At 42.7% G+C, this 134,878-nt stretch overlaps 4 protein-coding genes across 4 annotated transcripts; 1 reads left to right on the forward strand and 3 right to left on the reverse strand.

Moving 5' to 3' along the window:
- Positions 1–10,584: 10,584 nt before the first annotated feature.
- LOC117820444 (ADP-ribosylation factor-like protein 4C) lies at positions 10,585–12,383 on the reverse strand. The gene has a single exon (XM_034694212.1). It carries the CDS (start codon positions 11,762–11,764, stop codon positions 11,186–11,188), a length of 579 nt encoding a protein of 192 aa, XP_034550103.1. The 5' UTR covers positions 11,765–12,383; the 3' UTR covers positions 10,585–11,185.
- A 10,989-nt stretch (positions 12,384–23,372) lies between these two features.
- On the forward strand, positions 23,373–25,938 carry LOC117819842. The gene is made up of 4 exons (XM_034693332.1): positions 23,373–23,571; positions 23,780–23,845; positions 23,989–24,051; positions 24,281–25,938. The coding sequence occupies exons 1-4, from the start codon at positions 23,461–23,463 to the stop codon at positions 25,388–25,390; spliced, it is 1,350 nt and encodes a 449-aa protein (XP_034549223.1). The 5' UTR covers positions 23,373–23,460; the 3' UTR covers positions 25,391–25,938.
- Positions 25,939–26,099: 161 nt separating this feature from the next.
- On the reverse strand, positions 26,100–32,246 carry LOC117819841. Its single transcript, XM_034693331.1, has 13 exons — positions 32,048–32,246; positions 31,774–31,839; positions 31,568–31,630; positions 30,979–31,401; positions 30,766–30,823; positions 30,367–30,486; positions 29,891–30,029; positions 29,605–29,700; positions 29,011–29,303; positions 28,408–28,631; positions 27,692–27,892; positions 26,985–27,174; positions 26,100–26,738 (listed from the first exon to the last, which is right to left on the reverse strand). The coding sequence occupies exons 1-13, from the start codon at positions 32,156–32,158 to the stop codon at positions 26,431–26,433; spliced, it is 2,292 nt and encodes a 763-aa protein (XP_034549222.1). The 5' UTR covers positions 32,159–32,246; the 3' UTR covers positions 26,100–26,430.
- Positions 32,247–57,214: 24,968 nt separating this feature from the next.
- Positions 57,215–112,632, reverse strand: LOC117820745 (SH3 domain-binding protein 4). The gene is made up of 5 exons (XM_034694655.1): positions 112,405–112,632; positions 82,690–82,905; positions 77,916–80,278; positions 63,164–63,352; positions 57,215–60,821 (listed from the first exon to the last, which is right to left on the reverse strand). Exons 2-5 carry the CDS (start codon positions 82,811–82,813, stop codon positions 60,597–60,599), a joined length of 2,901 nt encoding a protein of 966 aa, XP_034550546.1. The 5' UTR covers positions 82,814–82,905; positions 112,405–112,632; the 3' UTR covers positions 57,215–60,596.
- Positions 112,633–134,878: the final 22,246 nt, after the last annotated feature.

Consider the following 134,878-nt stretch of genomic DNA (forward strand, 5'->3'; position numbering starts at 1 on the left):
ACACTGTGAAGGACATTTTTTAGAGAAGGCTGTCCTGAAAACTTTGCATGAGTGAGAAGGACTCTGAAAGACTCTGGAAACACCTCTCATGACTTCTTCTCTTTGCTCCGCTCTGCACAGATGCTGTAACTTGGCGCTGCAGAGGTTTTCACTGACAGACAGCAGCTCCCCACCCCCACACCGAGAGGTCTCTGCTGTTCTATATTGTTCAGAGAACAGTGACACACACACGCACACACACTCAGAATGTACAGTGAGGAGGAGACAGTCATATATAGGTCATGCTCTTGTTGTTCTGAGACTCCAAACAATGCTCGGCTTATCACTCGTCTGAAGGCAGAACAACAGCTGCAGGAGGGAGCGAGCTGATCAGCAGGGACCAACCCTTTCAGTCACAAACCTCCAGCAGACTGGGGCTGTGAGCTCAGTTTGATTAGATCATCAGATTATACATTCTGGAGTTTTGTTTAAATCAGAGTAAGCATATCTGTAGATTATTCACAATAATCTGACATCATGGGTCAGTGAATCCAAATTTTAAGTTTGTCTTGGAGAGGCAGGTGATGCAAACGAAATGGGTTCAGTCTTAGAGAGGCTGGTTTGACTTATTTATCACCTTAGAGAGATCTTCCAGTAGTTAAGTCACCGGGCTGGGCGACTCAGAATATTCATTTTGTTTAAATCATGACAAAGATGATCAACTTTGGTTCTAAATCTGCAGTTTGTAGACCAGACACAAAGATCAGGATCAGGATCAGGTCCACTGCTTGATAGATTTACAAAAATTTGAATTTAATTTGGTGTTATGGTGCAAAAATGCAGAATTAGAAAATTGTAGAGCATCAAAAAAACAGAACTCCCAATGTGAATATAGTCGAAGAGAATATGCAGAACAAAAACAGATTTAAAAATATAAAAACAGCACACCTAAAAATGATTAAAAGGTGAAGTGGAAGAGAGAGATGGATGTATGTGAACACAGCAATCCCACTTTGATGCAGAACAAAACTAAAGAGCTGAGATCTCCAACAAGAGATGGTCTCAGCTCACGTTAGATCGAACCCTGGAGCAGTTTTTCACATGATGCAACCAACAGGAACAAACAGCTGTTTGACTCATTACACTAATAGCATTAGGCTAGGAGTAACAGATCCTCCTCCGTCTGCTGAGATGGTGATGTAACTTCTGTAACATTTGACGAATACGCTCATCCGCCCGAACGTCGATGAGCCATTTGACCTCCTCACGGCTCCGAGTCAAATACGAGTCAATCTACTGGTAGCTTAACTGGCTAACGTTAGCTGGTGTCTTGGAGCCGGTTGACCGTGTGAACTGGTGACTCTTAGCTGGATGTGTCTCTCCTTAATGCCTTCAGTGTCTCATTAAAGACATATGTGATGAGTGTATTAAATTAAATTAGGATACATTCAGGAGGACTTCTTCTGTGTTTCAACAGTTGTTATAACTCATAGAGTGTATATAAAATGGATGTAGTCTCCGTGACATCACCCATCTGTTTCTGAAGCGCTGTTTTGAAGCCAATCGTCGGCGGGTGCCATATTGGAAATGCTGAACTCAACCTAACTTTATCCAAGCTAGTGTGAGGTAAAGAGGCGGGCCTATAGCCAAGTCAGCCACGCCCATATTTGGGCAAAACTTGTAAGTTTAATATCTTCAAAAATACAGAGTTATGATTAAATCCGGCCCCCTGTACAGTGTGTGCTGATAGAGAAATGAGCTCTTCAGACTTAAACTGTTTTTTGAACCAGGCTGTAAACATGTTTATTTCTGCTGCAAATATCGTCTTCTTTGAATGGGTGTGTATGTGGTTTCTGGTGTTTCTGCAGCCAGCCTCTAGTGGACACTCAATGAACTGCAGTTTACAACACTTCCACATGAGCTTCATCTTCTAAGACCGGAGGTTGCGGCTTGGGCCACACGCCACAAACTGTTTACCCTAAAGTGATGTTTGAAGCTATTTTGTAAGATTTCCAAACATGGCGGACGATGGTATGTTTGTCAAATTAAATGTTGCTAGCCGCTTAGCTACCTGGTAGACAGTCTAAAGGTAAGAAAACAATTGGAAAACAGACAACTTTTTAAAGACAGCTGGAGACAGGATCCCAGAGTCTGCTGGTAGACGATAACAAATTTCTAACAACAGCTGAGCTAGCACCACCAGCCTTCAGTCCCCCTTGCAGATGAACATCTGAATACTTGTGCTCTTTATGCATTACTCAGGTTTGGTGGTTACATGTATCGACTATATATTCAAATGGACGCCACACGTATTATTGACCGTAAAGCCAAAATATTTAGAGCTCCCCCTGCTGGCTGGAGTCAGTACAGGTCACAGACCCGGCCCACGTGATGTTAACAGTCGGAACAGATGTGTCAAATTAAAAAACACGTCAAATAATTAATTCTTCTGTCATTAAAGTTAGTTCTTATCATGCTAGTTATGTAATTTTAAAAACAGGGGATGTGACGTCATGATTGACGACTCTGTTGACCAATGAGGGCTCCTTGTGTGCACGCCTCAGCTGCACCAGCGTGATGTGTCAGCGCCCATGGAGTGGAGGCAGTCTGTTCTATAACAGTCATTGGTTTTATTCAAGTTTACAAACAACTTTATCTCCATTTTATAGATCATAAAAGTGATGAAGCACGCCGCGCTAAGAGATGCCGTGCTTGTTTACATCCGGGTTGTAGATCATTACAGCAGTGCCTACTAACTGAAGCAACAGCCTCGGCTTGTGAAGGGTGGCTGCACTCAGCTTAGACACAACATATGAGCAGCCTCTCAGGCCAATAACAATAAGATATTGATCATTAGTTTAATCGACTAGTAATCCTGCTGCCAACTAGCGAGGGTGATGACGTTTAATCGACTGAAAGCGCACATCCCTAATTCCTCGCAGCAGAGGTTTTAATGTTCGGTGGGAACATCCTAACTGAAAACCAAAAGAGCAAAACCCCAACATAATGTGCTTCTTGTTTCCCTCCAGGCTTAAAGTCAGAATAAGTTGCAGATTGTCACCCTCCTCCCCCCTTTATTCCTCCCCTCCTCCCCCCTCCCCCCTCTTTGTTGGTGTCTCCCTCTTCTCTCCAATTATCCTCTTAGAGCAGAACAGAGGCGTCTCTGCTGGAGCAAAACAAACTGCTGATTACAGAGCAGCGTGTCTTTGTGCTGCTTCAATCACTGCAGAAATTAAAAGATAATAAGCTGACAGTGTAAAAGCTCTCAGGCTGAACAGGCCGCTCTGTTTCTCACTCTTTAATTGTCTCCGGAGGGCTCCGTGTTTGTGGAAACATCCACGCTCAACCTGGTGGGTCTGAAAACCTTCGTGTGGAGTTCGGATTTTTCTGGAAACACGAGAAAATATGAAGAATTAAGTTTTTATGTGCATTTAAATAAAAGAGAGGACCTTGGACTGCTTCTTTGAGACATTATGTTCTGATTCTCTTGATGCTAAATTCATCTAAATCTGTCGGTCAGAAAGCACCAAATAAAATAAACATGTTTACAGCCTGGTACAAAAACCCGCCTTGGTATCTCTATTTGTTCACACAGTTGGGGGTTAATGACTTTTTCGCCTCGACCTAACTAGCGGCATGATTGATTCACATGATAGCCGTGATAGCAAGGAACTAAGGCCTCATCTCCTTGGCTCCTGATTGGTCGACCAAAGGTCAGCTTGAGTCAGCATTTTAGGATGTTTTTGTTTGCTTTCTTCAGATTCAGATAAAATGATTCCCTCAGGTCGTTTTGCGTTCACACTGCATTCACTAGCAAGGACCACGCCACACAAGGATATAAGTTGAACATTTAATGAATTAGTTGTGCGTGGTGTGCCCAGCAGAAGGAGACTCAGGATGGGGGTTCCGTCTCAGCGTTATCCTGCCGGAGCTGATCTTGACCCAGGTTGTACCTGGAAGTAGACAGGGCACAGAAGGAGCGAGCACGAGATGAGTAGGAGAGGGCAAGGAAATAGGTTAAGGGCAGGAGAGTAAGGTGAGGGAGGGTGGGTTGAAGAATCACGGACAAGCAGTTGGAGTAGGCTGGCTACGTTTAAGAAGGCTTGTCAGGTGATTGAGGGTGTGGTTTAGGCGTGGTCCTGCTCCCGAATCTAAGTTAACACCTTAACTTCATATACTGCAAAGCCAAATCACACAGCACCGCAGGGCTGCCTGTACCTCATCACGTAGGTAAACTAATGCCATGCACAGTGGCCTTACTTTGCAGAGAGGGAAGCCGGTGTTATGGTTTGAATAGTGACCGTGTTAACTGGTGACCTCCATAGGTCAATCAGGAGAGACAGTTTGAAGATTAAATGTTATTTAAAACAACTGAATGAATGATGAAACTTGACAGAAATCTTTGGCGTAAAGACTCAATGGGGATAATTTTGTGAGTGTAGGATGTGTGAATTTGGCAGCAGAAGAAATCCCCCTAGAGTACAGACACTGGTGGTGGTGGTTGATGAATCCTAGGAGCTGAAGACTTGCAGAGACCAGGTGGAGACGGGGAGGTGGAGGGGTGCGCGCCATCAATGCAAGAAGGAACTAGCTGGAGAGAGAGACAAATTCAAAAGTATAGCAGAAAGTTGATAGGTTGACGATAAGGGCGTGCCACTGAGCTATTGGATGACGCAGCTGCTGATTAACCAATGACAGCTCCGGAGCGTGCAGCTGGAAGCGGGTGAGGAGAGTTAAACAACTGCTGATTGCTTTTATAGTCTTCCTGTCTGAACTTTCGCTAGAGCTACATTTACAACAAGCAGCAACCTCAGGTCTAAAAATATGAGTCCAATGCGGAAGTGTTATAAACTGCAGTTCATCGAGTGTCCACTTGAGGCTAGCTCCAGGAGTACCAGAAACCACATACACACCCATTCAAAGAAGCCGATCTTTACAGCAGAAATAAACATGTTTACAGCCTGGTTCAAAAGACGAGTGTAGTCTGGATAGCTCATTTATTGACCGGCACACACTGTACAGGGGGGGGGGGATTTTTTTCTAACACAGCAATTTCAAAGGTATTAAGATTACAAGTCTTCCAATGAGAGGCACAGCTGACTTGATTGACAGGCGGGAACACTGTAGCTGTTGGCTAGGAGCCTCAAAGCCCGCCTCTTTACCTCAAACTAGCTCGACAGCGAACACTCTGAACCTTGAGAGACTGAGATTCCACAAAGAAGACAGAGGAAGTGTGTTCAATAAGATCTGGGACCCTTTGCTGAACTTTCTTCGTGGCACACATTAAAGGGGACATATCACGCTTTTTTCATCAACATATATTGGTCTAAGAGGTCCCCAAAACATGTCTTTAAAGTTTATGCTCAAAAAAACACTTTGAAATCAGATTTTGGTCTGCCTGAAAAACCCTCTTCTTCATTCCTCATCAGAACACTCTGTTTTCTCTCTGACCACGCCCCCTCAGGAAGTGGGTGTGCCTCGGCTCTCCAGCACGTTGATCTAATGTTTACATGTTGGCTGAATATACACGGCTGCGTGATCGCGTTACTTCAACCCTCTGAATCTGATCCTGACGGAGAGGCGCCTGTAGCAGGACCTTTCTGAACGATTGGTCATAGATTTAGTGTTTCTTGTTGTTTTATTTATCAGTATGTAGACGTGTGTCTTGGTACACAGCTACGAACATGTAGCTATGCTAACTAGCGCTAGCACTTATCCATGATAAATAAAAATCATCCACTAGATCTTCAAATCTGCAGACGTGGGGAGTCAAACCGACCTCTGCCAGAAAGGCAGCAGGACCTTTTATGAAGGATTGGTCACAGATTTAGTGTTTCTTGTTGTTTTATTTGTCAGTATGTCGACGTGTGTCTTGGTACACAGCTACAGCTACAGCTACAGCTACAGCTACAGCTACAGCTACAGCTACAGCTACAGCTACAGCTACAGCTACAGCTACAGCTACAGCTACAGCTACAGCTACAGCTACAGCTACAGCTACAGCTACAGCTACAGCTACAGCTACAGCTAGCTTTTATTTTTTAAGTTTTGCTTTGTTTGTGTGTTGTCAAGTCTGTATTTTCTATGTTTATAAAAGCAATAAATATATTTTCAAAAAAAAAAAAAACTAGCTCGACAGCAGCAATATGGCCGCTTCTGGTTGATGGTTGATGGTGAATGAATCTGAAGGTGTTAACTTAAATTCAGGAGCAGGACCACGCCTAAACCACACCCTCAATCACCTGACAAGCCTACTTAAACGTAGCCAGCCTACTCCAACTGTTTGTCCAAGATTCTTCAACCCACCCTCCCTCACCTTACTCTACTGCATTTAACCTATTTCCTTGTCCTCTCCTACTCAACTCGTGCTCGCTCCTTCTGTGCCCCTGTCTACTTCCAGGTACAACCTGGGCCAAGATCAGCTCCGGCAGGATAACGCTGAGACGGAACCCTCATCCTGAGTCTCCTTCTACTGGGCCACACTACGCACAGCTAATTCATTAAATGTTCAAACTTATATCCTTGTGTGGCGTGGTCCTTGCTAGTGAATGTGGTTCTCAGGTGAGTCCACAGCAGAACAGATTCTTGTGTTGTTTTGAAGCACGCACACTGTGATGTTTTGGCTTCACTTTTGGGGAGCTGTCACGTCGTCCATCTTTTAAAACCGAACCGAAGCAAAAATGTTTTGCTATGTCGCTCACTCTTTGCCTGAATGCACCAAAACATCACAGTTTAGGTAGAGTGAGTTCAACTAGTCCAGTATGTTGAGTGCATTTTTGAAATAACTTGATGTTTAATGAATGAATCAATCTATGAGCTCTTCCCTGAGATGACTTTTCCTCTTGTGCACCATCATCTGGTTTCTGTACAGTGAAACATCCCTGCAGCTTAAATCAGGAACACATTTCTCTGGAGGATGAGTATATTTGGACGCTCATGCACTGCTGCACTCGTGGCTGCCTTACGTTACTGCAGCAGCACGTTTCACACAGACGCAGGGTCAGCTGAGGAGAGGAGCCGGCCTGCCTTCATTCCTTATCTGAATTTACATTAACAGTGAATCACTCAGGTCACCATGCAGCTTTTATTTAATAATTACTGGATAAATTGTTGAATTTGCGTGTGTGAGGTCGAGATAAACTTCCAAACATTGCCCAATGATGCAGGATTGTTAATGGTCTTTGTCTGCGGGGTTCAGCTGAAGTTTAATCACTGCAGTAAACACACACCGAGACAGCAGATAATAACGCTTCACTAAAGCTGGGGCCATCCAGGAATGTGCTTCATTTTATAAATAACCATAAAGGCAGGAATATGTTATCCTGAATCGAACCCCACGAATAAAAGATGTAGAATATTTCAGGCTGACTTTTGGGGGGAGTTATGCACAGAGAGGTTTCCTGCAGGCATGAAATACTCTGCTTTAAATATTTAATTCACTTCATACATCATATAGCTGCAGCGCAGAGATAATGCAGAATGGACAGAATACAGAGGGGTACTCTTCTTCTTCTTCTGCATTTAAATGATGTAGGTTAATTCATCAAACAAAGGGACTCAGATGTGTTACTGCTTCCTGTCAGAGTCGACGCTCTCTGCTGCTGAAGCTGCAGACGGCTGCATGAAGGGAAATCTGTTTCCTAAATCTCTGAGGGTAGACTGGGTTGGTGCTGCTGTACTGTTGCCATAGTGACAGGGAGTCCTGAGATGACAGGACTTTGTGTGTTTTTTTATTATTTTGGAGTCTGTCATGAAGGAGAATCGAGCTCACGGCGATCCTCAGCGTGAAGCAGCAGCCGAACATGAAAACACATGTTGGTGTTCCCTCACTGACATGTGAGGAGTTCAATTAGTTTTACAGCTGCAGCAGTCAACAACCAATCAACAGTCAGTCAACAATGAAGAAACAGTCAGTCAACAACCGTCCTTTATGTTGAGGCCGTAGAGTTCTGCAAGAGGGGAGCATATGTCCTCGACTGGATCTGCATCTTCACCTTCACCACAGTGTTTGTGCAAACGCTCCATCTTTTTAAGCCATAGATTAACTTGTTGACATCAGCAGAGTGGCTCCAGATGCTGCGATGCATCTCACCTGCCAGAAATAATAAATGAAGAAGACGAGGAGGAAGGAGGACTCATCTGGTGTGAGTGTAAACAACAACAATAGAAGAAGTCAGACGGTAAAGGAAGACTCTGGATGAACTGCTCCTCTAAGTCATAACAGTAATATTTGACATCATTAGAAGGTCATTCTGAGCCAGATTGCTGCTGTCCAGCTAGTGTGACACAAAGAGGCGGGCTTTGAGCCTCCTCGCCAACAGCTACAGTGTTCCCGCCTGTCAATCAAGTCAGCTGTGCCTCTCATTGGAAGACTTGTAATCTCACTGTCTTTGAAATTACCACATTATGAAAAAATTCACCCCCCGTACAGTTTGAGCCGATCGAGAAATGAGCTATCCAGACTACACTTGTTTTTTGAACCAGACTGTAAACATGTTTATTTCTGCTGTAAAGATCAGCTTCTTGGAATGGGTGTGTGTGTGTGGTTTCCAGTACTTCCAGAGCCAGCCTCAAGCGGATCCTCAATTAACTGCAGTTTTTAACACTTCCGCATTGGACTCATATTTTTAGATCAGAGGTTGCCGCTTGGTAAAACCTAATATCTGAGAAGAAGCTACGCCTGAAAGATGAATGCAGTCGAGTCAAAAGTGCAATATTCACGCCTGAGAGGAGGAGAGGTGCAAAATGCATGACAAGTTCTTGCACTAAGTATGTTTTACTGATATTGATGATGTTCTAAACTGATTAAGGAACAAATTAATCAGTGAATCTTTTGTTTTGTTGCAGAAGAAAACATTTGCATGTCTGATTCTTGTTCATTGAATTTAAATTGTTGCTGTTTTTTGCAAACTAAAGCTGCAGGAATAAAATATTCACTTTCATGCATGTAGAGATGCTGATTTGTTTCTTGTGTTTGAACACATGCACACCTTCTTCTGCTCAAGCTGCTTAGATTATTGCATCAAGACTGACATGAAGGTCACAACATTAATGTGAAAGACTGGACACATAACAGATGATTTTAAAAGTCAGAGTTATTCCACCAAATTTTCCTGTCCTTTCCTCAATTCTTCTTTCAAGAAATGGATCATAACTTGTCTTTTCTTTGCATTATTCACACTTCATCTTAACCTGCTGTCATTTTCTGCAAATTCAAGATCAGAGTGAGAATATTTCATCTGCAAATTGGGAGAAAAGTTGCATAGAATAAAACAAAACATCCAGTCAGAGAGAAGCTGCTCTTTGCAGCGGTCTCATTGCTCTCACAAACAGCATGTAGCATGTATTTTAACCCTTCTCTAATCATTTATGGATCACAACATTCTCAGATTAATTAGTAATAAGAAATGTAAACTCTAATGGATGCAGACTCACAACATCCCCCCCTAAACTCAGAGCAGAAACTCTCTCCCTGAACCGAGCTCCACATTGTGTTTCAAACAGCAGCTGCACAAGCAAAACAGTCTCCCTCTGTCCATCCAAAAATAACAGCACGATAAAGTCTGCATTAATCAGACAGCAGTGAGGAGGAACTGACAGCGCTCACAAGACAAACACCAACATACTGATGAGTTCTGGTCCGGGTTTGTTGCTGCTGTAGACGCTGCTCTGCGCCGCAATGCAGATCCATAAATTTCACAAACGAGCTCCGGCTCTGCTGAGAGACTTTTAAAGGGGAATTCATCCCGGGATGAACCTGGGCCTTTCTTCATCAGAGAACTAAATGAGTAAGAGAGATGACAAGATGCAGAATGTATCCTGTAGGTGAGTTCATCCTGCAGCAGGGAGACCAGCTGTGTGGATGCGAAGGTATACTTAATGCAAGGACAGTTCTTGTTTTTGACCCTGACAGGCTCAGATTGTTATTCTGAGTTTCTGACAACATTACAGACAAGATCCCTGCAGAGAGAGAGCTCTAAGTCAGAGAGGAAGATGACTTTTTGGCTGTTTTTGTGCTCCTCAGAGCCACCAGACTCCATTCACAAAAACTGTAATGTAACCTCACAGAGAACAGAAGCTGCAGCTACTTTTTCTTCTTGTTTTATGTCACACAAGATCAAAAATACACACCACAGTGATTTGTTGATGCAGCAGAGGCTCCTGTGCTCTGTGAGGTAGAATTACTGTCTTTGTCAGTGGAGTCTGGTGGCTTTTGTAGACAGAGACATAAGGGCTGCTTCTGGTTAAAAATAAGCATCTTGCACAATGACAACTTTGCAGGAGATGGATCGTTATGTTTGACACAATGTGGATGAAATTGCAGCCATTGCAGCATATTTATGGCTGCAGGGTGAAGAAATGTGTCTATTTATGTGCCAGAATATGCAAAAATTAGCACCCAGGTTTAAAAATACAAGAATTAACCTCATGCATTTGACCCTCTGCATGCTCCTTATGACCTATGACCTCTAAGTCCACACCTTCAGGTAAAGGAAGCAGTTTTATGCATGTTGAATCAAGCTTGTGGAGTGATTTCCTTCCGTGCTGCCACATTAACCTCCACATTTTCATATGAATTCATAAAATAAAGAACAGCAAATCAAATTCAGGATTTTCAATCTTTTAATATTCCAAAAATACTTCAATTTTGGCTTCTTAGTACATAAACCACCTGATCTGCTCCTCTATGAATACAGTGTCGCTCTCTACTGTCTGTTAGGAAATAAAAGTGCAAAGTAGTGAACTCTGAGTCCTCGGTCCACCACGCAGAGTGAAAGGCTACTTCAATGCTCCAGAAACAGTCGAATGACATCCAACACTGATGTCTGTTAAAAAAAACAACAACCAAAGGGCAGCAGGGACACGTGACCCCCTGAGCCTCGTGCAAAATCAAACATGTGTCTCTGCAGGGGAAGTCAAAACCATCAGAGTCCTGCAGCAGGAGCTTCTTCAGCAGCAGCAGAGGAACAGGCCAGCCTGCTCCTCTTCCTCCTCCTCTTCCTCCTGCTGCTGAGCTGAAGTCAAGTTTATGTTCTGTCTTTATTTGGTTATTTCATGTGTTTCAAACCTGCAGAAGCAATATTCAGCAGCTTCAGTCACACAGCTTTAATCCAAACAGGAGGATCAAACAAATCACTGCAGAGTGAACCTGTGGAGGGACCAGAACTCCTCACAGGAAAAACCAGTCCTCAAGAGTCAGCTTCTGTTACCGCTTCTTCTTCTGCTTCAGGGACTTCCTCCTCTTCAGGATCATCTCATACAGCTTGTCCATGCCCTCGTGCAGACCCTCACCTATGATGGCACAGGCAGGCTGGATGTGGTATGTGGTGGAGGGGGTGAGCTCGTGCAGGGCCAGCTGCTTCTCTATGTCCGCCACAGGCAGAGACTTGGGCAGGTCCTGTTTGTTGGCGATGACGAGCAGAGGGGTTCCCTGATTCTCTGCGAACTTAGTCACTTTGTGCAACTCAGTCTTTGCCTCCTCGAGTCTGTCCACGTCCACAGAGTCCACCACGTATATGATCCCGTCCGTGCAGCGGCTGTAGGACTTCCACAGGGGCCTCAGCTTCTCCTGACCCCCCACGTCCCAGAAGTGGCAGCTGATGCCCTTCGCAGTGCCGTTACTGAGACGGATCTTCTCTGTGTTGAACCCGATCGTGGGGACCGTGTTCACGAATTCATTGAACTTGAGTCTGTAGAGGACGGTGGTCTTCCCCGCAGAGTCCAGACCCAGCATGACGATGTGGAGGGACTGGAAGGCGGAGATGTTGGAGAAGCTGTTGCCCATTTTCTGCAGCTGATGGAGGTTAGACCCCCTCCTCTGGTCCAGAACACAATAATAAGCTACTGTGGTCAGGTGGCGCGCATTAATCCCTGTGCTGCTGAAGGTGTAGAATCCCCCAGATCTGGATCAGGCCCTCTTGATGTGGATCCGCTCCTCTGTGGCCCTCAGCGTCAGAAGGGGACGCGGTGCGCCTCAGCAGGACGCAGCGCGCCGTTCATTAGTATTCTCCTCACGCGCTCACATCCATTTGGCGACGAGGAAAGCTCCACAGAGAAAACCCTTCTCAGGACAGAGAGACCACAACCTGAGAGAGCACCCTCTAGACCCAGAGTCCGTCCTCAGAGTCAAACAGTCGCTCTGGTCTTTGGCGCACAGTCAGATCCACCTCTCAGGGTTCTGCACGCGCCCTGCTCCGGTGATTAAACCCGGAGAATCACGTCCACGGAGAGTCCACAGTCCTGTCCTCGCGCTCCACGCTCCACGCTCCTGTCCTCGCGCTGCCGCTGCTGCTCTGAAGTGAAGCTGGAAACACGAGACCGCAACACAAGAGGCGGCCCCGCATCGCTCCACCCCGCCGGGACATGTGCCAATGAGGCAGCCTCACGAGCTGCTGTGCTGAGCCCCAGTTACACACACACACACACACACACACACACGCACGCACACGCACGCACGCGCGCGCACACACACACTGCAGGTCCAAACTTCCTCACTTTGCACGTTTGTCAGCTCTCATCATATTTCCTTTATTGTGAAAGAAGAACAAACTCTTGTAATCTGTTACAATCTGCAGGATTACACATCAACAACATCATGTGTGTGAAATAAAGGAGTTTCCATTGTGCTCCTCTTCAGGGGTCAATGATAGGTAAGTGCGCCACCTGCTGGCTCAAAGTGGCAATTACAGGGAAGACAAAGTTGTTTTACAGATTTAAAGGAAACTACCAAGAAGAAGAAAAAAGTGAATGTTCTAGATTTGAATGTTATTAACCCTAGAACACTAACTATTATTTATTATTATTATTATTATTATTATTATTATTATTATTATTTTAATCATTGCTTTATATATTTATATATTTATTTATTGTATTCATCTGATCATGTTAACTCTACCTTATCTTTAACTTTTCTTTCCACTATTACTTATTTTGTTAATTTTACTGTATTGATTTTATTTTATTTTTAAGTATTTTATTTATGCCTTTTATAGTTTGACATTTACTGTTTTTTTTCTGTCCCTCTGTTATTCTATGAAGCACTTTGGGCTGCATGTTTTTTATGTTTGAAAGGTGCTTTATAAATAAAGTTGAGTTGAGTTAAGTAACTTGTCAGTTAGTAACACTCACTAACATCAGGTGTATTTTACCCAATATAAAATACTTCACATCAAAATATATCATAGTGAAACAAAACATTGCAAATTGAATTACTCCTCTTGTATTTCCAGTATAAAACATCTCATAAAATGCAAAAATATATCATGGTGGGACCCTATAAACATGCTCCAGAATGAGTGAAAAATTAGGGAATTATTGATGATAATTAATGATTATTTTTTAAATAATGGAGCTGGGAACTTGTTCTTTGGGTCACCAATTCCTGGGACACATGAGCCTCACCCAGTGAAGGCACAGTCTCCCTGCATCACTGATAACTGTGGGAGAGATACACAAAGAATTTACTCTTAATAACTAACATTGGGTGAAAATCACCCGAACATGTGCCTGCTGAAAAAACAGGGATGGTAGAAGGGAAACAGGCCTACCCTGGGGGACATCAGAGAGCAGTATGAAGCTACTCAGGGACCCATGCAACTCAGACAATAGCAACATCATGAAAATCACATAGGTTAAAAAAAAAACAATGTTAGTGTTCCAGGGTTAAATATATTTATTTGTCTGTTTTGTCATTCAAAGATAAGAATATGACACAGACAACAATAACTAATATTTACAGAAATCAGAAGTGGACCTTTAAAGTCTTTTAGAGCTCAATCAAAGTCAAAACAATAAAATGTTTTACTGAAATAATCAACAAATAAACTCATACATTGATCCACGACGCCGCAATAATTGCCATTAGTCATTACTTGAACTCACGAGGAAAATTACTGACACTATTATTATTATTATTATTATTATTATTATTATTATTATTATTATTAATAAACATCATTGACACTTTCCCTTTTTACAAAATAAAGTTTATACTGCTCTAAAATTTAATATTTATCACATTCTAAAATCTCCAGCATAACTCAATATATTTTACTACTCCATGAATTAATGACAGTTCTGTCTAAAACATGTTGCAGGCTGAGATTTATATTTATATAACATCTTAATATGTGTGGAAAATAATGGATGTTATTCTTAAAGCTGCAGTGAGGAACTTTTAGCTTGTATCGATTATGGCACCCCCTTGTGGACAAAGTGATACCTCTTATCTCTTGTCCTGTACATGCAAAATAATTGTCTTCAGACAATAACCTCACCCTGTTGTCTTTTAACATTTAGAGTTATCTTACAATGTGATTATTTGTAATGAAAACAGCCAGAAAAGGGTGTTTCTAAAGCGAGATGTCAATCATCTGTTCTGACACCTCCCCCCCTCAGAGCAGTTTTAGACATTAAAAATGACAACAGAGAAGGTATCAGTGTTGTTGTAGATGGTCTTGTTTGCTTTTGAGGGTCATAAAGAGGCATCAGTTTCAGTTTCAGTCTGTTTCTCAGCCAGTTAAAAACTCCTCATAGTGCCTTTAAATTGTTTTTTAATCAATGCAAAAAAAAAATAAAAAAATGTAATATTGGCCGACCTGCTCTCTAATACGGAAGAGGATTAGGACCACTGAAAAAAATACATTTTTATTATTATTATTCTGAGAATAAAGTCAGAATTCTGAGAATAAAGTCAGAATAATAATTTAGAAAATAATAATTTGACTTTATTTTATTTTTTTTCAGTGGCCCTAATCCTCTTCTGTACTCTAATGATCTACAGCAGACATTGAAAAAACAATATAAGTTGACTGCAAATATTAAAGTGTAACTAAAACCCAAACCACTTTTTTTTTAGCTGAGAACATATCTATGTAGGGATTTAGTAGTGCTGTTAATCAATGTGTGTCTTGATCCCAGTAGTTGAGCATAAAGTATTAAAATTCCTCAAATTGTGTTGAATGTGTGTAGAGACCATAGACTGTAGAGACTGCCCTCTGCAGGTCCAAACCTGACTACTGCAATGGAGTTCTTCTAATGGCTGGCTGAGTTCACAGTGTCATATTTGGTACTTGTGTCTGTCATCATACCCTATATAACCTACCTCACCACATTCCACAAACTCCAGCCCTGTCCAAATTTATACATTGATGTTCCAATGACATTTTTTGAAATTCCTGGGTAGATGTAATTCCTTGAAACTCGAGGGTTTAGTTACCCTTTAAGTACTTAATTTCAGCACATGGACTTACCTGTGTATATTCTCCCTGAAGAGTGCTGTATTCTGGATTAGTCTACACTGAAGACAGAGCAGGCCCTACACACACATCACATATACACTAAAAGACAACTGACATAGCCTGCATGTTTTATCTAATTCAGCTAACAGCTTCCAAAGTGTAATGAAAAAAACAAACCCAAGTAAATCAGGAAGACTTAAAGACTTCAAAAACTGCTTTGCAAACCTTTAAAGTGAATCACAAGCTTTTAAATGTATACAGGCATCACTCTGCAATTTAACCCCAAATTATATTACAGAAAACAATTTTATTTTCCCTTCATCTTCAAATTTCAAATTTTCTTCCTCACGCATTTAGGGTGCAAGCAGCTCCCCCTATGGACGCCAAACATTTAACATTTGGATTTAACATTGATTTTAACTTAAAGATCACAAATATTCCTCTAAATGTGATAAAAAAAAGTGACTTTTAAAAACTCACTCTACATTTTTATGAAGTTTCTGAGCTAAATGTGGAGAATTGTAGCTTTTATTCTCAGTGTGCACAACTTTACAAACGGCTCCCCATAGATAGAAGGATAGTTTACATTTTGGGTTTTTATGTTGTAAGAGCCAGATTCATGTTTTGGCTCAAGCTGTGAAACACATTGTTTATTGTGCCACAAGGTGTCATCGTTTTGCTCATTAAAGGTGACATATCACGCTTTTTTCATCAATATATATTGGTCTAAGAGGTCCCCAAAACATGTCTTTAAAGTTTATGCTCAAAAAAACACTTTGAAATCAGATTTTGGTCTGCCTGAAAAGCCCTCTTCTTCATTCCTCATCAGAACACTCTGTTTTCCCTCTGACCACGCCCCCTCAGGAAGTGGGTGTGGCCTCGGCTCTCCAGCACGTTGATCTAATGTTTACATGTTGGCTGAATATACACGGCTGCTCACAGACCCGCGTTACTTCAACCCTCTGAATCTGATCCAGAATCTGATCCTGACGGAGAGGCGCCTGCAGCAGGACCTTTCTGAACCATTGGTCACAGATTTAGTGTTTCTTGTTGTTTTATTTATCAGTATGTCGACGTGTGTCTTGGTACACAGCCAAGAACATGTAGCTATGTGGCTATGCTAACTAGCGCTAGCACTTATCCATGATAAATAAAAATCATCCACTAGATCTTCAAATCTGCAGACGTGGGGAGTAAAACCGACCTCTGCCAGAAAGGCAGCGGGACCTTTTATGAAGGATTGGTTACAGATTTAGTGTTTCTTGTTGTTTTATTTGTCAGTATGTCGACGTGTGTCTTGGTACACAGCTACAGCTACAGCTACAGCTACAGCTACAGCTACAGCTACAGCTACAGCTACAGCTACAGCTACAGCTATGAACATATAGCTATGTGGCTATGCTAATTAGCGCTAGCACTTATCCATGACAAATAAAAATCATCCACTAGATCTTCAAATCTGCAGACGTGGGGAGTAAAACCGACCTTTGTGTTTATTAAGACAGCCTACAACTAGCATGCCTCCCTCCTAAGCTCCTTGTTAGCACACATGTGTGCAGGGAATGAAAAACGGAGGAGGGGTTGAGTTGTATTTTATACAGTCTATGGGCTGAACAAGCTCCGAGCTCTGACTCCGTGACAGACCGGATATTGTTGTTACGTAACAAAAACACTGAAATCTGAAACGGCTGGTTTCAGCACACATTTACAGAAAGGTGGAGAAATCAGAACAGGGGCAGAATGGATTATTTTCATTCTCGGGGGGTTTGTAGACAGGGACACATATTTCAGGTAAAGAACCATTAAAAAGTCAATTTTGCATGATATGTCACCTTTAAGGGCACAGGTATAAAAGTACGTCACCGCCTGGGTATCAGATGTGTGTCTTGACCCGGAAGGGCAGTTGGTTTTTGACCGTTGTCACGTTGTCGTTGTTGCGTTTGTTACGTTGTTGCCTTGTCACGTCGTTACGTTGGGTGCTGTGACGCTGCGTCGGCAGGCGGCATGGAGAACCGCGTCTAAAATGTTTGTTCGTGCAAGGAATGAGAAACTTGTGGACGCTGTCTGACTTCTGCAAACCAAAGTTACGCCTCAGACCAGTTATTTCAACAACTACAGTGAATGGTGTTGTATGGACAAACATATAACAGTACAACGCGTCAGCCAAGTCATTCCCAGGAGAAATCAAAACACACCGGCAGCTTTAGTGTGAGACTAAGCTTCTATAATGTCTTTAAAAAAGGAGGCTCATTTTCTCCCCAGAAATGTGATTTTATGGATGCATTGATTTCTCAAGTAATGCACAATCTTCTCCTGCTGCAGTCGGCCTTTGTAATCAGCTTAATGCATCATGTTGTCAAAAGTTAACAAGATTTAAACATGACAGAGTTTCTGCTGGACTACTTTCTGCCACTAGATGGCGAAGTCCAACAACAAAACTTGTGTACTTGTTTCCTCCCACACTCAGCTCCCAAATGTTTTTATTTCATCTCCTCAGACTGAAGTGACGGGAACACAAGATAGAGACTGGTTTTAATCTTCAGTTTCTCCACAAGGTTCCTCCAGAATCACATCAAGTCCACGCAGAGAGAGAGAGAGAGAGAGAGAGAGAGAGAGAGAGAGAGAGAGAGAGAGAGAGAGAGAGAGAGAGAGAGAGAGAGAGAGAGAGAGGAGTCAACAGCTGAGAGATAACGTCAAAACAAATCAGGAGATAGGTCTGAGCATGTTCCCAACACACACACACACACACACACACACACACACACACACACACACATGCAAAAACACTCAATCACACACAGCTCCAGGAAGTGTCTGTGTTTCATGCACACACACGTTCAACCTCTTCAGTTCTTCTTCATCACTATTCCAGAGAGGGTACCTGCAGGAGCACCTCTCCTCCCTCCTCCTCCTCCTTCTCTCTACAAATACATTCACACACACAAACACAGCTCACACACACATATAAATCTGTCCTCACACACACACACACACACACACGCACTTTCATTTCAGTGCGTTTATCAGCCTGCACTCACTCCCTGAAGCCTGATTCGTTTCCTGGATGTCATTACCCAGCCTGCAGAGGAGGAGGGGGGGAAATAAATAAGCTCCATTTACCGTCTCCTTCTCCAAAAGCAGAAAACACATTCAGCATCTTCCTCCCTTTATATTGTTGGATAATGTTATCTGCACAGGAGCACAGAGGAGCCATTAACCTCCACCCACTCAGGAGAGGTGGAGCAGCAAACAACATCAACACAGACGGTGGAGACGGGAACGCCTGCTGGTCATTCTACAGCAAATATCCACAACAGGTTCTTTCCCTTTCGTTGCAGACTGCTCCTTTAACTCTGAAATGTGTCACAACAGGAAGCACAGGTGCTTTGGAAAGGTGGTTTACACTGTACCATTAGCTTGGATCATAAACGCAGAGCGAACAGTAAAACTGGAACGTTGTTGGCACGATGTTTGAGGAAATTGGACGCAGCATCAGAGTCCGAGCATCATTTATTCGTGTGACAGCTGCTCACGGTGTGCAAAGCCAAAAAACATTAAGCTTCTGACTTTTCAGATAGCTGCAGAGTAAACCCTCTCATATTCAGATATTTAAAATGAGTCCAAAAGTTCATTTGGCTCGGTGCTGAAAGTTCATGCTGGGAAGTTAATTTACCGAACTCCTCCACTTTCAGAAACCTGAAGCTGAAGAACCTCCTGAAGTCATTTAGAGACAAAAGATCTGCAGAAGGGATCTAGCAGGTGCACCCTAAACACAAATGCCCCGCCCCTTCCTCCAACAAACACACCTTCAATATGTTCATCAAGCGTCATCGCTCCCTCAGGTCGGTCCAGTCCACACCTGGACAGATTCTTATGTATGTTATGGAAAGTTCAATGACTCTTGTGTTGGTTCCCTCTCATCGTTCCTCCTCTACTCTGCACACAGCGCTGCAGGAGCCTCATTGGTCGACAGAGCTGTCAGTCATGATGCCACATCCTCTCTTTTTAGCATCAAATAACTGATTCAAACTAAACAAGTCAGAGAAATAAACACTGACATAAATCAGCATGACCTAAAGAGACAGACTCATGTCCTATCTGTTAACATGGAGGAGGCGGGGCTTATGAGCTATACTGCAGCCAGCCAGTAGGGGGAGCTCCAGATGAAAGGATATCTGCAACGAGGACTGCAGCCTCTGTGTTTGGGGCACATGCTTAAGGTGCATTTTGACCAAGAGTTCTGGGGTCTTTTAGCCTCTAGGAACTACTTTCCCCTGAACTAAAAGGTTCCTGTGCCCCCATTGTTGTCTGCGTTTCGACCGCGGGCTGAAGTCCCGGGTAGATTGTGTAAATCAGGCCAGTGACGTATGGAGGAAAAAAAAAGTAAATGCACTACACCACCAGACCAGTAGAGGGCAGTAACACAAAGACGAATGCCATTCATCACAGATGACACCATAGAAGCAGACGGACAGGCAGGTATCATTATGAGCAACACAACAGTTAGCCTGTTAGCATGAAGAGACTCAGCTGGCGCTGTTTTAGATGGTGCTATATTTCATCACAGATGGATTCACTGAATCAACACGTGAGAGGAGATAAGCGCGAGTAGCAAAGACGTTTCAACACGGCTTTAAAATCCTTTTGAACTCAAAAAGCCGTGGCAGAGATCGGCCGGTGTTATGGTTTAAACAGCGACCCTGTTAACTGGAGACTCTCAGCCGGATGCATCCCTCATAAAGGTCTTTAGACCATCATTAAATATCTGATGAGGATATTTTGAAATCTTAGTAAAAACTAAACTAGTTTACATTCCCAGGAACTCCCTCTGTGTTTCAACAGCTGTGTAAACTCCACAAACACTGACACGTTCAGCTGAAGGTCTCCAGTTTACAGGGTCACTTTTAAAAGCGGAACACCGGGAGGAGAGACGCATTCACGGTGGGCTTAGAGAAGACTACTGTTACAAGCTGCTAAATCAAGAGAATCACAGCTTCTTCTTTTGAAAAGTACACACACATACAAAAAAGATAGAACAAATAAAAACTAATGAAAGAAAGAGAAATCAAGAGAATCACAGATGGAAAAAACAATGACTGTGAATGGTTTTTGGAAAATTTGACAAAAAAAAAATTGACAAAAAAAAATCGAAAAAAAAAAATTTTGACATAAGAAAATTTGAAAAAAAAAATTAACAAAAAAAAAGTTTTTTTTTTTTTTTTAATTGACCTTTTTTTTTTAATTTTTTATTTATATTTTTTAACTTAAAATTTTTGAAAAAAAAATTTGAATTTTTTTTTTTGAATTTTTTTACAAAAAGAACAAATAAAAACTAATGAAAGAAAGAGAAATCAAGTGAATCACAGATGTGTGTGATGTTATTGTGGACAGCGGGCAAAATAAAAACACTTCAGGTTAATCTACCAATCAGACACGAAAGTCCCGGGACCTTTGAAAAGTACTACCCCCCCTAGCAGGGGCTTTTTAGGGGGGAGATTATCCACCCCTGAACTAAAGTTAGACCCTGGGTCCACCGGTCGAAATGCACATAGTTCCAGGGTGAAGTTCCTCTGGTCCAAAAACGCATATAAACTCTGCAGCCCCAGCTCTAGGTTTTTTGGCTTCACTTTTGTGGAGCTGTCGTGTCATCCATCTTTTTATACAGCTTGCGTGATTGGCTTTGAAACCAAACGGCCCTTTTAAAGGTCAGACATGCTCCCTGGAGGTTTGGCCTTTTCCAGAAACTTCATGAACTTCAGACACAACCTCTCCCTGAAGGTGGCGTTCAGCTAGAAACACAATCACCTTTGTTTAATTGGTCGGTTTGATCCCACCAGTGTCTCTGAAGCAGAAAACGAAGAGGAGAGAGTAAACCTTCATCCCGCCTGCAGCTAAAATATCTTTGTGTGTGTGTAAAGGAAATATTTAAAGTCATGGTTGATTCATGTTGTCAGGCGTGTTTTCCAGAAGCATCTTCATGTTCTCAGCGGGAGATCTCAGATCTTCTGACAGGGAGGCCGCCTGCTTCATGTCTGCATGTTTATCTACCCGGGTGTCCTCCTGGAGACCGGCTCCAGCTCCTCCATGAAGAGTTATTTAAATTTCATGCTTCTCTTTCTGCAGGTTCAGCGTCGTCTGAGGGTATTAAACATTCACATGAAGCTCAAAGTGGGTCACGTCTGTGCAGACGCCACTGACAGGATGATCCCCGCTCCATCCATGGCCGTGTTATTTAGAGTAGTCTGGACCGTCCATGCTTAATATTAAATAAGTGATGCATGAATAATGGAGGAGTTTGAGATAAATGTGTTTTAGTAAAGTTTTAGAGAAGGGAAAGGTCCAGCTGAGTTTTTAATAACAAAGACTTCAAAGTGGGGTCCGCCCTGTGTTGTAACATCACATCCACACGGTCCTAATAACCTGTAAGTGTTTCCTGAAGTCTGGAGCCTTCCTGACGGAGAGAAGAGAGGAAAGTGGAGCACAGCGGCGGCGGCGGCCGTGGAGGATGAGTGATGAAATCGAGGTGTTTGTCTGTGAAATCGAGTGAAACGACGAAGGCCGGGCCGTGTTCAGGGCTGAGCTCACTTCAATCAGGAAGTCAGATTTTATTCAAACCCCTGAAAATGAAATACGCCAGGAAACGTTGTCCATCCATGACTTTCATCTGATTTCCCCCCTGTGGGAAGATTTCCCAGCATGCAGCAGGGGAAAGAAGCAGTTGGAATGCCTGCTTATGTCAAAACTGAACATCTGCACAAATCTAAAACCAGATGAGCTCGGGTGAATTTGACGAAACCAGGTGTGTCCTGGAGGAGATCTGAGTCTGATTGAAGATGAATCTGGATCAACTCAGCTTTATTTATACAGTAGAACCTTTCATACAGACGAGCAGTCAGCCCAAAGTGCTTTGGTTTGTTTGTTTTAGTCTTTATCTAACAGTTGTGGAAAAGTGTGTGGGAAAGATAATGATTAATAATAATCTTTATTTCTACAACACGTTCCTCAGCTCGAGGTTACAAATGTAGAAGGAGAGAAAGAGAGAAATAAAACCAGGCAGTAGTGGTCATAAGATTTAGCAGACAGACGTGTGATCCACAAATGTGCAAGAGGTGGGTCTCTAAAAGTTTTTTAAAAGGAGGGAGTGAAGTCCAGAGTCTGGGGGCTAAAACAACAAAAGAGCATGACCTTTACTTTGAAGTTCTGACAGTGGTATCACCTGGAGGTTCATGTTGCATGGAGTAAGTAAAGTTTATTTATGGAGCAGAGGTCACAAAGTGCTTCACAACAGACGGACGAGAGAGCTAGGAGCCGGACTGCAGCAGATCAGAGACGGACCGGACACGGATCTGGTGGAAGTCTTGTCTTAAAGAGCAGCATTTTGGACCACTTGTAGGGGGTTCAGGGATGCATTGCTCAGACAGGTGAAAAGAGAGTTACAGTAATCCAACTGAAGAGGCACAAAAGCATGAATAATCACTTCTAGCTCAGCTGTGGACACAAAAAGTCTGAGTTTGGCTTTATTTCTTAAATGATAGAAGGAGTATGGGGCGCCGTTTGTAAAGTTGTGCACACTGATAATAACAGCAACATTTCTCCACATTTAGCTCCAAAACGTCATGAAAATTCAGAGTGCATTTTTAAAAGTCACTTTTTTATCACATTTAGAGGAATATTTGTGATTTTCTTCACATTTAATTTTGTTCTGAATAATATAATGAGTTAAAATCACTGTTAAATCTAAATATTAAATCTAAATCTAAATGTTAAATATAAATCTAAATGTTAAATATAAATCTAAATTTTAAATATAAATCTAAATGTTAAATCTAAATCTAAATGTTCAAAGTTAAATCTAAATGTTCAATGTTAAATCTAAATGTTAAATCTAAATCTAAATGCTAAATCTAAATCTAAATGTTAAATCTAAATCTAAATGTTAAATATAAATCTAAATGTTAAATATAAATCTAAATGTTAAATATAAATCTAAATGCTAAATATAAATCTAAATGTTAAATATAAATCTAAATGTTAAATATAAATCTAAATGTTAAATGTTGCTCCGCGATCCTAAATATTTAGCTCATATGCAAATTCACACTGCCGCCGACCGGAAGTACCAAAATAAAAGCTTCACAAAGCGATACAGATATCGCGGTCATCCATAGTCTGTCAGGAGAGTCAGGACTGACTTGGACTGACTTGGACGGACTGTTGGCCGGACCAGCCACTGTGAAAAATGTCGTCAGAGTTGGCAGAAAATATTGGAAGAGCTGTTTTGGACGCCATTCGGAGTTTCCAAAATGCACCTTTGGTGGCAGCGACGACCACACAACAACCACATCGTTCGGTAAGTTTCCTTTCGAAGCTATGTGGGATAGACTGTGTTCAGTGTTAGCCTATGGTGTTATCGTGCATATCAAGCTAGCCAAAATGGGTCAGGTCTGTTAGATAACGAACGATGTACCTCATTTTATTTTATATATTTAGTTGGTGATAGGCACATTACCCTGAGGAAAAAGTGTTTTTAATGCAGTTAAAACATAAATGCCCCCCAGAGTTCTGCCAGTACCGCGCCTGGACCAGGACCATCCCGCGTTTCCACCTTGACAGCACAACGCACGGTAGGTTTTCATACTTATAGTTAGATTATTTTAATTCTTATCTGAAAATATATGATTCATTTTCATTTTCACCAGTGTAACATATTTGACACAACATGATAATAACGGCAAATGTCATTTATTTGTATTTTATTACTCCTCAGGGCACCAGTAACTCAACTCAATTGACACCAGGATCAAATTTCCACACACCGAATGATCATTCTGTAAGTATTCATTCAGTCATTACATTTTTCACTTTAAAAAAAAGTCTTGGTAATGCTATCTTTAGATTGCAATTTTCAGAAAACATTTCTATATTTAATACCATATGTAATTATCATTTGTTGAAGCATTCAAAACATTTTAACCTGTCATTGATCTGATTAGTGTGACTGGTCTGTGTATATTTTTCCTCTCTAGAAATAAGCTGATTGTCATTTTGCTGTTTTGCAGGATAATTACCAAGGAAGGCATGCTATTTCCAGAGAAGAGCTGGAAAATGTTCTCATTTTGAAAACCACCTTTACTGAAGCTGCTTCTATTCTTGGAGTGTCTAGGCCAACATTTTACAAGTTATTACAAGACTTTAATATCCCAACATCAAAATTTAACAATATCAGTGACCAACAATTGGATCTCAAAGTGTCACAGTTGAAAACTGAACATCCAAATGTTGGAGAGGTGATGCTTATGGGGCATCTGCGCTCCATAAATATTGTGGTTCAGAGACGGCGTGTAAGAGAGTCACTCCAAAGGGTAGACTCAGCTGGTGTCCTGGACAGGAGAAGAACAGCAATAGCTCGGCGAGTTTATACTGTGCCGCATCCAAATTTCATTTGGCATGTCGATGGAAACCATAAACTGATCAGGTGGAAATTTGTTGTTCATGGGGCAATGGACGGCTACAGTCGAATGTTGGTGTTTCTTCATTGTTCTAACAATAATCGAGCAGAGACTGTGAACGCCCTCTTTACTGCAGCCATTGGACTGTTTGGCAGACCCCTACACATCAGAACTGATCACGGAGGAGAGAATGTTAGGATTTGGGAGGACATGCGAGCAAGCAGGGGTGAGGGCTCTGTCTTACTTGGGAGTTCTGTACACAACCAAAGGATTGAGCGTTTCAACAGAGACCTGAACAAAAACTGCAGCCATGTTTATGCACCCATTTTTTATGAAATGGAATCCCAAGGTATCCTGGACTTAGAAAATCCAACAGACCTCTTTTGTCTTCATTACATCTTTCTACCCAGAATCAACCGCACTTTAGAGGAATTCAGAGCTGCGTACAACCATCACTCAATTTCATCTGAAGGAAATAGAACTCCAGTTCAGCTTTTTGCACTGGACAATCATTTGCTTCATCTTCACAGCTTGGAACTCCAGGCAGCAGAGGTTGTTGCTTCTTCCTCACTAAGCTCCCAAGCTGTGTTTCTCCCATTAAATAACAGAGATTTTCAAGAACTTTATGCTACCATTAACCCCCTGGAAAATGACAGCAATAAGGGCAAAACATTGTTTCAGAGAACACAGCAGTTTATTTTTGATAAACTTGTAACTTAGTGACCTGACAAGTAACAGTGACCAAGGGAATCCATCTATCCCTGGAGGTGTAAGTGAAGTATGCATATACATATAAAAATAAACAAAATGAATACTCTCAAAAACATTCTAAAATGCTGTGAACATACGTTTTCTTGTAATACTGCCAAGGTTGAAATGTGTCCTTTTTCTGGAAGTGAATGCATCTACTGTATAGATGTTTGAAAACTACAAGACTTCACATAGTTACTGTAGAGTTATACAAGGCTATAAGTATACCATGGTAAGTACCACATAGTTTTGAGATAAAATGAGTTTAAATGTTCCTTTGGGCTCTAGCATCCTCTGAAATTACACAGGTTAAGTGATGTATAAACAGACTGTGTATCACTACAACTGTATGACATTACTTCAAAATGTATGTATGACATTACTTTGGTCTGAATTTCTGCTTGAACAATATAACAACTTGCTGTGTGATATCTTAATGTAAGAAACTTACAACTAATTCTGTGCAATTCTGATATTAAACCTGTATCTGAGAAAAGAGAATTCAAATAAATGTTGTCAGTGCCTCTTCTTCTATTTGTACATCTGTAGATCATATTACATTTTAGTTTGTACAAGGGCAGCTACTGTAATAAAACCATAACTTCAGCCTCTTATACTCAGAGTTATAAAATGTTGGAAAGTAAAAGATTTTAAATAATAATACAGAAGGCATAAACTCTTCCTTTATATTCCTGTTTACTCCATTTTCCCATGAAGCATTAACATAGAAGGGCTATTGAAATATAACAACCACAGTAATAAGTAGTAATGCTTAAGGAACACAAATGCAGTCATGTTAAACTTTCATTTTGAACCTATGGAGTCCCATAAAGCACATGTGATTCATTAAACTTTACACATGAAAACACACAACACAAAAAAATGAATTAACATCTGAACATCAGAGAAAAAAACGTAGCTGGTGCTTCAAACATATCAGGCCTGACCTACATTTGTTAATGCTTTTCTGTGCATGACAAATCTAAGGGACTAGTTTTCATTTCATTTCTTCAGATGGTGCTGAATAAAGACCCATTCATCAGTGCTACCAGGAAGCAGTAGTGAAATTCATCATCATCAGCCATTAATTTTGTGTTCACAAAAAGCTGAAGCTCATTAGCACATGTATGTGCAATAGGGAAATTTTTGCTTTCATCGTGAATAAATGTAACTTTAGGGGTTGGATGAAAACCGATGGCAGGGACCTTGCTGCTTCCTGTAGCAAATGCCAGGATGTGACCGGGGCTCAAAGCCTTCAGGAACGCCTCCTCGTCCTTGGTTAGAGTTCTGTCTCCAAATGCATCTTGCAGTTCTTTATCTAAAAGCAAAGTAAAAGTAATGTTGACTTAGAGACTGAAAGACAACCTGGATCTCAGGATGACTATGTCAGTGACTGAAAGATTATTGTTTTAATAGTTTGGTGAGAAAGAAGCTATATTCTTTGCTAGAACTTGAAAAGATGGTATTCTTTAGCATTGTTATTTTTTGAGGGGTTGTAAGCAATCATTTAACAGTCTTCCTGTGTTGGGATATATTAATGTAAGACAAGTGCAATTCTACTTACTTTCCACACACTGTAGAAATTCCCGAAATTTTACCACCGTCATCTCCTCCTTAGCTCTCCTGTTACTCCCCAAAACAGAGTAGCTTGGCTTGAGGACACCAGCAATGAAGTTGGCTCCCAGCTCTTGGCCTTCCTCTGGTTTGTCAAGCAGTACACGCAAGCAGGGGTTCTCTCTCAAGAGGGACAATACCTGGAGGGAGATTCAACAGCATTTGAGACTGCTAATGAAGAGTATTTGTGGTTAAATATTGATTTATTTTCTTTCTTTTTTTTAATCACAAACCATTTCTCTTAAACATTTTATTTTTATTACTACGCAAATGTTTTATTGCTACAATTATTTGTGCAAATGGGAGAAACAATAGAAAAAAACCCCAGAATGCTTATGTTTTCCCGAGTATGAAAGTAAATAAAACACCTCAGATAGAATTTGGACCTACATACAAGACACATTAGTCTCCAGCATAATCACTAACACTGTAAAATAAAAACTTTAATTACCCATATGTATTTACTTTATCTGTGATGGTCTCTAATTATGTGGTTAAATAATAAATGTATCTTCAAATTAGTTTCTTTTTTTTTGGAGGGGGTTTATCTCTGTCAAACTGAGTTCCACAGACTTTGCAAAGAGTACTGAAGGTGTTCTAAAGGCTCATTGAGGCTTCATACTAACACCATACAGAACAACAATAACAACAGCTCACCCCATAGTAAGACAAGCCATCAGTGAGTTGATCAAGACAGCTCTGCCGTTGCAGAATGGCATGGTACAGAGCTGCATTTTTCACAAACGCATCTCTGTTGGACATGGTGACAGTTAGTGGGAGACCTTCGACTTGAAATCGCCATGAGTCACAGCAGCTGACGGCTTCCTCCAAATCCTCCTGCGTGGCTGCATGTTTAACCTAAAAATTATAAACCAAGAATTAAAAATGTCTGCACATGTACTGTATTTAATAAACATATAGTGTAAGTTGTGCATTCTATCTTACAATCCTTTTAAAATACCCTTTCTAAAACTTTTTTTGTGATTCAACTTTTAGTATGTAAAACAAAATAAATTTGACTGAATTCCACAAATACAAAAAAAATCTAAAAAAATGTAACAAATCAAATTCAGTTTCTATTGCTGTACTCCGATTGATACTTTTTGAACTAAAAAAAATTCTTTACATAGGGGAAAAATAATACCTCACTTAATTGTTTTCTATGAGCATATGTTTTGCTAACTTGCTAAGAAGCAATGGCATTTAATAAACACTTAATAACAGTTAAGCCATGCTCTGTATTTCTTCGTCTCACCAATTCAAGATGGATACAACCTTAAGTCAGCCATCCTATAATAACAATCATGAGCTTACATGCTGTACAACATTTACAGTATTACTAAAATAGCCTACAGTTCACAATTACACATCACCTTTTTGAGGTTCTCCCTTAACCCAGGGTCACCTATATTGTCAAGTGTGACGTGTACTTGGAGGACGTCACCCGACACGATGTAGTCCACAACATGTGGGGACAGAAACGCTGGTGGTTCACCTCCTTGTACAATTATCGTTGACATCATTCTGCCAATGGTTCGGTACACTCCTTGTTGCAAGTGGAGAATGTTCAATCTTGGGGCACATCCATTTGGGGTGCCTGAAAGATCAGAATCAGAATCAGAAATACTTTATTTATCTTGGGGGGAAATTCAGTCATTATAGTTGCCCCTATCCACAATAAGTAAGAGTATCAAATAATATTAATAGAAGAAAGTAATTAATAAGATATAAATACAAATACAATGAAATTAATGATAATAAAAGTATGTACAGAAGACAAAATAAGCTATGTAGAAAATAAAAGATGATTTGAGTCAACATCAACATGTTTTGTAAGGAAGGTGTAAACTGGCATTCCAACCCAATATTTGTGACCATGTAACCTTTAGTAGGAGACATAATAGGAGCCATACAATGGAAAATACATTAGAAATCAGAAAACTCTGCGATTCTGGACTACAAAATCATTTTAAAACCTTCAAAAGCTCCGCTGTCTTGGAAGATAGCCTTCACCAGTAAACGGAAAAACTCTCGTCTGGGTCCACCAAAGTCAGCAGCATCTTCCTCAGCATCTTGCTCATCACTGGCAAATTTGACATAGAGCATGTCATGGCTTTCCACAAAACTTGGTCTTTTAAACGGACGCAAAGCTGTGATCCACACATTTGCGCGACTGATATGGACTTGTCTTGTTCCTGCTGATACAACTCTCTCACTATGAGCTTTCAGAAGGCCTGCAATCTCTTCTCTGCTGAGCATCTCAGAGGACCTATATATGAAAAAGACACAATAAGAAAGACAAACACACTTCTGGACATATTTTACATGTGCATTGCAAACATGAATGCATAATTATCTTAAGTGCACAGTGTTACATCATAAAAAAGTCAATGTTGGTAAAATTACTGATAAAATACAGTTATCAATCTTTGAAATGTACATGATGAAACTTGATAATTTGATGCACATCTGTTTTGACAATTATCTCCAAAAATATTTCACTTGGCGTACAATGTTCACACTAATGAATATTAGTATATGCAGTAATAAAAAAAACCCTGTAATCTTACCTAACAACATGAACAGAACTAGGCATGTCCGACTCTTCCAGGAGACTACGCTGAATTGCCTCTTCAAGAGCATCATCTTCCTCTAGATAAACAGGGCTGAAAAAAATGAAGACAGGGACAACAGATAATGAATCAGGCAAAAAGCGAAAATACAGTATAAACCTCAAAGAATCAGAGATATAAAAATGACTGAAGATTTTAATTCACTGTTGACTCAATGACTCATAACATCAATGACCAAACGTATGCATTGTAGTGTTTCTATGAACCTCTAACAATATCTTACACAAATTCTGCCAAGTTATAAGGAAACAACTGCCCCAAGTCTTCTGCCTGTCCCTCGTTTTCACTCTCTAGAGTGCTTCCCCCTGTCTCCTGATGTCTGGCCTCACTTTCCATTGGTGAAGAAGACACTGGATCATGCACTGCATAAAGAAAATATCATCAGGAAAAATGTTTTGACATAACACATACTTTGTTAAATGTGTCCTAAATTAGCCCTAATCCCATCTTTGAGTATGCTTCTTTAAGAATTCTCAAGAGGATTTTCTTAAAGGATTTAGGTAAAAAAAAAAAAAGCTATTCGGAAAGTACTACCTCTCATTCGTTTTCAGTGGTAAAATTCTCTTTACCTTGCTAAACAAGAAAAAGCTGCAAAATGCTAAGAACAAGATAGCCAAGAACAAAACTGATATCTCAATAACACTTCTGAATAAACATACAACCTGTAAAAACACAAATTAGATAAAGGTTTTGACCTACTTCTGTCTTGGTGCAATGACATTTCTTCCTGTCTGCCATTATCACTCCCATCATCACTGAGGTCTTCTGGGTCCTGATAGTGGAGCTCACTTTCCCTTGGGGACAGTGGCGCTGTACGCACTAAAATATATGAGCAGAAGAAGGATATATATATATGTATACACCAATATCAACAAATTAAGGCATATAATTTAATTTAATATTCATACTTAATATATTTATGTATTTTTTCTGACACGTTTATATCATGACAGTTGAGAAAACTTTCCTTTTCACAATGGCAACAATGTCATTTTGTACTCCGAAACATCAGGGACAATTATCTACCCATCAAGAAAACAAATTAGATTCTAATTACAATGTCAACCAACAGGAAAAATCAACATTCATCAAACACACCTTTTCTCCTCTGCCTGGCTGGACTTTCAAAGTCACTATCCGACAGCTCTTCAGGTTCCTGTAGGGGGGGGGGGGGGGGGGGGGATTGGACGACACAGAGATACTTATTGTATATATTTCTATCCGCCTCTATCAATGTTGCAGGACAGAGGAATTGAGAGTTGTACAGAGTTTAACATTGACATCTGCTGAACATTGTAAGACATGTTTTACCTGGGCAGGTTTGTGGATTCTTGCCATTATGTACAGACAGGTGCTGGAGGAAATCGAGCCAACTTCTTTCCCCCCCCATGAAAAATTGCTTGACACATTTGGTTTCATTAACCTTTTAGATCCCCGGATTGTACTCAAATATTCAAATGGAAAAGGCTGGCCCACGGGTAACGCAAATGTCTTTTTAAATATGGCAGTTATTTCCTCTTGAAGTTCTGTTTCGCTCCAGTCAGACGTAAAGGAGATCTTTCCTATGAGGCCATCTCGTGCCAATTTAGTTCTGGAGTCCCCTCTTGGTATACAGAACATTGATTGAGGAGAAAAAGGCAAGCACACAATATCTTTGGTGTAATGCTTGCAGGCCTTGCTTTTTCTAACAAAACGTGGGCATGCAGCTTGTCTAGGAAATGATGGAAGGGGAACCTATAATAAGGAAAAATATAAACACAAACAGAGACATACATTACCAGACGTCCATAGCAAGTGCTGGTTTGGAAACAAATGTATTTTTAAAAAATATCTTGTAAATACTCTCTTTAGATTGCCGATGTTTTAAAGTGAAAAATGTAATGACTGAATGAATACTTACAGAATGATCATTCGGTGTGTGGAAATTTGATCCTGGTGTCAATTGAGTTGAGTTACTGGTGCCCTGAGGAGTAATAAAATACAAATAAATGACATTTGCCGTTATTATCATGTTGTGTCAAATATGTTACACTGGTGAAAATGAAAATGAATCATATATTTTCAGATAAGAATTAAAATAATCTAACTATAAGTATGAAAACCTACCGTGCGTTGTGCTGTCAAGGTGGAAACGCGGGATGGTCCTGGTCCAGGCGCGGTACTGGCAGAACTCTGGGGGGCATTTATGTTTTAACTGCATTAAAAACACTTTTTCCTCAGGGTAATGTGCCTATCACCAACTAAATATATAAAATAAAATGAGGTACATCGTTCGTTATCTAACAGACCTGACCCATTTTGGCTAGCTTGATATGCACGATAACACCATAGGCTAACACTGAACACAGTCTATCCCACATAGCTTCGAAAGGAAACTTACCGAACGATGTGGTTGTTGTGTGGTCGTCGCTGCCACCAAAGGTGCATTTTGGAAACTCCGAATGGCGTCCAAAACAGCTCTTCCAATATTTTCTGCCAACTCTGACGACATTTTTCACAGTGGCTGGTCCGGCCAACAGTCCGTCCAAGTCAGTCCAAGTCAGTCCTGACTCTCCTGACAGACTATGGATGACCGCGATATCTGTATCGCTTTGTGAAGCTTTTATTTTGGTACTTCCGGTCGGCGGCAGTGTGAATTTGCATATGAGCTAAATATTTAGGATCGCGGAGCAACATTTAACATTTAGATTTATATTTAACATTTAGATTTATATTTAACATTTAGATTTATATTTAGCATTTAGATTTATATTTAACATTTAGATTTATATTTAACATTTAGATTTAGATTTAACATTTAGATTTAGATTTAGCATTTAGATTTAGATTTAACATTTAGATTTAACATTGAACATTTAGATTTAACTTTGAACATTTAGATTTAGATTTAACATTTAGATTTATATTTAAAATTTAGATTTATATTTAACATTTAGATTTATATTTAACATTTAGATTTAGATTTAATATTTAGATTTAACAGTGATTTTAACTCATTATATTATTCAGAACAAAATTAAATGTGAAGAAAATCACAAATATTCCTCTAAATGTGATAAAAAAGTGACTTTTAAAAATGCACTCTGAATTTTCATGACGTTTTGGAGCTAAATGTGGAGAAATGTTGCTGTTATTATCAGTGTGCACAACTTTACAAACGGCGCCCCATAATGGAGGAACGAATCCAACTATTTACATGCTGGTCCAGGTTCATCACAGATGACACCATAGAAGCAGACGGACAGGCAGGTATCATTATGAGCAACACAACAGTTAGCCTGTTAGCATGAAGAGACTCAGCTGGCGCTGTTTTAGATGGTGCTATATTTCATCACAGATGGATTCACTGAATCAACACGTGAGAGGAGATAAGCGCTGTAAAATCCTTTGACACTACACCACCAGACCGGTAGAGGGAAGTAAAACAAAGACGAATGCCATTCATCACAGATGGAAACAACAATGACTGTGAATGGTTTTTGGAAAATTTTGAAAAAAAAAAATTAGATTTTTTTTTTTTGAAAAACAAAATTGGAAAAATTAAAATTGGAAAAAAAAATTTTGACAAAAAAAATGTTGACAAAAAAAATTTTGACAAAAAAAATTTTGACAAAAAAAATTTTGACAAAAAAAATTTTGACAAAAAAAATTTTGACAAAAAAAATTTTGACAAAAAAAAAAATACAAAAAAATAATTTGAAAAAAAAATTTGACAAAAAATTAAAAAATAATAATTTGACAAAAAAAAATTGACAAAGTTGACCTGGAGCCTGGAGAAAAACAAATTTTCCTCAAATTTGAAATTGTGCTCCAAAAGCAGAAAAACATGAAAAAAAGTGAAAATAGATAAGCGCGAGTAGCAAAGACGTTTCAACACGGCTTTAAAATCCTTTTGAACTCAAAAAGCCGTGGCAGAGATCGGACGGTGTCATGGTTTAAAAAGCGACCCTGTTAACTGGAGACTCTCAGCCGGATGCATCCCTCATAAACGTCTTTAGACCATCATTAAATATCTGATGAGGATATTTTGAAATCTTAATAAAAACTAAACTAGTTTGCATTCCCAGGAACTCCCTCTGTGTTTCAACAGCTGTGTAAACTCCACAAACACTGACACGTTCAGCTGAAGGTCTCCAGTTTACAGGGTCACTTTTAAAACCGGAACACCGGGAGGAGAGACGCATTCACGGTGGGCTGAGAGAAGACTACTGTTACAAGCTGCTAAATCAAGAGAATCACAGCTTCTTCTTTTGAAAAGTACACACACATACAAAAAAGATAGAACAAATAAAAACTAATGAAAGAAAGAGAAATCAAGAGAATCACAGATGTGTGTGATGTTATTGTGGACGGAGGGCGGAATAAAAACACTGAGGTTAATCTACCAATCAGACACGTTCAGCATTGCAGGCCCCGCCCCCAGAAAGCCACGGGACCTTTGGAAAGTACCATAGGGGCTTTTCAGGGGGGAGATTATCTACCCCTGAACTACATTTAGACCCTGGGTCCACTGGTGGAAACGCATGTGGTTCAGGGGTAAAGTTACTGCATCAAAAAGGTATTAACAGGGCTGAAACATGACATCCTTTAAAAGTCATTAAAAGAACCTTACGATCAATTCTACTTCCTGTTTGTTTTGTGTAGAATATTGCAGTTGATGTTTGCTCTCATGTTATTAACAAGCTTCCATCAATTGCAACTCATGTCTTACTCTGCTGCTGTGGACGGTGATAACGAGCCAATTGAACGTCTTTATCCCCTTCTAAATGAAACTAATTCAGTGGAAAACTTAAATTATCATGCACAGCTTACACTAAGTTATACAAATGTTGTTTTTAAAGGTTAGTGTTCAGTTTCGTTCCTGCAGCCCAGCCTGAACTCCTCCTCACAGGATCAAAGTGATCAGGATGCTTGCAGAAATGAAAAGAGATTGAAACAGCCTCCTCTGCTCTGAACAAAAGCATTCATCTTTTATGTTTTATTGTGCCGTTTTTCAAAGAGAAAACATGAAACGAGATGAGGATTTTTGCCTGAAAGCAGAAACTCTGTGCAGACCTGCATGTAGTCTCCGTCCTGACCTGAATATTAACATGCCTAATGAGCCTGCAGGAGGTTTGCGATTGGAGCTGATTGCTGCTGATGGAGGTGAACAGCAGGTCTCGTGTTATCAGACACTGAGCCCGTCTTAATGGCTCCTTTAGCCTGTTTCAGGGAGATAAAACCCCCTCTGTCACTTCTGTAATGTCCGTGCAGAGGAATAATAGACGCTGACAGGACTGGATCACCTCCCTGAAGAAAGAGCCCGAACTCTGAGACACCCTCAGACTGAATAAACAAGTCTTATACAGTAGGTGTACGAAAGAGGCCTGAAGTCTGATGTATCAGACATGCTTTCCTCTTGAGTGATTCTCAGTTATCTGTGAGTCATTTTCTGACTCATCGACTCAAAGATTTTAAAGTGTTTCTAAGAGGTGAAGAAGTGAAACCATGCCATTGTCATGAATCAGGATATGAGGATGTGCTGGCCTAAAAGCTGCAATGTGTGGTGGCATATGAGGACAAATCAGGTGAGCAGAGACGTCAGGGTTCAATCTCTGGGATCAAAAATATCTGCACAAAGGTTGATTAAATCTTCATCACTTGTCCTTCCTTCAATTCGTACACGTATAGTCGAGAGAATCTCCAAAGTGTCTGGGGTTAATCCTCTGGGGACCATGACTGTGAGCATGAACGTCTTCGTTGTAGAGGTTTTAAGTGAAAACAATAAATGACGGATAGTTTGCAACTTTTTAAAGTGCTCCAGAGAAATTCAGTGGATCACCAAATTCATCCAAGTTCCTCCTCTTGGGAACATAAATGCAATTACACGTTTTTTCTGGATGTAGGTAAAAGTCACAGATACTGAAGTTGTTGAAATTCAATTTGAGGGCATCATCTCTGCCCAGAACTGATTCTACAGGGTAAAATAAAACTTTGCAATCTCCTAAACTTTCATCTAGCTTCAAAGAGAAGTCAAACGTTATATATGCTTCCTCTAGGTAACATCATGAGGAAGCACTCTATTCATTTTCATTGTTATGCTGATGACACTCAGCTCTATCTATCAGTGAAGCCAGAAGAAACCAATCAGTTATCTAAATTAGTAGCTTGTCTAAAAGACATAAAGACCTGGATGACCAGAAATGTCTTACTGCTAAACTCAGGAAGAACTGAAGTGATTGTTATTGGCCCCAAACACCTCAGAGAGACTTTTTCTAATAATATAAGTACCTTAGATGGCATCAGTCTGGCATCCAGCACCTCTGCTAGGAATCTAGGAGTCCTATTTGATCAAGATTTATCCTTCAACTCCCAAATTCAGCAAATCCCAAGGTCAGCCTATTTTTCACTTGCTCAATATTTCTAAAATTAGACACTTCCTGTCTCAGAGTGACGCAGAAAAACTAGTCCATGCATTTGTTACCTCCAGGTTAGATAACTGTAACTCCCTCTTATCAGGCTGCCCCAATAAGTCTCTAAAGATTCTTCAGCTAGTTCAAAACGCCGCAGCTCGAGTACTAACTAGAACTAGGAAGAGGGAGCACATTTCTCCAGTGTTAGCTTCTCTACACTGACTCCCAATAAAATGTAGAATAGAATTTAAAATCCTTCTTTTAACCTACAAAGCCCTTAAAAATCAGACACCCTCGTATCTTAAAGAGCTCATAGTGCCCTATTACCCCTCTAGAACTCTACGCTCCCAACATGCAGGCTTGCTAGTTGTACCTAAAATCTCTAAAAGTAGTGTGGGAGGTAGAACCTTCAGTTATCAGGCCCCTCTCCTTTGGAATCATCTACCAGTCAGGGTCCGGGAGGCAGACACCCTCTCCACTTTTAAGAGAAGGCTTCAAACTTTCCTTTTTGATAAAGCTTATAGTTAGAGCTGGATCAGGCTTGGACCAGCTTTTGTCATGCTGCTATAGGCCTAGACTGCCGGGGGAACTGGCACACTGACACACTGGGATCCTAGCTCACCCCATTCCCCCCAACCCCCTCATCACTTACTTTAACTCTGCCTGTCCCATTAAAGTTACTAACCATAGACCTTTCTGGAGTCCCTGAGCTCCCTTGTCTCGTAGATTCCTCTAAGCTGCCGTAGACGTCCTCCTGATACGGACGATCTGGACTCCAGCGGCAACAGCTTCTACGACTCGTCTCATCACTATCACTTCTCTCTCTTACTCCCCTCTATCTGTCTTTCCAGACCCAACTTGGTCTCAGCAGATGTGTGTCTAACATGAGTCTGGTCCTGCTGGAGGTTTCTGCCTGTTAAAAGGACGTTTTTCCTCACCACTGTAACAAGTGCGATGTGCAATGCTCATGATGGATTAAGGTGGGGTCAGACTGAGTCTTACCCTGTCTTGAAGTTGGGTCTCTGTTCATAATTTGACATAGAGTGGTCTAGACCTCCTATGTTTGTAAAAGCGTCTTGAGATAACGTTTGTTGTGATTTGGCGCTATACAAATAAAGATTGATTGATTGATTGATTGATTGATTGATTGATTGATTGATTGATTGAAACGTTTACCTCTGGGGATTGTGCAAAATGTCTTTGTAATGCATTCAAATGTTGATGTTTCATCAGTAAAAAAGTCAACTTTTCTGTTGTGCAAATGGAAAATTGAGGGTGTGAAAAAGCTCAGAGAACTTGTGTGACAATCAATGGATTGATTTATATGTTGAGAGTTCATTGAATATTTAAAGTGTTCTTCCTGTAGTTGATGAAAAGCCAGAGAATCAAGAGAGTTATTAGCTGTCAACCTCTCGAGACTGAAATGTTTTTCTATCACATAAACTGTAGAACGCATGGACGTAGACACATGGATGTTGTCACTAGGGATGGGCATTTCAAGGCAAAATACTATTCAGTAATCTTTGGCTTCTACTGACGATTATTCAAATAAGGGGTGTGTGTGTGTGTTCACATATTACAGCCATGCTCAGTCTCTGGAAATACGTGTGTAGTAGTTTGAGATTCAGAAATGGAGAAAATTTCCACGACTGTTGCTAATGTTTTCTTCTTCTTTTGCTATTTAATGCAGTTAGCATTCTTCTTCTCCTGTTATTTAATGCAGTTAGCAAACAGCTTTAAGACGCTCTGCAGCCACCTTCTGGTGTGAATACCAGGCACCGGTAAAACTATGAAACTTTGTACTTTTAAAATGAGAGAATATTTGAAGTAACTTTGATTTTTACTAGGTGAACGAATATTCGAAAATCATGGCCCATCCCTAGTGGTCACCTGTTAGTTTCTGAAGCAGAGTTTTGAAGCCTATCGTTGGTGGTCGCCATATTGGAAATGCTGACTCAACCTAACTTTCGGTCAAACAAACAAGAAGCAAAAAGGAGTTCAGGCAGGCCTTTAGCTTCCTCACTAACAGCTACAGTGTTCCTGCTTGTCAATCAAGTCAGCCACGCCCTTATTTGGGCAACACTGTAAGTTTAATATCTTCATACAAAACAAGTTATAATAAATTCACCCACATACAGTGTGTGCTGATCAGCTATTCAGGCCTAAACTGTTTTTTGAACCAGGCTGTAAACCTAAAGATCGTCTCTTTGAATGGGTGTGTATGTGGTTTCTGGTGTCACTCCTGGAACTGCAGTTTTAATACTTCTGCATTGGCTTCATGTCTCAAAAACTGTTGCTGCTGAGGCTTTTTAAGACGTTTCAAAGACAGAAACATGAACCTATTGGTGATTCATGAAGCATATTTAGATGGCTTCACTCTCTGGGGAACATGAATGTCTCACCATAAAGGAAATATCTCAAACTGCTGCAGGGATTACCATAAAATTCATACACAGTTGGACAAACCAACGATGCAAAAGGTCTGCACAAATATAAGGGGAATTCTTGAATGCTAAATTTGACCTGGGGACATTTTTTCGGCCATGAATCCATGATCCAGCTCAGTTTAAATTACATTTTATCACGGCCCAGCGGTGCGTTAACCTCACACTGTATTAGATAAACAGCTCCGGAGTAAGGCTGAATGCCAGATCATACTGGTTCCCAAGCCAGATTATGTGGAGTCCTTAAATCCTGGGGGCTTTCTTCAGAAAGGTTTTCAGGAGTTTTAAATGTTTACTTTAAGAAAAGGGAAGATAAAACCCAGGTGTCTTATTCATATCATCCAAATTCTTCCTAAAACACCAGTGAGGAAGTTCAAATCAGAGTCTACCTGTTGGCTTTTCTGCAGTTTGTGAGCCTGTCTGACAAACACCTGCACACTGCAGCCTCTCAGACAGGAATTCCTCACCTGTGTGAGGACAAATGGCCAGCTCGGAGTCAGATCCAGTCAGGTGGAGCGGTGACGCACTCAGTAAAAAAACCCCAGCAGCACTGATGTCTGAGAGTCTGATCCCTGCAGCCGGAGCGAGGAGCGAGGACGGAGCTGCATGTGGTCGTTTTCAAAGACGGCGACTCGGCGAGCGGCCTCGTCCGCTCAGCGGCGAGCTCTGTTCATTAACACGTCCTGCTGGATGCAAATGAATATCTGCAGGTCACAGCGGCGTCTCTGGAAGTCTGGGGGGCGATGAGAAGAAGCCTGAGAGCTCCTGTGTTTATTTTTGGCAAAACATGTTTTCAGGTGAAATACAGAAAACAGTCTGCAAGCTGTCACCCTCAACAAACAGGATCCTCACAACAGACTAGAATCTGAGTCATAAACAAAAACAAACCCTGGAGTCAACCTTCATTCAACTACAAACATGACTTCTGTCCAGCTGATATGAGACATTGGTTTTCACCCAAAATACCCTCCTATTGATGCTTGAAGTGTTTGAACATCAAAGTATTAATCTGATGCTGATAGGTGAGGGGGTGGACACATTATTATAACAATCCATCCAATAATTACAGACATGTTGCTAAAAAAAAAACCTCTGGAGAATCACCCTCAACCCTGTCAAAACCCAGTGCGTCATCTTCACCCGAAACCAACACCTGGAGTTCAGCAGCCTCAACCTCACACTTCACAACCTGACAGTAAACATCAGCAAGCAGGCAACCTTTCTCAACAACATGACCCGGACCACACACATCAATAACCTGGAACACAAAGCACACACCCGTCTGAACCACCTCAAAGCCCTCTGCAAAAAGCATGATGCATCACCCTCCACAATAACCAAAGTTTACCTCGCATACATCCGCCCACTATTCCAATACTCCGTCCCAGCCTGGATCACCGTCTCAGACCACCAACTAGACCGTCTCCAGTTAATACAGAACAAAGCACTCAAACTTATATCTTTCTCTATTTTCTGTTCTTTATTTCTTTAACTTTCTTTTGGTGCCTTGGTCCACAGTGTCATCCTGTCTCTTGAGTCCTTTGCCTCCCTCTACCTCCTTCCACAACAGCTGGGATCCATCTATGGATTGAAAAGGGTGAACAAACCCTGAACTATCCAACCAGGCCCAAGGATCACTTTACCTTTAAAAAGAAAACATTAACCTCCTGATGAGGGTAGAGGATCACCATGGTCAGTGTGGATTCATCTCCTGGTGACAAGTGACATCCTCCTGTGTTAAAAAAAGGAAGTTCCTGGGGTGTTGGAGAAGCAGTCTCAGGCTAGGCTCCGTGCGCTCTTGTCGGTCAACACCAACCGGTTGCGTTTTCGGAACGCAGCACGGAGCAGGACCACCGGACAGCTGGAGTCATGTGACCGAGGTTTTCCCACGGCAATTACTGAATCAAGGATTCTCCTCCTCTCCTCATCCATGTTGTCTTTCTGGTCCTCTGAAAACCTCTGACCTGTTGACTCCAGAGACGCAGCTGGAACGCAACGGAGCGGATCCAGTGGAAGTTAACACATTGACTAGAATAGAAACCTATCAGATCAAGTGCCAGGACAGATCGGAGATGGACCGGACACGGATCTGGTGGAATTTGGCCTTTAGGGTGCGCCATATACAGAGGCTGTAGTCCTTGTTGCAGTGGTCGCAGATTCGACTCCCGGTCTCTACCAATTGCTGCATGTCTTCCCCTACTCTCTACTCCCCACAGTTCCTGTCCATCTCCAGCTTTCCCATCCATTAAAGGAAGAAATGCCCATATACATTTTTTAAAAAGGAAGTCCCAAAAATTGCAGTTCCCCAAGTGTCCACTAGAGGCTGTCCCCAAAAGTGAGTCAGTCCCCATAGAGCTCCATGTTAAAATGTCCAACTTTACAGCACAATTCAATATGTTTACAGCCTGGTACAGGCAATTTAATGATGATGTTTATGAGGGATGCATCCAGCTGAAGGTCTCCAGTTAACAGGGTCGCTGTTTAAACCAAAACACCGCTGTGATTCTCTTGATAGCAGCTTGTAACAGTAGTCTTCTCTCAGCCCACCGTGAATGCGTCTCTCCTCCCGGTGTTCCGCTTTTAAAAGTGACCCTGTAAACTGGAGACCTTCAGCTGAACGTGTCAGTGTTTGTGGAGTTTACACAGCTGTTGAAACACAGAGGGAGTTCCTGGGAATGCAAACTAGTTTAGTTTTTATTAAGATGTCAAAATATCCTCATCAGATATTTAATGATGGTCTAAAGACGTTTATGAGGGATGCATCCGGCTGAGAGTCTCCAGTTAACAGGGTCGCTGTTTAAACCAAAACACCGGCCGATCTCTGCGATCACGGCTTTTTGAGTTCAAAAGGATTTTAAAGCCGTGTTGAAACGTCTTTGCTACTCGCGCTTATCTCCTCTCACGTGTTGATTCAGTGAATCCATCTGTGATGAAATATAGCACCATCTAAAACAGCGCCAGCTGAGTCTCTTCATGCTAACAGGCTAACTGTTGTGTTGCTCATAATGATACCTGCCTGTACGTCTGCTTCTATGGTGTCATCTGTGATGAATGGCATTCGTCTTAGTTCTACTGCCCTCTACTGGTCTGGTGGTGTAGTGCATTTACTTTATTTTTCCTCCATACGTCACTGGCCTGATTTACACAATCTACCCGGGACTTCAGCCCGCGGTCGAAACGCAGACAACAATGGGGGCACAGGAACCTTTTAGTTCCGGAACTCTTGGTTGAAATGCACATGAAGGGTGCGCCTTATACAGAGGCTGTAGTCCTTGTTGCAGTGGTCGCAGATTCGACTCCCGGCCTATACCAATTGCTGCATGTCTTCCCCGACCCTCCACTCCACACACTTCCTCTATTTCTCCAGCTTTCCTATCCAATGAAGGGAAAAATGCCCAAAAATATCACTTGAAAAAAAGGAAGTCCCAAAAATTGTAGTTCTCGAAGTGTCCACTAGGGGCTGCCCCCAAAAGTGAGTCAGTCCCCATAGAGCTCCATGTTAAAATGTCCAACTTTACAGCAGAATTTAACATGTTTACAGTCTGGTACAGAGACCGGTTTGGTCTCTATGGCTCACTCCTCTTCTCATGCAACTGTACAGGGCTGGATTTATATGTAACTCACCTGTCCACCTGTCCACCTGTTCACCTGTTCACCTGTCCACCTGTTCACCTGTCCACCTGTCCACCTGTCCACGTGTGTACCATATACCCAGCTGAGAGTCTGTGTGGTCGAAGGAGTCGGGTAGATCCTCTGCAAAGTTTCTATCAAAGCTGCAGCAGTGATGAAAAATGAACAAGAGGAGGAGAGGCAGGCTGTGAGAGGAAATCTGCTGTTGTTTGTTGTTACCCTCCAGCTGCACATTACTCACCTGCTGCACACACACACACACACACACACACGCACACGCACACACACTCAGAGGCATGCACTGAATATTTCCTCTATTTGTTTCACTCACCATCATTTGTCTGCTTGTTTCTCAGTCATTACCTCAGCCTCACACACACAGACACACACACCCATCTTCCCACAAACACTGAGGTTGCCATGGTGATTTGCATGCTGTGCTCTGGAGGTTGCCATGGCAGCAGTTTTTTTTTTCACATGGCGCTTCATGTTTTGGTCGGTCCCCCTCTCCCTCCTCTAGGCAGCCTCTTATTAATAAACCAGTTTTTGTTTTGTGGCTGTTGAACGCAGCGCGGTGTGTTTACTGACTCTGAAATGGATCCTAATGAGCAGGAGCGAGGAAGAGGAGGGCGTGGGCGAGACGGGGAGCGAGGGGGAAAGGGGCGTTACTCCGGAGATGAGCTGTGATCTGATGATTGAAAAAACGACCTGAAGAGGGCTGAGAGTGTCGGGGATGAAATGAAGGAGGAAGAGCAGAGTTACTGCCTCGCCTCTTGCTGCAGGAAAACAGATGATGATCACTCTGTCACGCTGTTTTTGTCATAAACACACCATTTGTCTTTTAAAAATGTGCTCTCTGTGTTTTCACATTAAAGCAGAGTCAGGGGAGTCTGAGGAGTCTGAGGAGGAGACAGATCAACAGATTGATCGTCTGCACTGAGAGAAATTCAGCGTCCAGTGGGACATTTGTCCTCATCTTTAGATAATAGCATGAAAACACTTCCTCCCTGCTTTGTGTCACTCTTTCATTTTGTAATAATGCATTCTCTTGTTGTTCTCAGCTCAGCCCAGAGTGAGCCAGGAGGAGGAAAAACAGAGAACCACAAAATTTAAGTCTTAAAAATACACCAAGATGTACTCCTACGTGATTTTTGAAAGTAGAAAACAAACACAGAGGGTTAATATTTTCTGTTCTGTTGCTCTCTGGGGGTAAAGCAGGTTTTCTTAGAGCTGGTTCACTGATGAAGCATCCTTATCTCTGCAGAAACCAAATCCTCCTTCAAACCAGGCAGGTTTAAATCTGCAAGGTTTCCAAGGAGACACACGCACACACAAGCTGCAGCTTCCTGTTTTTAAAGAGAAGAATAAATTAGTTCTGCAGGTGACACGTCCATCTTCACCTCGCTCCTTATTCCTGTCCATCATCCGTTCCCTCTGCACATCTGAGAGAGGTGATTTACAGCTCTGCTTCCACACCTTGTTCTTCTAACACAGGTCCAAACCTGCCGTCTCGTGGGGAGACTCTGTCCTCAGATAATCGATGCTTCTCGGTCCCTGCAGCTCTGTGAAGGACGCCTCTGTATGAATTCATTGTGCAGTGACTTTCAGAAATTCTGCCAGTGCTGTTAGAGTCACATTATGAAGGGATAAATCCTGCAAAGATGTGATATGCTGCATGCAGCTGCAGTCATTAGGAGGCTGGTTCATCAGGAGCAAATCTGGAGGTAGAGAGAGTCAGGTCCATGGAGGGAGGAGGTCAGGTAACCGCTCTGCTTTCAGGATCAAAATCAGGATTACATTTATGACAAACTGACGTCTCTTAGGCCTCATTAAGACGACACCAGCTCCATTAAACCAGAAAAGTCTTCACTTTGCTTCTTTTTTAAAATCAGACAGTGTTGTGAAACGATCTTTGTGCACATTAGGTGCATTTCCACCAAGAGTTCTGGGGTCTTTTAGACCCCAGAACTACTTTACCCTGGATCATTTTAGCATGAGGATGTTAGCATTCAGCTCAAACCAACACTGTTAGCCTTGTTTTGGTTAAAGCTGGGGTTGGTAGTCTTGTAAAACTAGCATGAATTTGAATGTAGCTTTTCCTCATGACTCCGTCTAACCCCTCCCCTCCTCCCTCGGAGCTCCTCGAAAACGACGCCCCCGCTCACATGCATGAGCGCCGCTGACTTGCGACCATATGATGGTGACTGATTCAAAACCGGTCCTCACCAAAACATTCTCATAGTGAAAGTTAAAAACACAAACAAACATGGCTGCTGTTAGCACTCACAACTGTCATGCTAGCATTATCCAGTTGTACTGGTGACACGATATCAGGAGAAAAGTTATAACACATATATAACACTGTAACAGATCTACTGTTTGTTAAACCTGTTCAGTGTAGATGTTCTTAATTCCTACAGTGTTGACGGTCAGTGAAGGCATCAGGAGAGGTGTAGGTTGGTGTGATCACGGCCGACAGTGAGCGGTTATTAAAGCTCAACGAATCGGCTCGTCATCCCTACATATACATATATACAATACATCTACATCTCTGAAGGACTTACTAAATGTCATTCATTCTTCTGCTTGTCAGAGAGCTTTTTAGACTCTGATCCAGTCTACAGTCCTGAGCAAAGACCCTCATCGGGTCAGAGGGGACAGGCCCAAGGTCGAGCGAGAGGGGCAGTCAGTAGAGTCAGGGGAAGCAGAGGCAGGGGACGGGGTCTCGGAGTGAAAGCTGGGGAATGGTACGTTCTGCAGGAGGCGGGCAGAACAGCAGGACTGGATTTGATTGGTTTAAAATTTTGGGACCCTAAAGGCGGTGATTGGTTGGTGTTTTCCCAGGTTTACTCCGGCTGTAGATAGCAGCTTTTTTTACCTCTTTTTTAAGAACACATTATGTCTTGATTACCATCGGGACATAGAGATCATTTTAACCAGTATAACAAAAAGTGGATCTAAATCTGATTACCAACCCCAGCTTTAATGATAGCGATATATTTGATTTATAAAAGATGCATGTGCTGTATTTATAAATATCTCACGTCCTAATTTGAAATGATTGCATAAAACACGCTCAGATATGAAGCCCTTTCTGTTCAGAGGCCTATAATAGAACCTAGAAATGTTGTGTTTGTTTGAGCTTCTGTTGCACCTGAGTGTCATGCAAACACGGATCAGCCTGTGGTCTCTCGCCCCCCTCGCCTCCCCCTCGGCCCCCCCCTCGCCCCCCCCCTCGCCCCCTCCTCCATCCATCAGTCTGTCTTTTATTTCTAGCTCCTGTTTGTGAACGCTCTTATCTCCACACAAACCCTCGTATCTGTGTGTGGTTAGTGCACACACACTCACAAAGGGTTAAGTGAGTGGACTGTAGACACACACACACACACACACAGTGGGGGTGTGTGGGGGGGGTTGTGTAGGGGGCTGGCGGTGCTGAGTACACAGAGAGAGTCGGCCTCTCTGCCAGGTTTCGATCTCGCTCACCTTCTTGATCAGAGAACAAACAGCCGTCTGTTCCCCGCTCTGCAGAGACACGAGAACCCGCTGAGAGGAGCAGAAACAACGCTCACCTGCTTTTATTCATGCATGACGGAAATTAATTAAAAGCACTCTTTAAAGAAAGTTTGACTTAAAACAACTCTCCATGTAACCATTAAAACACACTCACGCCTCTCTCTCTCTCTGTGTCCCGGTGTGTGGAAGGTAAAAGCTGGTAATGGAGCTGTTAGAGCTGATCTCTCTGTGATTCCCTGGTTTTGATCTGTCCTCCAAAGAGCTGCTGAGTTTCCACAAACAAACAACCAACCTCCAAAAAACACAGGGAAATGTCTGGACTGCAGATGGTCTTCTAATCTTGAAAACTATGTGAACTTATGCATTGTTTTTAGAATGTTATGCAGCAAAATGTCTGAATAAAACAAACAGGTTTTCCTATGAGGGGATACGTTTCCTCCGGAGGTTACAATGACAATATAGGTCATGAACATCCGGAGGGGTTCGACCTTTGTGTTCAGTAATTTAAACAACAATCAGCTTTAATGTGAGGATTAACCTTGAGTGCAAATGGAAATGTATTTAGCCCTCCTGTTATGTTCGTTTCTCTGGGACAGCAATAATGTTCATGGGTCAATTTGACCCGGGGCATATTCAATTATCCAAAAGTGTCAGAACCCAAAAAAATCCCAATAAATATTTTTTTAAATCTAATTCTTAACTCCATTACTAATCATTTAAATCCAGATTTAGTCCATTGGTGTTCTTTAATCCTCACAGATCATGCTTCAATGAGGAGAACTCACTCATTATTCATTAAAATTCATGTTAAAACTTTTTTTAATGTACATTGGAAAGACCTAAATACAACTACAATAGTTTTACATGACTTAGATTTTTGTTTGTTTTATTTTAAATTTTGAATTTTATTCTTTTCTATGAAGGGATGTTGAATAATTAACACGACACCTCTTCTGTCACATGCTGCCCAGATTTTGATGCTGCATTTTGCTGGTTTGGAAGGAATATAGTGCCTAATATAGACTTTAAAAAGGGTCAATTTGACCCACAACATGACAGGAGAGTTAACAACAATGGAGGGAAAACTTGAGAAACACTAAATCCTGATCGTCTGGGAGTTATGAATGCTGCAGCAGACTTTATGCTAACATGGATCAACGATCTGTGGTTGTGACTTTGGTCTACATAGCATCATAAAGTGTCCGTCTCTGATCTGCTGCGGTCTGGCTCAGTGTTCTCTCATCCGTCGAGCAGGACCGCCAGACAGCTGGAGTCATGTGACCGAGGGTTTCCCCGTGGTAATCCCTGAATCAAGGATTCTCCTCCTCCTCCTCCTCTCCTCATCCATGTTGTCTTTCTGGTCCTCTGAAAACCTCTGACCTGTTGACTCCAGGCCTGGCTCCACTCATCATGACTTTGGTTTGTTGTTGTAGTTAAGTGAAATACGATCTGGTGATAACACAGAGTGTTTTATTCTGAAAATGAACCGGATGTTTTCATTTTGTTTTGGTGAAACCTGACTTCCTGTCCCGCTCCATCTGCTCTGTTGAGATTGAGTCGGAACACAACGGAGTGGATCCAGTGGAAGTTAACACATTGACTAGATCAGAAATCTATCAGATCTTGTGCTATGATGGATTGGAGACGGACTGGACATGGATCTGGTGGAATATGGCCGTTACCCTGGCACAGCTAATCCACTATTCTGCATTTCCTCCAGAGGCCAGCAGGGGGCGAGCTTTCCAGACTCTCTTTTATGGCAGTAAAAATCAAGCGGCAACCTCCGGTCTCAAACGATGAAGCCCATGCGGAAGTGTTATAAACTGCAATTCATCGAGAATCCTCTTGAGGCTGAAACACCAGAAACCACATAGACATGAATGGGAAAAAGACGATCTTTGCAGCATTAATAAACATGTTTACAGCCTGGTTCAAAAAACGGCTTGGCTCTACGTAGCTAATCTCTCTATCGGCACACACTGTACGGGGGTGAATTTTTTTCTAGCTTGATGGATCATAAGATATTAAGATTCTGAGTTTTTGCCCAAATAAGGACATGACAGACGTGACTCCCGGTCAGGAACACATAGCTGTTGGCTAGGAGGCTCAAACTCCACCCCTTTACGTCACACACTGCCTGGTTGAGTTCAGCATTTCCAATATGGCTGCCGCCGTCGATTGGATTCAAAACAGCTCTCAGGAACAGATGGGTGACGTCACGGATACTACGTCCATATTTTATACTGTCTATGGCAGGGGCGTCAAACTCATTTCAGTTCAGGGGCCACATACAGCCCAAGTTGATCTGAAGTGGGCCGGACCAGTAAAATCATAACATAATGACCTATAAGTAACAACAACTCTTAATGTTTCCCTTTGTTTTAGTGCAGAAAAGTAGAAGTAAATTCTGAAAATGTTCACATTTAAGGAACTATCTTTCTACAAAACAGCTGTTGTATTTATTTCCATGATGAGTCTCATAGTGGGGCCAAATATTTTACTCTTAAAGCCCTGAAACCTGCTGCGAACACACCAAACACACAGGTTACCCACTCACCTGACACAGAGTGTAATGTTTACTGCAAAAGAACAGAGAGATTATAATAATGAAGAAGGTAAAGATGACTATTATGGACCCCCCGCAGCACAATGATTTTATGCAAACCCCAGAGGACAAATTTGAAATAGTAATTACTGTTATTGAAAAATGGCCGTTAATGTCTTCTCTGTAGTTTTTTCACCTTGCAAAGTCATTCCGCGGGCCGAATTGGAACCTCTGGCGGGACGGTTTTGGCCCGCGGGCCGCATGTTTGACATCCCTGGTCTATGGTAAATATCTATATAAAGACCTCTAAATGATCAGGTGTTCACTGTTTGAGGAACATAAGTTCATTACTTGATTTGTAGACTCAGTAACTTTCCTCCTCTTGGAGTTTAAAAAGATTGATCTGCTGGTTTCTCTAACATCATGTGTTTGTTGTCTCGTTCCTTCCATGAGTTCTTCTGTGGCCTGCTCGGTTTTCCACGAGTTCCAGACGAGATGAGGTTTTGCAGAAACGTGTTGAAGTCGCCTCAAAGAAACACGTGAGACTGAAGCTCCGTCTGGGGAAAATAAAAAAAAGCTGTATTTTCTTCAGGGTCAGTTTTCCTCTGAGACAGAAGAAAATGTCTCCAGTTAGCGTCTCCGAGGCGCTCGGGTCGGTGTTTCTCCCAGACGTTGACCTTTTCTCTGCTCCGCTGAAATCTGCCACAGAGAAGAGACAGCTCTGAGATAAAAAAAAAAAGACTCAAATTACACTGAGCTGCTCTTCAGCTGGCAGAGACGTCTCTGACACGCAGCCCGCCGTAGTTTAACTGACACTTGGCTGCTGCAGCTGACAGACGGAGCCAGGAAATAAAAACAGCCCCATCATGGTGTCAGAGCTCGGCGGGGTTCATCCTTTCATCGCTTTGTTTCTGGGAAACTGTGAGATGAAAATCAGACGCAAATATGTGTCTGACTCTGAGAAGAGGGGAAGACGAAGCAGCAGAGAGGAATCACTCTAGTGTTCGTTTAGGAGGAGATGTTATTTATGAAGACATAATGAGTTTCTTTACTGTCAGAATTTAACATTTTAATGAACGTTATACTGGAACAAGTTTGGTCTTTAATTCATGTTAAAAATATACAACAACAGCATGTGACAGAGTGGATAGTTTAATAAGTGAAGTCCAAACAGACTGTCCTAAACCTGCATTCTTTCTAACGTCCAGCAGGGGGCGACTCAAGACGTCCAATTGCATAGAAGTCTATGAGAAAATGGTCCGACCTCTCAGTTGATTTATTCTCTCAGTGAACATTTTACTGATGAGTTTAAAGGGGACATATCACGCTTTTTTCATCAATATATATTGGTCTAAGAGGTCCCCAAAACATGTCTTTAAAGTTTATGCTCAAAAAAACACTTTGAAATCAGATTTTGGTCTGCCTGAAAAACCCTCTTCTTCAGTCCTCATCAGAACAGTCTGTTTTCTCTCTGACCACGCCCCCTCAGGAAGTGGATGTGCCTCGGCTCTCCAGCATGTTGATCTAATGTTTACATGTTGGCTGAATATACACGGCTGCTCAGAGACCCGCGTTACTTCAACCCTCTGAATCTGATCCTGACGGAGAGGCGCCTGCAGCAGGACCTTTCTGAACCATTGGTCACAGATTTAGTGTTTCTTGTTGTTTTATTTATCAGTATGTAGACGTGTGTCTTGGTACACAGCTACGAACATGTAGCTATGTGGCTATGCTAACTAGCACTAGCACTTATCCATGATAAATAAAAATCATCCACTAGATCTTCAAATCTGCAGACGTGGGGAGTAAAACCGACCTCTGCCAGAAAGGCAGCAGGACCTTTTCTGAAGGATTGGTCACAGATTTAGTGTTTCTTGTTGTTTTATTTGTCAGTATGTCGACGTGTGTCTTGGTACACAGCTACAGCTACAGCTACAGCTACAGCCACAGCCACAGCCACAGCCACAGCTACAGCCACAGCTACAGCCACAGCTACAGCCACAGCCACAGCCACAGCCACAGCTACAGCCACAGCCACAGCTACAGCCACAGCTACAGCCACAGCCACAGCCACAGCCACAGCTACAGCCACAGCTACAGCCACAGCCACAGCCACAGCTACAGCCACAGCCACAGCCACAGCCACAGCCACAGCCACAGCCACAGCTACAGCCACAGCTACAGCCACAGCTACAGCCACAGCTACAGCCACAGCTATGAACATATAGCTATGTGGCTATGCTAACTAGCGCTAGCACTTATCCATGACAAATAAAAATCATTCACTAGATCTTCAAATCTGCAGACGTGGGGAGTAAAACCGACCTTTGTGTTTATTAAGACAGCCTACAACTAGCATGCCTCCCTCCTAAGCTCCTTGTTAGCACACATGTGTGCAGGGAATGAAAAACGGAGGAGGGGATTCAGTATTATTTTATACAGTCTATGGGCTGAACAAGCTCCGAGCTCTGACTCCGTGACAGACCGGATATTGTTGTTACGTAACAAAAACACGAAAGTCTGAAACGGCTGGTTTCACACACATTTACAGAAAGGTGGAGAAATCAGAACAGGGGCAGAATGGATTTTTTTCATTCTCGGGGGGTTTGTAGACAGGGACACATATTTCAGGTAAAGAACCATTAAAAAGTCAATTTTGCATGATATGTCACCTTTAAGGTCTCAATCTCTAGTTTCAGGTCTTCTTCATTAGTATGCAAAAATTCACTTTTTTCATTATCTTTGAGTCAGAAGAAAGATTTTTACTTATTTCATTATTTTCACATCAGAAGGAAGGAAGAGCTTTTCAAGCCAAAATGGAGCAACGCCTGCGAGCTAGTTCAGGCAGACAACTCAAGCTGCACTGCTGTACACGTCACATGTCCCACTCTCATAACCATCATCCAATCCCGCCCTCTGCCTCTCATTGGCGGTCTATTTAAACTGGGGAAAATCTCTCATCTCTCCCTCTTCCTGTCAACCCCTCTGCTGCCTGCATACCTATTGCTGAATTTTCTTTCATCCCCACCGCCACCCCAGCATCCACCTGCAGGCTCCGGGGGTTGTTCAGTATGTTTTGTTCATCACTCCTCAATGTCTGCATGTAAACTTATCTGCAGGGAGTGATGAGGCCGGAGCCTGGGTGCCAAACATGAATATGTATTTGCTGCCACAATAAACAATTTAAACGTGAGTTGTCTGACTGAATTGTATTTGTAAGTCACTGACATCTATTTGGCGATTATTCAAGATTGAGCCCCATTTTCTCCATTTCAGAATCTCAAACCACTACACAAGTATTTCCTGCGACTGTCGCTAATGTTTTCTTCTTCTTCTTCTTTTACTTAAAGCGTTTAGCAAACAGCTTTAAGACGCTATATCACCACCGCCTGGCGGGAATATCGTACTACAACCTGGCACCGGTGAAAGCAATGAAAATTTTCACATTAACTCCTTGATTTTTAATGAGGGAACGAATATTCAAGCATTCAAAACTCATGATCAGGGGTGCATCTTGCTCAGCTGGAAGTGAAGCTTCCAGCAAAGCGTCTGCCCCCTGGTGGCTGGCTGCAGTATAGGTCAAAAACTCTGAGCAGTCAAATTTAAAAAGATAAATACACGTGGTGCGAATGTTTCTCCCATCCGTATGCTGTGGTGATATGTAGTTAGTATTTAACTGTTTTGTGTCCAAGGCCTCTTTTTCCTGAGAAGAGTCTTTTTCGTTAGTTATTAGAGGTTCAAAAACAGGGTTTTACTTCCTGTTTGCTTTGATTGACAGCTGCTGTAGAGAGAAACTCCATAGGATCCTGTGACGCTAGAAATTCTGTGGCTAAGCAGACTCTGACTGCGCCCTGGAGTGGGGTTTTTTGGCTTCAGGACCGCACAACGGGAAGAGGCGGGGCAACGCTGAGCAATATACAGTCTATGCTCATGACCCATCCCTAATAAGAAGCAGCATTTTTACTTTTTTCATAGTTGTATGATTTTTGCATTGGGCATGATATTGACCCCAAACTGGACCCCAAACTAAACTAGTTCTTCCTGTGGATGAATGAAAATAAACAGACTGAATCAATGTTGAAATAACAACATCAAGATAATGATTGGTAAAAAGTCTGATGTCATTATTTCTAAGGTTTGGCTGCAAGATGAGAAGCATAACATTTTAAAATGCTTGGTTTGGGGTGCTGGTGGCCTAGCGGTCTAAGAGCCCCACATATAGAGGCTTTAGTCCTCGTCGCAGAGGTCGCCGGTTCGACTCCCGGCCGTGACCATTTGCTGCATGTCTTCCCCCTCTCTCTACTCCCCACATTTCCTGTCTCTCTTCAACTGTACTATCAATGAAGGCAAAAAGCCCCAAAAAATAACTTAAAAAAAAAAGCTTGGTTTGCACTGTGGCCTCACAGCAAGAAGGTTCCTGGTCTGAATCTTTGTAAAGTTGTTCCTGTGCATGTGTGAGATCCCTCCAGCAGGTTCTTAGGAGTCCTCCCACAGTTCAAATGCATCCTCATTAGGTTGATTGGTGACTCTAATTTGTCCTTAGGTGTACATGCCAGCCCTGTGATAGGCTGGTGTCCTGTCCAGATGGCTGGGATTGGCTGCAGCCCCTCAGACCTGTAACTGAATAAGTGCTTCTGTTGAATCTGGACACTACACAGTTTGAGAAAGTCTGACTCTCATTTGTGAGATCTGCCTCGCCTGCACAAAATTCACATCATTTCTTCACTTTGCATCGACTTTGTATAAAACCAGCTGCGTTGGTCCTAACTCATCTCACAGTTTATGACACCTGCTGGGAGAGCAGCTCAGCCTGTTAGTCATATTGATGGCTCTGGATATTAAACTGTGTAGAAATCAAAGTGCACAGTGTTCCTTTAAACCTGAAGACCTGCTTCTTTACTCTGATAATTGGGAGGAATTCAGCATCTAATGGTCTGTAACTTTGCCTCCAGTTTTCACTCCTCCAGCCTCAAGCTCTGTGTGCCGTTAAAGCAAGCAGACCTTAATTAAATACACAGATTAATGGAGGAGAAAAAAAGAGCCAAAGGAGTGAAATTAATTACAGCGGAGTTTGGGCTGACATGCTTCAGATCCCGGCCCGCAGCTCTGTAATGAGCTCCCCCCGGGTGACAGATCACCGAGCGGCACACGGCTCTGCTCTCAGCTTTCAAATCCGGGATAATCTGCACAAAGAGGAGAGTCAGGAGCTGCGTATTCAACACGTTCCCTCGTCATTGTCATGTTCAACATATGTGGGATTTCGCCTCCCTCAGATTTGGCTAAAGGCTTAAGGATCCTTGCGTGCGATACTCTTTCATAAATATGAGGATTATCATTCAAACGTAGCACACCTGCAGGATTCAGTCAGCGCACAGGTACAGATCAGCATGCAGAATCAATATTCTCTCTGCTCTGTGGGTGCAGAACTTGCTGCACATTTTCCTACAGGGTTAGAGTCTGTATGATTGTGGCTCTCTCTCTCTGCCCTCACTCCCTCGTATATTTCCATTTCCATAAAGCTGTTTCTAAATTTGGCCCTTTGTGGTGACCGAGCGTGCAGCAGGAAATCAAAGTTCCCCAGATTTGCAGAGCGGCTGTGCATGAGCACACAAGTTTCATTTCATCTCCCTCACATCGGAAACTTGTCATCTGTACTTTTTTACTCCTCACCACTTCTCTGTATCTGAGGCGGCGGAGAGGAGGCGTTCGCACCTGATGAATGTGCTGGAGGAGTCCAAATGAAGTTTTTGATCTCCAGGGACGAGGAGTCAGGACTAATCTGATGTGTGAGGGATAAGATCTCCTGAGAACTGTGTTCCCTCAGTTTGTCAGGACTGAGCCTTTTAAGCTGTAATTATCACACGCAGCACAAGCATCTTAGAGTCTGAGACAAAACCAGGAAGTTCGGTATGTTGGCTGCCAACCAGCTTGGTATTTTGGATCTGGAAGTGACCATATTTGGACATAAGGGTGAATGCTGCTGGAGAGGACTGAGGAGCTTTAGTCTGTCAAGTCTAATTCATAAGTTAGCTTATTAGCTAGTTAAGCGGAAAGACTGCAATAAATAAAGTTTAGTCTGTGGCTCTGACACCACAAACACGGCCCCGAAGTGAAGTTCAGGGACTGAGTTAGCTGAGGTAACACAGCTAGCAGCTCCCAGCTGTCACTCAAAGAGGCCACGCCCCTAATTATGCATCACTTGAAACAGGTGAGTTAGACTTAAATTCAGCCTGGTGCAAATATAATGAGCTATAGAGACCTTAACTTTTTCTGTACCAGGCTATAAACATGTTTATTTCTGCTGTGAAGTTTTAACATGGGGCTCTATGGGGACTGACTCACTTTAGGAGGCAGCCTCTAGTGGACACTGAAGGAACTGCAGTTTTTGGGGCCTTAGCTTTTTATTTATTTCTCATTGAAAATAACAAACCATCCAGTAAACAGTGGAAAGAGGTTGTTGGCCAGAGGTTAAGTTCAGGGACTGAATTAGCTGAGGGGACACCTAGCAGACAGCTAGCAGCTCCCACCTGTCACTCAAAGAAGCCACGCCCCTAATTATGCATCAATTTAATGAATGGAATGAATAGAGCAATGAGCTATAGTGACCAAAACTGTTTTTGTACCAGGCTATAAACATGTTTATTTCTGCTGTAAAGTTTTAACATGGGGCTCTATGGGGATTGACTCACTTTAGTAGGCAGCCTCTAGTGGACACTGAAGGAACTGCAGTTTTTGGGGCCTTAGCTTTTTGGTTATTTCTCATTGAAAATAACAAACCATCCAGTAAACAGTGGAAAAGGCCTGTTAGACAGAGGTTAAGTTCAGGGACTGAATTAGCTGAGGTGACACCTAGCAGACAGCTAGCAGCTCCCAGCTGTCACTCAAAGAGGCCACGCCCCTAATTATGCATCACTTTAAACAAGTGAGTTAGACATAAATTCAGCCCAGTGCAAATATCATGAGCTATAGAGACTCAACTGTCTCTGTACCAGGCTGTAAACATGATTATTTCTGCAGTAACATTTTAACATGGGGCTCTATGGGGACTGACTCACTGTAGGAGGCAGCCTCTAGTGGACACTGAAGGAACTGCAGTTTTTGGGGCTTCAGCTTTTTATCTATTTCTCATTGAAAATAACAAACCCTCCAGTAAACAGTGGAAAGAGGTTGTTGGCCAGAGGTTAAGTTCAGGGACTGAATTAGCTGAGGGGACACCTAGCAGACAGCTAGCAGCTCCCACCTGTCACTCAAAGAAGCCACGCCCCTAATTATGCATCAATTTAATGAATGGAATGAATAGAGCAATGAGCTATAGTGACCAAAACTGTTTTTGTACCAGGCTGTAAACCTATTTATTTCTGCTGTAACAGTTTAACATGGGGCTCTATGGGGATTGACTCACTTTAGTAGGCAGCCTCTAGTGGACACTGAAGGAACTGCAGTTTTTGGGGCCTTAGCTTTTTGGTTATTTCTCATTGAAAATAACAAACCATCCAGTAAACAGTGGAAAAGGCCTGTTAGACAGAGGTTAAGTTCAGGGACTGAATTAGCTGAGGTGACACCTAGCAGACAGCTAGCAGCTCCCACCTGTCACTCAAAGAGGCCACGCCCCTAATTATGCATCACTTTAAACAAGTGAGTTAGACATAAATTCAGCCCAGTGCAAATCTCATGAGCTATAGAGACCCAAACTCTTTTTGCACCAGGCTGTAAACATGTTTATTTTTGCAGTAAAGTTTTAACATGTGGCTCTATGGGGATTTGCTCACTTTAGGAGGCAGCCTCTAGTGGCCACAAGAGGAACTGCAGTTTTTGGGGAATTAAATGTAGGTTGCTATTTCTCTAAAAGCTGTAATTTCTGTCCGATCAGAGACTACTTGGTCTCTCAAACATGATTTTACCTCTAAACGAAACTCAAGTGAAACCCTCACTGATGGTGAGATCATTCTCTGACATCATGAGACGAGTCAGAGCCTGCCTGCCGCTGTCATCAGATGTTATAATCACCACAGGGCCGAACGCTTGTGAACACTTGTTGAACACTAAATCCCAAAACTTTGTATTAATGCCTTCACTTTCAGTCTCTGCAGCAGATGTTAAACCTGCTGCAGAGACTAGACTTCATCTAAAGATAAGACATCAGAGGGGTTGAGTGGTTTGTGGTGTGTGTTTTCACACTTGCATTAAACTCCAGAAAGCTTTCAGGGTGAGCTGCAGGTGTTAACACCATCGGCTGAGTTTTCACCCTGACTTTCTCCTCCCAGCTCTCTTGTAAAAACATCTCTACAGCTGGTTTTAGAATCCTGATACACGGTTATATCTGAGCAACTCTGCAGAAGAAGCACCAGCGCATGACCTCGTGTTTGCCAACCCCTTTCTCTTCTCAAGGTCCGGCCTTGTCCAATTAAAGTCCACAGACCCATGCTTGGCGTTGTGGTGGCTTAATGTATCGTGACAATGTATAAAGTGGATTGTCAATGCAAACAAAAGACCTGTTATTCTCCTTGTGTAACATTCACAAGGATGCTGCTGTTGTTCTTCAAATCTTTGTTCTCCTGCACAGGAACATGTCTGACTCATGAAGATCTCCAGCCGCCTGCTGAGACTAAACAATCATCCTTTATATATTTAAAGGACTAATTTTGAGGCTGCATGGTGCAGTCTGTAGAAAATAAGACATATGAAGGGACAATAAGAGCGTGAAGATAAGTGGGAGAGCTGCAGGAGGTCATTGAGCCGTCAGTGCTGCAGAATGGTCCCTCTCTCTAATCTCTCTGCTTCGGTTTTATCTCCTCTGTGTTTGACTTCGCTCTGAGTGAACCCCGGGGCTCCGCGTCCCTGCAGCACGGTTTACCTCCGCTGCTGGTTTTCTCACACGCTGTATTTTCAGCCTGTTTTTCCACAAACAGAACGCTGATAACACGCAGAACACGACAGCCTGTCGCTCCTGTTCCCCGATAAAACCCTCACCGCGACGCTCTCTCGTGATCGCAGACAGAAAGAGGTTCAGGCTGACACAATGAGTGTACAAATATTTACATTTTATTTATTCAGAGTCTTCCACAAAAAAGTATGCAGTCACAAAGAAGGGTTCAAACTCACTGCTGGATGTGTTAGGAGCAGGTTACAGTATGCAGCACTGAGACGAACCCCGAGCTGAAGCTTCAACAGTGGTCAAACAAGAGCAAGGTGAAAGATCTGAGAGGGCTTTTGGCAAACTTTGGTAGACAGAAGTTTAACAGGACAAAAACAAGCAGAGGAAAGAGAGAGGTTTGTTTCTAAGGAGGAGATAACAAATGTTTGAATCAATCAATCAGTAGATGTATCACTGACAGAACGATCTAAACTCTCTGAGGCTGTCAGTCATTTCACAACTTCCTCATCAGCAGATTGAGTTTGACGGCTACCACACCCTTAAAGAAATTTTTAAAGACTTTTAACTTTTAAATAATGTCACTTTCTCACGTCTTAAAACATTTTGGTCACTGAGTGTGAGATTTTAGGAACACTGGGACTCTAACAGGGTCTTAAAGGGTCCTGTTGAGATGATTTCCCGTTGTGCTCCTGGTGGAAAATGTCAAGAAATAAAACATAAACTAAGATCTGATTGTGGTGTTAAAAAATGGTGCATGCAAAAAACTGCAGTTCCTCTTGTGGCCACTAGAGGCTGCCTCCAAAAGTGAGTCAGTCCCCATAGAGCTCCATGTTAAAACTTTACAGCAGAAATAAACATGTTTACAGCCTGGTACAGAAAAAGTTAAGGTCTCTATAGCTCATTCCTTTAATCAAGACGACTGTACGGGCTGAATTTATGTCTAACTCACTTGTTTAAAGTTTTGCATAATTAGGGGCGTGGCCTCTTTGAGTGACAGGTGGGAGCTGCTAGGTGTCACCTCAGCTAATTCAGTCCCTGAACTCAGTCTAACAGGCCTTTTCCACTGTTTACTGGATGGTTTGTTATGTTCAATGAGAAATAACCAAAAAGCTAAGGCCCCAAAAACTGCAGTTCCTTCAGTGTCCACTAGAGGCTGCATCCAAAAGTGAGTCAGTCCCCATAGAGCTCCATGTTAAAACTTTACAGCAGAAATAAACATGTTTACAGCCTGGTACAGAAAAAGTTAAGGTCTCTATAGCTCATTCCTTTATTCAAGACGACTGTACGGGCTGAATTTATGTCTAACTCACTTGTTTAAAGTTTTGCATAATTAGGGGCGTGGCTTCTTTGAGTGACAGGTGGGAGCTGCTAGCTGTCTGCTAGGTGTCACCTCAGCTAATTCAGTCCCTGAACTCAGTCTAACAGGCCTTTTCCACTGTTTACTGGATGGTTTGTTATTTTCAATGAGAAACAACCAAAAAGCTGAGGCCCCAAAAACTGCAGTTCCTTCAGTGTCCACTAGAGGCTGCATCCTAAAGTGAGTCAGTCCCCATAGAGCCCCATGTTAAAACTTTACAGCAGAAATAAACATGTTTACAGCCTGGTACAGAAAAAGTTAAGGTCTCTATAGCTCATTCCTTTAATCAAGACGACTGTACGGGCTGAATTTATGTCTAACTCACTTGTTTAAAGTTTTGCATAATTAGGGGCGTGGCCTCTTTGAGTGACAGGTGGGAGCTGCTAGCTGTCTGCTAGGTGTCACCTCAGCTAATTCAGTCCCTGAACTCAGTCTAAAAGGCCTTTTCCACTGTTTACTGGATGGTTTGTTATGTTCAATGAGAAATAACCAAAAAGCTAAGGCCCCAAAAACTGCAGTTCCTTCAGTGTCCACTAGAGGCTGCATCCTAAAGTGAGTCAGTCCCCATAGAGCCCCATGTTAAAACTTTACAGTAGAAATAAACATGTTTACAGCCTGGTACAGAAAAAGTTAAGGTCTCTATAGCTCATTCCTTTAATCAAGACGACTGTACGGGCTGAATTTATGTCTAACTCACTTGTTTAAAGTTTTGCATTATTAGGGGCGTGGCCTCTTTGAGTGACAGGTGGGAGCTGCTAGCTGTCTGCTAGGTGTCCCCTCAGCTAACTCAGTCCCTAAATTTAACCTCTTAGCTGTGTTTGTGTAATGTGGGATGTTTTAGTGTTTACTGGAGGGTTTGTTATTTTCAATAAGAAATGAAAACACAGCTGAAGCCCCTAAAACTTCAATTCCTTAAGTGTCCACTAGAGGCAGCCTTCAAAAGTGAGTCAGTCCCCATAGAGCCCCATGTTAAAATGTTACATCAGGAATAAAAATGTTTACAGCCTGGTACAAAATCAGTTTGAGTCTCTTTAGCCTATTTCTCGATTTATGACGACTATACGGGCTGATTTTTGGGGGTGTGGCCTATTTAAGTGACAGGTGAGAGCTGATAGTTGACTGCTTCATGTCCCCTCAGCTAATTCAGTCCCTGAACTTAACCTCAGGGCTGTGTTTGTGTTATGGGGGATGTATGGGAGTTTAAAGGTGGCTAACATGGCCTCAGTTCCACCTTTTTGCCTGTTTTCAGATTAGTAGTGGCAGAAACAGAAGCAGTTTTTGGTGCCAAGATCAGAAAAAAACTGACTGAAGACATCTGGATCAAATATTTTGAGACCACTTTCCATTAAATGTAGCATCTCTGAACTTTGGGGGAACATTTCGGCACCAAAGAAGCTCCCTTTAAAATGAGCAAACCGGATCTGCTGATGAAGACGATGTGATGATGTTGAGAGAACCAGAGGAAGAGAGGATGTGGAGTCAGAAACATTGTCAGTCAGAGTTATCTAAAGAGCAATAATCTGTGAAAACATGACGCTGGAATAACTGACTGATTCAATCTTTTGGACTGTTTGATCTGTCGATAATCTGTCAGACCTCTTTGATTAACGGACTCCTTTTTGGCACCAGTAGAGAAAGCTCGAGGAAAACCTGCAAGATTATGAAACGGTTCTGTTTTCTTGGCAGCTCTTAAAAGGATAACTCTGGTATTTTCTCACCTGTGATCTGTTTGTTTTTGTTTTCTGAAATCCCCAAGCTTCATATGAAAAAGGTGGAGAGGAGAGTTAAAAATACCAGAATGATCCTTTAAAGATGAGAGAACATTTGGATCTCTGAATGAAAAGGACCACAGTGAGAGAACCTGAAGAAGAAGAAGTGACTTTTCTCTTTGTTGTACAAATAAATAGAACAGCTTTGACACACGTGACGAGGATATGATATTCATAAAAAGTGTCTCTTCTTTAAAAAGTGTCTTTGTTGGATCCACAGTTTTTAACCAAACAGTCCAAAGTGAAGTTTTATAAAACGCTGTGTCATAACAAGAGTACAAAAATACCATCTCTGCAGACCGGACTATGAAAAGAGTCTGAGTGGAGCCGACAGCCGGTCTGAGCCGCAGCGTCTCCAATGTTTCAAGGTGAGCTGGTGAGAGGGGGGAGAAGGGGAGGGGTCAGATGGCGTAGTCGTCCTGAGAGGCGGGGCTGAAGGCGGAGCTCCGCAGAGCGTCCAGGCAGTTGACGAGGATGAGCGTGCCGGTCAGGTGCTTCCAGCGTTTGGTGATGGGGTTCTTCATCTTGTCCAGTCCCAGGTGGAGTTCCTGGATCACGTCTCGGTAGCTGTCCCCGATCTGAGCCGCCCATGTGACCAGGAAGTCGTACGCTGGCTTCCACATCGCCTGCAGACGGAGGAGGTCAAAGGTCACATGATGTAGTTTGAACATCCCTTGTATTAAAAACTGTTTGAAGTAACTTTCAACTTTTGTCATTGTGTAAATATTCTCATTTCATCCTGAGTGAGATCATTTCCTGCTTCCTCTCCTTCTCTCTGAAAGTGAACTGGATATGTTTGGGTTGAGGATGTCATCTTGGGACTTTTAGGACACATGAATCCACATTTAAGAAACCAGATCTGACTGATTAAGTAAGAAAATAATAAACAGACTAATTGAATAAGTGAGTGATTATTCGTTGAAGCTCCAGTTGTTCATAGGTTGAGATTATTGAGTCATTCCTAGTCTGTAATCCACCCTCACACCGGATTAGCTGCTTAAACAAACTCCATAAACTCAAAGTCCCATGATCCTTTGGTATTTCAAAACACACATTAGTGTTTTGACCTAATTCACACAGATTACAATCCGGCTGTCTTATTACTCTGTTGTGTTAAATACTTGATTCTGATTGGTCGAAACCCTTTTGCAAAGGTTGACAAACACATCAAATTAATCCATGAAGAGGAATCCATCACATTTCATCTCTGCCTGTTGACACTGTGGCAAAAACAACAGTCTCTAGCGTCCTAAATGGATAAACATTGTGGGGTTTTTTTTTGTATTATGCTAACCAACAAGGAGGTTATACTTAACAATACCTTTGATTTATTTGGGGAACACAAAACTTAAGATTGGTGGTTCATGTCTGACCAATCAGCAGCAGAAAAAAGACAAAGAGGAGAGGAGGGAGACGGCGCAGAAGCTTGAGAACTACCGTACCTTTAAAGAAACACTTAAACATTAAAAACAAACCAGTCATGAACACATGAATAATCTGTTTCCTCATTTGATGCCCGTTCCCGGGGCTTTGGCCTCACCTTCCATCCTGTTTTTATAAAGTCACTAAAGTGCAGTGGCAGTTCTGGGGAGGGGCCAACAGGGGCCAGTGCCCCTGTAAAACTGAACCTGGACCCCCCTGTGACCCTCCCCCTCCACACCAAAATAATATTGTACAATAAAAAAAGCTCCCTGCTGGCTCCCCATTCAGCACCGAATCCACTTCAAGATCCCGCTCATCACCTACAAAGCCCTCAACAACCTCGCCCCCTCCTACCTGACCGACCTCCTCAAACGCCACTCCCCATCTCGCCGCCTCAGATCATCAGATGCCAACCTCCTGTCCCCCTATCACCAAGTCCAAGCACCGCACTTTGGGGGGACAGAGCCTTTGTCATCGCTGCCCCCACTCTCTGGAACTCTCTCCCTCCACACATCCGCAACTCTGACTCTCTCCTCTCTTTCAAAAACCACCTCAAGACCTTCCTGATCCAAAAAGCATACTACACATGACCTCTCCCCCCATCCCAACCTCTGTCCCTATTTTATATTTTTTTATTTATGTGATTTATTTTATTTTATTTCTCTAGTTTCACCCTATGTAAAGCGACTTTAAGTATTAAGAAAAGCGCTATATAAATTCTATGAATCATTATTATTATTATCATGTTGAGTGTAAACAGACAAACAGCTGCTGTCAGTCTGCATGTTGATCTAGTACACAGTAGTATATATGTCTAGTATAAAGGGATGCACTGATGTTTTGCCAGTTTGTTCTCAGCCGGTCCTCGTCCTTCTCAGTCTCTTGTGTCAGGGTTGAATGTGTCCCTCTGACAACCCCCTTGGCCCCAGCCTGGCCCCCCCAGTAAAATTGGTCTAGAACCGCCACTGCTAAAGTGTACGTTTTGTATGTAAAATCTGTTTGTAAGTCAGTTTGTGTAGTGTGCTGTTAACTGTCTTGTGACATCCTGTAAATTTAAATCTTGTTGTTTTATGTTTGATGTAAGTACCAGCCTTAGGACTACAGCTGTGCTAATTCCAGCATATTTACATTGAGGCATACTGTTGAAATGTTGATTAATGTGCATTGTCCTAATCAAATAAACTCAAATTAACTCAGAAAAAAGTGAGGTAAGTGAAAGAAACATCAACCAAATTGAAGAAAACAAACCCAAACACGGTCTGGGCTTTATTAGAGTTACAGGACTGACTGAGTGAGACCAAAACACCCACAGAAAAGTCATGAAGAAGACCTCATAAAGGTGCTGCTGTTATTATTTAATGTGTCTGTTAAATATGCTAACGTAAGGATGCTAATGTTTTGACTTTGATATGAATGAGTGATCAGTTTATCATGATTTGATCCTGAGGTTTGGTGATAAGAATCTCTGAGATTGGACTTGTTTGCAGGATAATGTATAGTGAGCAGGTGGTGAGGCCTCTATCTTTTATCTTAAAGACCGACGTACCTCGCTGTCCACCACTCCGTTCTTGTCTCGATGCGGCGCCTCGTACGCGTCCATCTGCTGCCGTGAAACCTTCACCAGCCTCTCAGCCAGCTCCCTCCAGCGCCCCGCCACCTCCACCGCCGTGGTGAGGAGCACGAAGTCCATGACGAGGCGCGCCACGAGTCCCTGACAGTCCATCTTTAGCAGAGCCTGAAGAGAGGGGACGAGAAACTCAGATAAATAACAGAGGACAGATGCAAAGAGAGAGATCCTGGATTCTGCAGAGTGCTAGGACCTGACCTGTGAAGCAGAACCAGATGAGCTCAGACCAAGAGAGAGAGAGAGTGAGGGGATGAGGGTGAATATTTAACCATTGAGGATGTAAACTGAGCAGGAAACTGTGAAGTTTGGCTTCAGTTACACTCCACAGAGAGATTAAAGAGAGTGTTCATGTGCAGGTTTCATTCCTCTGACTGATCCTGGGTGATTTCCCAGCGCCTGCCTCCACAATCCGTCTGTAAATCTCAGCTTTGTGCATTTTTCACATGCTTTCTCTTTCTGCAGGAAACAGAAACGAGAGCCTCACGCTGCGCCGACAGAAACACTCAGGATTCACTCTCCTGGTCACCGACACTGAAACACACAAGTCTGGAACAATCTGAACAACGTCCAATCGTTTCAAACATCCCTGGATCTTTTTCTACAGGTGTTACTCTGAGCCTGGTCCTCACAGAGACAGTTACACACACACACACACACACACACACTCTCTCTCTCTCGTTCTCTCTGATGTACCCTCTGACTCTGAGACTCGGCCGAGCGGAGGTAAATTTAAAGCTCCAGTTTTGGCTTCAGCTCTGAGTTCAGGAATGTTTGGAACGACAGGATGTGGAGGACGGGGGAGGAGGAGGAGGAGGAGGAGGAGGAGGAGGAGGGGGGGCTGTCAGGGTGAGGAATGCAGATGCAGGGTCCAGCAGCCTCTCTGACTCTGAGGATGAGATAACAGATGAGTGGCTGTGGACCAATCAGACGCTCTGAATGTGACTCGACACAGTGAAACAGAGGGAGAGATTTTTTGGACTGTTTGTTTGTTTGTTTCTGAGTCTCGGTGGATGTCGGAGGAAGAGAGGGAACACCTGTTTCCTCTGCTGGATAACAGCCACAGGAAATCCCCGTCAAAATAAAAGGATCTCTTCCTGTCTTACTGCAGGTTAAAGTCTGAGTGTAAACAGAAGAGCTGCTCTGGGACTGGATCTGCTCTATTCCACATTTAGATATGTCAACAAACCAAAGCTGGGTCCAAAAATACTCCTTTCAAAATGTTTAATGACACATTCTTAAGAGAGACGCACTTTTTCACAAGAGTTACACAAGATTTCACTCACTCCAATGTGACTCCAAGACTCCTTAGAGACCTTTCTGGAGTCCCTGAGCTCCCTTGTCTCGTAGGTTCCTCTGGATCTCTGCTGCTGTGTACCACTATCATCTCTCTCTCTTCATCTCCCTCTATCCCTCTCTCCAACACGGTCTCAGCAGATGTGTGTCTAAAATGAGTCTGGTCCTGCTGGAGGTTTCTGCCTGTTAAAGAGACCAGTCAGGGCCTGGGAGGCAGACACCATCTCTGCTTTTAAGAGTAGGCTTCAAACTTTCCTTTTTGATGAAGCTTATAGTTAGAGCTGGATCAGGCTTGGACCAGGTCTTAGTTATGCTGCTATAGGCTTAGACTGACACCCTGGGATCCTGTCTTTCCCTCTCTCTCCTCTCTCTGCCTGTCTCTCACTTTAACTCTTCCTGTCCCATTAAAGTTCCTAACCATAGACCTTTCTGGAGTCCCTGAGCTCCCTTGTCTCGTAGGTTCCTCTGGATCTCTGCTGCTGTGGACGTGCCAGACTCCAGCTGCTACAACTACTACTATCCGTCTCCCCACTATCATCTCTCTCTCTCTTCATCTCCCTCTATCCCTCTCTTCAACTCGGTCTCAGCAGATGAGTCTGGTCCTGCTGGAGGCTTTTACAAGTCTGCTTCAAACTTTCCTTTTTGATAAAGCTTATGGGCAGAGCTGGCACAGGCTTGGACCAGCTCCTAATTATGCTGCTATAGGCTTAGACTGCTGGTGGACCTGACACACTGGGATCCTGTCTTCCCCTCTCTCTCCTCTCTCTGCCTGTCTCTCACTTTAACTCTTCCTGTCCCATTAAAGTTCCTAACCATAGACCTTTCTGGAGTCCCTGAGCTCCCTTGTCCCGTAGGTTCCTCTGGATCTCTCTTGCAGGGACTTTTCAGGAGAAGATGAACTACCCAAGAACTAAATTAGGACCCTGGTTCCTGCTGTTGGAATGCCATGAAAGAGACCAAGCTGACTCAGATCCCCCTGTGGCTAAAACACCAGAGACCAGGCAGTACCTCATGTAACCCTGAAGTCTCCCTCTACAGGTGTCAAACCAAGGAGAGCATAAAACTAGAAAACATCTTAACTCAGGGACTTGAGGACGTATAAATCTTTGGAGCACTGAGCCGGGTTTCATGATTGTAACTTGAGACGAGCTGACCCTGAAAATATTGATGTCAAACTAATAATTCCCCTTCAGGAGTGAGGTGTCACTCTGAGGGTCTTTAACGTCCCAAGGACTCTCAGATCTCCTGTTTCCATCATGAGGTCCGGCTTGTTTGCATGTCTGAGTGTGAAGGAGTTTAGTGGATCTGCTTTCTGGTCTTGCAGTCTGAAGGTTGTGTTTGCTGTAAATCTTTGATGTGTGTTGTAAAGTTTGATCAGGGAGCGAGGAGCGAGGAGAGGAGCGAGGAGCGAGGAGCTCTGTGATTTGAAACCAAACTGCAGCAGACGGAGAGAGGCGAAGATTTCTAAAGAACTCAGAGACAGAGGAGAATTTAATGCTACGCTGCTGTTTTTAAAATGTCAGCTGGTGTGTGTGTGTGTGTGTGTGTGTGTGTGTGTGTGTGTGTGTGTGTGTGTTCTGTAGTTAAATGCCACAGAGTTAGTCTCAGCACTCTGAGGCCCCTGCAGCTCCTCGGCTGCATAAATCAGCTGCTTGTCAAAGTGGGAACAAAATTCCTGCAGACGTTTTTTCCAGAGATAACGTCGACGTGGAAATGAAGCAATCATGTCTGCGGCTGCAAACACACACACACACACACATCCTATAAACACACACACACACAGCTTTCAAACAACCTGAGCCGTGTGTACCAGCCTGTGTGCTCCTGTCTGATGAACGATGTGTTTCTGTTTCTGTGTTTCTGTTTCTCGCCCTCGGCTGCAGACTGACGCCTCGTCTCTGCTCTTCAATCTCCTCTTTATTATTTTTCGATCCCGTCTTCATTTTCCGTCTGGCTTCCTCCACCTCGTCCATCTGCAGCCTCCACTCTCCGTCTGCGGCTCTCTAAACTTTCATTCCTTTTCCAGTTTGGTTTTAAATCTGCTCGTCGTCACCTCCTCGCCTTTTTTTATAGACAGAGGTCAGAAATCAAAACCCTGAAGAGACATTAAACCTTCTGAAATCAGACCTCCTGCAGGCGGCTGTTGTTGCGTTATCTGATTCAAATGGAACTCAAATAACACAGAAGAGCCTTCACTCCTTGTGCAGCAGAATGCAGAGCTCCTCGTTGGCGTTGTGACTTTGTGCTCAGTGAGAACGTGCAGCAGGATGCAAACTTGGCACATTTTCAAGGGGAGCTTTTGCACGAGTTCCTCCTTCTCTCATTGAAGTTTCACGTCTTAGTCTGAGTCGTGCAAAGTTAGATTAACGTCATGAAGCATGCTCTCTGTTTCTCACTCTCCTTATTCTGGGTGTCCTCAGGTAATCTCCACCAAACCCATTTTTATTTTTTTATTTAACCTTTATTTTACCAGGAATATTCCCATTGAGAATCTTGGCCAAGGAAGTCCTGGCCAAGACAGCAGCATAAAAAGTTTCACAAATAGAACAGGACAAAACATACAGCGGCAAGTAACTATTACATTGATTTATAAATGATCAGTGTTAAGCTTTAAAACATGTGCACAAGCTGATCAGATCATCCTTTATCCTAGTTTTGAAATCCTCCAATCGAATTAAACAATCCAGTTTCAGGCGACCCTGAAGCTCAAACCAAGAAGAGGGAGCAAAGACATTAAAAGCACTTTTACCAAAGACAGAGCGAGTCTGAGGAATGACAAAAAGAATCTGTCCATGGGACTGAAGATGACAGCCACTGACAACTTTAGGAGTCAATAAGGAGCATAAATAAGACAGCAGCTCCTGGAGTACGGCCTTATAAAGAAAGATATACCAATGCTCCATTCTTCTGTTGTATAAGGAAGACAAGCCGACCTTTTCATACAAGATACAGTGATGTGTGCGGAAACCTAAACCAGAAACAAACCGCAATGCATCATGGGACACAGAGTCCAACATTTTCAGAGAGGCTGAGGAAGCATGCATATAAAGAACATCACCAGAGTCAATTACAGATACAAAGGTTGCTAGAATGAGCTTTTGACGCGCAGCAAAGGAAAAACAGCGTCTGTTTCTCTAAAAGAAACCCAACTTCACCCTCAGTTTTTTAGTAAGACTCTCAATATGATGATTAAAAGAAAGATTTTCATCTAAGAGAAAACCCAAGTATTTAAATGTTGGGACACATTCGATTTCCTCATTTGTGGAGGTGAAAATCTTAGAGTCATTTTTCACCGTCCTCTTGGATAACTGCTCCAACCCTCTCCACCCTGACCAACTGCCTGACCGGAATTAAATCCTGCATGCAAAAGAACTGCCTCCAACTCAACAGTGAAAAATCTGACCTCTTAATCATCGGCCCCAAATTCTCCACCACAACCACCAACAACTTCAACCTCTCCATCGACAATGCTTCCCTCACTCCGTCCTCACATGTTCACAACCTCAGTATTATTTTGGACTCCCATCTCACTCTGGAACTTCACATCAATCACATCACCAGAACCGCCTTCTTCCACCTTGTCTCGTAGGTTCCTCTGGATCTCTGCTGCTGTGGACGTTCCAGACTCCAGCTGCTACAACTACTACTATCCGTCTCCCCACTATCATCTCTCTCTCTCTCTTCATCTCCCTCTATCCCTCTCTTCAACTCGGTCTCAGCAGATGAGTCTGGTCCTGCTGGAGGCTTTTAAGAGTAGGCTTCAAACTTTCCTTTCTGATAAAGCTTATAGTTAGAGCTGGCACAGGCTTGGACCAGCTCTTAGTTATGCTGCTATAGGCTTAGACTGACACACTGGGATCCTGTCTTTCCCTCTCTCTCCTCTCTCTGCCTGTCTCTCACTTTAACTCTTCCTGTCCCGTTAAAGTTACTAACCATAGACCTTTCTGGAGTCCCTGAGCTCCCTTGTCTCGTAGGGTTCCCTGGATCTCTCTTGCAGGGACTTATGAGGAGAAGATGAACTACCCAAGAACTAAATTAGGACCCTGGTTCCTGCTGTTGAAATGCCACGAAAGAGACCAAGCTGACTCAGATCCCCCTGTGGCTAAAACACCAGAGACCAGGCAGTACCTCATGTAACCCTGAAGTCACATCACCAGAACCGCCTCTTTCCACCTTCAAAATATCCCCCATCCCCGTCCATCTCTCTCCTTCTCCACCGCTGAAACCCTGATCCACTCCTTTATCACTTCCAGACTTGACTCATGTAACAGCATCCTCTACGGCCTTCCTTCAAAACAACTCAACAAACTACAAAGTATCCAGAACTCTGCTCACTCACACCCACTCCTGTGTCCACATCACCCCTGTCCTCCAAAACCTCCACCGGCTCCCTATCAGACAGCGAATACATCTTAAAATCCTCCTCCTTAACCAGACCCCCTCCCTACCTCACCGACCTGCTCCACCACCACCAGACCCCCTCCCGTAACCTCTGATCCTCCAACGCCCACCTCCTCTCCCTACCACCTGACACCAAGCACTGAACCTGGGGGGACAGAGCTTTCTCTGTCGCTGCTCCCCCACCCTCTGGAACGCCTTACCACTAAAGATTTGAAACTGCCCCAACCTGCCCACCCTCAAAACACTCACTAAAACCCTCCTAATTAGAACTGCTTTTAAATGTATTTGATGCTTTTCCATCCCTCCATCTATCATCTTGACCGCTTATCCTGTTAGGGGTCACAGGGGGCTGGAGCCTATCCCAGCTGGCTTCGGGTGGAAGGCAGGGTACACCCTAGATCAGGTCGCCAACCTATCACAGGGCTAACACAGAGAGACAGACAACCATTCACACACACACTCACACCTACGGGCAATTTAGAGTGATCAATCAACCTGTGGGAGGAAGCCGGAGTACCACGCATGCACAGGGAGAACATGCAAACTCCACACAGAAAGGTATGTGCCCGGCCAGGGATTCAAACCAGGAACCCTCTAGCTGTGAGGCAACAGAGCTACCCACTGCACCACCGTGCAGCCTTGATGCTTTTCATGCATGTTTTTATTGATCTGTTGTTTAAAATGATGTTTTTTATCCTCTGTGCAGAGTCTTTGAGTTTTCAGAAAAGTGCTTTATAAATAAAATGTATTATTATTATTATTATTATTAATGACACCTGTGTGAGTGACTCCCCCACTCTGGACCGGTCTGCTGTGAGTGTTTGTTTGTTTACTTGCAGGCCGTGTTGTCCCTGTTGTCTTTGGATGACGGACGGCATCGTGTTTGTGTCTGTTGGATCTCGGTCCTGCAGATGTTTCCTGCCTCATTGTTCTCAAACTAAACAGAAGCTCCAGTCGTGGACCTGCAGGCGCCTGCGGGTCCACGAGACTTCCCAAAATCCTCTGTGACCCTGACCCCCCCCCCCCCCCCCCCCCACCTCTGCACATGTCGCTTTTATCTAATATCTGCTGCAGGTGAATTCAGTGAGAGTGTAATCTGTGTTTTCATGTCAGCAGCAGCAGCAGCAGCTCTACACACAGACAATGAGTGAGATTAATAATTCAGCTTCTTTGATTCAAACTGGAGAGTTTCTCATTCTGTGGTTTTAAACATTTAAAACATCTGACCTGAATTTCTGCAGAGCGATCTCACAGCTGTTCTGATTCTGTCTGCAGCTTCATGTCTGAGTTCAGTCTAATCATTCTGCACACCTCTCTCTCTCTCTCTCTCTCTCTCTCTCCCTCTCTCTCCCTCATCATTAGCAGACTTATTAACCTGTCAGCTCTGCACAGACAGACGTGGACGTGTGTGTGTCAGGACCGTCGGCGTAGACGTATTAATTCATGCGATGAACTTTGAGACCTCAACATGTTAATTCCTTCTTAATGTAAATTAATCATATGACTTTTCCCGCTTCAGATGCAAATGAACACGAAGCCTCATCACTTCAATTAGACCTTTAGAAACATTGAATCATAACGAGCCGTGATGCAGAGGAAGGGAGACGTGTGCTCATGTGAAGGAGCTGCAGAGAGGAGGATGATACTAACTACAGAGATGACATGATATGAAAATTAGCACATTTAATGAATTATCAGTGAACATCAGAAGCACGCTGCAGACCGGAGTCTCTGCAACAACATCTGTCTCCTCACCACACTGTGTTATTATAAAGTCTGATGAACAGCTCGCAGGTCATGTCCCTCGATCACGGCATGTTGAGACGTATTTTCTGCATCATAAAGAGGTGAACTCACTTCAAAACCATCACCTGAGAAGATATTAGATATCTGTACCAGCTGGAAAAACAGGCGTCTTCTGTTGCACCAGGTACGTCATTCATTGTCTTCAAAGGTGACATATCATGCAAAATGGACTTCTTAATGGTTCTCTACCTGAAATATGTGTCCCTGTCTACAAACCCCCTGAGAATGAAAAGAATCCATCCTGCCCCTGTTCTGATTTCTCCACCTTTCTGTAAATGTGTGCTGAAACCAGCCGTTTCAGTTTTCAGTGTTTTTCATACGTCACAACGCCATCCGGTCTGTAACAGGAAGTCAGAGCTCGGAGCTTGTTCAGCCCATAGACTGTATAAAATACAACTCAACCCCTCCTCCGTTTTTCATTCCCTGCACACATGTGTGCTAACAAGGAGCTTAGGAGGGAGGCATGCTAGTTGTAGGCTGTCTTAATAAACACAAAGGTCGGTTTTACTCCCCACGTCTGCAGATTTGAAGATATAGTGGATGATTTTTAGTTTTCATGGAAAAGTGCTAGCGCTAGTTAGCATAGCCACATAGCAACATGTCGTAGCTGTAGCTGTAGCTGTAGCTGTGTACCAAGACACATGTCTACATACTGACAAATAAAACAACAAGAAACACTAAATCTGTGACCAATCCTTCAGAAAGGTCCTGCTGCCTTTCTGGTAGAGGTCGGTTTTACTCCCCACGTCTGCAGATTTGAAGATCTAGTGGATGATTTTTAGTTTTCATGGAAAAGTGCTAGCGCTAGTTAGCATAGCCACATAGCTACATGTCGTAGCTGTAGCTGTAGCTGTAGCTGTAGCTGTAGCTGTAGCTGTAGCTGTAGCTGTAGCTGTAGCTGTAGCTGTAGCTGTAGCTGTGTACCAAGACACGCGTCTACATACTGACAAATAAAACAACAAGAAACACTAAATCTGTGACCAATCCTTCAGAAAGGTCCTGCTGCCTTTCTGGCAGAGGTCGGTTTGACTCCCCACGTCTGCAGATTTGAAGATCTAGTGGATGATTTTTATTTATCATGGATAAGTGCTAGCGCTAGTTAGCATAGCCACATAGCTACATGTTGGTAGCTGTGTACCAAGACACACGTCGACATACTGACAAATGTAATAAACGTATTACTATGCAAGCAAGCCAGTGTCACGAAGACTCCTTCTGCATCTACACATCACGGGCGGTCAAGATACGACACAAGTGTTTATAAGTTTGAAGAGTTTACACACCTCAGACAATAAACCTGTGTCCAGCCTGTCAGTCTGTCCTCAGGGCAAAGCATGCAAATATTAGCCTGCTTTGCATGGAGCACAAAGCGCACAGAGGCCATTGTTAGCCTTTAGTTTTGAAAACCACAGCGGCCTTTCACTGAGCATTATTTCCCGTCCTGCAGTCAAACCCTGTGGAGCACGGAGTAAATGAAGTCTGCTCACGGTTTGACAGTTATCCCCCGCCTGCAGGTACGCTGATAAATTCTGACCCTGCAGGCTGCCATTGTTGTTTTGTCAGCTGACGATCGCAGAGTTTCTGCTGCTGGAGGACAGATCACACTCACTGCCTCTGCTGTTACGAGCACAGAGACGGAGGGAAATGAGTGTGACTTCACGAGCTGCACATATTCCTCCAAACACAGAGAGGAAGGGAAGAGTTCTATCTGCTGTTAACACTCCAACCTCCAATTAATCTACGCTGAGAGAGGAGGTGTAAAACTTTCTGAACACTGATCTAGATTTTCTCCCACTCTTATCTTCCCCTCCACTTCCTCCTCCCCTTCCTCCCCCCTCGCTGGGTGTGGCTCCCCGCTTCTTTTGGAATAATTGACTGAAGTACAGATCAGTCCCTCTCTAGAGATTTGGCCTCGTTCAGGAATGTGGGAGTTATTTCTGAGACACTTTATGAAGAGTGAAGGAGAGGCACGTACGACTGTGCAGAGCAAACACTGCCAGTGCTGAGATTAGAGCTGCTGCTTGTTGTGATGTCCCTGAGCTCCCTTGTCTCGTAGGTTCCTCTGGATCTCTGCTGTAGATTCCTTTTTTGGTCTGTCATTCATCCTTTCCTTCTTTCTTTCATACATTCTTTCTCTCTTTTATTCCTCTTTCCTTTCATTCTTCTTTCTTTCTTTCTCTCTTTCATTCATTCGTTATTTCTTTGTTCTTTCCATGTTTCTTCATCCTTTGTCCCCTTTTCTTATCCTGTCCTTTCCTTCACCATTTATTCTCTTTTTCTTTCTTCTCCTCTCCCTCTCTTCTCTCTTTTCTTAGACCTTTCTGGAGTCCCTGAGCTCCCTTGTCTCGTAGGTTCCTCTGGATCTCTGCTGCTGTGGACGTGTCAGACTCCAGCTGCTACAACTACTACTATCCGTCTCCCCACTATCATCTCTCTCTCTCTTCATCTCCCTCTATCCCTCTCTCCAACACGGTAGGTCTCAGCAGATGTGTGTCTAACATGAGTCTGGTCCTGCTGGAGGTTTCTGCCTGTTAAAGGAAGTTTGTCCTTGCCACTGTAACTTTCTAAATGCTGCAAAGTGCTCTGCTCATGGTGGATTAAGATGAGATCAGACTGAGTCCTGGTCTGTAAGATGGGACTGGATCTTATCCAGTCTTGATGTTGGGTCTTTGTTAATAATGGAGCATAGAGTACGGTCTAGACCTGCTCTGTTTGGAAAGAGTCTGAGGAGAACTTTTGTTGTGAGATTGATTGATTGTTTTGTTTGACTGCTTTTCATTCAGTTCCTGTTGCCCAGCCTAAACCCAGGATAATCCTCACTTTATGGGTCAAAGTTATCAAAGTTATCCCCCTCCTTCAAGTTTGCAACAAAACAACCTGGATTACCTGATCTAATCTTGTTCAGTGATCCCCGTTTGAAGATTTGATCCAATCTGATCTTTTGACGGTCGGGCTCTGGTTTTAGTGTCGAGATATTCTGTGTTCTATTGATGTTGCCACATGAATCCTCTGAGGAAATTAAAGACAGAAGGGATGGAAATAAAGAAATCTATAAGCACACTTGACGGTTTCTGTGTTCACGATCTGCTGATGAAGCTTTTCCTCTGACGACAATCAAAGCTGAGCAGAGAGGATTCAGACGTCTGAGCACAAAGGAGGCTCCGCTGTGCTTTTCATTTGTTTCTCTTTCTTCTATAAATAGACTTCTGTCCGTTTTAAAAACCACACACAGATCGTCTTTGTGCGAGGAGGGAGGAGATGAACATTTTATCTGACAGTTTCTAAATTCGCTCAGCTCCACACACGCTACGAAATCCCCAAAACAAACATATGTGACTGTGGATTAAAAAGCAGATTTGTGTCGCCTCAACAAAGAGTCTGCATGCTTTCTAATTTGCTCCAGTCGTCGGCACAGTAAGCGGTACTTTAGGTGTAATCCTGACAGCAGGAACACAAAAACAAACCTGTATTCAGACATGAATCGTACGGCTCGGACTCCCTCAAAGGGCATATTTCCACTGACCACCTTTTATTATCTCCTCTCTCATACTGCAGTTTCTCTCTAAAAATGGTCCTAACTAGTGTTTACAACCTCACCTAAATTACAGTGTTCCTGCTCCGTGTTACTTCGGCTGAACGACGTCCGTGACCTCTGACAGAGTCTGAGAGGGAGGAGGAGGAAACGCTGACAGAGGAGCAGCAGCGTCTGTGAGCTGTGATTTACCAGCAGACGGAGGGCTCAGCAGCACTCTGTAAAAGCGTAGTTCAAACAGGGACAGACGCGTTAAATGAAAATGAAACTTTAAGTTTTATGAAGCATGAGCTCATAAGTTTGACACAGACTGGAAATGACAAAAGCTGTCAGTGTGGTTTGGCAACGCACAGACTGCAGCGAACAACAATGGAAACCCTCAAATCAGACTTCTAGTGACAGAAGATCCTCGACTGAGAGCTGCAGGGAGACGCTTTGAACATCTACAGCTCAGCGTTTCACTCTCTCTCAGAAAGAAGCTGAATAAACAGGAAAAAAAGAAGATGAGGAAAAACAGGCCTCTTCATCTGTGACCGACACATCTGTTTGGGAAATCCAGAGTCTTTTCTGACTAAGCTGTCCTGATGCACAGACACAGTGATCTGATACAGCTCACAAAGGAAGAAGTGGAACCAGCAAGAACGCCTCTCTATGTATTAATCTGACACGGACATTTTTATTATGTCTACACATCAAATCTAAAAACAGCCAAATGTGCTCTGCCTGCCTTCTCTTGCTACTCCTGCAACCCAGCTCCTACTGCTGTGTCTGATTTTACCTGCGTCTTATGTATCATCACTGATGCTCACTCTGTTCTGTAACCCTGGGGTCTTTGCTGCTGCTCTCCCTGCCTTTGCTTTGCACATGTGCACAATAAACAGAAGAGAGGTGTGCACTCCCCACCTTAGGATTTAGGTTATGGTTAGATCAGACTCCTGTATTGTCACTGATGCCCACTCTGTTCTGTAACCCTGGAGTCTTTACTGCTGCTCTCCCTGCCTTTGCTTTGCATATATGCACAAGAGACCCAAGATAGGTTTGCCTTCCCTGCCTCAGGCCTTGGGTTAAGGTTATATCAGAGTCATGAATTGTCCCTGATGCATGCTCTGTTCTGTACCCCGGGGGTCTTTGCTGCTGCTCTCCCTGCCTTTGCTTTTCATATGTGCACATGAAACAGAAGAGAGGTGTGCCCTCCCCACCTTAGGATTTAGGTTAGGGTTATATCAGAGTGATGTATTGTCACTGATGCTAGCTCTGTTCTGTAACCCTGGGGGTCTTTGCTGCTGCTCTCCCTGCCCTGGCTTTTCATGCATGCACAAGAAAGAGAGGGGAGGTGTTATCTCCCTGCCTCAGGCTTTGGGTTAGATCAGAGTCATGTATTGTCTCTGATGCTCCCTCTGTTCTGTAACCCTGGGGTCTTTGCTGCTGCCCTCCCTGCCTTTGCTTTGCATATGTGCACATGAAAGAGAGGGGGGTGTGCTCTCCCCGCCTAAGGCTTAGGGTTAGGGTTAGATCAGAATCATTTATTGTCACTGATGCTCCCTCTGTTCTGTAACCTGGGGTCTTTGCTGCTGCTCTCCCTGCCATGGCTTTTCATGCATGCACAAAAAAAGAGAGGGGAGGTGTTATCTCCCTGCCTCAGGCTTAGGGTTAGATCAGAGTCATGTATTGTCTCTGATGCTCCCTCTGTTCTGTAACCCTGGGGTCTTTGCTGCTGCCCTCCCTGCCTTTGCTTTGCATATGTGCACATGAAAGAGAGGGGGGTGTGCTCTCCCCGCCTAAGGCTTAGGGTTAGGGTTAGATCAGAATCATTTATTGTCACTGATGCTCCCTCTGTTCTGTAACCTGGGGTCTTTGCTGCTGCTCTCCCTGCCATGGCTTTTCATGCATGCACAAAAAAAGAGAGGGGAGGTGTTATCTCCCTGCCTCAGGCTTAGGGTTAGATCAGAGTCATGTATTGTCTCTGATGCTCCCTCTGTTCTGTAACCCTAGGGTCTTTGCTGCTGCTCTCCCTGCCTTTGCTTTGCATATATGCACAAGAGACCCAAGATAGGTGTGCCTTCCCTGCCTCAGGCCTTGGGTTAAGGTTATATCAGAGTCATGAATTGTCACTGATGCCCACTCTGTTCTGTAACCCTGGGGTCTTTGCTGCTGCTCTCCCTGCCTTTGCTTTTCATGCATGTACGAGAAAGAGAGGGGAGGTGTGCTCTCCCTGCCTCAGGCTTTGGGTAAGGGTTAGGGTTAGATCAGAGTCATGTATTGTCACTGATGTTCCCTCTGTTCTGTAACCCTGGGGTCTTTGCTGCTGCTCTCCTTGCCCTGGCTTTTCATGCATGTACGAGAAAGAGAGGGGAGATGTGCTCTCCCTGCCTCAGGCTTTGGGTAAGGGTTAGGGTTAGGGTTAGATCAGAGTCATGTATCGTCACTGATGCTTGCTCTGTTCTGTATCTCAGGAGTCTTTGCTGCTGCTGCTCTCCCTGCCTTTGCTTTTCATGTATGCACAAGAAACAGAAGAGATGTGTGCTCCCCCCACCTTAGGATTTAGGTTAGGGTAAGATCAGAGTCATACCGCCAAATTTTACTTATTGCATGCAAATAGTTATCTTCGATGAGAGTTGTCCTTACTGAACTGCAGTTCCTGAAGTGTCCACTAGAGGCATCAGCTTTAGTCTGAATATTTCTGGAATGCTTCCTTTTCGTTGTCTTAAAGGTACAGTGCATTGAAATCAAGCAGCAACCCCCGGCCGTGAGAATTGAAGCCCATACGGAAGTGTTTAAAACTGCAGTTCCTTGTGTGTCCACTAGAGGCTGGCTCCGGAAGTACCTGAAACCACACACACATCCATTCAAAGAAGGCTGTATGGCTGCTGCTGACGATTGGCTTCAAAACAGTGCTTCAGAAACAGATGGGTGACGTCACGGATACTACGTCCATTTATGACACAGTCGATGTTAGAAATGAGAATATTTAGCAACATCTAGTGGTCAGACTCTCGATTGAAACGCTCCCTTGTGTGTCCTCTAACTTCTAAATTACAACCGTAACCGTATCAGAAGCAGAGTTATGCTTTCAGTCTTTACCTGACAGCACCGACCGCTCTGTTTGCTGCTGCTCTCATTTTTTAATGTGAATACGTCGGGGAGGGTCTGTTCCATTTGGTTGTTTCCCTCCCTCAGGGCTTTGAATCATATGTACATAAAGATGGAAAATTATCATCGCAGCCTGAGAGATCAATTGGATTTGTAAGATCAGCAAATCGTACACACACACACACACACACACACACCAAACACTAACTGTGTAACTCCAGCAACAGGACAAAGTATTCTGCTGATCTCTAAAGCTCCTCAGGTCCGATTAGACCTCTGTGCCTACACAGCAGTTATCGACTGCCCTCCCTGCAGAATCAACACCCGGCCTTAAAGCCTGGAGCCTGGAGCAGCCAGAGAGAGATAACAAGAGGAAGAAAGAAAGATGCTGTTTGAGACAAACCCCAGACAGATACAAACAACACATGGACATTTAATGAGACACAGCTGAACATCAAAATGTGAAACAGGAGCAACAATTTGCATTTCATGAAAAGAGAAACTGCAAAGTCACGACAACAGAGGAGGAAGCCAAAGCCTGTAACTCACCGTCAGGAGTTCTTTCTGGAACGACTTCCGCTCCTTGCTGTCTGCGTTGTTGCAGTCCTCCTTCAGCTTCTCCAGCACAGACGCCACCCTCTCCGGCTCGCTGTCCAGCTCCGCCCGACAGAAGTGTGTCAGCGGCAGGTTAACGTATCCCAGAGCGTCTGCGAACGCTCGCCAGTTCCCGATGTTCTCCATGAGTATCGTTCTTACCGAGGCGTAGATGTAGGTGAGGAACTTGCAGGGCTTCAGTATCTGCTCCAGTAACAAAGACGTCGTGAGGTCCGGCCCGTTGAAGTAAATGGGTTTAACCTTCCCGACCACCAGAACATTCTTTGCATGAACAAATCCCATTTTGCCCTGATAGAATCCAATGTACCATTCTTTAGTCCACAGCTGGCCCTTCAGCTTGATCTTCTCCTCGCTCAGCAGAGCCACAAAGTCTCCTTTTTTGTACTCCAGCAGGTACTGGTTCTTAGTCTGTCTGATGACCGTTTTGATTAACTTTCCAAACTTCAGATTATTTATCCTCCTGTCCTGAAACACAGGATATTTGGTGGCGATGGCGAGAGGAGACAAGACGATCTTCCCGACTTCCTTCTTCTTGAGGAAGCGCCGCTGCACTGACGTCTTTGGACCGGCTTTGGGAGGCGGCGGCGGCGTCTGGACGCAAAACTGAGCCAGGATACAATCATGGTCGTCTTTGATCTGCATTCTTAAGGTGAAGTCAGAAACATCGTCAGGGTTGCGTGAGGCCATGACGTAGACGAGGCGGCTCACTTTCCCCAGTTTGACCTGGAAGCCTCGGACCACCTTGGCCTGGTCGCTGGACTTCACCTCGTAGTTCGCCATGTTGGAGTAAACATCGACTCGGAGGTCTTGCGGTCTGGACAACACAAACTGGTGTTTACCCCAAAGCTGCAGCACCACCGACGGGGAGGACTGCACCTGTTTGCCCACCTCGCTCACCAGTAAAGTCTTTGGTGCACAATCGTGACCGAACAGAGCCACGACGGTCTTGAAGGACGGGTGAATGTGTTTGGGACCATACACTCCTAAGGTGATCTTTTTAACCACCTGATCCCAAACTGTGGATTGATGAGGCAAGGACTGGGACTGAGCCACGACGCAGATGTACATGCACGGCTCCAGGTTATCCAGACACACCTGGACTGTGTCTCCATACATGTACGCCTGAGGGACAGGTGTGTAAGGTCCCTCTTTACAATCACTCCTCACGCACAAGACTTCAGTGGTCTGCCTGCTCTCCATCTTCACCACCACTGACACTTTCATCTCCAGGGTGACGGTGGTTTTGGTCTCCATGTTGCTGAGTTTGATCTCCACCACCGGGCTCACGGTGGTGCAGCGGTCGTTGTTCAGCTCCAGCGGCGGGTCCAGCAGAGCCTTGATTGAGATCTGTTGCGTGTCCCCTGAAGCCACGTGGCCCTCGGGGATGTGGACGCTGATGTTGGTGTCCGGGAGCTGGACGGCCCCCCCTGAGCTGTCCAGCCGACACACGATGTTGGTCTCGACCGGCTGCGTTTGGCCCCAGCCTGGATTCTGACCCAGAGAGTCCAGGTCGTGACAGGACCTGGCGAGCTTACGATGGGAGAGCCATGCCGTCCTGAAGTCCTCTCGGCTCTGGAACTGCTCCGGTGCTGGAGCTTTCAGGCCTCCAAAGAAACTGGAGGTCTGAGGGGCGTCGGACTGAGCCTGCAGGATGGACAACTCAGACAGACTGTAGGACCGTTTGCTTCTAAAGAACGGGTTGTCCCTGCGTAACGTTTGCCCCACACTGACAGTCGGACTTAGAGGGTTCAAGTTAAAAACACCACCACCACCAAAACCATTGATGTCGGCGGTGCTGCTGGTGGAGTTTGGCACTGATGGAGAGAGGGAATCAAACAGGAGGAGGTCCACTGACTTCTCATTGCTGTTCTGATCCAGTGAGCTCTGGGGTCCTCCGTTTAGGAAAGGATTAGTCGAGGTATGAGTTGTCCCAAAAGGGTTTCCATTTTGGAAGGTGGTCGGCTTCAGGATCACTCCCGCCCACTCTCCTAGAAGGTCCATTTCTTTGGCCGCCTCCTCGTTGCAGTCTCCCAGCGTGTCGATCATCCCGCTGTCGCTGAAGGACGAGTCTCTGTAGTTGATGGGCTCGACGTAAGCGGCAGGGATGTAACCCATCTCTGTGTTGTTGTGGGCGTACCACCACTCCCCGCCTGACGAGTCCAGAACGTAGAGGCGGTCCCCTTTGGAGAACTTGAGCGTGGTGAAGCTGGATGGGCAGTAGTCCTTGATGGCGACGACTTCTCTGGCAGCACCGAAGGAGGCGGTGGCATCCAGTCGTAAGGCACTGGGAGAAGGCACTGGAAACCAAAACAGAGGATATCAGCTTCAAGTCAGATTTTTAGATAACACATCATTTGCCACATTTTAAAATTATTATGTCCAGAGAGTGAACCCAGTATTTTGGCTGCTGTGACTCTCCCTGCTCCAAATCCCCTTCCGTTGCTTAGCGCCGCTCGAGTGTCTGCTTGTTGCATCAGCTCTCTCTTCGTTGTTCTTTTTTCAAATCTGTTTAGTTCTCTTTGTATTTGGAGCCTGTCATGACTTCTAATGTCGCATTTGTTGGCCACAGACACCAAACTGGCTACATTTGCTGTGGTGTTTATACTATTTTTTGTTCCTGTGTGTGTCCAGAGATCCTGTGTAACCATGGTAACATTGTTTACATATGAGATCAGCTGTTAGCAGCCCGTAGCATGTCGATGCTAAACGATGCTAGGCCCAATGTTCCCTGGGAGCTGAGGAGAAGGAGGCGAGGACGACATGCTGGTACTGAGGTGCAAGCTAAAGACTGATTTATACTTCTGCGTTGAATCAATGGCGTACCCTACGCTGGGGGTCCGCGTAGCTCCCGTACCTACGCCGAGGCCTACGCACGTAGCTGACGTGCACCTCCTCCCCGTAGAGCCGACGCGGACCTCAAGCCCTGTGATTGGTTCGCTCGGCGGCTTTGTATTTCCTGCATTTACAACACTTCCGGGATCCCGGACATCGGCCGCACATCGGTCGTGTATTTCATCTCCTCCTCTCTGTTCTTCATGTAATCATGTCTGTATGATAAACAGCAACATGTATCAGCTGTAGATTAACAGAACACGCTCTGAATCTCTGTGGAAAAGTAAACAGAGATCGTAGCGGGGCAGGAAGCAGACGACCGGCTATCAGAGAGACCCCACTGCCCTCTAGTGTTTCGGCGGAGAATTGCTGCGCAACACGGACACACCGACGCACAAGTATGTGGGGCTCAAGTCCACGTCAGCCCCTGCTGCGTACGGGAGACGCAGAAATATAAATCAGCCTTAAGAAAAGACGACACAGACCTGTCCTTCCACCCACTGTTATGGGGAATGTAAGATCTATCTACAATAAGGTGGACAAGCTAACCCAGCACCAGAGTAGCATCATGCTAACAGAGCTAACAACAGACACAAACGCCACATTGGAAGGATTTCACCTGCTGTGGGTGGACAGGATACAGGAGAGCAAGACTGAACTAACTGGGGAAGAAGGCCAGCTCAGTCCTGGACCCTGTGGAGGTGGTGGCTGACAGGAGAGTTATGGCCAGGCTGTCTCTGATGAACATTTCTTTCCTATATATATTCTTGTTCTGTACACTTTCTTGTTTGCTGCTATAACTCCATGAATTTCCCCGTTGTGGGACGAATGAGGGAGGATCTTATCTCATCTTATCCAATAATGAGTCTCAGTAATGTCTGCTGAACCACTTTTGGATCAGACAGTGATATCGTTACTTCAATTTTGGTTTTTCAGGCTGTAACCAAAGCAAAGAAGAAACAAAGGATCAACTCTCTAAAATCTTTACGAACCTCAATCAACAGTTTCAGACTCACACGTGACGTTACAGCTCTTCTTCCATCTTATCATCTTTAACAGATCAGTATTTCTTGCACAAATGTCAAATTAAAGGATAAAGGAGGTCTGACTTGTCCAAAACAGCCAACAGAATAAGAGACAGACTCCCAGACAGAGATCCCAAGCAGCCTGCAGCCACGGCAAAATCCTCAGACATCGACTTAATGCTTTTAACTTATTTATCTGCTGCTGCTGTTTGTGTTTGTAGAAAGGACAGACTGCACAAAGACGAGCAGCAGACTTTACTGCTCTGTTTTCACTGCTCAGTATTCAGAGACAGCTCGTAAATAAGCACAAACAAGAATACATATTCCTGCTGTCGTTTTCAGACTTGTGCCAAACTCAGAGATTTGTTAGTCGAATCAAATTTGGCTCAGTTATCAGTTCAGACGACGGGTCTCCTATGTCTTCCTGTTGCACAAAAGTGAAGTCAAACTATTCCCACAACTTGAAATCCATGAAGGAGTCAGAGTTTGTGCAGCAGAGATCATGAGAGTGTTTTTGATCCTCCTGTTCGACAGATTATTGACTGAACACAGCGTCGCTCTCCTCACACAGAGCGATTAAATGAACAGCCTGAACAAGAAGAAGAAGCAGGAAGTTCAGTCGCTGTGGATCCATTTCATAGAACTGTTTGCTTTTCAGTCTGGTTTGTTGTCTGTTTGTCCACCTGTCATGCATCTCGCAGTGAAAACAGCCAACTGAGGCGAGGGCGCATGACCGTCATTGTTTACTTTGTTGAAAACACAAAAAGCTGCAGCCGGCTGTTATGCATGTAAATCTTGTCTGTGCAAGTCGTTTAATGTGCATCAAAATAACAGCTCCAGTTCAAACTGACCTTTGACGTCCGTCAGACTGGCTTCTGACACTCCTTCGCTGAGGTCGATCAGCGTCCCCTCAGACCTGCAGCGTGGGAGAGACGTGTTGTTGGTGGCCGTGGCTCTGATCCGATGGGCGGCCATGTTTCACTTTGCACCAACCGGCGTCTTCAGGCTGTTTTTACTAGATCCTTCAGCTAGCAGGCGAGTCAGAGGTCAGAAGCCTCCCATGATCTCTGAAAGACAGAAAGCACAGAGTCATTAAACAGATTCAACCTTTGTTTTTCCCACTCAACAAAGCGTATCTTCAGAGATAAATCCAGCATCGCTTTCATGTTTTCTTGATGTTGAGGTTTTGAACTAACTTGCAGTGTTTCCTGCTTTTGAACTCAGCCTCTCGGGAGTTTTTAACGAACTGCTTGCAAATCAATAAAAACAGAATAACAAATGACCTCCTGCAGAGTTTAGACTGATGTCTTGTTAATCCTCACACTGATGTCAGTTTAGTCCTTTTTCACACACGATTACTGAGATCTCAAACACTGGAGAAATTAATCTCTCAGTGTATTTATTTCTCTCTTTAGCTGAAGCTGAACTCACAGCTGTTTAGTTCAGGTCGATGCAAACACAAACATTAGACCGCATCATTGCCTTCACCAAAGTGATCACTGTTATGAGGTTATTTGTGGCTTTGTTATGTGTTTAAAGGACCGTGGACAGAGCAGGAACAGAGGACACAGAGGACAGAGTGGGGGGATGACATGCAGCACACGGCTGCAGGCTGGAATCAAACCCGGACCGCCCGCTTCAAGGACAGCCTCTGCAGAAGGGGCACATGATTCAACCACCCCCATCCTGCTGTGCTTTAAAACCTATAAAACTCTCACACATCAGTCTACACCAACGTCACTTCTAGTCAACACTGAGGACCAGCAATGAAAGGATTTGACACTGAAGCTGTCACACCTGATACTGCTCTTCATACCTCACTAGTTTGTAACCTCTCACACTTAAACCTGATTCATACTTCTGCACTGACGGGCAAATTCCATCAGATCCGTCTCCGATCCGTCACAGCACCGGATCTGATAGGTTTCTATTCTAGTCAATGTGTTAACTTCCACTGGATCCACTCCGTTGCATTCCAGACTTCTATTTCTGCTGGATGCCGGAGCACGACGCATCAATCTCAACAGAGCAGTTCGAGCGGGACAGGAAGTCAGGTTTCACCAAAACAAAATGAAAACATCCGGTTAATTTTCAGAATAAAACACTCTGTGTTATCACCAGATCGTATTTCACTTAACTACAACAACAAACCAAAGTCATGATGAGTGGAGCCAGGCCTGGAGTCAACAGGTCAGAGGTTTTCAGAGGACCAGAAAGACAACATGGATGAGGAGAGGAGGAGGAGGAGAAGAAGAAGAAACGTACTTTGTTAATCCCAAGGGGGGAAATTACATTTTTTCCACTTGTGTTATTTTTGTAGTCATGCTACACACACAGTTTGGTATATACATACAATTTTAAAAACATGCAGTGGGCATGAACTTAGGGAGAGATGTCAGAGTGAGGATGCTGCCATCAACCAGTACACCCCGAGCAGTTGGGGGTTCGGTGCCTTGCTCAAGGGCACCTCTGCAGTGCCCAGGGAAGTGAACTAGCACCTCTCCAGCCAGCAGTCCACTTCCCAAACTTTGTACATACTGGGACTCGAACCAGCGACCCTCCGGTTTCCAAGCCAAGTCCTTATGGACTGAACTACTGCCAAGGAAGAGGAGGATCCTTGATTCAGTGATTACATCGGGAAAACCTCGATCACATGACTCCGGCTGTCCGGCGGTCCTGCTCCAGGCTGTGTTCTGAAAACGCAACCGGTGGGTGTTAAGGGACGAGACTGTATCGGATCTGTTAGAGACTCATGACCAGCATAGAAATGGCACTGCCAACTAGTGTTCAGTGTGAGTATTGCAGTGCGATGCAGACACTCAAATGTGCAAGTAGAGGCGTAGAGTCAACACAGAAGTCTTGAAACACATGCATGCAGACAGGACCTGCACATGCATCAATGTGTGGATGGACAAACATGTTTTTGTGCATTCAAAAATTTTGTTCTTCTTCTTCTTCTTAAAGTAAAACGGCTCATTTCTTCTGTACTCATGCATCCTTCATAAGAAACACTACTAAATGCAGGTTTTTCTGTGTTTAGTCAGCACACTCTGCAGATCTGACGCTCCCTTCAGAGGGAAGAACTCCACCATGACTTCATATCTCAGCCAGATGTTCCATATGTTCCCTAAAAGTTTATGGATTCCACTTCAGTGCATCTTCTTCAGCTCAATCTGCGTCTGTTAAACACATACAGCATGTAAACCGACTCAAACACAGAATGTTAACAACAAGAGGCCGAGGAACTCCAAACAGCAGATGTGGGTCAGTGGAACAGAGAGGTTTCAGAGACGCTCAGCTCTCTACATGAATCCATAATTCATGACAGTGTCAGCTCGAGGAAGAGTCTCTGCAGAGCGAGGAAGAGGAGGAGGAGGAGGAAGAGTTTTACTACTGACACACATCTGCTGAGGGAGACATTCAGATCCCTGAGAATAAAACTCACTGAGTTACTTTAATTCTACATGAAATATCATCATGAATATTAGTGCAGATCTTTCAGGGAGACTTTGGTTTGATGCACGGCTGATCTGTTTTACAGTTTGGATGAACTTTAGTGAACATTTCCTCTGTCTCTCTGTGTGATAGCTTTAACAGGCTTTATTACAGCAGACATGTTGACATGCATGAGGAAACAGAAGCAGGTGTAACGCCACATTAATGAAGTCTCCTCTGTGTGACGGTGAAACTGCAGGAAAATGCAATTCAGCAGAATGAACTCCATGACTGATGGATTTATCTCCATAACTCCACGGGCGGACATGGAACTTGCTCCTGGGTGACTTATAATTCATATCCAAGCTTCCTCTCTGGGTCAAAACCTCCAATCTCTCCAAACTTTGACCATAAACCTCCAATAATTAAAACACTCCTGTCAGCCTCAGCTCTACAGTCTGTGAATGCTGATTCACTAACACTAAAGGAAGTTACCAGTTAAGCCTTTTTTCTTGCAGTAAAACCTTCTGACCAACTCCTCACAACTTGGTCAGGATGCAGCGTTATCAAAGAGAGATCTGGATGAACTCTGGTGCTGATCCAGATCTAGCAAACCACAAATGTTCAGTTGAGGTTTGCACTCCCTGAGTCATGCAGAGTCAGCATGCTAACGCCCTCATTAAAGACAGTAAGGATGGTAAATCTGCTGATCCACAGCACGTTAGCAGCTAGTGTTAGCGTGCAGCGCTAAGGGATGATGAATGGCAGCTCAGAGTTTTGAGTGTGTCTGCAGGCTTTTATTATTCTGCACATTTAAAGAGAAGAGGATCTCACAGCTTAAAGCAACTCAGGGATTCAGATTCACCTGTTTGGCTGAATCCTCTCCCTTAGTTTTTCAACCGGTGGACCCACAGTCTAAATTTAGTTCAGGGGTAGATAATCTCCCCCCTAAAAAGCCCCTGCTAGGGGGGTAGTACTTTTCAAAGGTCCCGGGGCTTTCTGGGGGCGGGGCCTACAATGCTGAACGTGTCTGATTGGTAGATTAACCTCAGTGTTTTTATTCCTCCCTCCGTCCACAATAACATCACACACATCTGTGATTCTCTTGATTTCTCTTTCTTTCATTAGTTTTTATTTGTTCTATCTTTTTTGTATGTGTGTGTACTTTTCAAAAGAGAAGCTGTGAGCTCCGGGTCAACTTTTTTGACAAATTATTTTTTTCATCTTGTTTTTTTCAATTTTTTTTTCAAATTTTTTTCTTCAAATTTTTAATTTTTCCCAAAAAAGATTCAAAATTATTTTTTCAAAAAAAAAGTTTTTCAAAAAAAAATTTTCAAAATTTTTTTTTTCAAAATTTTTTTTTTTCTATTTTGTTCTTCAATTTTCTTTTGTCAAAATATTTTTTTTCAATTTTTTTTGTTAAATTTTTCCAAAAACCATTCACATTCATTGTTTTTTCCATCTGTGATTCTCTTGATTTCTCTTTCTTTCATTAGTTTTTATTTGTTCTATCTTTTTTGTATGTGTGTGTACTTTTCAAAAGAAGAAGCTGTGATTCTCTTGATTTAGCAGCTTGTAACAGTAGTCTTCTCTCAGCCCACCGTGAATGCGTCTCTCCTCCCGGTGTTCCGCTTTTAAAAGTGACCCTGTAAACTGGAGACCTTCAGCTGAACGTGTCAGTGTTTGTGGAGTTTACACAGCTGTTGAAACACAGAGGGAGTTCCTGGGAATGCAAACTAGTTTAGTTTTTATTAAGATTTCAAAATATCCTCATCAGATATTTAATGATGGTCTAAAGACGTTTATGAGGGATGCATCCGGCTGAGAGTCTCCAGTTAACAGGGTCGCTGTTTAAACCAAAACACCGGCCGATCTCTGCCACGGCTTTTTGAGTTCAAAAGGATTTTAAAGCCGTGTTGAAACGTCTTTGCTACTCGCGCTTATCTCCTCTCACGTGTTGATTCAGTAAATCCATCTGTGATGAAATATAGCACCATCTAAAACAGACCAGCTGAGTCTCTTCATGCTAACAGGCTAACTGTTGTGTTGCTCATAATGATACCTGCCTGTCCGTCTGCTTCTATGGTGTCATCTGTGATGAATGGCATTCCTCTTTGTGTTACTGCCCTCTACTGGTCTGGTGGTGTAGTGCATATATATATTTTTTTTTCTCCATACGTCACTGGCCTGATTTACACAATCTACCCGGGACTTCAGCCCGCGGTCGTAACGCAGACAACAATGGGGGCACAGGAACCTTTTAGTTCAGAGGGAAGTAGTTTTGGGGGCTAAAAGACCCTGGAACTCTTGGTCCAAATGCACCTTTACCCTGAATCTAAAACTCACCATATTACCCAGCTGTAGATTAAATACAAATCATTTCTCACTGAAACATCTAAAGGCATCAGTCTGTGTTTGAATCACTTGACTGTCTGTTCTGTTGTCTCTGTCTCCTTATAAAACATTCACAAGTTTTCCGCCTCAAACGCACACACACACACACACACACACACACACACAAGCACACAAGCACACACACAGAATAATGAGGCTGAAACAAGCAGCTGCTCCGCTCTGTGTTCTGGTTGAAATGTTTGTTTTCAGCTGAAAAACAAGAAGTCAGAACTTTGGGACTTCTCTCTGTCTGCCGCTGACGTCCAGACCTTTAGAGGAACTTTGTTTTCATGTTTAAACACAGACAACTTCCCCGTTATTTATGAGGTCTTGTTTTAAAACCCTGCAGGTTCAGATCTTCTTCTGTTTCTACATGAACATGTGATAAATCTTCCTCTAATTGATGTGAGAAATGAGACATGAGCAAATTAAAGAGTGTCAACGTTTCACCTGCTCAACGTGATGTGCATCTTTTTAATATTTGTACACCGGACTCATGAGCCAGCTCACATTCATTTTCAGGTGGGTCTGGAGCTGCAGTAATTGTAAAAGATGTCCCGCTGACCTCAGACATACCGGACCAATCACAGTCCTGTATTTAGAAATAGGGCGAGTTCTATAAGACGATGATACAGAAGCTTCACTGCAAGTCTTTTCGTAAACAACCAAGATGGCAGCTCCCGTCAGAGAGGGGTAGCTCCTCGCTGATTTACAGGAACCAGCTGACTGTCTGTTTACATTTTCTGCAACTATATGCTACATCACATGCATCACTTCCTGAGGTGGAAAAGGGAGTGACTTGAACAGATCCAGACTGATGATGTCAGGCTACAAAAATTGATCCTAGCATTAGTTCAGGCTGGATTGAAGTAAAGCTTGGCCTACAGAACATCAGCTGCTCTTAAAACTAGATCCTCCTTTCTGCTGTGTCTGATTTTACCAGTGTCATACGATGTCACTGATGCTCTATCTGTTCTGTACCCCAGGGTCTTTGCTGCTGCTCTCCCTGCCTTGGCTTTTTATGTATGCACATGAAAGAGAGGGAGGTGTGCTCTCCCCGCCTCAGGATTTGGCATTCCACGTAGGCACATGGAAGGGCAGGGAACTCCCAGAACAGACCCATAGCGCCAAATTTAACTGCAAATAATATATTCTTTTGACGGAACAGGTCGTGACGGAAATCAAGTTTTTGGTTTAAACTCTTGAACAAACAAATTTACAGTCTGATATTTCCTGATTGATGATTTATAGAGTGTCAGAAAAAAGTAACAATGGTTTAAAACGTGACAAACTTGATACTCTATGAGATAAGGCTTTGTTAATCTGGTCTTCATAATTCCTCTTTCATGTTAGCAAACCGTCCTTCTTTCCCTGCCCAACGTCTGGTTCTCATCTCTTCAGAGCAGAGGGAGTCGGGAGGGGGTCTGGGGAGGTGTGGGAGTGAGGGGTGAGGTGGATCAGATGTAAACTCTGGGTGGTCTAACAGCAGATATCCAAACCACAGCTCTCTGTTCCTCTGCTTCCCTCCCTGCTCAGAACAATGGTGGGTGGAGACGCTGCGTGTAACTCTCAGAAACACCAGCGAGGCTCCGAGGAGTAAATCTGCTCGTGTTGGAGGAAAACGTCTCTGTGAGAGGTCGTAATGAGCCTCAGAGTCACTAACTCTCTCTCCGGACCTCTAATAACACTCTGCAGAGTGTAACTGTTTACTTCCATCGTGGGAGGAATTAACGGACACGCAGAGAGCTGGCTCGAACGCCGGTACTTTCCTCAACAACACAGAAACGAGATCCTGCTGCTGATTCCAGGTTTTAATGCTGGTGCTGGTTTTTAAAGGATGTTTGGAGGCGGGAGAAGCTCTGGAGTAATGAAAACAATCACAGAAATCCCATCAGGCTCTTACTTCTGTTGTATTAGATGTTACTGGTTAGATCTGCAGTCTGATCATAAAGACAGTCAGACTCTCGGGCTTCAGTATTCCCCTGAACGCAAACATGATTAATTATTGATCTCTTTACAGCTCTGATTATTTATCCAGGACAGTTTTAGAGGTGCTAAACTTTATTTAAACCTTTCAGAATGGATCTCCTGCAGGCAGCAGGAAGGACAAAATATCAGAGTATCAGTATCGGTCACATTTAATAATGAATGCATGGAATATCTAAAATCTAAAGATCAGACTTTATCGATGCAGACATTTAATAACCCATGCATCTTCATGTCTTCCATGCACAGCTGCTTAACCGATGCACTTACGTTGTGCCTACATGAACAGATCAAGCTGCAACCTCCCGACTTAAAATATGAAGCTGATGTGGAAATGCTAAAAACTGCAGTTCCTTGAGCGTCCACTAGAGGCTGGCTGCAGAAACACAGGAAACCACATACACACCCATTCAAAGAGACAATCTTTACAGCAGAAATAAACATGTTTACATCCTGGTTCAGGTCTGAAGAGCTCATTTCTCTATCAGGGGGCACATTTTCTTTTAACTCGTTGTTTTTGAAGATATTAAACTTACAAGTTTTGCCCAAATAAGGGCGTGGCTGACTTGATTGACAGGCGGGAACACTGTAGCTGTTGGCAAAAGACTAAAGGCCCGCCTCTTTTCCTCACACTAACTCAGAAAAAGTTAAGGCTGATTTATACTTCTGCGTCTCCCCTACGCAGCAGGGGCTGACGTGAACTTGAGCCCCACATACTTGTGCGTCGGTGTGTCCGTGTCACGCAGCAATTCTCCGCCGAAACACTAGAGGGCAGTGCGGTCTCTCTGATAGCCGGTCGCCTGCTACGATCTCTGTTTACTTTTCCACAGAGATTCAGAGCGTGTTCTGTTAATCTACAGCTGATACATGTTGCTGTTTATCATACAGACATGATTACATGAAGAATAGAGAGGAGGAGAGGAAATACACGGCCGATGTGCGGCCGATGTTCGGGATCCCGGAAGTGCTGTGAATGCGGGAAAGACAAAGCCGTCGAGCGGACCAATCACAGAGCTTGCGGTCCACGTCGGCTCTACGTGGAGTTACATTTTGGAGGAGGTGCACGTCAGCTACGTGTGTAGGCCTCTGCGTAGGTACGGGAGCTACGCGGACCTACGGCGTAGGCTACGCCGTCGATTCAACGCAGAAGTATAAATCAGCCTTTAGTTGGAGTCCAGCATTTCCAATATGGCACCCGCCGACGATGGGCTTCAGGAACGGATGGGTGACGTCACGGAGACTACGTCCATTTATGATCCAGTCCATGGTACTGATATGAATCTATAAAAACCTTCTCATCACAAGCACATACACACACCACCACACACTCCTCTGGATCCTTTTAAACAGCAGGTCCAATGTGATCTATATCTTGTGAACTTTCCTGTTCTAGACCTGTTTGCTGTGTGGTCGTCAAAAAAACTCAAAGCTATCTCATGTTGGGAACCTGCGGCATCAAAAAAATTGGTATCATGCCCATATTACCACATTTCAGCATCTATAAGCTCTGATTCAACGAAAACCCTTTTGGAACATCCTGTCTTATTTTTTCTTGTAATGATTTTGAATGTGACGATTTCTGCTGCTGAAATAAAAATAATCATTCATTCATTCATTTACTATAAAGTGCTTCCAAAACATCTTGTGGAAGGATAGGGCTTCAATTGAAGGGAAATGTAGGAACACAAGACCTCACATCGAAAAATGTCCTAGAAATGTGGGAACATATCCCAAAAAATCAACTCCTGTGCAGCAAACAGGGATCAAACTAAGTCATTGTTTTTAGGTTTTAAACTTCTGGTATCATGATAACTCTGGTGCAAACATCTTTTAGCCTTAATCTAGAGATAGACAATAACAAATGGGACATCTAAGATAATTTGAGAGCAAATTTGAGAGCAAATTTAAGAGCATGTTTTCATCAGTCAGACAATAAACCAGCTCCTGATATTTCCATCATCAAACTCAGACGGCACACAGACTCCACAATGATTAAATTCCTTTAATGGCCGACTTCACTTTGTCTTTTGACCCTCAAAACAAATAAAAAGTTTTTGGCAGTGAAGGAAAAGAGGCAACAAAACCCTGAATTATTTAAAAACCGAGCAGCTTTCCAGACTTTCTAATAAACTCTAACGGAGGAAATGTCTGCAGGCTGAGAGGAGAACATTTGCACATTGCTTTTTGTTTGTGCCGCTTCAGATCCTCCATCAGACGGCCTTCAAACTTCAGACAGGAGGAGGAGGAGGAGGAGGAGGAGGAGGATGAGGGAGAGGAGGATCTGTTGTGTAAACTGCAGCGTCACAATGACGGGTCTCCCTCTCACACAAACCAGAGCTATGAATATTAAACCGTAATCATGTCTGCCCTCCTGAAACCTCCGCTCTCATTTCCTGTCCGGGGCCGTGAGGTGGTCATGGTTGTGGGCAGCGGGAGCGGAAGCGCCTTGACCCCGCTGGGACACCGTAAGCCGATTACCACACTTGATCTCACAGCAGCGTTCGTGTTTAAAATAAAAATCAGTCATCCTTCAGTCCGCGTCCCTACAGAGGAAGAGCTCTATGAAGCTGTCATCCATCCTGATCCTTTTACACAGACGGTCACTTCCTGTGTGTGTGTATCTGTGTGTATCTGAGTGTATCTGTGTGTGTGAGGATGATCCCAGAGGAGCAGCTGCCAAATGATTTTAATACAGATTCACAAAAATACAAAACATCTGTGATCTGCTGGTACGTCACAGGGAATCACCTCTCCATGAAACCAGACTGTGAGCTCTGATAGAAATGTAGAAACACACCATTCACAAAGAAGCAAAACTAAGCAGAACACCGTGATCTATAAACGTAAACCTGACCTGATGATGGATAGAGTTCAACACAGCTGTGCATGAAAAATGTGCAGAACTTGGTTGCTCTCACAACTTATAATTACTGCACATTTTCGTGCACAAATTTAACATTTCTGCAAATTTGACCAACTTTACTCCTCTGTTACGCTCATTGTCATGTATGTCACCTTACTCAGTTTTTTATATTCAAAATGCTGATCCTTATGTTATGTTGTAAAAGCATCAGAGGGCCTTTTATATCTCTCGATGATTAAAACTTACTAGCAACACTCTGCTTAAACTCTGCTGTAGATCCATCATGATAAATTCAATACTCAATGTCTTCTCCTGATAAATAAAGGCCTGTATCCACTAAAAGCTGTTGCAGTAGCATCAACCTCCAATAAAAATGCTCAATGTTCAGTCCCTCCAGGGTTTCGCGGGATTTTTTTGTGATTGTTGCGTCCCCAAAAACCCTGATTTTGCGACAGCTTTTTGAAAAAATTGCGGTGAAAGTTGCGATTTTTTTTTTTCTTTTTTCCCCCAATAACATCTCAGGGGCAAGTAAATATGCTAAATTACTGATGTTTTTAGAAAACATTCTTGATGTGGCCACTGACTGTATTTTGATTCTCTTGATTCACAGAAAAATGCCATTAAAGGACTGTATTGCACATTTACGACGGTCCCTGAATGCACCTCGCAGTGACAGAGGCACAGACAGTCAGTTCACGGCACTCAGAAATGAATCTGCATCTTTGATGACTAGGAGTTGATCAAAACTTACTAAATGTGTCTGAAGTTTCACCAAACTGGATTAAATGAAGCTGTAGATGCAGAGCTTTTTACAGTAATGGCGGCAAAAACGGCAAACCTCAAATATTAAACAGACGTCCCCCGGTTGTGTCTTTGTCACTAACGCACACCGGGGGTAAAAATCCTCAATGAAGATGAGACAGATGCATGGAGGTGAGGAGAGCTGGTTCATAAAGCACACCTGCTGCAGGTAGAGACCAAGCTAACACTGAGCCCCTCAGATAAGAACTCTAGTATCTATAAATAACAACGTTGTCATGGTCACTTGTCCTGCCTGCTGTCCTCGCTCTTCACCTGTTCTCTGTGCGTGTTTTACTGTTAAAAAGTGCCGATCAAGTGAGGACTTATGTTTATGTTCAAAGGAAGTTAAATTGATGACAAAACCGATGACATACAGGGGCTGAGGTTAAGGTGATTGGTCAAATTTGCGGGAAAGTTGCGGTGATTGTATAAAATTGCAAGACCGCTAAAAAATCGTGCTGATTGGTTCCTGGACTTCCTGGTGGGACTGAATGTTGCATTCACACCAAACACGAATAATTGCTTAATTTGCACGTATACAAACACTAGAATGTTTTATGTTTCTTTGCTTACTTTGCGTGTACGCGAGTGCCCAAGACGCAAATCTTGCAAGAGGGAAGGGTTCCCTTCAAACCAAGCGGCAACCTCCGGTCTAAAAATATGAGTCCAATGCGGAAGTGTTAAAAACTGCAGTTCATCGAGGATCCACTTGAGGCTGGCTCCGGAAGTACCAGAAACCACATACACATGAATGGGAAAAAGCTGATGTTTACAGCAGAAATAAACATGTTTACAGCCTGGTACAAAAGACCAGTGTAGTCTGGATAGCTCATTTCTCAATGTCCTCTCACTGTGAGGGGGGGGATATTTTTCCAACGCAGCAATTTTCGAAGATACTGAGATTACAAGTCTTCCAATGAGAGGCACAGCTGCCTGCGGGAACACTGCAGCTGTTGGCTAGGAGGCTCAAACTCCGCCTCTTTACTTCACACTGGCGCCACAGAAGCAATATGGCTGCCGCAATCTTACTCGCTGCTATAAACGTCCCTGTTAGGCCCCTTTTTGTGCAATGCAATGATGGCTGCACGTGTTTCCTTGCAGGTAACCATGGCTAACAGATGAGGAACAATGGTGTCATGCACCATCTTCCTTTTAAAGTGTCCAGTCACTCAATCATGACAGATTGATCGCCAGCCTTGTCCTCATCAACACCCACACCTGTGTTAATGTGTGTGACACCTGTGTGTCATTGAAATGATGTTAGCTGGTCAAGATTATTTTATTGGTTTTTAAATCTCTTAATGGTCTTGGCCCTTCTTATTTATCAGATTTGCTTTTATCATATGAGCCAGTGAGAGCCCTCAGGTCTTCAGGTAGTGGACTTTTAATGTTACCAAAAGTAAAAACTAAGACCCACGGTGAGGCAGCTTTTTATTATTACGGCCCACGTCTGTGGAACACCCTGCCTGAGGATCTGAGGGCTGCCCAGAGCATAAATATTTTTAAAGGCAAACTCAAGACCTACCTTTTTAGTCTTGCTTTTAACTAAGTTTTATTTTTATTCTTAACAGTTTTATCTATTTATTTATTTATTATCTATTTCAAATTTAGTCACTTTTATTCTACTTATTTATTTATTTTAAGTCTCACATCTGATTTTTCTTTTAATGGTTTAATATTTTAGTCTTTTATTATCTTAGAAATGTATTTTACTTTGGTGATTTTAATTTCCTGTTTTGAGTTTTAACATCTTATTTTACCTCCAGTGTTTCCTCATTAAGATGACATGAGAGCGTTTCCTCAGTTCGTTCAGCAAAATTTTTATTTTTATTTTTATTTATTTATTTATTTTTTATTTTATTTATTTTAGTGTTTTTATTACTATTGTTGCATATTGTGTTGTTAGCCTTAGGATTATGGGGTGGGTTCGGGGTCGGGGCTGGGGCTGGGATCTTAATTTATTCTATTTTAAGCTGTTTTTCTTGTACAGCACTTTGTGTTACAATGTCATTGTATGAAAAGCGCTTTATAAATAAAGTCTGATTGATTGATTGATTGATTTTGTGGCAGGGCTGAAATGCAGTGGAAATGTGTTTTTGGTGATAAAGTTCATTTTCAAGGCAAAGAGGGACTTTGCAATGAATTGCAGTTGAGCTGATCACTCCTCATAACATTCTGGAGTATATGCAAATTGCCATTATAAAAACTGAAACAGCAGACTTTGTGAAAATTAATAGTTGTGTCATTCTCAAAACTTTTGGCCATGACTGTATGGTTCAAACGGCACTCCAGTCTGTTGTCATCAAACAAGGTTGCGCTGGTTACTCTAATTTGGGCAGTGCTAACTTCCTAGTACAACCGATAGCTGGAATCAAGTAACAGATAAAGGTTTTCACAACTTCCTGAAAGTGAGCTCCTCCTTTTTCACGACACATTCAAAATGGAGTGAATAAAATGTTGTCTAAAAGTTCGGGGGAGCCTGACTGATAAACAATCAATTTGTCCTCTGCCGGTCCGTTCATCCCATCATATGTCACCATTTTTTCAACTCTCACGAATAAAGTGAGTTGAGTTTTCACGTGTTGCAAATTAGTTTAATTTGTGCAAAACGCTCAATTCACGTGATTCGTGCCGCCCGACGAGACCTTGTCTACTCACACCTTTCCATCACATTAACTCACACTAATGATTTCATTTGTGTTTGGTGTGAACGTCCCTTCACAGATCAGCGTTTCTGGCATTCGGCGTCCTAAGGACAAACACGCTCTCGCCGTTTTGTCCCTGGAGAGGTTGAAGAAGATTTAGTGGTATTTTAACCTTTTTGAAAATGTCCTTTACCACAGCTGTTTTTGAAATTCTCCAAAGCAGCAAATAATCAAACAGTGGTTGAGGATGTTTGTGTGATGTGGTGAAAAGTAGCATTCGTGTCTTCAGCAAGGTTAGCTTTTGCATTTTCCGACTGGATGCTTCAAATAGTTGCGTAGTGTTGCCTGTTTTTCCAAACTCCCTGACCCCATCTTTAACTCGTTCTCTAAATAAATAGAACTCAGGAGTCTTTGGAGAGTCAGGGGGAAGAGAGGATTGTGTCTGATTATGTCTGGATTGTATTTTGTGTCCTCAAACAGCCTCCTTCTCCTCCTCCTCCTCCTCGTGCTTAATACCCGTCACCTCAGTTTATTTTGTCTTACATCAACAGTCAGTAAATATTCACAGACTATCTACCGAGGACCAGCCGGCAGAGGAGGAGCAGCTATGAATCCAGAGAGATGAATCCTGTCACTGTACAAGGTCAGAGTCAGAACGACGTTCACCCCGCTGCAATAAAAGCCTCCCGATGACCACAGACGGGCTCCATATTAAAGCCTCAGCAGGAGTTTAAGGACCGACGCTCCTGCGCAGGAAGTGGCTGAGGAGGAAATGCCTTTGTGATGAGAGGCCGATCTCCGCTGACTCCTCCTGCTGCCAACATTTCCTTCAACGCACCGCCTTCGACACATTGTTCTCATCTGAATACGGCTCAGAGAGATGCTTCAGACTCAAACACAAAACATACCTAGAGCGAGGCAAACTGCAGACTGAGCATCATTTATACATCCAGTTAATCTGACTCTCTGAGGTTGAGTGATAAAGCTGCAAGGACTTTGATTCACTGTGCAGATAAACAGGTGTAAAGTGTGAAATAAAACTGAACTCTTCATATCCTGGTGCTGCATAACTCTGCACGAACAGTTGAGTCAAGACTCTCACTCAGAGCCACAAACCTGCAGAGTCGTCGCTTTTCTCTCCACTGAGCGAGGACTGAGCAGCTGACGAGCATCGCCTCATTGAGCTCGCAGACCCTGAATCAGCTCGAGTGTGAGCTCGTGAGATAATGAGAGAAAACAGATGTCCTGTTCGCAGGCAAAGTGAGCTGTGAGGACACATTCAAGTCTTACAAAGAGTCAGCTCTGCTGAGGGAGGCCTCACTCAGGGTTCCCACTCTTTTGCAGAGATCATTTTCCAGGACATTTTCAGTGATGATCAAGCTGGTATGACAGCCTAAATTGAGTTCCTAATTTAGTTCCTAAATAGTCCAATATGTTCCTCTCAGTGGAAGTCTACATTGAAGACATGCAGTCTATGGCTATCCATGAAATCATCTCTTACATGCTTAAAAATTATGGCAAATTAATTATAGATAGGGTTGCAAAATTCCAGGAATTTTCAAAGTTGGAAATTTTCCATGGGAATTAACGGGAATAAACGGGAATTTATGGGAATAAACAGGAATAAACCAGGAATTTACTAAATTGAAGGTTGGCTCTTAATAGGGAACTTAAATATAGTTGGGAAAATATATTTTAGCATAATCCTGACTAAAACAACCAGATTTCATTCAAGTACAGTTGAATGTATATGCTATTCCTCAATCACATGCACATAGCACACTGCTTACTGCAGGGCTATTGAGACCACGCCCCCTACATGCACTTTTTATTTAACATTTTGAATGGGACTTTTTTGGAGGGAGAGGGGCTCTTTTAATTTAACATTTTGAATGGGACTTGTTTGGAGGGAGAGGGGCTCTTTTAATTTAACATTTTGAATGGGACTTTTTTGGAGGGAGAGCTGCTCTTTTAATTTAACATTTTGAATGGTACTTGTTTCGAGGGAGAGCGGCTCTTTTAATTTAACATTTTGAATGGGACTTGTTTGGAGGGAGAGCGGCTCTTTTAATTTAACATTTTGAATGGTACTTGTTTGGAGGGAGAGCGGCTCTTTTAATTTAACATTTTGAATGGGACTTGTTTGGAGGGAGAGCGGCTCTTTTAATTTAACATTTTGAATGGGACTTTTTTGGAGGGAGAGCGGCTCTTTTAATTTAACATTTTAAATGGTACTTGTTTGGAGGGAGAGCGGCTCTTTTAATTTAACATTTTGAATGGGACTTTTTTGGAGGGAAAGCGGCTCTTTTAATTTAACATTTTGAATGGGACTTGTTTGGAGGGAGAGCGGCTCTTTTAATTTAACATTTTGAATGGTACTTGTTTGGAGGGAGAGGGGCTCTTTTAATTTAACATTTTGAATGGTACTTGTTTGGAGGGAGAGCGGCTCTTTTAATTTAACATTTTGAATGGGACTTTTTTGGAGGGAGAGAGGCTCTTTTAATTTAACATTTTGAATGGTACTTGTTTGGAGGGAGAGCGGCTCTTTTAATTTAACATTTTGAATGGGACTTGTTTGGAGGGAGAGCGGCTCTTTTAATTTAACATTTTGAATGGGACTTGTTTGGAGGGAGAGGGGCTCTTTTAATTTAACATTTTGAATGGGACTTGTTTGGAGGGAGAGGGGGTCTTTTAATTTAACATTTTGAATGGGCCTTTTTTGGAGGGAGAGCAGCTCTTTTAATTTAACATTTTGAATGGTACTTGTTTGGAGGGAGAGCGGCTCTTTTAATTTAACATTTTGAATGGTACTTGTTTGGAGGGAGAGGGGCTCTTTTAATTTAACATTTTGAATGGTACTTGTTTGGAGGGAGAGCGGCTCTTTTAATTTAACATTTTGAATGGGACTTGTTTGGAGGGAGAGCGGCTCTTTTAATTTAACATTTTGAATGGGACTTTTTTGGAGGGAGAGGGGCTCTTTTAATTTAACATTTTGAATGGGACTTTTTTGGAGGGAGATGGGCTCTTTTAATTTAACATTTTGAATGGTACTTGTTTGGAGGGAGAGCGGCTCTTTTAATTTAACATTTTGAATGGTACTTGTTTGGAGGGAGAGCGGCTCTTTTAATTTAACATTTTGAATGGTACTTGTTTGGAGGGAGAGGGGCTCTTTTAATTTAACATTTTGAATGGTACTTGTTTGGAGGGAGAGCGGCTCTTTTAATTTAACATTTTGAATGGGACTTGTTTGGAGGGAGAGCAGCTCTTTCAATTTAACATTTTGAATAGTACTTGTTTGGAGGGAGAGGGGCTCTTTTAATTTAACATTTTGAATGGGACTTTTTTGGAGGGAGAGCGGCTCTTTTAATTTAACATTTTGAATGGGACTTTTTTGGAGGGAGAGGGGCTCTTTTGATTTAACATTTTGAATGGGACTTTTTTGGAGGGAGAGGGGCTCTTTTGATTTAACATTTTGAATGGGACTTGTTTGGAGGGAGAGCGGCTCTTCTAATTTAACATTTTGAATGGGACTTGTTTGGAGGGAGAGCGGCTCTTTTAATTTAACATTTTGAATGGGACTTTTTTGTAGGGAGAGCTGCTCTTTTAATTTAACATTTTGAATGGTACTTGTTTAGAGGGAGAGCGGCTCCTTTAATTTAACATTTTGAATGGTACTTGTTTGGAGGGAGAGTGGCTCTTTTAATTTAACATTTTGAATGGGACTTGTTTGGAGGGAGAGGGGCTCTTTTAATTTAACATTTTGAATGGGACTTTTCTGGAGGGAGAGGGGCTCTTTTAATTTAACATTTTGAATGGTTCTTGTTTGGAGGGAGAGGGGCTCTTTTAATGTAACATTTTGAATGGTACTTGTTTGGAGGGAGAGCAGCTCTTTTGATTTAACATTTTGAATGGTACTTGTTTGGAGGGAGAGCGGCTCCTTTAATTTAACATTTTGAATGAGACTTTTTTGGGATTGCATTTTTGTTCATTTTTGAATGGGTTGAGTCTGGGGGATGAGTAATATTTAACTCAACATTCATGTTTTTGTTCCTCAATGAAATAATTGATTGTTCAATAAAATATTTAACACTTGATAAAGTTCTACTTACAAATAAATCTGTTTAAATTGTATTATTTTGGATGGATGTCTGCTTAGAACAAAACAAATATTTATGCGTGGATATGATACTTTTCCATTAAATTCCCATAAATTCCCATAAATTCCCATAATTTCCAATTTGGAATATTTCCAAAATTCCCCAGCTTAACTTCTCATGGAAATTTACCGGAAACTTTCCACCCCTTTGCAACCCTAATTACAGAACAATGCAACCACAGATGTACAGCACTTCACTTTATTAGTGCAACCAAGAAACAATGATGGCCAACTCTCATCTCAGCTTTCTCTTTTCTCAAAAAATATAAAATGATCTAAGTAAAAAACAAAAGAGCCAGCAAAGGACTCTGGAAGCTGCCTTACTGAAATACATAATTAAACAATAATAATAATCAGAGGATCAGTGCATAAATGAGCTAAATAGAACTGAATGACACAAATGTTGAAAGGGGATGTGTGTTTTTAACCTTGTCAGGTCGCACGCAGTCATGTTGCAATAATTTTCCAGGACATTTGACTTTTTCTCCCATTTTCCAGGTGTTTTCCAGGATACTGGAAAACTGGTCAACTGTTTTCCAGGTTTTCCAGGTTTTCCAGGACGCGTGGGAACCCTGCTCACTGTTTCGTACGAAGCTCCAGTTTCACTGAGTCCTCTTCTGCAACAACCAACAACCTGTGCACGGCTTCTTTCACACAGAGGAGGCCATGACGTCCTTTATCCAACATGAGATCAAGAGACTGACTATTTGGTGTTTATTGAAGCTTAAAGCTAGGGTTGGTAGTCCCCCCTGAATCTTGATTGAGCCTCATTAACTCCAGCTGAGCGGAGATTGATCCCACCTGAGTCAGAGTGGCTCTGATTACACAGCTGCTCTCTGATTGGTCAGAAGAAGGTGTGAGGAATCAGCAGACAGGTCATTCTTCAGGAGCACAGATTTCTCTATGTTACGATGATTTAGTTCATCTCGTCTTCAGAGGACTTTTGATAACGCACTGAATAAATGATTGTGTTTGTCTTTTACGTCTCGCCTCAGTCGTCTCCTCTCAGCTGAGAAATCCTCCTCCAGCCTTTCCACTCACAGTGCAGCCAGCCTGAGAACAACACCTTAAATAAGAGTGAAAAGCCAATCTTTGAAAACCCAGGCCTTGGGTCACTGAAAACTGAGCTGTAAGGAAAAAACTTAAAAGTTGGAGATTCAGATAAAAGTTCTGGTTTGTTGGAATTGGTGTGGATAGCAAAAGGGACAGTTGTGGGAAAAGCTGATGTCATTGCATTACCTTGTGCATTGCAGCTGTTGTTCATACTGTCCATGCACCAAGATAGGCTACAGGTTAGCGTCTGCTCGATACTGTTGGGTTTAATTGCATGTTTAGCTTCCCTTTATCATTACACTGCAGCACAAGAGCGAATACGTCAAATCTTATCAAGCACATTTTAAAACAGCAGGCAACCAAAGTGCTGTACAACCAGAACCTAAAAAACATGAGATAAGGAATGCTTTTTAAAAGTGTTGAGACCCAAATGGAGGTAAAAGGGAATTAAGAATCAATAGTTTTTCATTTTCCACTGTGAAGACAGTTTAAAGGACACTTCACAATTGTAGCTCGCTGAAGAAGAAGCTCAATTTGTATGTGGCAAGTAGGGATGCACCGATCCGATCCTGGTATCGGATAGATCGGACTCAAAAAGCTAGATCGGATATCGGTGACAAAGGGCCGATATATAGTACCGATCCATATGGCAGATCTATTCTTCTCAGTTCTATGAGTTTCGTGAGCTGTTGCCTACTGCAAAAAAGCAAGAAACCTTCTATTAGTGGATTCAAAGTGTGAAAAAACGGACAGGGTATTGGATTTAATTGTTCCGGATCCTTGAAATGAAGGGAATCCAGCCTCTGGTTTAGCACTTGGAACCCAGGTACAGTTCACCATCAAGTCAGAAAAGCTTGAAGTTGCCAAAACATGATTCTATCCTCACATTAAGGAATAGAGATTGTTAAATCAATACCAGGATCGGATCGGCTAGTATCGGTATCGGCAGATACCAAAGCCCAGGTATCGATATCGGGAACTAAAAAGTGGGATCGGCGCATTCCTAGTGGCAAGTGGCAACCTCCAGTCTTAAAATATGAAGCCAATGCGGAATGTGTGTTACTCTGCAGGAACAATCTTAGGGAGACCAGGGCATCAGCAAGAGGAGACTGTTCAGCTAAACGTAGGAAGACTGCATTTGGACAATCTGCATTTTCAGTCAGAGCAGCAGGAAAATGGAACTCAATCCCGACCCACATTAGAGACTGTACAAACCTCAGTGTTTTTAAAAGTAAACTGAAATTATGGCTCAAGGAAAAACAATCATGTGATCATCTGAATGCATCAAATTAGAGACAATGAAATGTAATTTTAAATGTGTTGTTATTAGTGATGGACTGTGTTGAGTAGTCTATGTATTGTTTTAAATGCTAGTATGTTTTTTTTTTGTTTTTGTTTTTTTTTCGTTTGTATTGTACATTTGTTAACATCTTCCTGCCCAGGGACCACAGATGAAAATTAGCTTATAGCTAACTCTGGCTTGACAGTTTTTGTTTTGCATGGCCCCTGTCAAATAAACTAATAAATAAAATAAATAAATAAGTGTTAAAAACTGCAGTTCATTGAGTGTCCACTAGAGGCTGGCTGCAGAAGCACCAGAAACCACATACACACCCATTCAAAGAAGACGATCTTTGCAGCAGAAATAAACATGTTTACAGCCTGGTTCAAAAAACAGTTCAGGTCTGAAGAGCTCATTTCTCTATCGGCACATACTGTACAAGGGGTGAATGCTTTATTACTTCTTTTTTTTGAAGATGTTAAACTTACAAGTTTTGCCCAAATAAGGGCGTGGCTGACTTGATTGACAGGCGAGCATCCTGTAGCTGTTAGCGAAAAGGCTAAAGGCCCGCCTCTTTACCTCACACTAACTTGGACTAAGTTAGGTTGAGTTCAGCATTTCCAATATGGCACCCAACGACGATTGGCTTCAGAAACAAATAGATGACATCACGGACACTACGTCCATCTTATATACAGTCTTCATTTATTGATTTATTTATTATTCAAAAGGACCATGCATATTAATGAACACTTCTGTAAATATGCCAGAGTTAGCCAAAAGGCTAGTTAACATCCGTAGTCCCTTGCCAGATGTTGAAAGGGTTCCCTAGAAAGATCAAGATTAAACAAAGATAAAATAGAGTAAAATAAAATAAAAATAAGAAGGTAGAGGAGAAACCAAAACACAAACAAACAAACAAACAAAAGAGAAGAAAAGAAAAGTCTATCATATGCGCACAAAGTTCTTCTCTTGTGTTTGATGAGACGGACTGACTTCGCATCGTCGACACCTACTGGTCTGGCATGCTTTTGTCATCATCTCTGATGTGGACAGGATTTGTTTTTAAACGTAGGAGGAATTTCCAGGATGTGTCTGCCCACAGACATCACATCAAAAATGCCCGCCCACGTGTGCACTAGATCTGAAAGTTAAAAGTTGAGAAGTAATTTGATTTAGCTGCAGTCTGAACCAAGTTTGCATTCCTCTGTTAAGCTTTTTTGTCACTCTGACATTCATTAAACTTCTCTTTAAAACAAAACAAACTCTCTCCTGTGAAGTTGGAGCCAGAAATCAGGGTTTATGAATAACTCGGCTGATTGTGCAACAAATCAGTCTTTAAAGAATCAACTAAGCTGCACTGTTCAATAGTGTTATAGCACAGCAGTTTACCTGCAAACAGAAGTTCTACAACAAATAAATGTGAAGTTTTTCCTTTCAGCTAAATTCCCCAATAATCCCTCCAACCTCTGAGCGCTCCGCTTCATTTAGCGGCCTCATCAGATCCAGCTTTGCTCTTTTAAGAAGACATTTATAGTTCTGGTGTACGACCCTCCGGCTGCAGACTCCCGACAGTCGGGCAAACACAAACTGTCTGACACAAACCCACAAACAGACTCTTCAGAGCCGCAATCTGTTTGTGGGGATGCTCAGTCTGTTTGTTGACTTACAAACTCTCCCCTGAGTGCCCTGCTGCTGACTTGGGGGCATTAAACCCTGCATGTTAAACATTTCTGCCTCCTCTGTCAGCCAGGAGCTCATTTACTTAAATACATATTTACACGTGTTTCTGTCAGACACTCTGCAGAGGAGAGGTTCTCAGAGAGTCTGGAGCAGCTGCAGCTACGTTCATCCCTCCAGCAGACAACATAAACACAGCGAGCGAGAGAGCAGGAGCTGCAGGAGAGAGTGAGGAGGAATGTGAGGAATGCAGGGCCCTAAATGAAATCATGTATTATTCAAGTGAAGCAGGAGGGAAAAAAGGACAAATTCTCTTTCTCCTGACGACAAAGACGAGGTTAGAGATCACGTTAAACTGTCAGTCCCAGCTTTATCAGGAAATTCATGGGGCTGAGCGCCGAGTTACCAGTCCTGTCACGAAGCTCCAAACAAAAGCATTACACTAACACTCGTATCCCTCGGCCCACCACACACACACAAAGTGAGAAATACACACACTGCATCCACACACAAACTTCACAAAGAGTCAAACACCAAAACCAACTCATGGAGGGAACTTTTCTTTTTGCCGAGAGTGTGCTCAGTGATTATCCTTCTCTCTGTGCACATTTCTAACGGGTGATGTAGCGCACAGAGAGAAGGAGTTGGTGCAAGGAGCGGACATTACCAACTTCAGGGTTACACAAAGTTTAATAAGATCATAGTTTGGGCAAGAGAAACACGCCTCAGGTTTATTTTGGGTTCAGAGAGAGCTTAACTCCAGGAGCAGTGAGCCCAAACGCAGGGATCACAGACTGTATTCAAAAGATGAACGGGTGACTGCTCCCTAAAAGTGGAGCCAAAATATTCAGGGCTCAGGTTAAACAGGAGAGGATGTGACATCATGATTGACAGCTGTGTCGACCAATAAGCATTTTTCAACCGGAGGGACTTTACCCCTGAACTACGTGCGTTTCAACCGGTGGACCCAGGGTCAAAATTTAGTTCAGGGGTAGATAATCTCCCCCCTAAAAAGCCCCTGCTAGGGGGGTAGTACTTTTCAAAGGTCCCAGGACTTTCGGGGGGCGGGGCCTGCAATGCTGAACGTGTCTGATTGGTAGATTAACCTCTGTGTTTTTATTCCGCCCTCCGTCCACAATAACATCACACACATCTGTGATTCACTTGATTTCTCTTTCTTTCATTAGTTTTTATTTGTTCTATCTTTTTTGTATGTGTGTGTACTTTTCCAAAGAAGAAGCTGGGATTCTCCGGGTCAACTTTTTTGCCATTTTGTTTTTTTTCATTTTGTTTTTGCCAAAAAAAATTTGAATTTCTTTTTTTTCAATTTTTTTCTTCAAAATTAATTTTAATTTTTCAAAAAAAAAAGAATTTCAAAATAAAAAAAAATCTAAATTTTTTTTTTCAAATTTTTTTTGGTCAATTTTTTTTTCAAATTTTCTTTTGTCAAAATTTTTTTTTTTCAAATTTTGTTTTCAAATTTTTTTTGTCAATTTTTTTTTTGTCAAATTTTTTTTTGTCAAATTTTTTTTGTCAAATTTTTTTTTGTCAAATTTTTCCAAAAACCATTCACAGTCATTGTTTTTTCCATCTGGGATTCTCTTGATTTCTCTTTCTTTCATTAGTTTTTATTTGTTCTATCTTTTTTGTATGTGTGTGTACTTTTCAAAAGAAGAAGCTGTGATTCTCTTGATTTAGCAGCTTGTAACAGTAGTCTTCTCTCAGCCCACCCCTCAGCCGTCTTTGCTACTGACGAAATATAGCACCATCTAAAACAGGATCAACTTTTTTGCCCAATTTTTTTCATTTTTTTTTTGTTTTTCAAAAAAATTTCAGTGTTTTTTTTCAACATTTTCTTTTCAACATTTTTTTTCAAAAAAAAAAAATTTCGATTTTTTTTATTTTATTTTTTGTTACATTTTTTTTCAAAAAATGTTCTTCAAATTTTTTTTTCAATGTTTTCCAAAAAACATTCACAGTCATTTTTTTTCCCATCTGTGATGAAATATAGCACCATCTAAAACAGCGCCAGCTGAGTCTCTTCATGCTAACAGGCTAACTGTTGTGTTGCTCATAATAATATCTGCCTGTCCGTCTGCTTCTATGGTGTCATCTGTGATGAATGGCATTCCTCTTTGTTTTACTGCCCTCTACTGGTCTGGTGGTGTAGTGCACTTACTTTTTTTTTTCTCCATACGTCACTGGTCTGATTTACACAATCTACCCGGGGGCTTCAGCCCACGGTCGAAACACAGACAACAATGGGGGAACAGGAACCTTTTAGTTCAGGGTAAAGTAGTTCTGGGGGCTAAAAGACCCTGGGACTCTTGGTCAAAATGCACCTAAATGGTAAATGTGGGTGTGGTTAGAGGAAGGGGTGAGATTTTAATGAGGTCCTACCAGCCGATCTACTGCTGGGGCTAGCCAGTGAAGGTGGAGGCATTTTCGCCCATCTTTATGTTCAGTCAAGCTAGAAGAGGCAGACACATGTTCTGGATTTACCTAAACTCTGACTCAGATGCAACGACTAAATCTGACATCATTGTTCTTGGATATTGCGACGCCTAATCGATGAGTTCCATCATGACAGCTAACAAAGACCTGTTGATGTTTGATGGTTTCACTCTGAGAGAGGCATGATCTGGAGTCCAATAGATCAATCTGATTTCAAAGATCTCTGCATGGTTTGTAATTCTGCAAAAACAAATGGTTTGGATTTGTAACCGCTCTCATTGTTGGTCTTTTTTTCTTAAAGTAAAATCAAATAAAATGTGTATATCCGTTAGCACAGGTCAGGGAGTCTGGAGTCTAATAATCGTGTTTAAAGCTTCAGAACTTGAAGTGTTGCTGCAGTCCTGACCCACTTTAACTGCTTTTCTTCTTCATGTGCAGTTTTGCAAATATGCAAATTACAGAAGAACCACAAACTCCACTTGGTAGCAAAACAACAGACGGACTGACGGACCTTTCAGCCTTCAGGTCATTAAAACAAGAGCAGGGATGTTAACAGTGACTTCCTGTCCAGGGAACAATCCGTTCAAACACTGTCCTGAACAACAACCTGATAAAAGTTCTTTCCTCATCAGTAACACGTGGAGACGACTCGCTCTGAGCTCCAGCTGATGGGGCATGACGGGGGGGCTGAGTGAGCTCCTGTATGACTCACTGCTGGGATAATGGCTGCCTTCAGTCATGTAAATCTGACAGGGTGGCCTCAGTATGAGGTCAGGATAAGGGTGGTGTGGGGGGTACCAGCCTCATGCCAGCTCCACCCGTGCCCTCGCCGTCATAACTCTGCTGTAATCAGCTGGAGCTGAGCCCCACGACGCCGGGAGACGCACGTTCACCGCTGCAGGCGAGGAGAGCGAGGAATCACATGCGTTCATTCAAACAATGAAGAGTATTCAAGTCCGACTGTGAGTCAGCATCAACGGGGAAGAGATGAGCTCCTCCACAGGATTCATAAATCCAACTTGGTCAGCTTTATAAGTCTGTGATTTCACTATCATCCTACCTCAGGTGCATTAACCCCACAGACATCAATCCACTCTACTGCTGTTGGTTCATTTAGAGTGCAGTTAACATGAACCTCTGCAAGATGGGAGAGCAAGCCAAGCTGGAGAGGACTAAAATCTGTCAGAGGAAAATTAAGAAGAGAGGAAATGTTGCAGGCGGAGGCAAGGCCGGGGAAATGTGTTCAAGGGAGCTGAGGAGGAATGGTTGAAAGCAGGATCTCGTGGTGTTTGACACAACAATGAAACATAATGATACTGCGTTAAAAAGGGGTTTTAAAGCGACATGCACGTTACTGAATTTAACACACAAGCTCGGTTTGTCGTGTGCAGTAACAACGACAAACACAAGCACTCAGGATCCAGTTAAAAGTCGCCACAAAAAAGCATCTGTGGATTTATACTGCAGCCACTGAGAGCCAGTTTGGCTTCAATGTTGAGCCCCATATACAGAGGCTACATCCAGGCTCTGGTTTCCTCCTTTATTCATAGTTCTCTTCTCTTATTAGAGGGCTTCAAAGTTAAAAAACAAACCTCCAGCCAGCTAAAGAATGACAGTAGAGCTGCTGGAGTTATATATTCGTATGTAGAGCTAATACAGTAAGAGGAAAACACATTGTGCTAGTTAGCAGCTGCCTGCAAGCTGTAGAATGTTAGCCTGAGGCGCACAGCACATGAGAGAAGCATCTTACGTTCACTTCACAACATTCACATTGATGCACTCTCTTCTTATTCTTGTAGACTACAGCTTATTATCAGCTTGTTTTAGCTTTGGCATTAACTGCACAAACATGTAGCATCAGACTCCTGCCAGATTACACACTGCCAGGAGGTAATTAGCTTAGCTTAGCCTACACAACGTAAACAAGGGGAGCATTGATCAAACTGATGTCTTTCAGCGACTTTTAAACTCAAGTATCAACAAGTTGTAGTTTTACAATCTGATAAAGAAGGGTAAAAAGGATGGATCTGACGTCCAAACAACGTTCAGATGTTTGTTTTTGATTCGTTTTCACAACACGGATGACAAGTGACACAAGTTTCCATCCCAGGCTGGTAACCCGGCTATAAATATGACTTGAGTTTGGGATAGAGGACGCTGACACACCGACAACAGGAACGTTAACACTCTGGGTCATCATCAAGTTTAGTCACTTTATCTAAAAACACTTAGAGAGGAAACTGTGAGACAGAACTACAGAGACAGAAGTGGGTCAAAGGTGAAACAGGAAGTCTGTAATATCTGACTGAACTGTGAGATTAATCTGGTTAAATGTTAACGTTTTTGAACGGTTGTGTAAAAGAGCCAACTGTACAACCAGGGACAACCTCAGCATGCTGCCTGAAGCACTGACTCTGAGCTGTTCTCACACTACACTACTAACCACCAGTCAGCAGACCCGGCTTTGGCAGCTTTACAAAGTTTATAAATACAGAATAAGTCAAATCAGTTACTTAAGAGGTATAATTTACAATCTCATACAAGATGACATAGTTTAACATTTTTAAGATGATACTCTGTGGTGAACGGGATGTTGTATGACATTTTAGGAGACATTTTGCTCAGCATAAAGGCCATTTCAATATTTTTATGAACTTTAAAACCCCAGACTACATGGTGCTAAAGAAATAAATAAGGCGATGGATCCAGATTACATTAGGTGTATTTAAAAAACAAAGATTTACCACCTCTAATCTTAAGAAATTACACTTTTAAGAGCAAAAATATCTTCTATTAACTGAGAAAACAATCAACAGATGAATTAACTATCAACAAATAATCTCAATGCATACAAATGGATTTAATTCAAGATAATGTAGCCTTAAAATACCCAGGGCAGCATTTAACTCATGTCCAAAATACTTTATTATTATTATTATTTTAGAAATTACCCTTTTAAGAGCAAAACATTGAATGAAGTAATTCAAAAAATAATCAACAAATTAATTAACTATGAAAAAAGGAGTCTTTCTGAGAATTCAATGCATGCAAATTGATTTAATTCAGGATAATGTAGCTTGAAAAATCCCAGGGCAACATTTAATGGTGACATATCACGCTTTTTTCATCAACATATATTGGTCTAAGAGGTCCCCAAAACATGTCTTTAAAGTTTATGCTCAAAAAAACACTTTGAAATCAGATTTTGGTCTGCCTGAAAAACCCTCTTCTTCAGTCTTCCTCAGAAAACTCTGTTTTCTCTCTGACCACGCCCCCTCCGAAAGTGGATGTGCCTCGGCTCTCCAGCACGTTGATCTAATGTTTACATGTTGGCTGAATATACACGGCTGCTCAGAGATCACGTTACTTCAACCCTCTGAATCTGATCCTGATGGAGAGGCGCCTGTAGCAGGACCTTTCTGAACGATTGGTCACAGATTTAGTGTTTCTTGTTGTTTTATTTATCAATATGTAGACGTGTGTCTTGGTACACAGCTACGAACATGTAGCTATGTGGCTATGCTAACTAGCGCTAGCACTTACCCATGATAAATAAAAATCATCCACTAGATCTTCAAATCTGCAGACGTGGGGAGTAAAACCGACCTCTGCCAGAAAGGCAGCGGGACCTTTTATGAAGGATTGGTCACAGATTTAGTGTTTCTTGTTGTTTTATTTGTCAGTATGTCGACGTGTGTCTTGGTACACAGCTACAGCTACAGCTACAGCTACAGCTACAGCTACAGCTACAGCTACAGCTACAGCTACAGCTACAGCTACGAACATATAGCTATGTGGCTATGCTAACTAGCGCTAGCACTTATCCATGACAAATAAAAATCATCCACTATATCTTCAAATCTGCAGACGTGGGGAGTAAAACTGACCTTTGTGTTTATTAAGACAGCCTACAACTAGCATGCCTCCCTCCTAAGCTCCTTGTTAGCACACATTTGTGCAGGGAATGAAAAACGGGGGAGGGATTCATTATTATTTTATACAGTCTATGGGCTGAACAAGCTCCGAGCTCTGACTCCGTGACAGACCGGATATTGTTGTGACGTAACAAAAACACGGAAGTCTGAAACGGCTGGTTTCACACACATTTACAGAAAGGTGGAGAAATCAGAACAGGGGCAGAATGGATTTTTCTCATTCTCGGGGGGTTTGTAGACAGGGACACATATTTCAGGTAGAGAACCATTAAAAAGTCCATTTTGCATGATATGTCACCTTTAACTCATGTCCCAAATTCTTTAAATAATAATAATAATAATAAAATTATTAATATCTTATAAATTACACTTTTAAGAGCAAAAATCTAATTAAATATATATATTTTTTAAATCAACAAATTAATTAACTATGAGAAAAAGGTCTTTATGCATAATTAAGTTCATACAAATTGATTTAATTCAGGATAATGTAGCCTGAAAAATCCCAGGGCAACATTTAACTCAGGTCACAAATACTTTATTATTATCATTATTTTAGAAATGACGCTCTTAAGAGTAATAATTGAATAAAGTATTTTCAAAAAATATTCAATGGATTCATTAAATATGCAAAAAAGTCTCTATGCATATTAAATTCATACAAATTAATTTAATTCAGTATAATGTAGCCTGACAAATCCAAGGGCAACATTTAACTCAGGTCACAAATTCTTTAAGTAATAATAATAATAATAATATTTATATTTTAGAAATTACACTTTTAAGAGCAAAAGTCTAATTAAATATATATATTTTTTAAATCAACAAATCAATTAACTATGAAAAAAAAGGTCTTAATGCATAATTAAATTCATACAAATTGATTTAGTTCAGGATAAATTAGCCTCTCAAATCACACAGCAACATTTAACTCAGGTCCCAAATACTTTATTATTATTGTTATGACAAATATGTCAATCTAATCACAGACTTCCCTCACTTTAATATTATTTTGCACATTTTTAACATCTTTTCTTTAAGCATTTCATTTCTGCACTTCGCCTAAAGCATCTAAATACCTCCTCCACCTTTAAATATCTTTAACATGCTTCCTTAAATTTTCATTTTTAATAATAATAACCATGCACAGGTATGTATTAACACACTGTTGTTTTCAGTAACCTAGTAATGACTGATATTCCCTGCAGACTCTCTCTCGGTGTGAACACTGTGCTCGGGGTTTCATGCAAACATGAGGTGTTGTTGTTGTTGGGATGATAAAGATGATGTTATTTAATACCATGGCAACCTGTGTCCCAAACACCCCCCTCCCCTCCCCTCCCCTCCTCTCCACTGTGTGCCCCCACAGCTGCAGACAGACCACCGTGAAACAGAAAGCATTAGCATTACAGTGAGTCCAGCAGGAACGGTCTGACCCTCTGTGACTGTTCCTGCTGATAAAGACTTCTATTAGAGCTTTACATCTTTTTATCTGTCCCCAAAACTCACCGAGACTCACTTAGAGACACTTCTGATGACATTACCGACACACACAGATACAGTTACACCCACAGAGAGAGAGGGAGAGAGGCTGAACACAGAGAGAATAAAGAAGGGAATAAAGAAGGAACCACTCTGCTTAGTCAAATCATATCAGTCTCTTATCGATTAACCGATATCCTCTCACAGGAGGACTCCCCACTGAGCCCCACTGGAGCTGCAGATCCACGGGGAAAAGTTGCAGCTCATTCTTTGGCTCCAGGATGGAAACCGTCGCTCCCAGGTGGAGCGACTCCAACATTTCCCTCACTTCACATTCTTAAAGAATCCCCCCAAAACCACGCTTTAACCGACTAAAGACAAAGAAGAGATGTAGTCTCACCTGAGAGAGGAGAAGAAGTCTGTGTTAGTCCCATGCATGGAGCAGTAATAACCCCAGAAAGCTGAGTTCTCCCCGCCGTGCTCTCCCGGAGCTGCTGGATGTGTGAGTGCGGATCCACCGGGTCTCTCCGAGGAAGGCAGCCGAGCTCCGGCTGATGTCACCGGGACAGGGAGGAGCCTCCCCGGGACACAGCTCCATCAGGACGTGATGTCACCGGTTCAAAACACTCTGGCTCCACATGCTGGATCACAACATTTCAAATTCAGACAAGAAGATTTACAAACAATCAACACAGACATTAAATAGATTTATGTTATTCATAATATTAAAGAACATTTTGTTAAGATAAGATTTTATTGATTGGAAAATTCAGTTGTTGCAGCAACACAGACATAATCACATAAAGAGAATAACTGTAAATAATATATTCAATTCAAATTTGTTTTATTGGCATGAACAAAGAGATGTTATTGCCAAAGCACATAAATTCATACAATACATTATATATATTCACAACACACTACACTCACCATATATACATTAATCACACACCATATTCATTACATATTATATTCATCACATACATATCAAACATATATTACATATTTTATATGCATTAATGAACGATGGTGTCACCTATACAGCATATCTCAATGTCCTCACCCGATGCAGCGCGCTCACAAAACCTCCACCCAAAATCAAACCCCATGGGATGGTGCGTCCCTCAGGCTGTGACAGGCAGACACATATTTAGCAGCCAGAGGAGCTGCTGACCCTTCCCCCAGGAGAACTGACAGTTTCTCTTCTGGGGTTCATGTTGGGAAGTTTGGTACCATTTTAGTAATGTCCCTGTAGTGGGAATGTCTTCGTAAAGAGAACTTGCTGCAGTGGAGGAGGAAGTGCATCTCTGTCTCTATGTCCCCTGTAGAGCAGTGAGCACAAAGATGCTCCTCTCTGGGCACTCATGTCTGTCTGTGTCTCCCTATAATATATATATATTTTAATAGGTAATTAAAAATAAGAATAAAAATTTAAGGTATATACAAATGTCACCCATGATAAGATAAGATACTCCTTTATTCATCCCACAACGGGGAAATGTAAGTGTTACAGCAGCAAAGTAGACAGTGCAAAACAGTATAAAGCAAACAAGAGCATATATAGAAATGATTAAAAATGTATTAGCAATTAAAAATAAAGAAGTAAAAATAAGCAAATCTTATATACACAATTAAATAAGTAAATTTACAAGTATTTACAAAAACCAGTGACGTGGTGAAAAATGTACACAGACTTGTAGCATAGGTATAAAACAATGTGCAGAACAGAACTGAGAAGATGAGTAGAAAAAAACGTATTGCACATGTAAGAAAAGAGGGATGAGTAATTATTGTGTAAATATTTATAATTACAGGCAGTAGGCAAATATTATTCAGTAGTGACAGGTTGACATGGTCATCAATCAATCAATCAATCAATCAACCAATCAATCAATCAATCAATCAATCAATCAATCAATCAATCAATCAATCAATCAATCAATCAATCAATCTTTATTTGTATAGCGCCAAACATAGGAGGTCTAGACCACTCTATGTCAAATTATGAACAGAGACCCAACTTCAAGACAGGGTAAGACTCAGTCTGACCTCACCTTAATCCGCCATGAGCATTGCACCTTGCAGTATTTAGCTAGTTACAGTGGCGAGGAAAAACTTCCTTTAACAGGCAGAAACCTCCAGCAGAACCAGACTCATGTTAGACACACATCTGCTGAGACCGTGTTGGGTCTGGAAGGAGGGATAGAGGAGAAGAAGAGAGAGAGGTGATAGTGATGGGACGAGTAGAAGCTGTATCAGCTGGAATCCAGATCGTCCGCAGCAGGAGGACGTCTACAGCAGCTCAGAGGAACCTACGAGACAATGGAGCTCAGGGACTCCAGAAAGGTCTATGGTTAGTAACTTTAATGGGACAGGTAGAGTTAAAATAAATGATGGGGGGTTGGGGGGAAGGAGGTGAGCTAGGATCCCAGTGTGTCAGTGCGCCAGTTCCCCCGGCAGTCTAGGCCTATAGCAGCATAACTAAGAGCTGGTCCAAGCCTGATCCAGCTCTAACTATAAGCTTTATCAAAAAGGAAAGTTTTAAGCCTACTCTTAAAAGTAGAGAGGGGGTCTGCCTCCCAGACCCTGACTGGTAGATGATTCCAAAGGAGAGGGGCCTGATAGGTGAGATTATGATTTGGTAATGACAGATTGTAAGCAATATAAATAAATAAATAAATATATATATATATGTAATATGACTGTATGAAGATAAAGAGAATAGTAAAAAAGAAAAGTACTATAAAATAGCACCATGATCAGTTGGTTGGTCTTTGTTATTTATCTTGTACCAAGTTTTCTTGTATTATTATCAGAGTTTCATGTCAAGTGTGTCGATCTGGTTCAGTTCAGGATGCTGTTCAGTTTTCTGCACTTTATATGAAAGCTATGAGAGGCTCACATTAACTGAATGATAGAGAACAGGTCTTACCAGAGAACATATTTCTTTAACAAAAACACAGCTGGGCGATAATGTTTTATGCAAAATCTGCAAACATGTCAGGGTCATGGAAATGTCACTATAGTCATTCTAGGAATGTATGAGTTTCCTGTCATTGTGTTTTCAATACCTTAGGATTTAAACTCTGGCTAACATTACTGATAGGAGTAACACACTTCCCAACATGTAATGCTGCTTAACAGTGTTGTTAGTGTTTAATCACTTTAAAGATGCACTGCTGTTAGCTAGAAACTCAACTCATCTGACTCATATATTAGCATTTAACTACTTCTTTGCTTTTGTTATTGTTTGCTAACAGTTGCTTTTCTTATTCTACCTTGTTTATGTTTATTTATTTATTTATTTGCAAAATTAAAAGAAAATACATTAAAAAAAATAGCAAAGATAATAATATAATGTGCAGGAAGAGGCAGAAAACTCAGAGAGCTTATTTGACGCCTCCATCGAAATATTGTTCTAATATAAAAAAATAATGAAAAAATACTAAATTGACACATAAAGACAATAATTGATACTAAAAATAAAATAACATAAGAATATAAAAAATTAACAATTAATATAAATACAGTTATTACATCAACAGAATTCAAAAGTACAAATCACTAGCAGCGGAAAGAGATGGATGGATGGATGGATGGATGGATGGATGGATGGATGGATGGATGGATGGATGGATGGATGGATGGATGGATGTGTGGATGGATGGATGGATGGATGGATGGATGGGTGGATGGATGGATGGATGGATGGATGGATGGATGGATGGATGGATGGATGGATGGATGGATGGATGGATGGATGGATGGATTGGTGGATGGATGGATGGATGGATGGATGGATGGATGGATGGATGGATGGATGGATGGATGGATGGATGGATGGATGTGTGGATGGATGGATGGATGGATGGATGGATGGATGGATGGATGGATGGATGGATGGATGGATGGATGGATGGATGGATGGATGGATGGAAATCACTAGCAAGATGTAAACATGTTGAGTGTTTAGCTTCTTCATAGCTAACAGCAACAAGTCAAATGCTAACATTAGCTGGTGTCAGCGGAAGAAGATGGGTGGATGGATGGATGGGTGGATGGATGGATGGACGGACGGACGGATGGATGGATGGATGGATGGATGGATGGGTGGGTGGGTGGGTGGGTGGATGGATGGATGGATGGATGGATGGATGTGTGGGTGGGTGGGTGAATGGATGGATGGATGGATGGATGGATGGATGGATGGATGGATGGATGGATGGATGGATGGATGGGTGGGTGGGTGGATGGATGGATGGATGGATGGATGGATGGATGGATGGGTGGGTGGGTGGATGGATGGATGGGTGGATGGATGGATGGATGGATGGGTGGGTGGGTGGGTGGATGGATGGATGGAAATCACTAGCAAGATGTAAACATGTTGAGTGTTTAGCTTCTTCTTAGCTAACAGCAACAAGTCAAATGCTAACATCAGCTGGTTTCTGTCATTACCTCATGGCTGTCAAATGTTATATATCTGGAACACGGCAAAATGATAAAAATAGAACTACATCAGAGTTTCCCACCATGACAGAGACATCACATGAAAATGACTGTCCAGTAAATGTGACCTATCAGGAACACACTGGGCCATGAACACACAGTCAGAATCAGATGATTCAATGATTTAAAGTCAGTCTGATATTAAAAATAAGTTGGTTTGAGAGGAGACGTGTGGGTGACTGTGTGATATTCAATAACTTTAAAGTGTCTGACAGAATAATTTATGATCTGCAGCGAGAAGTTCAGAGACAGAATATCAAACTGTGATTCAACCTCCGCCGAGACGCTGCTTCAGAGAGAAGAAACTTCATCTTTCCACGATGGAAAAATACATCAAATAGTCTGATCGCCTCAAAACTCCTTGTTTACTCTTTCGCTGAAATATTTCATACTGTCTATCAGTGATGTAGCACGTCAAACTGAATTCATCTAGAGCTCCTGACTGTAGAAAGAATATTAAAGTGTTTTTTAGACAAAGAAGACATCTTTGGTTAAAAGGTCAATCCTGACTGTAGGAGGTACAGTCAGAGAAGAAGAAGTGATGAGGGGTGAAAGACGCGTGGGCAACATCTCATCACGCTGCAGTGGTAACGAGGAAGTCTTTGAAGGATTCACTGTTAAAATGTTAAATTTAATTGAAAGACAGTGATGGAAGAAGTATATGAAAGTTACTTCTTATGAGACAGGCAGAAAATGTCATCTTTCATTTGGATTTCTGGATTACGCCAGGTGCCATCTCTGTTTGAACTTTTCATAAATGAGAGCTCCAGGTTTTACCAGTCTTTAAAAATCATGATCTGTAAAACTTGTCAGAAAAATCAACACTTGGACATACATGGCAAGATAAGAGCTAACTATAAAGACAGAAACCATGATTGAGAAACATTTATTTTGCATGTGTTTTAATTTTACAGTTTGACCCATGTCCCATCTGTTTACATTGAGGAGGCGGAGCTTATAGCCTATACTGCAGCTAGCCAGCAGGGGGAGCTCTAAATGTTTTAGTGAAGACTTATGGAGTCCAGTTTAATAAACAGTCTGACCACAACGCATGCTTTTCAACTCAGCTGTTCACCCAATTATGCAGAAAGATGTATGTCTCACTCTTAGCCTCAACAAAAGACTCCCTCACACATATACACATCATGGAGAGTGTGCAATTAAATATATGAGCTACATACTCATAACCATTTTCAAAGCAGGCTGTAAACATGTTTATTTCTGCTGTGTAAATGAGCATTTTCGTGCGGGCGCTGATGCGGATTTCTTGGCTTTTCCACACAGCCTCTAGTGGACACCTGAGGAACTGCACTGTTTTGCAGTTCAGCCCTGGCCTCATTTTTGTGGATAGATTGCCGCTTGCACTAAACACAAAGACCAGCAGCCTGTTGCATCAACTGGGTGTAAGTTCAAACGTAGCCTAGTTTGAATGCAATTTCTCATTTAGGATGGAGTTTACACTAGTTACAAATTACTTCTTACACTTGGCTCCTGGTAGGTGTAAAGTCCTCCATAGAGTACTGGTTGATACGGCGCATCGTTTTGAAAGATGGGGTCATTTGGAGGATGAGGAGACACAGAGGGTTCTCCCAGATAGATTATGACTGCAACGTGATATCCAAGAGAGATTACATCCTTTGGAAAAATATGATGACCAAGATTTACACTCCTGAGTATTAACATATGTTGTAGAGGTTAATTCTACCACTCAAAGTCACTATTATTATAGACACTGCAGATTAAGGCTTTAGGCTATAGTTAACACTAGGGGTGACCCCAAATAGTCGAATATTGGACGATTCGTTCTAACGAGTCTTAGTCAACTGCCAATCTCATAGTTGAATATTTGCATATGAAACGTGGATCATTCCATTCAAACCATGGGGGTGCTCAATGTCTAATTTTACATTATTTTCCTGTTTCCTGTAAAAATAGTGTCTCATATCCTATTTTTATATAAATAGACTTATTTAATGTAATTCTGAGAACAGCTCTTGAAGTGTTAGATCTCCTTAAAGTGGTAATTAAATCTCCCCTGGTAATTAAAGGTGGACTCTCCCATTTAGCAGGACCTGTGGAGCAGACGTACCTCAGCTGGCCTTTAAATCTTTCTACGTTCATGGCAGCTCAAAATGTCAGGAATTAAACTTCAGTTGATCCTAAAAACTAGTGATGAATATGAGGAGCAGCTTCATGAAGAGGGCTGTGAGATCAAGGATTACCGGACCACACAAAAACTGTACAGAACCAGGAGGGATACCCAAAGCTGTCCGAAGCCTCAAAAACAATCCACAGTATCCCATCCACCTCCACGCCATCAGAGAGGATATTCTCAAAGACAGGATTTACAGTCAACAAAGACAGGAGCGCACTTCTGCCCGTACACACGATGGTTTTCCTCACGTACAGTTTGAAAAGACTCAAGCGGACAAAGACGAGATGAAAGACTGTTTTAAAAGGTTCTGTTAAGAGATTTAAAAACCCTTTAGCTGGTTCAGGTTTGATTTTGAACATTATAAACATGTTTAGTCTTAAGTTGGACAAACTACCCTCTGCAGTGCTGCTCTCTGCTGTGTGAACACTGTTTAAATATCTCCTGATTCCTTTCTCTATAGTGGAGCGTTGTTCCATGTTTAACTGATGGTGGCCTTCTTTGAGTTTTCTCTCCTTCATCACCTCGTTGTTTTTGTAATATAGATTTAAAAAATCTAAGTTTTATACTTATAATATTCTGTTGTCCCTTTTACTTTAAGCTCTGAGTCTCTTAATTGTAAAGGGTTATGTGTAATATTGTCATGCGGTCACCATCATGCAGACTTTGGGTCAATAAGGAAAAACAACAAACATTCCACTATTCATCCACTATGGGCAAAATCTGATGAATCAGATTCCACTAAGCAAATCCTTAGTCGGGCTCACCCTTAGTTATCACCTTACTTTAGTTTGTTTCAGCTGTCGGTCAGTTCTGAGCAAGCGGCAAACTCCGGTCTCAAACGATGAAGCCAATGCGGAAGTGATATAAACTGCAATACATCGAAAATCCGCTTGAGGCTGGCTGCAGAAACAGCAGAAACCACATAGACATGAATGGGAAAAAGACGATCTTTGCAGCATTAATAAACATGTTTACAGCCTGGTTCAAAAACCGGCTTGGCCCTACAACGCTAATCTCTCTATCGGCACACACTGTACGGGGGGTGAATTTTTTTCTAACGTGACGGTTCAGAAGATATTAAGATTACGAGTTTTGCCCAAATAAGGACATGACTGACGTGACTCCCGGTCGGGAACACACAGCCATTGGCTAAGAGGCTCACACTACGTCACACTCTGCCTAGTTGAGTTCCGCATTACCAATATGGCTGCTGCCGTCAATTTTCTTCAAAACAGCTCTCAGGAACAGATGGGTGACGTCACGGATACTACGTCCATATTTTATACAGTCTATGGTTCTGAGACAGTTAGGCCCGAAAGATAACAATGCATCAAAATTGGTGCTTTTCTCTGATTGGCTGCTGGAAGTGTATACTTCATAGCTGAGACAATGTTGTGGTTAGTTTGGACGTTACAGTCTACTAGTTAAGATGAACCTTACATCTCTGTGGTGAAACCACACAACAACACAACTTAAGTTACAACCTAACTAGTTTCAACGTATGATTTAGTGAGGACTTTACAGCCTAACTTAGAATAGCTGGTGCAACAGGCTGCTGCTGACAGAGTTAACTTAAGGGATTACTCAAGGCACCACATGTCCACTTAAGGAGAACATAGGTCAGCTACTTTCGTTAGCTTCACTGCTAACAAGGCTGAAAGAAAACCAGTGCAATGGGAGAAGGAAAGTAGAGTCTGTGTGTCTGAAAGGTGTGATAAAACCAGCTTATAAGCAAATCAGTCAGTGTGGAGATGAATGACAAATTGCTGATGTAGGAACTGATCAACTCTGAGGCTCAGGTCTGTAATAAATCAGTCATTCCTGCTCCTGCAGACAAACAGGGCGTCCGCTCAGCTAAATTACATTACTACAGAGCGGACTGCTTCTACACACCGCATAATAACACCTGACACATCACGCTGCTTCATAGCCTTGAAAGTAAGCGAGCTCCCATCTCCACTGTGTCAGGGAAAATAGAAACAGATGTAGTAACAGTGAGCGGGCGGAATCAAAATCTGTTCATTTATATTCAGAGGGAGGCCTCGTCCTGATAAAACACATCAGGAGATGTGGGCTGTGATATTAAGGCTGGAGGCAGAGTGAAGACAGATTGAAAATATATCAAATAAGTTTCATAATACGTGTCTGCACATGAAACAAATGGAGCCATTATTGCAGAATTCTCTGAGTAGTGTAGATCCCCTTAACCTCCAGCTTCAGGCAAACACGCAGAGGGATTCTGGGAAGACGGAGTGAGAGTGGATAAGGGGGCCGTGTGCGTATACCTCCAACGTACAGTTTGAAATGAGCAGTCAGACAAACATTCTGTTAAACAGTGAAGATACAAACTGTCTGTCACTGTAAGAGAATTAAAGCAGCCTGATTAAAGAAGCATGACTCAGCGTCAGTGTGAGGAGACGTCAGCTCCAGCTGCGCCTCCCAAAGAAAGGCTGGAAGTCACGGACAAAGAAAGGAACAACAACCTCTGAAAAAGTACTGACACGTGACAAACAGGCCGTTTCCTCCTCTTCCTCCACGCCTGGGTTAACTCCTCCGACGGGAGTTTAACTTTGTGCCACCAGAACAGAGTAAACCATGTTTCTCACACACACACACACACACACACACACACACACACACACACACGTCAGAACAAACCGTTGTGTGTCATCAGTTCATATTTACTCTAAGATTCAGGGTTTAATCAGCAGGTAAACACTGTGCTGATGGATGGGTGTGTGTGTGTTTGTGCTCAAACTTTCCTGTCTTATTATAACAGTGTTGACATTTTTTATATGTTCACCATGACGACCTGCTTCATGTTGACTGAATAACATCCACCATACCAGAGTTTAAGCAGCTTTGATCTAACTCTCTGAATCATATGTACTCTTCATTTTAACAGGTTTGCTTTTGTGGGTCGCACAGAGGCACCAATTTAAGTTGCAGGCTGTTTCATAAGCAGCTAAAAATCCCTGACTGGAGCTTTAAAGTCTCCTTTCTTTTTTAAATGGCTCCATACAAAAGTTTCCACAACATGAGAATAAAATCATACAGAAAGTAAGAGTGAAAATAGACGGAAATGTCATCTGCAGGAGCCAGAGCTGCATGTGTACTACGATTATAATGTTTCTAGTAATATAAATTAATGGAGCGCCGCCTTCAGCCTAGTTCAGGCAGACCACTCGAGCTGCGCTCATTCATACTGACACGTCATCATCCTCCCTATCAGCTGATCTCAACATCCTCATTTGGCGGTCTATTTAAGCTGCAAGTCTCCCCGTCTCTGCCTCTGCCTCTGCTTTGCAAGTGCAAAGTGCAAAGTGCTGTGTGCAAACTTTGTACCCACCTCCTCCCCGGTATCCACCTGCGGGCTCCGAGGGGGTTAGTCCTATCTCATTACTCGTAAATGTCTGCATTTAAATAATCTATGCTGAGTAATGGGGTTCGGAGCCAATACGCCAAACACAATACTGTATGCTGCAATAAACTTTATCTTAAGTAAATGTGAGTTGTCTGACTGAAGTAAGATAATTGGTTGAAGAAAGGTATCAGGATTAGTTTTTTGTCACAAGAACCAACATTAAACCATTTATGTTCTTCTCAGGAGTTAAAATATGAAGCCAATGTGGAGGTCCCAAAAACTGCAGTTCCTAGAGCGCCCACTAGAGGCTGTCTCCAAAAGTTAGTCAATCCCCATAGAGCCCCATGTTAAAGTGTCTGTCTCTACAGCAGAAGTAAACATGTTTACAACCAGGTACAAAAACAGTTTTGGTCCATAAAGCTAAATATCCTTTTGTCCATCTGCTTTGATTATATTAAGGGTGAGAGTTGTGCATACATTTGCATATTTAGGGGCGTGGTTGCATTGACAGGTGGGTGCCCTGTAGCGGTTTAAGGCTCACTTCAGCTCCACCTTGTTTCTAGTTTGATCAGAAGTAAGTCTAAGTCTGTATTTCCAATATGGCAACAATCATTTTTGTGCTTCTCTTCAGAAACCGACGGGTGATGTCACTGAGACTGTCCATGTATTACACGAACTATAGACAGGACGTAATTGACAGATTTGAACAGGGGCAAAACATATGAAGCATTGTGTAGCTCTAGCGAAAGTTCAGACAGGAAGACTATAAAGCAATCACAGCAGTTGTTTAACTCTCCTCTCCCTAGTTCAATAGCTCACCCGCTTCCAGCTTCACGCTCCAGAGCTGTCATTGGTTAATCAGCAGCGGCGTCATCCAATAGCTCAGTGGCACGCCCTTATCGTCAGCCTATCATCTCTCTGCTGTCTTTTTAAATGTGTCTCTCTCTCTCCAGCTAGTTCCTTCTTGCATTGATGGTGCGCACCCCTCCACTTCCCCATCTCCACCTGGTCTCTGCAAGTCTTCATTTCCTTGGATCATCAACCACCACCACTAGAGTCTGGACTCTAGGGGGATTTCTTCAGCTGCCAAATTCACACATCCTACACTCACAACATTATCTCCATAGAGTCCTTACGCCAAAGATTTCTGTCAAGTTTCATCATTCATTCAGTTGTAATAAATAACCTTTTATATTCAAATTGTGTCTCTCCTGATTGAAATATTGTTGTTCTGACTCATGCAGTACAACCATTGAGTTGCTGACTTTCGTATCATATTGTATTGTGCTGTAGTCGTTTAATGACAGGTATAGCAACCAGCATTGAGGTGCATTACTGCCACCTGCTGTGTTGGTGTGCAACGAACCACTTCAGCAAACACACAGCAATATAGAAAACAAATACCCTTCAAAGAAAGGCAGAGCACAGACTCTTACCTCAGTTTTTTTAACACATCGCAACCAAGCGGCAACCTCCAACCGTGAGAATCGAAGGCAGTGCAGTAGTGTTAATAACTGCAGTTCACTGAGCGTCCACTAGAGGCTGGCTGCAGAAACACAGGAAACCAGATACACACCCATTCAAAGAAGACGATCTTCACAGCAGAAATAAACATGTTTACAGCCTGGTTCAAAGAATGAGTGTAGTCTGGATAGCTCATTTCTCTATCAGCACATACTGTACGGAGGGGGATTTTACACAACGCTGCAGTTTTGAAGATATGAAACTTAGGAGCTTTGCCCAAATATGGGCATGGCTGACTTGATTGACAGGCGGGAACACTGTAGCTGTTACTAAAAAGGCTAAAGCCCCGCCTCTTTACCTCACACTAGCTCGACAGACATTTGGTTGAGTTCAGCATTTCCAATATGGCACCCGGTCACGATCAGCTTCAAAACAGGGCTTCAGAAACAGACATGTGACGTCACGGATACTACATCCATTAATTATACATTTCTCTGATTGCACCCACTCTTTGGTCTAAGCCCAACAGTTTAGAGCCATGGCTTTATTTACCTGGTATGAGTAAGGAGCAATCTGCTGAAGACAGTTTTGGAAAATAGCTCATCTATAAAACAGTGAGAATGTCCCAGTCCCTGATAAACCTCTCTTTTCTGTCTGTGGAGTGATGGATGGACGTGCAGACAGAAGGCTAGCGGTTGGAAATGTTTTCACTTAGTGATAAATAACAGCTTTGGTTCAGATGTTGGTGAAGGCAGGCTCTCCCAGCTGCAGCACAGACAGTAAATATCTGATTAAAGCTCTGATTCCTGGGTGGAAAAACTTTGTCTGTAATAACTCTGTGGTTTTGGAGGCGGTGTGAAAACTTTAATTGAGACATAGCTCCGGCGGAGGACTTTTCATCAGGACTGAGAGTGCAGCTGGAGAGTGTGCATGAAAGGAAGAGTGCTGAAAACAAGTTTAAATATTTAACAAGAAATCCCTCTGCAGTCTGTCTTACTGTTGTTGGAAAACGGAGAGTAAACACTTTCTGAGAGTCTCCTGATGGTTCACAGCTTCAACAACGGGCAACATTAACATCTAGTTTCAAATCATCCAAACACTAATGGCTGTAATTATACTCATCCAAATCATCCTTTTAAGAGTCGGGTTTAAACTGCTGCTCAAACCTTTAATGTCACGCTCAGGAGTGAGTGACTAACAATTACATAACCGTCACTTTAATAAGACACGCTTTACTTTCCTGCTGCTGCGGTGATGATTCCTGCAGGACACGTAGAAATCTGAATTCTTGAAATTGGTTTGTATCCCAGCATGCATTGTGCAGTGAAGCAGCTGCTTGTAATACACAATCAATCAATCAATCAATCTTTATTTGTATAGCGCCAAATCACAACAAACGTTATCTCAAGACGCTTTTACAAACATAGGAGGTCTAGACCACACTATGTCAAATTATGAACAGAGACCCAACTTCAAGACAGGGTAAGACTCAGTCTGACCCCACCTTAATCCATCATGAGCATTGCACCTCGCAGTATTTAGCTAGTTACAGTGGAGAGGACAAACTTCCTTTAACAGGCAGAAACCTCAGGCAGAACCAGACTCATGTTAGACAGCCATCATGCCTCGACTGAGTTGGGTCTGGAAAGACAGATAGAGGGGAGTAAGAGAGAGAGGTGATAGTGATGAGACGAGTCGTAGAAGCTGTTGCCGCTGGAGTCCAGCACGTCCGTATCAGCTGGAGTCCAGATCGTCCGCAGCAGGAGGACATCTACGGCAGCTCAGAGGAATCTACGAGACAATGGAGCTCAGGGACTCCAGAAAGGTCTATGGTTAGTGACTTTAATGGGACAGGCAGAGTTAAAGTAAGTGATGAGGGGGTTGGGGAAGAAGGTGAGCTAGGATCCCAGTGTGTCAGTGTGCCAGTTCCCCCGGCAGTCTAGGCCTATAGCAGCATGACAAAAGCTGGTCCAAGCCTGATCCAGCTTAACTATAAGCTTTTTTAAAAAAGGAAAGTTTTAAGTCTACTCTTAAAAGTGGAGAGGGTGTCTGCCTCCCGGACCCTGACTGGTAGATGATTCCAAAGGAGAGGGGCCTGATAACTGAAGGTTCTACCTCCCATACTACTTTTAGAGATTTTAGGTACAACTAGCAAGCCTGCATGTTGGGAGCGTAGAGTTCTAGAGGGGTAATAGGGCACGATGAGCTCTTTAAGATACGAGGGTGCCTGATTTTTAAGGGCTTTGTAGGTTAAAAGAAGGATTTTAAATTCTATTCTACATTTTATTGGGAGTCAGTGTAGAGAAGCTAACACTGGAGAAATGAACTGAGGTAGATCCATGTTGCATCAGGTAGCGTGCAGTGATGGCAGCTGCATGGGAAAAAATGTTCTTTAGGATGCTTTGGCTCTTATAGCGCCATCTTCTGAGTTAAATGTTGCACCAGAACTTCACTCTCTGCATTTTTCACACAGCGTAAGAATCAAGAACGCTTTATTGCCAAGTGAGCTCCAACACAAGGAATTTGACGTGGTCATTGGAAGACTGGTACTTGACAAGACAGTAAGGACAATAAATATAGAAACCTGAAATCTACTGTCTGTACAAAGAAAGGTATAGAAGAACTTTCAAAGACATGAAATAAGTTAACTTAGCCTTAGAGTGCACATGTAGCAGAATATAATAATAAATTAAAGCCGCAAGCGGCGATGAACGGGCCCTCGCACACCCGCGGCCGCCGCCTACGCGAGCCACCGCCACATGTAAACCCCCGCCTGATATTTGCCACCACATGATGCGAAAGCTAGATCTGAGAGTATATACTGCCTTAGGTGGTGCAAATGTTCCAAGTTTTTGGCAGATTGCCAAGAAAAGCTCCAAACTTGACAGTGTGCCACGGCCACAATTTTTGTCTGAACAGAATTCCTTTAACAATAACTTAATCTTCAATATGTCTGCTATAGAATGTGTCTTGTTTGGACTGAATCGGAGAAAAACTCTAGGAGGAGCTCTCAAAAGTATGCACCCTTATTTGGGCGTCATTCTTCACATTCAAAGCTGTATGTGCTTTTGATGCCCCGCCTCAACGCATGCCACGCCCACAATTTTTGTCTGATCAAAATTTGTTCTGATAATTTTCTCATCAATGTGTCTCCTATAGGTTGCCCTTGGTTTGGAATGAATTGGAGAAAAGCTCTAGAAGTTAATAGCGTTAGTATGCACCCTTATTTTGACGCCATTTTTCATGTTCAAAGCTAGGTGGCGCTCTTCCTGTTGAGTTTGGGATATGGGTGCAAGAGGCTTTTTTGTGCGTCCTGATGCTATGAATATGCGAAAAAATTTTCAAGCATGTAGCTCAAAATAACCCCTATGGGGAGGGGTTTTTGAAAACTGTAGGGGGCGCTAGTGAGCGCATTTTTTCGACTTTTTTTGCGAAACCCATAAAATGTCGCAATTTTTCCCAGGACTGATGAGTGTGTTGGATGAGGTGAGATTACGTGCATTTTAAAGTCACAAAAATCCGGGTTTTTTTATGCCCCGCCCCAAACTCTGACACGCCCACATCTTTCGTCTGAACGGAATGCCTTTACTTTGTATTAATCGTCAATGGGTTTACTATAGCATGTGCCTCGTTTGGACTGAATCAGAGAAAAGCACTAGAAGAAATTAGCAAAAGTATGCACCCTTGCAAGGACCCATTTTGGCCCATTTTTTCATGTTCAAAGCTAGGTGGCGCTCTTCCTGTTGAGTTTTGAATATGGGTGCCACTGACATTTTAGTGCGTCCTGATGCCATAAATATGTGTAAGATTTTTCATGCATGTAGCTCAAAAAACTCGATGCGTGGGGTGTTATTTTTACCTCTAGGGGGCGCTACAGAATTTTTTTTTGCAAGACCTATAATAACTTGCAATTTTCACCAGGCCTGATGAGTGTGCAAAAATATCCACGCTTTCATTAACGTTCAGGGGTCCAAAACTGCAATCTCCTATAATATGAAACCCTTAGGGTTACAATAGGGCCTTCGCCACCAGCGGTGCTCGTGCCCTAATTATGTCATGGAATAAATTACAATACTGCACATGGTTATTGAGGTATTGCACCGTGAATCAAAGTATTGCACATGTATGTGATCTGTCACAGGAGTCTTTAGTGGTTTACAGTGTGATTGTTCATGAGGGATACGGACTGAGGGAAGAAGCTGCTCTGGTGTCGGGATGTTCTGGTGCTCAGAGCTCTGAAGCGCCGCCCAGAAGGCAGCAGGTCAAAGAGGTGGTGACCCGGGTGAGAGGGGTCTGTGAGGATTTTCCCTGCCCTTTTTCCTCATCCTGGAGGAGTACAGGTCCGGGAGGGAGGGCAAGGGGGCGCCGATGATCCTCTCTGCAGTCCTGACTGTCCGTTGCGGTCTCCTCATGTCTGATTTGGTAGCAGATCTGAACCAGACAGTGAGGGAAGAGCACAGGACTGACTCAATGACTGCAGAACTTCTTCAGCTGGCGGAGGAAGTACAGTCTCTGCCGGGCCTTTTTCACCACAGAGTCTATATGGGTCTCCCACTTCAGGTCCTGGGTGATGATAGTGCCCAGGAACCTGAGGGACTCCACGGCAGCCTCAGTGTTGTTCAGGATGGTGAGGGGGGAAGGCACAGGGGGGTTCCTCCTAAAGTCCACTGTCATCCCAACTTTCTTGAGCGTGTTGAGCTCCAAAGGATGCAGCTAACTTTAAGACAAGAAACACAAGGTATTCATGATGCATCAAGCACTATTCATAGGGGATTAATAATCCCAAAGGACCTCTGGTCATTTGTGAACAATCCCCTGTTGTCAGTGTTTGGTGTGGCGCGTTCACACTCCCTTAGAAAAGTCTGTAAATTACAAGAATTCACTGACATTTCTGATTAAAAGCTTACAGCCTGATGGAAATCCATAAAAAGAAGACGTCCACATCTGGTTACCGTGCATCAAAAGCATGAAACGACTTTGTGTGAAGGTTATGAGCGACCACACAGCAGTAAAGCAGTTTGTGTTGAGCCTAACCTCCAGCTTAACTCGCCTTTATTTTCTTTAGCTGGAGTCTGATGTGAAAGTGTCTGCATGGGTCGTTCACAATAAATAAAAGGCAACAGTGCACCGTGCGTTTTACCTTAATGTGCACACACTGTTATCACTACAGAGGTAATGAACCTGTCTGAAAGGTAGAAGATGTTCCTTACTGCGTGCTGCAAAGCATGTCATCCATCCAATCACTCCTCCACGTCTGGGTCTTTAGAGGGATGTTAGTTTGCTCTTTCTGTGCACAGATATTCAATACGTGGCAAAGTGATCCAGCTCAATCTGCAGTATCCAACACAGCCTCCATCTGCAGAGACTTTCCTGAAACAATTACCACCCCCAAATTACTGAACTGCAGATTCAGACTGGATCAATACTGTGAAGGACCTCTGTGTGTCTCAAAAGAAAGGTGGCTGATTTGCTCTGGAGTTTTTACTTTACAAGTTACAGACACGGTCGATTTGCACGGGATTAAAAACACAGGCGTCCTCCTCTTCACTTACAAATTACCAGAGCTCCCCTGGTAAGTGTTTGACACATCAACCAGACGAGTTTTTCAGATAAGTAACATTCATCTGCATCTTTCTGTGACTGTTTTGTTTTATTGAAGACCTGTCTCTTGCACTTTTAAGTCACAAATGGGCCAGTTTCTGTCCCAATAATGTCAAAGGTGTTGTTTTGTAGGTTTTCAAGGATCAAGAGTAACCTTTTTTTAATCTATAATGGGAAACCTCTTGTAGAGTAACCTAATGAGCAACAGGCAATCATTGAACACTAATCACATCAATATGTGTCAGCCTCCTCCTGCTGTACAAAGGTGAAGCCAAAACATCCCTGATATCTGAAGTATTTAGAGCCTGAGTTTGTACTGATTCATTCCAACCCGGGGCTTCCACCAGATCCATGTCTGGTCTGTCTCCAATCCGCTGCGGTCGAGCTCCGTGCCCTCTCATTCATCAACACCCACTGGCTGGACCGCCGGACAGCTGGAGTCATGTGACCGAGGTTTTCCCGTGGTAATCCCTGAATCAAGGATTCTCCTCCTCCTCCTCTCCTCATCCATGTTGTCTTTCTGGTCCTCTGAAAACCTCTGACCTGTTGACTCCAGGCCTGGCTCCGCTCATCATGACTTTGGTTTGTTGTTGTAGTTAAAGCTGGGGTTGGTAATCAGATTGAGATACACTTTTTGTCATAATGGTTAAAATGATCTTTATGTCCTGATGGTAATCATTACATGATGTGTTCTTAAAAAAGAGTGAAGAAAAGATGCTATCTACAGCCGGAGTAAACCTGGGAAAACACCAACCAATCACCATTTTTTGGCTCCCCAAATTTTAAACCAATCAAATCCCGTCCAGCTGTTCAGCCCTCCTCCTGCGCGTACATTTCCCCGGCGTGCTGTCCTCTGAGTCCCCGTCTCCTGCCTCTGCTTCCCCTGACTCTATTTACTGCCCCTCTCGCTCAACCTCGGGCCTGTCCCCTCTGACCCGATGAGGTGCTTTGCTCAGGACTGTAGTCCGGATCAGAGTCTAAAAAGCTCTCACTAACAAGCAGAAGAATGAATGACATTTAGTAAGTCCTACAGAAATGTAGATGTACTGTAGCGTCTGTCCGGACGCTGTAGGGATGACGAGCCGATTGGTGAACACGTTGATCTTTAATAACCGGTCACTGTCGGCCGTGATCACGACAACCAACAAAACAACAATCAATGTTTGAATGAATGAAGAACTTCTCCTCTTGTCTCTCCTCTCTCCCGCTCACACACTCTACACCTCTCCTGATGCCTTCACTGACTGTTAACACTGTAGGAATTAAGAACATCTACACTGAACACGTTTAACAAACAGTAGATCTGTTACAGTGTTATATATGTGTTATAACTTTTCTCCTGATATCATGTCACCAGTACAACTGGATAATGCTAGCATGAAAGTTGTGAGTGTTAACAGCAGTCATGTTTGTTTGTGTTTTTAACTTTCACTATGATAATGTTTTGTTGAGGACCGGTTTTGAATCAGTCACCATCATATGGTCGCAAGTCAGCGGCGCTCGTGCATGTGAGCGGGGGGGGTCGTTTTGGAGGAGCTCTGAGGGAGGAGGGGAGGGGTTAGACGGAGTCATGAGGAAATGCTACATTCAAACTCATGCTAGTTTTCCGAGACTACCAACCCTAGCTTTAAGTGAAATACGATCTGGTGATAACACACAGTGTTTTATTCTGAAAATTAACCGGATGTTTTCATTTTGTTTTGGTGAAACCTGACTTCCTGTCCCGCTCCATCTGCTCTGTTGAGATTGATGCGTCGTGCTCCGGCATCCAGAGAAAATAGAAGTCTTGTGTATCTGATCCGGAGGACTCCAACCTGCCGGATCAGAGACGCAGCCGGAATACAACAGAGTGGATCCAGTGGAAGTTAACACATTGACTAGAATAGAAACCTTTCCGATCTGGTGCTGTGACGGATCGGAGACTGACCAGACACGAATCCGGTGGAATTTGACCGTTACTGGTGGATTCAGAAACAAGTGAGCGCACAGCTTCATGCCTCCTGAATGATCACGTCTTTAATGTCCTCAAATAAACCTTTGATTAAAAGTGAAGATGTGGGATTTAAAAGCATGAAACCATGAAGTGTTTAAAGGGTTCTCTTTAAGTCAAACATGATCAGAAGTCCTTCTTCAATCTGTCTTTGCTTTCACTGTGCATCATGTTGAACCATGTTCTACACATTTGAAGTAACCCTGATATTTTCCACCATGTTGGATTTCCTCTCAAAGGTCAGCCTCATCAGATGTCTCTGCTGTACTCGATCATCACGACAGAATCCAGCAGGCGTGATGATCACAACCTGACATTATTACACTGATTATAATAACATGTTTTTAAAGGTTGAGCTGTGTAACTGTCTCTCTGCTCTTATACAGCATGTTTGCATTAACTGAAGGTCCTGTGCCTTTAAAGATATCTGCTCTTAAGAAAGCTCTCAGCACTCAGGATCATATCAAATATGCCAATTATGAACACAGCTCGGAGTGGCTGTGAAAGTCAGAGATAAGGAGCGGGGTGAGTATTTAAAAACACTGACAGAGAGTCTGAGGATGGTGAAACCAGCAGGACTCAAAGGAAAATCAAACTTCAGTGAGAGTTAGGGAGTAAAAGAGATAAATGTAAAATGTTAAACCTTAATGAAGAGGCTGATGCTGCACAAATATGAATTTAAAGTGTGACATTGAGAAGAGGGCACTTCATATCTCTCTGTGGGTAAATGGCAGGTAAAAGAGACTCAGTGAAGAAGAATCTGTCTTTGTTGTACGTAACAAAGACAAAGAAGCAGTGTCTGTATTGTGTCTTTGCATTCTGTTCTACGTACAACTTGCTGCTTCACACCGTGTGCAGGTGATTGATATTCTCCCCTCATCCTCAGACAGACGACAGACAAAGAGCTGCTGATTGTGACCAAACATCCATCAGAAGACTTCAAAATCTCTCTTTCTTGTCGCCCCGTTTGAGTCATCTTCTCTCAGCTTTGGCAGAACATTAGGAGCTCCTCAGAGAGCAGAACGAGGACTCGTTATTCTGTCTTCATTGTAGAGTTATCTCCCTTCTGTGAACTAAACTTTCCAGTTTGTGTTCACTTCAGCACCTGGACTCTTCTACTACAGAGTCATGCTGTTGTAATGTTTGGAGAATGTGGTTTGTCATCGTCTGCATGGCAGCATGTGTTGCTCCTAAACCTGTATATATGGTTCAGCATTAATGGAGCCTTCACAGATGTGTAAGCTACCCATACCATGGACTCTTATGATCCCCATACCATCAGGGATGCTGGCTTTGAACTGTGAGCTGATAACAAGCCGGGTGGTCCCTCTCCTCTTTAGAGCGGAGGACACAGCGTCCATGATTTCCAAAAAGAATGTCAGAGTTTGATTCATCAGACCACAGGACAGTTTTTCACTTCCCCTCAGTCCATCTTAAACGGGCTCAGGTCCAGAGAAGTCTCTGTGGTTCTGGATCAGGTTTATATATGGTTTCCTCTTTTCAGGGTTCAGTTGTAACCTGCATTTCTGGAGCACATGCAGTGACTTCCACTACAGAGTCATGTCTGTGTTTAATGCAGTGACTTCCACTACAGAGTCATGTCTGTTTTTAATGCAGTGACTTCCACTACAGAGTCATGTCTGTGTTTAATGCAGTGACTTCCACTACAGAGTCATGTCTGTGTTTAATGCAGTGACTTCCACTACAGAGTCATGTCTGTTTTTAATGCAGTGACTTCCACTACAGAGTCATGTCTGTTTTTAATGCAGTGACTTCCACTACAGAGTCATGTCTGTTTTTAATGCAGTGACTTCCACTACAGAGTCATGTCTGTGTTTAATGCAGTGACTTCCACTACAGAGTCATGTCTGTTTTTAATGCAGTGACTTCCACTACAGAGTCATGTCTGTTTTTAATGCAGTGACTTCCACTACAGAGTCATGTCTGTTTTTAATGCAGTGACTTCCACTACAGAGTCATGTCTGTGTTTAATGCAGTGACTTCCACTACAGAGTCATGTCTGTGTTTAATGCAGTGACTGCCACTACAGAGTCATGTCTGTTTTTAATGCAGTGACTTCCACTACAGAGTCATGTCTGTTTTTAATGCAGTGACTTCCACTACAGAGTCATGTCTGTTTTTAATGCAGTGACTTCCACTACAGAGTCATGTCTTTTTTAATGCAGTGACTTCCACTACAGAGTCATGTCTGTTTTTAATGCAGTGACTTCCACTGCAGAGTCACGTCTGTGTTTAATGCAGTGATTTCCACTACAGAGTCATGTCTGTTTTTAATGCAGTGACTTACACTACAGAGTCATGTCTGTTTTTAATGCAGTGACTTCCACTACAGAGTCATGTCTGTTCTTAATGCAGTGACTTCCACTACAGAGTCATGTCTGTTTTTAAAGCAGTGACTTCCACTACAGAGTCATGTCTGTGTTTAATGCAGTGACTTCCACTACAGAGTCATGTCTGTTTTTAAAGCAGTGACTTCCACTACAGAGTCATGTCTGTGTTTAATGCAGTGACTTCCACTACAGAGTCATGTCTGTTTTTAAAGCAGTGACTTCCACTACAGAGTCATGTCTGTTTTTAATGCAGTGACTTCCACTACAGAGTCATGTCTGTGTTTAATGCAGTGACTGCCACTACAGAGTCATGTCTGTTTTTAATGCAGTGACTTCCACTACAGAGTCATGTCTGTTTTTAATGCAGTGATTTCCACTACAGAGTCATGTCTGTTTTTAATGCAGTGATTTCCACTACAGAGTCATGTCTGTTCCTGATTCAGCAGACATAAACCATATAACCTGGATTGTACGTCTGCATGTTAACAGTTGAATTAACATGTTCATGAGCACACCACTAACACGCCACTGACATGTATGAGTGTGTGATTGTGTCTCCATGTTTTCTCTTCCTCTTCGTTCTGCTGGAGTGTGAAGAAGCTCCTCTGTCTCTAATAAAAACACTCAAAGTCAGGTTTCCTCTGAGATTTTCTGCTGTTCTTCAGCTTCACCTGTGAGCTGAATGTTAATGCTCCGTGGCCCGAAACACAATCCCAAACGTGTGTCATAACATTATTCATCATGCTGTGTGAGAGGACAGAATGAAGTGTGTGAGTGCCGGGCTGGAGTGTGGATGTGACAGACACAAAGAAATGTGTTTGAACGGCTGATTCCAAAGCAAAATGAGATTTTACAGCACAGGCCTTTCTGACAGCATGCCAATATGACATTAAAAAGCCACTAACTGCTCTCTGTTTGTTCCCAGAATCTGCTGCATTTCTCATTATCTACTCGTTCATCACATATTTATCATCCTTCGCTCATGAAGTCCCGGCAGAGATGGAGGGAAACAGAGTCTTAGCAGGGCTGAGTGAAGATTTGATAAGCTGGACAGAGTAAATGTAATGAAGATGTTAATAAGGCATCCATCAAACATGAGTCTGTTTGTTTCCTTTGCATGGCTGCAGAGGGAATCAGGACATATTCAGCATATTGAGGCCTCAGCTGAAGAAGAACCTGGGTGTCACTTCCTTGCGTCTGCAGCTCTGGATTAAGTCTGGCTGTTAAAACAAACACAGCTTCCATTCAGCAGCAAACTAAAGGACTGCTTCACAATCCAATTATTGCGATCCTCTGTGTGTCAGGACCTCTTCTCCTGCTCAGTTTGATGGCATTCGTCACGCCGTGGACCCAAATAAAGAGCATGCACGCTCACGCACTGAGGAGCGACACAACACAGACGCTTCATTTATATCCGAGGAGACAAACGAGCGGCGGGGC

This window comes from Notolabrus celidotus, chromosome 10, assembly GCF_009762535.1.
Source record: "Notolabrus celidotus isolate fNotCel1 chromosome 10, fNotCel1.pri, whole genome shotgun sequence".
Lineage (NCBI taxonomy): Eukaryota > Metazoa > Chordata > Actinopteri > Labriformes > Labridae > Notolabrus > Notolabrus celidotus.

Bases quoted from the DNA above. Each gene is read 5' to 3' on its own strand.
- LOC117820444 (XM_034694212.1), bottom strand. From the start codon at position 11,764: ATGGGCAACAGCTTCTCCAACATCTCCGCCTTCCAGTCCCTCCACATC.
- LOC117819841 (XM_034693331.1), bottom strand. From the start codon at position 32,158: ATGTCGTCAGAGTTGGCAGAAAATATTGGAAGAGCTGTTTTGGACGCC. The intron at 31,840-32,047 runs GTAAGTTTCCTT...AATGCCCCCCAG, and splicing joins CACAACAACCACATCGTTCG to AGTTCTGCCAGTACCGCGCC. The intron at 31,631-31,773 runs GTAGGTTTTCAT...ATTACTCCTCAG, and splicing joins CCTTGACAGCACAACGCACG to GGCACCAGTAACTCAACTCA.
- LOC117820745 (XM_034694655.1), bottom strand. From the start codon at position 82,813: ATGGCCGCCCATCGGATCAGAGCCACGGCCACCAACAACACGTCTCTC. The intron at 63,353-77,915 runs GTGAGTTACAGG...CCCTCTCTTCAG, and splicing joins TCCAGAAAGAACTCCTGACG to GCTCTGCTAAAGATGGACTG. The intron at 60,822-63,163 runs GTACGTCGGTCT...CTCCGTCTGCAG, and splicing joins ACGGAGTGGTGGACAGCGAG to GCGATGTGGAAGCCAGCGTA.
- LOC117819842 (XM_034693332.1), top strand. From the start codon at position 23,461: ATGTCGTCAGAGTTGGCAGAAAATATTGGAAGAGCTGTTTTGGACGCC. The intron at 23,572-23,779 runs GTAAGTTTCCTT...AATGCCCCCCAG, and splicing joins CACAACAACCACATCGTTCG to AGTTCTGCCAGTACCGCGCC. The intron at 24,052-24,280 runs GTAAGTATTCAT...GCTGTTTTGCAG, and splicing joins ACACACCGAATGATCATTCT to GATAATTACCAAGGAAGGCA.